This window comes from Venturia canescens, chromosome 7, assembly GCF_019457755.1.
Source record: "Venturia canescens isolate UGA chromosome 7, ASM1945775v1, whole genome shotgun sequence".
Lineage (NCBI taxonomy): Eukaryota > Metazoa > Arthropoda > Insecta > Hymenoptera > Ichneumonidae > Venturia > Venturia canescens.
In genome coordinates, this window is record NC_057427.1 from 4,804,646 (window position 1) to 4,946,347 (window position 141,702).

Genomic DNA, 141,702 nt, shown 5'->3' on the forward strand with positions numbered 1-141,702 from the left:
TCTTACAAGACCTTCGATGACACGAAAATCAGTGTTTGACGATTTACGTCAAATTGGATTTCATTTTTTCTTTTCCAATTAAAAAATCCTTATAAATTTGCCAGTACAAAGATGGAAAATCATATGGAGAAAAATTCGTGTCCGTACGAGCGGCCTCGTGAAAATGAGTCGCAATAATATCGTGTATGTAATTAAACTCCAGCTAACTCAATTTATCTTCCGCCTCAGGCTTTTGGATGGAGAAAGTTACGAGTGATCTTAAAATACGTTTAAAATTACGATCTTGTCAAATGTGATTTTCTCCCTTTCTCATCCGTAGCTCATTCAACTAACCTCAAAATACATACTAAAATCTTACAAATTGCGAATCTTTCATTGAATTGCACGAAAATGCAGCCAATTGAATCGAATTATACTGGATCACGACACGGTCAACGATCGATCCTAATAACCTCGTCGCGAAGAATTTTTCATTCCATAATTAATCCTAACACCACTAAAATTGAGACGATAAATTTGCGTATATATTCGTGATACATGCGACGAGTGCCGAAGAGTAGCAACGAGGGCGCTCCGCCACACAGCAGTACAATGCCTTTAAAGACGTTTATCCTGCTTCTTCACTCTTTCTGTAGTTTAAAGCAATGTCTTTTTCGCTGTATATCCATATGCAGTTAATCCTATATCTCTTATACGCATGGCCCATAACACAAACTCATATGCATACGTATGCGCGAGTTCTTCATCGGGTTGAATTCCAAGCACTCCGGTCTCTCCCTCTCTCGATCTCTTTCTCTGTCTTTCAACACACAGCCGCGTATGCGTTTCTACTCAGGACCTACCAGTTTCTATTTATATACATGCAGCGTATTCGCCGTCAGCGAGACCTTGTGCTTCGCGCTCGAAGTATTCCAGCGTGTATTTGCCAATCCTGCAATCTCAACCACTTCTCCACCTCTTTGCAGAAACTCTCTGCCAGCCAGCCAGTCTCACTTCAAACTGATTATACAAATAATACGATGCAACATAACCTCGTGTCTGTGTTCACGGTCAAACGTGTCACACACGGGAGTTCCAAAAAAATGGCGATTTAACATGATCGACGACATACGAAAACAATTCACTTCTGCGGATGAGTTTGTTCCGGCATTGAACAAGATTTGGACACATTTTATTCGACTTTGTATAGCTACTATAATGAGCGACGTTCTATGCCTAAATATATAGAACTTTACGATTTACGGAAGAATAAATTGATCCGAATGGGGCTAAAATACGATCGGAATGCATGAATAATATTCCGTAGCTAAATAATATAAAGCGAGGTATATTCGTGTGCTGAACAGTTTCGAATAGGAAACACTTGTACGTCATTGGCGATACAAAACTATTATGAAAAATATTAGAAAGAATGGCATGTTGACGTTAATAGCTTATAGAAACGTCGTTCTCGGAGCACGCGCGATTATCACTCGTAATAAGAACTCTCATGTAGACACTTCACAACCCCATAAATCTTACGTGGTTTATCGAGCTTTCACGCGAATCATACGGTGCTTTGAATCGTGACTTGAACAGCTCTGCCATACGTGGATGTCACGATTCATCTTTCAGAAGAGATATTTCTAAAAGGGACTTTCTGTCAGTTTTCGAAACGTTTTCGGTCCAAATTGTTACGTTCGGTCGTTCGTGTTCGCTGTTCATTGAATTTATTCGATTCGACATTTTTTCAGCGAGTTTTATTGTTAACTATACATTTTTGAACCCCTATCGCCGATTGAAAGTTCACATTTGTTCTCTAAGCATCGTGAAAAAATATAAACATAAAAATGCATTCAGTTCCAGTCTTTTTTAATAACTTTTTTTAAAATTAAAAATATCAAAATATTTGAGATTTATTATCTCATGCAGCCTTCAGACCATCGCGATCCATATTGTGCTGCCATCTGCCATCTTGTGACCGTGACTCACATTTCTTTGTTTCGAACGTTTAGAACCCTCCATATAGGATTGTATTATTCTCTGACGTTTTCGGTAGTGTTTCCTTTCGCACAATCCCAAAACACAGTCGGTCGGAATCAAACAATTTACCGTTGGCAGTTGTAATATTTCAGCAATAAAAATGGGTGAAGCAGTTGCACAAATATTCAACGCTTTTCAGGATCACTTGAACAATGAACAGGAATTACGCGAGGTAGGTGGCATGTGCTATTGCGATGGGAAAATTTGGTCTTAATCCTTCGTGGAGGTTATGTTTGAATATTTATGCCTGAAGATATGCCGGTCCGGTACGTAAGTAAATAAATAATTGAAAAACCATCCAGAAATTTACGAGTTTTCCTTGTCCTATTTTATTCATTCAACCCTGTTAAATCGTATAAAAGATTTTGTGTATATTGAAAATATTTCATGCAATTATATCCGGTTTTGTTGATTGAGTGTATGAATAATGGACTCGTTAACGAAACTAAAATACCCGGGCTATTGAAGTGATGGAAAATGTTCTTTTGTTCTAAGGAAATTCGAGTTATCGTAAAGGAAATCGAGAAGAGCGGTAGAGACATTCTGATGATACTACAGAATATACACAACGAGAATGCTATGGAGGAAAATATAAGTATGCTTGAGTCGTGCAACAATACAAAAAAAATCACTTAAATCATCGTAGCGACTACAAAGGGTTGTTACAAATTTTATAACATTCAAAAACGAGATGATCGAAATCCTACCAAGGTCTCAAAAGTATTTTAGCTCAAATAAAATTAAGCTGAAATCACAAATTCAATTCACTCAAAAGATACTTCAGAAAGTTTTTTTCCAACCATCAAAGGAAAAATTCAATTCAATGAAGTTGGAAGTTATTGTGCTCTATAGGATGATGGACAATATTGACGTAGGATCTCAAAAATATTTGTTTCTTTTTCCCTAGTAATAAGTATTACATTCCTGGTGACCATATTCCTCATTTTTATTTACTTTTATAACCCTTGAACTTAAGGATGTAGATCGGTAATTATTGAATTCGAAAGAAAAAAAATATTTCTATTTTATTTACCCAATCAGAACTGAAGTAGCTTCAGCCTGTGGAAAAATGGCAAAAAACTTTTCATTGTTGACTGGGCATGCGATGAAGAGAACTCTGTTCCTTTTCATTTTTCACTACAGTTGCAGAAAATGCAAATGTTATACATATTTTGCATTTTGTTGTTTTCCAGTAATTTCACAGTATTGCGTCAAAGCCCGTGAGATTTTTGAGGACGTTCGCAAACAGTATGCCCAACTGGCTGAAGTAGTGCCCAAAGACCAATACTATCGTTTTCACGATCAATGGCGTTTCGTGACCCAAAGACTGTGTTTTCTGGCTTCATTGGTTGTTTATCTGGAAGTCAAAGTCCTTGTCACCAAAGAAACTGTTGCTGAAATTTTGGGCGGTAAGGATAAAAAAAATGACTTCAAACAATACGAGTTCAAAATAGAATGGTAAAAAGAAATGAAGTGTTCTATTGCATTGCAGTGAAAAACAACCGAGAGGATGGCTTTCATTTGGATCTGGAAGAATTCCTCATGGGATTGCTTCAGTTATCCGCAGAATTGGTAAATTCGAAATAACACTTTACTACCACTTTACTATCCGCAGTTATCATGATATAAAATTGTTTCAATTAACAAAATTGATTCCAGAGTCGCTTCGCTGTGAACAGTGTCACTTGCGGAGACTACAATCGACCGATAGAAATTGCTCGATTCGTTAACGAGCTTAACGCTGGATTTCGTCTGTTGAATCTGAAAAATGACCATTTCCGCAAACGCTTCGATGCTCTCAAGTACGATGTGAAAAAGATAGAGGAAGTCGTTTACGATCTCAGCATACGTGGTCTCAAACCGACCACCCAACCAGCACCCCCGGCTGCTGAATAAACAACGAAAAACCTGACCTTATGCCCACAAACCCAGTATGATTAATTTTGTTAAATTTTCATTATTATAACTAACATTATGACGCTCAATACTTAAGTATTTGTAATAACTTGATAATTTAAAACACTATTGACATTCCATTGACCGATTGGAAATTTCATTTTCAAATAATTCTCCATTCCTCATGACGCAAAAAATTCAACACCGAACGAACGATTCTTCAAAAAAATTAACATCATAGAAGGGCGAATAACGATATGGAAAAAATAAGTGCTTCTGCGATAGGAATGTACGCAAAAAAGCGTACATTTCGATAAACAAGAAAATTACTTTTTTCAGAATTAAAGCAGATCCAGTACGAATATTTTCTCAAATTTTGACAATAAGTTCAAAAAATATGTTAATCATTGAAATCCGATAAATACAAAAGCCACATAAACATTACTGAAAAATAGAACAGAACTGCAAAGATTTTTGCGCCATTTTGCGACCTTCAATATCGTTATAAAATGAACTTAAAAACTGTACGACATCGTCATGAAGTCTCATAGAAAGTTATTTTTATAAAATGTGCAAGTAAGTGAAAAAAAGTCCATTCCAACTTTACCTTCGGCAGGTTATGTGCGCGCATTAATCGATTATAGTTTGACCTCTCGCACAGTCACAAGAGTGCCAGGTTATGAAGCCTCATTTATTTTTCCGAAGGTGTTATATACATGGATGCTGAAAGGAAATAAAAGGGTAGGAAACGGAAGAGGATTGGTGTTGGTTGGAGAGTCGGTGCACCCCGCAGTTGGCATCGTTGTCGCATGGTGCGGGGTTTGAAAAGAAAGTGGTAGAAAGGGCGGGCGGGGGGGGAGGGAGGGAAAGAGAAAGAGGAAATGAGAGGCCACGCGGGTGAATAAAGCGCGAAGCGAAGGAGTTCAGTCTCGAAACGAGGTTGCGGGTGATATAATCATCGTCATATGGAGGCGAGTTGGGCGCCGTGTTGGGCGATTGTGCCTGCACGGACGCCTCCTTAATACAAAAAGCAATAATTTTGGTTCGAGTTGAAAAAATAATAAAAAGGGAGCTGCGGAAATAGAGACAAAGAAACTGGACAGAGGATCGATTGAACAGTGAAGAGAGGAATAAAAACTTGTTCATTGAGTAGAGAAAAAAATTGGAAAAATCGCGAGATTTTCAATCAGGAAGTATAAAGCCGAGTTCGCGGATGTAGAAACAACGTGAGAGAAGAGTCGTCTAGTGGTTAAATAGGTTGATCGATCGACGGTGGTGTTGTCTATGTGAGGACACAAGTAAAACTGGTGGCGTGTCGAGCTATCACCACAGAAACACGAATATTCCCTAACCCAACTGTTTTTTTCCGTACGCTCTCGGGGTGCGGAATTCGGGGACACTTATGCATCCTTGATATCGTTATATGGGTCAAGCCAGCCCGGCAACCCAATCAGCGGATTTTCCTAGGCCCTTCTGTCGCAAAGACGACCGACCCCTCTTATGTTTATAAGAGTCTAGCCACGAGATTGCAACAACGCCCCACTACTCACAGCCGACCATAGCCCCGTGACCCAATCAGTAACGTAGCTGTTTGTACAGATCCAAAGTAAAAAAGAAGAGAATAAGAGAATCGAAAGTTCAAAAGAAGAAAGCACCCTTGTGTGTTCTTCGTTATCTCGGTATGGCAATCCCGTAGCTTTCCACGTGCGAGACTCATTTTATCCTTCGTTTCATAACCTTTTTCTTGCTTTTTACCTCTTTTTATTATTCGATTAAAGAAAAAGTATTACCCCCTTAAGAAAAGCGGACTAGCACGGCTATCGATTATTAGCTTTTCTTCTTTTATACCACGATCAAGTATTTTTCGTTGTCGGAGAATCCGATAATAAAAAAAATAATAAAAACACTATTTTGCACGTCGCCCGATATCGAAGTACATACCCGCATAGATGTGTCCTGCGTGTGACTCGCGTTATTTCGTGTGTACAAACGAGTGTCATAATAAAGAAAACTGTGACATATCGTATCTTCCTTTTCTCTTCGCTATGAGATTAACGTGAAAAATAAAAGTAACGGTGAGAAAGTCGATAAAAATTCGTACGAAAAAATGGCGTCGTGCAAACCACCGGAAATGAGTTACACGTGCGAGATTTGCGGTCTCGAAGGCTTCAACGACGAGGAAATGAGATCTCACATGGTACTCTATCACCTTCAGGGCGCGGCGAATTGTCCTTTTTGCGACCTCGGTGAAATATCCCCAGCTGAAATGCTCGTTCATGTCAACAGTGCACATTTGGATTATCTTACTCCCAGGTACGTGAAAAATCAGGTTTTGTAAATTTATCCTAAATCCTCGGAGATTTCATTTTTTTATGTTTATTTCAAATTCGATTTACGGGCATTCCTCGCATCAAAATTTCGTACACAATTTACACCATTTTTCGAACTAACGTCCATTCACTTTGGGTCAAATTCTTTGTAAGCATTTCAACAGAATTCTGTGGTTTTTTTTTACCAAATAAGCGTTTGGTAACATAAACCATGTTTAGATTTTGATGATTCGATTTTTAGAACAGTCCGAATAATCGACACAAAGGAATCTCGCTGTACCGAAAATGACGACAGATATTCTTGGAATATATAAAACAGGAATTTTAATAGAAAAAAAATGTTATGTGTTCGAGAGTCAAAGAAAGAATTGGCTCAATCAAAATTTCGTGCAATTTCCTTTGTATTTGAACATCCGTTATTTTTCATTCACAAACGGCATCTTGCCGCATAGTAGTACGAAGAAGAACGAAGAGTCTCGATTTACAAAATCCGTGAGCAGCTGTTCGCTGTGTACATCCCCACTTTTAGCCTCGCTCGAATTTCCCATCGCACACCGGATTCGAGATTCGAAACATTAGCACATACAACAGTGTGAGAACAAGTTTCGTGTCGCGAGGTTCCAAAACTCGAATTCCATTGAAAAATGTAACGGTTATTGAGAATACGGTGCTCGAGAAATTTCTGAATCGAATTTATTAAAATATTACCGAGTTTTCTGTAGACTGTAAAACTTCGTACTGCGAAAAAGTCGACAACGATGAAACGCTGACGGATAACCAATATATATGTGACAAATTTTTGTTCAACTATCGTCCTACAATTATTTTGCAACGGACTTTTCAAACGGTCTTATTTCAGTACGCCGGAAAACGACGTGATGGCGTTCATCGACGACGACGGGAGTCTCGAGGAGCATCGAAAAGAAGATTGTCGTGGCCCTTCGTCCGCCATGTCTCTGAGACCACCGCATTTCCAGAACGGTTGGGGTAATCCCTCGAGCGCGCACAGATCGCCTGTGGCAAGAAAGTCGGAAAGTCCTTTGCCGCTCGTTAATGTAAACAACAACAACAATAACAACAATCCGGCTAGTTCTGGCAACGCCGCAGCTGGCGCTGCTGCCGGCAACGTCAACAATGCCGGTAATAAGTATTGTTTCATTCGAAAATAACGGTCTTTTCTTTCTGCACGAAAAAATATTTATTTCCGAATCGTCAGAAACGATAACACATCGATTCCAAAACTCGTCGCGACCCCTTCAAATAATTTTTTCGTACACAACGAAATCCTCTTTTGTGCCAAGTGTCGAAATGTCGCAACTGTTTTTTTCGACAGGTTCATCCGTTCCGGAGAGCGCAGCGGGCCACGGGTCGCCATTACGTTCGGGTTTGAATCTGCAGCTTCGTTCTCACGCGTCCCCGAAACCACCGATCCAAGAGTGTCCAATGTGTCCGTACAGCTCGGACAGTCCGCTCAGACTCGAGGAACATATCAACCGGCAACACTTTGACCTTACATCGCCGTCCTTTCCACCCGAGGAGTCTCCACCTTCCCGGGAAGGTGTTTTCAATTGTCCCTTATGCATAACGTCGTTTCCGAACTCCTCCGACCTCGAATTACACGTTAATATCGAGCACAAGGATATTTTGAGGTACTTTTAAATCACAAAGAAAAATATATCGGCGTAACCCCGAAATAATACAACGTTTCGAGTGCAGTGCAGAGACGGAAATTTATTAATTTTTTATTTCATTCAACATTTTCCATGAGAAAAAATTGCCAGAGAAACGAGTCAACAACGAAAAATGATTCTTTAAATTTAAATTTTTTCTTTTTCATTTATAAATTTATAAATTAATTGAGCAAGTTAAATTAAATGTTTTTATCGACACAATTAAAATGTTTTTATCGACACAGTCCAGCGAACGGTATGACATCGCATTCGGATATGGCGTCGAGCGGTGGGAGCGACGCGACGCCGGCGTGTCCAGTTTGTCTGAGCACAAATTTCAAAAACAACGAGGAACTTACCATCCACATAGAGGAACATTTTACCAAAAAAAGTACACCGTCCCCGGCAACACCGGACGCTTCGACCGATCGGCTGTTGGCGCGTGATATGGAGAGACGGGAAAAAGAAGTTCGAAGACTGAGAGAACAGAGGGAATTTGAGATGCTCAGAGCGCAATACGGCATGGACAATCAGGGTAACTTCCGCGAACAAAGCGTTACGAACATGCAGCGAGCCGTTTACGCTGGTGAAATGTCTGTTGCTGATTATTACGAGAGAAATTTTGAACTGAGGGTCGCCGAGAGCAGCGGAATCGACGACGGAAGCTCGTGCACACGTGGTCAGTTTGTATTTTTCAAACAACTGTCAATTTCTCACTGTCCGTCGCTTCGTGTTCCTGATGAATCCATTTTTCTGAAACTTTCACTTTTTTAACCCCTAAAATAAAAAATAATGCAAAATACTCGATTTTTTCTTTTGTTTTCGAGAAAAAATTCCACCGATAAGCTTTCAAATGAAAAAACGTCAAATAAGAATGAAATGGCGTACGTCGCTCCGTCGTACGGTGTCAGGAAAAATCGAAATACTGTACTTGGTGAATTTTTCTACACAGGTTTGGTGCCAAAGGTTCGAGCGGTTAGTCAAGCGTGCAGCAACGTCATAAACACGTGGATGTGTTCGACCGTGGATCATTACGGCTCGACGTACGGCGACAAAGGCTGGGGCTGCGGTTATCGAAACATGCAAATGCTCATATCGTCGCTTCTACAACACACGGGTTACAACGAACTTGTTTATCGTGCCTGGAGCTCGGGATGCAGCAGCTCGACTGACAATCCGTTGAGGAGCTCGATGCCGTCAATATCGAGATTACAACGAATGATCGAATGGGCATGGGCACAGGGCTTTGATGTTCAAGGGGCCGAACAGTTGGGAGGGAAATTAGTCAACACGAGGAAATGGATCGGCGCGACCGAGGTCGTAACGCTTCTATCGAGTCTAAGAATAAGGTGCGCCAATTTTGACCTTCCAATTGGTTATTTCACCTTGTCGTCCGACTCGCATTCTAACAATAATTCTTCGTTTTAAGATGCCAGCTGATAGATTTTCACAGACCTACGAGTCCCGATGGCGGACATCCGGAAATGTTCAATTGGGTCTTGCAGTATTTTCAAAAATGTGACGACTTCAAGCCCCCGCTTTATCTGCAACATCAAGGTATTGATTCGCACTCTCGTTCAAAACATAAAATGCTGAATAGGAAAATCATTTGAGCAACTGACTCTCTTGTGGTCCGAATAAAGGTCACAGTAGAACGATTATGGGAGTAGAACAATTGAGAGACGGTTCGATAACGATGCTGGTACTCGATCCGAGTCACACGCCCGCGCAGATGGGCCAATTCAACAGTACGAGCAGTGCACCGAGCGCGATGCGTTTAGTAAGAAAATCGACGGCGGCGATGAAGGCTCGACAGTACCAGGTGGTAGCGGTCACCGGGATCATGGACACGGAATCTCGTTACCAAGTGAGTTTGAGCTCGCCAAATGAGTTGAGGAATTTGCTCAAAAACCGGCGTTTTTCTCTTCTAGGTTCGCTAATTTTTTTTATTATTTTCAATGCTTCTTCCTTCAGCTGAGCAAAGTTCTGGGTTTGATGAGAATTCCAATGGAAAGGTGAGAGTCGGCAGAAATCAGATGTACGTCGGGAGCGTGCCGAGGATCAACAATTAGAAAAAATAACGCGCGCATTGAGGCTGTTTTTCAATACGTTCCCGCCACATGATCATCCGGATGTTGAATGGGGAATAATAAATTAGTGTTATGTCATTTAAAGAATCGACGAAGTCCCGTTTTAAATAGGAGAGAAATCGGATGGACTAGCACATGACTCGCTTGCATATTCTTCACCGGAGCTGGCCTCGGTTTCGGAAGAGCATTAAATGTACTGGATCAGTTAGCCGAAGCGAACATTACGTCGTAATATTTCGACTCTAACGGATAACGTTGAAGCATTTGCTCTGTCACGGAATAGAAAATTCCGACGCCGCAGCAATGTCAACGTAACTCGACGTGAGTTGACGAGGGATGTCAAGAAATTCCGTATAGCTGTGATGTTGCGTCGTTTATCCTCATTAATTAGTCTTCGAATCGAATATTCACTCTCGAGACAGAAGACGAATAAAACGAGAGAGGAAACGCTTCGATTTTCGTCAATTTTTCTCTCCGTACTGTTATTATGAAATAACATTTAATTAATACATGTATACGGCTAAACATACCACCTTCATTTGTTCGCTTTATTTGATTTCTTTTTGGATTTGAGGTGTTGAGGATATTTGCGAGAATGAACGGTCAGTAACTTTGGTAAATTCATTATTCAGTGTCGCGTTGGGAGTTTAATTGATTGGAAAACAACGACATTTTTTTTCAGTTCTTAATTTTCAAAGGGAGACAACAGTATTTTTGCTTATACTTTCATTTCTCTATTTCAAATACGAAATCAGTCAAAATTTTGCTACGAAAATAATTAAATAGCGACAAAATACAAATTTCAATACGATACTGTAGCTCTAGAGGATGCAAAAAAAACTTCAATCGACCAAGACTACGACTTTTGACAAAATGACTCCCCCGACAATGTTTTGTCGACTGCTTTGTTCTGCCACCGTACAAGAAAATCTTCATTCGTAATCCTTCTCCTTCTCTCCTTATACCTTTACGCTGCAACAAACTTCCTTTGACAAATGTGTGGAACGATGGAGCTCGTTCGTAAGAGAAGAAAATTTCAAATTCTGGATTAAATACGAAAGAACATTTCGATTATAACGAACATTAATATAATAGACGGTGACATTATGTGGTCCGTATGAAGTACAATTTGTGTTTCGTACTAAACGATGCAAAAGATATGAAAAAGAAAATAAATGATACATAATTATATATTCGTACTAATGCAGAATCAATCGAATTTCGTGTACTCACGAGTGATGTGTCCCTTATTTTTAAGTACACCGAAAATTGCTGTGAAAGATATAATTCAGTCCATTCCTATGAATATAAATATATATATATATATCGTCGCAGCTCGTCCGACATTTGAAATCTCCCTATCGCAAATATATATTTACATACACGCAAAGAATGTCTCTTATTGTTGACTCGAAAAATCAAGTTTATTATCAATGATATTAAAATAACGAATTACGAATCTAAATATATCGCTCAATAATCGGGCTCTTCGGAGAAAAAAAAGCGTTTCAATGGAATATTCTCTCTATTATAAATACACTTTGTGCAATTACATTGAAAATAAAAATCGTTTACTATATTTATGCCAGCGTCGAACGGAAAATACAGTGACACTATGGATAGTTAATACCTTTGTGTATATAAATATAATATATATCAATATGAATGTAGATGTACGATCACACAACTGAATATTCAAAAATTGTGGCGAGGATGATTCATTAAGATTTTATATAGCTTTCGACAAACGAACGTACATATGAAATGAATATTTCATTATATTTATGTATAACTCAGAAAACAAAATGCACCATTCATACGCATAAGTATAGTCTTTCCACCTGCAGACTACCACCACTAACGCCACAGTCTTAAATACATAAATATGTTTCTATAGAATGTATTTAATTAAGATCATTGGCTCATTGGAAAATATTGTACGCACGGTTAATGAATAATTCTGGGAACGAATCTTTTTGTGACACGAATATAATCTTATTCAACCGCTACAATGTTTGTCGGTTTTTGGAACAAAAAAAAATATATATGATGCGCTTTATTAGAAATTCTCATGAAAAATGATACTTTCCACAATTATTTCATCTCCCAAGAAAAATGAAGTAATAATCATGTCAAAAGTAAAAGAGGTGATATTGTGAATTTACCACGCTGAAGTTTCCAACGTTGGAGTCCAACAAAATGAACGAAAAAAACGTTTGTAATTCACCAATTTTTTATTTCACGAATTGTTGGTGCCGCTTGAAAAACTATGAATCGCAAATTTGGCAGGGAACAAAATAGGAGAATTACTAGAATTATTGGAGAGTTTTTTTCGATCATTTCGTTGGACTCCAATGTTGGAAATTTCAGCGTCATGTGAATTTCAAAATCTTCTTTCCAACATACTAATAATGAAGTTGCTCACCGAGGCTGGCCTACTGAAAAAAATAGTTTGGGGTGTCAGGAATAAAGGACAGTTTTCATTGTAAGATTAGATGTCCAAGTTCGGACTAAGACTTTGGAATATTATCTGCTTAACACTCAGATTATTCATTGTTTCAAAAGCATCTGTCAATCATTCCTGGCAGCGGTGATTACTTTCCATTACTCAGGGTAATAATGATAAAAAGTGTTGAAATTTTTGTCACATTTATTTACAAGTTTATTATAATTACGAGTATCTTGTTTTTACTTTGAAAATTACAAAAAAAAATGCTATATCGACACAACTTAAACACTTGTACATTGGACCAGCATTGTCCATTCAGAGTTTTAGAATGTTTATTCCGTGAAATTAAGTGTGGAGAAAACGCAATTTCACTACATTTGTTGTAAAAAATTGCGTTCACCGGTTGCCATCACTTACATTTCTTTATTATTTTTTTTGAAAGTACTTCACTTTACAAATAATCAAGATCAACGAGAGTTCCTAATAATTCTACTTGAATACTCAATTAAATGTTGAAACCGAGATGACGCATACAGGCTTTGTGAGCTTCTATCAGATGTCCACATTCTGCCTCACCTTTTTCAATAATGCTGGAAAACGAAGAAACAGTTATGAATCGTTGCATCATTCACCATCATCTTGTTTCATAATTCTCAGAGAAGAACGTAAAATTAGCTGTATGAATCATCATCATTCCGCTAATTGAGATGTTGAACGTGAACTTATCAACCGTCTTCACAAATATGTGATCAATACTATTTTGGTTTTAATCTTGTGGTGGTCATAACCTTAAATTTCTAACAATCATTTCCTTACCATTTATCTCGAATTTGCTTCGTTTCGGGACAAGCACAACAGGGCTTCAGTTTTTTCTTCTCCTCCTCGACCTTGACTTCTTGTGTTTTGGGTGCTGTGTTTCCCATTCTATAATTTTTTCTCTTCGCTTTGAGGAAAAACCAATTACCGGCAAACTCTCGTGATTCGGACGGTGTTCTCACTCAGATCGTAACGTCTAGCAGACACTATTCGAGTTTACAGAACTACAGAAGTAGAATGAAGAATAAACACAAACGGAGAACGAACGCGTATATGAATTCACTCGACATTCCCGTCCATCTTGTCAAAAGATGGCGTTACTGAAAACTTCTTATTAAAACACGATTGAGTTACTACGTAGACACTTATTGCACATGTAAAAAACGGACATGATGGTCGCTGTTTGTTGCAGTGTGTGGTGTGAAACAAATCGCAGAAATAATCGAGTTGGGAATCTAGTCCTGCCATATATTTTATGTTTAGCTTTGGAGCGTGAGACTGAGATATCATTCCGATTCAGATCTCCGCGTCCAGTTCGTCCTCTAGAATCGCAGCAAAGCGCTCGCATTAGATACTATTTGACACACGACACACGGTAAGTGAATTTATCACATGTTGTTGATGAACGACCATCGAGTCAGTCCTGTGGCGTTTTGGAGAATCGTATCAATTAATAAATTGCATTTTCTGATCACATGAATCACTTGATCACATGGTCATAATCATAGTTTGCTCGATATCATAAACAGTTCCATTAATCGTAGAAATTAAAATGAGATACCTGAGTTAGAACTCAAAATCGAGTTTTGCTCGAAGTTCATAGCCTTCTCTCAAGCGCCCCAGATTTTTTCCGCCACAAGTGTTGATTTCGAGTTGCCATCGTTAGTTATCACCGTTCGTTAACACAAATCGCTTTCGTTTCGTGCTTTTTCACTCTTTATTATTATCTTATCCTCCCGATATATTTGTCAGATATTTTAAAGATAAATACAGTTCGACAAAAGGGGATTCACTTTTCTGTTATCAGAACTATCAACTTTTCGATCCGTATCGGTTTCTAAGTTGTTTCATTCCCATTTTTGTTTTGATGCCTTTAATAATTTGTGTTAACTCTCCCCGTACGGCGTTTTCGCAACATCGTGCGCGTGCACCCTGGATTATTAAAGTGTCAACAATTTACCACATTTTTTTCTCAACTTTCATGAGCATTATTTGGAATCTGGAATCGTTTTCGTTCGTATAAATATGCAAATTTTAATTGTTAGTTTTCAATTGTTATTCTCTGCATTGTTGCTGTCATTATTTTGTTTGCAATTCATCACCAATACTAATCACTCGACTTTTCCGAGAATTCTTCTGGAATGGCTTGGCAGAAACTCGTATCTTTTTAGAACGCTCGGTAGAGCCTTGAGTCAAATACTTTCTGTTTTTATTCGTATCGAGGTCGTCAGAGTCGCGACACGGGCGGGAAAATCGTTTTTTTTTTAAAAAGTTTTTCGTGTATCACTAAAATTCTGAGAATACGTGCGGTTTGCTGTGATAAAGAATTGAAGTTGTTTGTCGTTTTTCACCACAAATATAAATAGTCGTACAAAATGCCGGGGTTTCTAACCACAACCTTGATGTGTCATTTCTTCCTGAATCTTTGCTTTGAGGTTTCTCTGTCTGCATGGGTCTGACAAAAATGATCGATATTATCATGAAATATGAAACAATTTCGTTAAAACGTGTCTAGCCTGATGGGTTCAGTTTCCAGTGCAGAAAAAGTAATAATGCCGGTGACCCGTGAAATGGTGCAGCAGATGGTCGACGCGGACATGGTTGTCATCTTTTCCAAATCCTACTGCCCCTACTGCAAGCTTGCGAAAGAGGTAAGACGATTTTTTGTTTTTTCCACTTCCTCTATTGTCCCGAAAACTTTATCGCTAAGAGTGTATTCGGCTGTTTTTCGGCTTTTTTTTTTAAGAACGATTTTAAAAACGGATTTTTTAATCCACTTCCGATTTCCAAAATTTCGATAGCACGTTTTCAATTAATATCGAAATTTGTATTTTTTCTTTATTCGATTGATCGATCAGGTCTTCCAAAAAATGAAACGACAATTCACAGCCATCGAATTGGACCAACGCGACGATGGCGACGAGATTCAAAGCGTGTTGGGCGAAATGACCGGGGAAAGAACCGTGCCCCGAGTTTTTGTCAACCGTAAGTGTCTCGGGGGTGGAACTGACGTCAAAAAATTGTACGATTCCGGGAAATTGGAGGAGATGTTCCCAGACGCATAAAGATAGCGCGAAATTAACCTATAAATAACGAATTGTTTTGTAATATCGAACACGATTTCTCGTCCGTTATCCGCAACTATTATTTAACGAATTATGTCTGTAACTTATTAATATTATGATTGAGTAATAAAAGCACAAGTTATGAAAAAATTTTAAATGAACCACTGAAAACCGTACGCGTGTTTCTATCCACGTGGACCAATGTCAACGTCGCCATTATTTTTGGACAGATGATCGTCGAGCCAAAAGAAAAAGCCACACATATAACCCAACCTGCCGGAAGTGAATATACGGTTGCCGAATAAATCGTCACTTTTCCGTAACATTGTTAGTTGCATATATACATAAATGCAACGTCGTAGCGAATCACGTCCAAAGTAGAATCGTGTGGGCCAGCACTCAGTCGACCTATAAATACCGCGGGAGTCGAATCATCGCTGTCGTTCACGCATCCCGAGTTTTCATAAAATCGATATTCTCACTTTCTCGCTCAGAGGTGGTAGAAAATAAAAAAAGAAGTGAAGCAAGAAACCTTCGCGATGGATCTTTTCGCATGGCGAAAAACGTTCATATACATCTTGACGTTTCTCGCATACGCTTGGTCCGGCTACGGCGCCGGTTTACTCGGTAATCTACGAGATGCTGTCCTAACCGCGGAGACTATATTCGGCGATTTTTTTCAAAACGCTATAACCGTGGCACGCAAAATCAAAGATATTCACGAAGTTTTTGATGCCGCGGTCGAAGAAACCTGCGTTTTCGAGTGTCCTGGAGGTGAGAGTGTTACAATTACTAATGCACGAATAGTACGATGAATCTTCAACGTATTGATCTTGGAACGGGGGAAAACGTAACCTCAAAATGTGTTTCTATGGTAAAATCGATATCGTAGATCCCTGTAAATACGTGTTATCCAGAACTTTTCAGAAAACGTGAAAAAAATTCATACGAAAAGCGCAAATTGTGTCGCTGTTACACGCGGTCATGCACAATTTTAGCAATTTGCTGACGATTGTTCATTGTCATTGTGGGAAACGTTGAGTCATCCTCAACACGAATATCCCATTTTTTTTACAGACGCTGAAACGATATATTATCACTAATAATAATGATAATGGGTGTTCAACGAAAATAAATTTGTCGTTAATTTCAGGCGTTACGCCAAAGCCCGATCGAACTCACACGCCTCGGAGCAACGGATGCGGACCTCTTGGGTTTGAGGTAAAATTTTCGAAAGCGTTTGACTTACCGACAGTCGGTAATTTTCATATTTCAATGCGATTTCAAGAGTCTCTTTATATTTTCGAAGGGAAAACATTTATTGACAATTCGTACGATATTTCTCCTCGCAGATAAGCCAAGAGTATCTTCCTCTGACGGAAATGACTAAATGCTGCGACGTTCATGACATTTGTTACGATACTTGCAACTCCGACAAGGACAAATGTGACCTTGAATTCAAACGATGCCTGTACAAGTACTGCGAAGGTTACCAAAGCACGGGAATGACGATAGTAAACACTTGTAAAGGGGCAGCTAAAATGCTGTACACAGGCACAACAGCACTTGGCTGCAAAAGTTACGTCGACGCCCAAAAGGAGTCTTGCTATTGTGGGGATAATAACAAGTGGAATAAAAATCGAAAGAATAAATGGAGTGGTGGGGAATTGTGATGAACGGATTACTTTGTACACATAGCTATTGTAATAAGTTTCGACGTAAAAAAATATTGAAACGACGCTAAAAGTCGCAGCGATTTTGTAAATAAAATAACCCTACGGAACAGTTTTTTTCATAAAAAAAGTATTTTTCTTTGCTTTCACGCGTCACGTCTGGCTTCGGGCCCCCTGAATGAAAATGGAACGGTGAAAATTGCTCGATAAAAATCTCGAATTGAAAATACTGTGTATCCTTAATGGTGGATTATTTATTGCACGAACTTCGATCTCGATGAGGATTCGATTGATGGGAATTCATGCGGGCCCGACGAAGTTGAATTATTTAGTGGATCGAAAGCGACTCGATTGTATTTATTGTACGCTACTGACACACAAAGTTCCGAAACAATTGAAGCGCTGGCAAACAAAAAAACAACATGGTTTTTTCTCTGGCAACATGGAAGTGTCATTTTGACGTTGCTTTTCGAGCCTCTCCAATTTAGCCTTCTCGACTATACAAAGTTGAAAAATTAAAAAAAAAAAACAAATCATTAAATTGCAAAGTTCTATGGGGCAGTAGTTTCTTATGAAAAATAAAACGTGCAATCAGCATAGTATTTGTAGCGAATTGTAAAGTCGATGTTTGAACACGAGAAAAAGTGACGCAAAAAAGTCAACGGATAATAACTGAACCTACGAAAGAAGCGAGAAAAATCGATAAAATGGGCAACGGCAATTCAGTTTCAAGTAAGCAGACAAAAGATCGCAGGAAGTCCGGGGACTATGAAAGGTAATTTTGGGCTTTGGAGCTTACGGAATTTTGGCTCTGGGTCGTAGGATCTAGAGCCACGTACGAAAGTCGTACTTTTCCAGTTATTATTGACGCGCAGCACAGATGAATCCAAGTCGAGACGTCCGCCCAATGGAAACGTCCCCGGTGCTGGTGGCGCCAACGGCGGCGGTGTCTCAAACGATCCGAAAACCGGTAAAAAAATTCCGCGAGCCACCAACCCCTTCATTATTTTCTTTCTGAAACTTCGAAGTAAAAAGCCCCGAGAAGATGTCACAGTGATTGCTCGTGTCGCTGGTAAACTGTGGACCAAAATGTCCTCCGACGAGAGAAAAAAATACATCGACCTGGCCAATGCGGAAAAGAAAAGACGAGAGGAACGCAAACGAAAACGAAAAGCAAAGTAAATCATTTCATTATCCACGACTTTTTAATTTCATCACTTTGCACGTATCAAGTACTTTTTTCTTCCTGCCACAAATTTTTATCTGTCAAATAAGAGTGGCCTTCTAATCACGATCCTTCAACATTTAATTTTGCATTTTTCAAAAGTCAAACAAGTAATATTGTCATGATAACGAATAGAAATTACAGAATTAACTATGATTTCAACGAGACAGTTTGTAATTGTGAATCTCAAACGCAGTGTCCTGAATCACTAAAAAATCCTCTTGCCTAAGTGTCGAGTGTTTCATCTGGCAATGTTGAATACTGTTTTTGTTGACATCGTGCGCATGCAATACTAACGGAAAGGAACGTTAAAAAGTTTTCCCAGAGATTGAAGCGTACCCGGAAGCGTCGAGGCGAGGATCACCGTAGAAATCATTTATCTGAAATTCGTCGTCTTTCATTGCAACTTTGACAAACAATCTCTTTCGGATATGGAAGTTGTAAAAATGGCTGGATGTCCGAAAAAAATAAAGTACGACGACCCGTGATGTTTAATTCATGATTTCAATTTTTATTTGTTAGTAGTACTTTTTTTTCTTTAATATCTATGTACAATAAATATTCATGTAATTTTTACACTATATAATCCCGGACGTGAATTTTTTCGTACTTCTCGTTTCATCCACTCCTCGCTACCTTAGTCTCTTATTTTTATTCAATAAAACAATTCGTTCCACATAGCGTGTACGCCGAGAAGTTTAAAATTTATGTCGCCGGTATGCGATTCCTCGCTGACATCTACTCTCGTAACACTTGAACGGTTTGTTCTTTGTTTTTTTTTTTTTTCATCACTTTCGAAAGCTTTATCTCCAATGGTCTGAAAAATTTAACACGAACGGCGTGTACCATAAATATATTTTTATATATATATATATATATTCAGCGTTATTCTGCAAAGTGTCGCAGTTTCGTAATGGCGCAAAGCTAAGGTACAGTTTCGGGATGGGAAGGCATGAAAAATGCGATGAATCGCTATGAGACGAGAATAAAATAAGAAACTATAATTTAATGCTTTGCGCGTGAAGAGCTGCGCACGTTAATCAGTAATAATAATTAATCGTAGCAATAATAATGACAATAATAATAATAATAATAATAATAATAATAATAATAATGATAATAATAAGCTTATACAACTCTCACTCATGTACTCAAATCTTGCATACACCTTCACAAGCTTCGTCGCATTTATAAAATAATTATGACAACTTTTAATGATAATCACAATAATAGAAATTCCAACGAGTTCGTGGCACTGTTGATCGTGTGTGTGTGTTGTTTATTCGCGACATTTTGCAGAATAGCCACAATATACGATTGATTGTAATGTATTTTGTAAAATGTTCAGGATAAGCGAATACCAACAGTTAATATGTAATGCCTATAAAAAAAAAAAAAAAAAAAGAAAACTGTCAAATGTGCAGACCAGAGAATCGGCAAGTGGTATCAACAGGAATGACATTTTTCGCGTCGTAGTAGTGTTAAGAGGATTAAAAGGTGTGTCGGAGTGTCCTTTATAAAAGTGTTGTTATCGTTATTCAACAATGAAAATGATACGTTTCGATGATCGTCCGAGGATGTCGTTGCGATAATGACAATTTATGTTGATGATGCTGATGCTCGTGATAAGAACGATAATAAAAAAAATAATAATAATAATAATAATAATAATAGCGTAGAATTCTATTATGGTACAAGTAAAGTACAGGGTGCCCCGAGAATAAACGTAAGCATTAACGCTCATCTTCTATAATCGTCAACAATTGAATAATATCAAACAGAATAGTTTCTATGTTCATAAGTATGCCACACTACTTCGTTTCGTATTTAATTTTCTTTTATTATTTTTCTCGTTATTATCATCAATGCGTAATTTATTTCGCTTATCTTCCTCTCGTCTTTTATTATCTCGTTAATCTATTCGCTTAATGCTCGTGCATTATATTTCAATATTTTACAGAAAACATAACACTTGTGGATGATAAGTCGTCAGAATAGTACCGCAAAGTATTTTTGCGCGCGCTTTGTTAAAACGTTAAAGCCCCGAGTAAAAATATGTACTTTGCGTTTTCTCGTCTTACGTCCTTTCTCAATTTTCGTATATTATCACGTTCCCGTTCTCTCGTTTGTTCAGTTTTTTTCATCGTCAATAAATTTATGTTATTCTCGCGAACGCGCGGCATCATCGACGCATCTTCGAGGATTAGAAGATCCCGAGGGAAGCTGCGCAGATCACTTGTACTAGAAGCATCTCATCAGTGTCCCCCCCCAACGAACGAGAAGGTTACTTTCTCTCAGTGCTCGAACGACCTTGGTATTTAAATGGCTCCTACCGGGTGAAAGGTTATCACGAGATCGGTTGATGATCAATATTGATCGTGTGTTCTCTTGGAATTAATCTATTTAACAATGTTTTTCCCATCGACTGATTCTCCCTTTGTCACGTCGTAGGACGAGGCGACGAGCTAACGAGGCCTCATCGTTCCGTTGAGAGGTTGCATCAAGCTGCCATTGATGTAACTGTGATAAGTCGTGTAAACAGCAGCAGGATTCTGTTGATGTGGATCTTGAGAATAAGGGGCGGGGACGTTGACCACGCCGACGGGTAACTGACTCGCTTGGTTCATGAATCCACCGATCTGGGCGGCTTGGTTCATGTAGCCGGTGGTTGGCTGGGCGACCCTGTAACCGTATTGAGCAGCTGCCATGAGGTTGGTGTTGAGCGCCACGTTGGGGCTGACTCTTGAAGCGGCGCTCTGCATCTGCGGACAAGCGCCGGCAGGGTCGAGGCCTTGCCGGTAAATTCCATCGCCGGCGTAGGCCATGTTGGCGTTCGCGGAAGATCTGGACGCGGATCTACTGGGAGGGCCTGGTGTGCCGGGTGGTGGAACGCTGTTGACGTTGTAATAGTTTTTCGCGTAGCCGAGCGGGACCTGGGGAGGGGTCGGCAGTTGTCGGGTATTTTGAGGCGGTGTCATCGTGTGAGTGATCGGAGGCGGTGGCGTGAGATTCATCGAAGGTGGCGGCGTCATGTCGAGGCCGTTCGTCAGCTGTTGCAACTTGGCGAGGCTGCACGAGTTGGTAGTTTGATGATTGCCTGATCCGGTTAAAGAGGGAGGGGCCGTTGTGTGCGAATGCGGTGGCATTGCACTCGTTTGTATGTAGAAGTTCGTTGCAGTTGTACACGGGACGGTGGGAGCTCCGGATCTGGCGCCGCGGTGTTGTATGACGTAGGTGTTCTGCGAGGGGAAAGCCTGCGAAGCGACGGCCATGTAATTGCCTTGAGATATGACCGCCATGTTGTGAGAGTGAGCGGCGTGCGTGTGGCTGTGGGGGTGAGGCATGGGCGGCACGCTCATGGAACCGGACTGTTGATACTGGGGCGGCAAATGAGAGGAGGAGCCACCACCGTGAGCGACCGTCGAATGACCACCGGAGCTCCCGTGAGGACTCGCCGCGGAATGTTGAATGCCGGAGCTCTGCGAGTGGGACGTCGGTGGCGTTGCACGCTGTGAACGGCTTTGAGCGTTCGATCGAGATCTGTGACTGGTTTGAGAGCCGTTGGCTCTTTTGCTGCTACCGTGAGATTGATTCTGGAGTTGTTGCGATGCAGCTTGCTGCTGTTGATGAGCGGCTTGCTGCTGTTGCTGTTGTTGCTGCTGCTGCTGTTGTTGCTGTTGCTGCTGCTGTTGTTGTTGCTGCTGCTGCTGTTGTTGATGTTGTTGTTGCTGTTGCTGTTGCTGCTGCTGTTGCTGCTGTTGCTGAGCATGGGAAATACTCTGAGCCTGCTGCGCTTGTTGGACCATCGATCTCTGCATCGGCTGCGGCGTGTGAGATTGGGGAATCGGCGTATGACACTGCTGGGGTATCGGCGTGTGCGACTGCTGAGGAATCGGTTGCGGACTTTGCTGAGCCGACATATTTTGCGAGGAGTGACTCTGGCCCATTGGTTGAGGCGTGTGCGACTGCGGCATCGGTTGTGGAGTGTGCGATTGTATGGGCTGAGGACTCTGCGTCGTCATCGAGTGGGCCCCGTGGGACTGAGGCGTTCGAGGCTGCTGCAGCGGTGGACCATGCATCGGATGCATCGTCACGTGGGAACTCGGCGCGTGTTGGGAAATTGCGCAATCGGAATACTGAACTTGCGCACCCATGTTTACGCTGACCGAGGTTTGGACCGATTGAATTTGAACAGGCGTCGTTATCGGAGCGCTCACGCTCGCTGGCATCGAGGGCAATGCGCTCGGAGGTCTCTCGACACTGTGCTGCGAAGCGAGATCACTCGCTATGGAAGTAGGCGACTCTAGACCCAATTGCGACACGTCCAAATCGCACTGACCGTAGTGCAACGAGTGCACAGAATTGGTCGTCGAGTCCGGCGTGTAAACACCCATTGACGGAAGATCCGGTTGAGACGGTGGCGTTCTCTTCACTGAACCGGGATTCTCCAAGTGCGGCGTTGTCTTCCCACTTTCCGGTGAGTTTTGCTTCTCGTCCGAGTGTACCGCTAAATTCGAGTTAAGCGAGTCACGGTTGTACTCGTTCGGCGATGTGATGTTCGCTGCACCCTGAGGAGTCGACGGCTTGGGCGATTCCTTGATTATACTGACCGCACCCGTCTCTCTCATTGCCCCGATAACTTCTTTCTTCGTCGTAGAATTTGATTCTTGGTCGCTCACAGGCGGCGAATAAGGTGGAGTCTTTTCTACGGTCGACTCGAACGGTTCGGTAATCTCTTCAACTTTGTGTGGCATTTCTTCTTTCCGAGGTAATGCCGGACTCGGGGAGCGCGTTTTGGTTTCCGCGAGCTCCTTGTCATCGGCACCCTCGTCAACGGCCTCGTCGTCTCTCTTTTCTTCAACCACTCCAGGTTTCTCGGAAATTTCGTCCGATTCCGGCGTAGGTTCTCGAGGCTCCGTGATCAATTTTACCGTCGTGTCTACGATTTTCTTTTCTCGAGATACATTCTCAAGTATTTCTACCGATGGTTCCTCCGACTTTGGGTTTTCAACTACTTCCATCGGTTCTACCACTCTTTCCTCGGGTTCTTTTCTCTTCTTCGCAGTCTCATCCGCTTCTTTATTTTTCTTCGCAACTTTGTCCTCGGTCTCTTTTTTCTTTTTCACAATTTTCGTCGCTCTTTCTATTTCTGCGGCATCTTCTTCGACCGCTTGTTGTTTCACTTCCTCTCTCGCCTCGTCTTCCTTTTCTTTTGCTTCCCCGACTCCCTGCTCTTTTTTATCCTCAGCCTCAGATTTTTTATCCGCCAATTTCTTTTTCTCTTTATGTTTATTGCCATGAGAGCGAGAGGCGGATGCGACGGTTTTCGACCTCGGCGTAAGCTCTTCGTCCTCTTCGCCCTCGTCTTCGTCACCGCCTTCGTATTCACCCGGACTCGCGGTCGGTGGCTCGCTCTCAGCAGCCGTGACAATTCCATTTTCCTCCGAGTTGTCCTTTTTTTCAGTCGACTCGACGCTAGCTTCAGCTTCTTTTTGCGCCGGGAACATTTCTGGAATCGTTAGCTGTTTCCCGCTCGATACGGAAACGTTAGCGCTGATCACGGCTTTGCTGCTGCTTCTGCCGTGAGGCAACGGGGACAGGGATTGAGGTATCGCAACCGGACTCGTGGTTCGTCCGTCTTTCGACGCACCCTGAGCTTCTGACTTTGGATCCACCAACTTTAAAGTGTCGTTCAATGCTGCTTTTACTCTGCTTCTCCGCGAAAAAGCCGGTGAACTTTTAGCGGGTATTGGCGTTGGTTCGACGGTTGATTTTTCATCGTCTTTGCTACCGTTGCAGTGACGACCGTTGGCCTCGTCCTGAGCTTTCTTCTCTCGAGCTTGCTTGGCCTGAAGATTTTTTGTCTGCCTGCTCGTAACTTTCATAAGAATATCATCTAATTTGCTCTGTTTCTTTGCCGGCCTCTGGGGATTCGGAGGGTGTTGAGGTTTAACGGTTTCCTTTGACGGTGTTTTCGCCGTCTCCTCGCTGACCGGAACGCTCTTCGCTTCCTTCTCATTCGTTGCTGCCTCACGTTCCTTCTCGCTCTCGCGCTCTTTGTCCCGTTCCTTCTCTTTCATCCTCTCCCGAAGCGATTCCCGAGTTCTTTTCCTCGCGCTCGTCGGAAGCGCATTGCTCGACCCGTTTCCCGAGTCGTTCATTAATTTGGACTTGTCCTCGCGGCTCGGAGATTCGGATATTTCGGAATGTTTGCGCTTTCTGGAAGGCGTCACTGTCGGTGTGACCGGTGTGTCTACGACCATCGCTGTTTTTGGCGTTCGTATCCGCTGTCTTCTCGTGCTTGTCAACGTCGCCGTTACCTTTGGCGTACTAGTCACGATGTTTGGCAACTGCTTCGCATTTTTGAAAGAATTTCGGGAATTTCGCGGCGTCAGACTCGTCGCGACGAGCGATATTTTTTCTTTCGACCTTGGCTCCTCATTTGTTTCCTCCTTTTCCTCGTTTTCGAAATCAGCGTGGTCGGTGCTTATTTTTTTCGTCTCCACCGCTGGAGTTACAGTTGTCGAGAGTGTCCCCGAGGGCGTCGAGACCGTCGGTGTCATCGGCGGTGTCGTAATCGTGCTCGGTGTTTCTTTCTTTTCTTTTGGTGTCGCTGACTTTTGGGAATTTCTTTGTTTCAAGGGTGAGCTACGGCGGTGTCCCATTCTACGACTTCGTGGCTTTTTCCTTATTTTGACCCTTTGGATCTTCTCGGGAATCGCGGCAACCGGAGGCTTGGCGGCTTCGAGGAGCGGCGACGCTTCGGAACTCGTATCACCGCCCTCCTCAGGACTCTGATAAGGATTCGGTATTTGTTTCAAGAGCGGTATCCACCTCAGGCAATCCGGATCGAGAGTGATTCGCGAACTTTTCGCGACTTTGATCATGTGGGCGTCAACTTTCGCCCAATCGACGACGACGGCTATCCGCGAGCGTGTATTATCTTTACTGTTGGAATCGAGAGTCCTCACGAAACCCAGCATTTGTAGGGCACTCGCGATGTCGTGAGCTGAAACCCCGGTTTCACGAGTTACGTCGCCCAATTTAATCTCTTTTGCGTCACGGTGCGATGCCAAATATTCAAGAACAACACTTTTCCAAAACGAGTAATAAGACACTTGGCCCAAATCGGACAACGGTTTTTCCGGTGTGCCAGGAATACCCTCGACCTTTGACAACAGGTAACTAAACTCAATGAGGAAACGACCGAAACCTTGTCTTTGATATTGCGGTAGAGTCATTATACACGACACGTTGTAACGCTGCGCCGGACAATGCTTTTCTTTGCTAAAATAACCGACCAAATGGCAGCCGTATTTGTCGTTTTTTGTTACCGCGTAAAATAAAAATGGTTCGACGTCGTAGTAAAGCGTCTTGTGGTCGAGGAATAGCTTCGCCAGGAGACAGAGATTCTGACAGTAGATCTTGTTGACGTTTCCATCGATCTGCAAAATACGTAGTACCATTATATGACGAGTGCGCAAGCCTTAATCACCGATGTCAAGTGAGTACTGATTTATAATGACTTTCGCCTGTTCGCGTCCGATTATTCGTTGTACGAACTCACCTCAAAAACCGACAAGCCGTTGCATCTATAAATTTCCGTTGCCGGTGGGTGTCTCCACGTACATTTGTTCATGTGTCTGTCGAGTACAGCCCGACTCTTGGTGTATTTGAGACAAAATTCGCAAAAGAATAGTTTGGGTAACCTGGCGTATTCTTGAGGAAAAGGGCTTGAATACCAGGTCTCAACTTCGTAACGACCGAAGACAATGGCCGCTGGATTTCTCGGTGGGACACCATGAGCGCTGTTACTCGTTTCGGCTTCCTCGTCGGTCGCGACGGTCAAACGATTCGCTCGCTCCCGTGCCTCCTTGAAGAGATCCACGTCCTTCTGAGTAACCCCGGGTGGCAGAGTCTGCGAGACCACCAGGTCATCTGCAATCGACAAATGAATTCAATATCTTTGTTTTTCTATCGCAGAACCTCATGGATGATCGTTTCGTTTTCTCTGCTATTATTTGTGTATGGAAAGGTAAGTTTAGTACCGACTGTAAAATTATTGCAGGAAAACGCGGTCACCGATGAGGTTGTTTTCATAAAAGTTAGTTCTTCGTCAATATTATACACCAGAGTAGTCTCCATACGCTTGACTGGTTAGTCGTTAATTTCTTTTTTTATATAGGAAAAAACTACGTTTACAAAGGTTGACAATAAAAAATTAAAATTGAAGCAGAGCTTTGGGCTTGGGTGTGTTGGCACAGTGTTTCTTGTGGCTCTCTTGGCACACGAAGGAAGGACCGAAACAAGTGTACATATTGATTGCGAAATCGGGTTCATAACTCTGTCGTTTTTTGTAAACATAAAATTCAACGCGAGCTAGGTGCAAGGGACTTGCGACGGGTGAAAGTCAGTGATCATATTCTTCGACAATTACATCACGTATGACAAATTTTTTCATTTGATAGGTGAATGGGACCTTGTCTTTATCTCGTGCATGACAAAGCTCAGATTTTTCAAAAATTTGAAGAGATCCTTTTCGTAACTTCAGTATCGTCCATGCAGTCTCGGACTTTAATCGTCTTTTTGAAAGAATTAACTGAAGGAAAAAAAAAATAACCGAAATGAGAACGAGAGTGCCACGAAGCGTAAAATTGGATAAATTACATGCAGTGATAAAATCGACGAGGATTTTAGTTGGCAAGTTTTGCGAAGATGGCAAAAATGCCATTTTCATCGATATTTTATATACTCGAATGTGTATCTTTGTTGAATAATCCGGTTCGATCGAACGGCGATGACCAAGTAAAAAAACGCTTGCATCGATCAGCGAGAGATAAATCCTAAAATTTTATAAGGCGAAAAGTCCGCATTTTCAAATTGTGAATCGGGTTCGATCGATCACAGGAATAAGCAGTAAACATTCACGCATATGGAAGGATGTGGTGAGAGGAATGAGCACATGTGGGTTTTTCATGGGGACTAATCTACGCATTGTAGCGAGGTTGGTTACAAACAGCACATCCAGGGATAAACCACATGAGTTAATGTGAAGAAAAAAAAAGGCACAATTATTATCGAGAGATACCGCACACCACACCGCCAACACATCCACGGTGGTGAGCTATTTTCATTCGAGCCCTTTTTCATTCGTTTTGTATTCTTTAATCGTAGGGAAGGGGAGTCTGATGTTGAAGATGATGTGAATTTCGGGAGTGGATTCGAGATTAGACACTCGGTGGAAAGGAGCTGAGCTTTCAATGAACACAAGTAACAGAAAGAAAAAAAAAACGGTAAACAAATTCACAAAGAAAAAAGAAAAGGGTGAAAAAGAAAATCAATTGAAACGTTAACATTGGAATCTTTTTCGAAATTCATTCCTTTAGCTCTCAAGCCGAGCGCAGAGAAACTTTGATTCGTCCAAATTGTTTCTCGGGTTCTTTTGCCCGGTGTGTGCTTCTCTTTTCTTTTTGCCCTTTTTCTTAAGTATCGTCTCTTTCGCTCAGACACGTTCATTATGGTGGTTAAAAAACTTGGCTGATAAGGAGAGTGGATGATGAATCGGCGGTTCGTGTGATTCGAGAGGGTTTGTTTGGAGGTGGAGTAAAAACTTCGTGTTTTGAGCGGGCTCGGGGTAGACTCTTACCCTTCCTGGTGGAGCAGGGTGTCGCGCGGGGTGTCGTGGTGGTGTTGGTGGTGGTGGCGCTAGTACAGGCTCGTGGTTGGGACTTGGACTTTCCGGGATTACTGGACTTGGTAGTTGTGGTGATGGTGGTGGTGGTGGTGGTGGTGGTGGTGGTTGTTCCTGCGGATGCAGAGGTCGTTGTTTCGGACGCAGAGGTCGTAACGGTACGCGGCGATGGTGATGACGATCGATGACGATGACGATGATGTTGGTGATGGTGATTAATATGACTTTTATGGTTATCATAAGGATCGTTATGATTGAATCGGTGATCGTGATCGACCTCGGGATTTGGAGATTGAGGATCATTGATTATGGTGGTACGTGGTGTGGAATCGTGATTATGGTTGTTTCTCGAATTTTCGGGGTTGCGCGGGCTCCGGGTGGCCTCGATGCCAGCTTTAGCGTGATTTCTCTTACGAGATTGTTGTTGCTGATGGTTGGTCGACTGTTGTTGCCGCTGTTGATTCGCCCGAGGCTGCTCGCTGATTCCGGGGGTGTTGATACTTCGAGAATTTCGCGGACCGGGAGCTGCGTCAGTGCTCGTCGAGGCGACCTTGTGATTCGACGTTGCACGACGATCTCCGCTCGTACCTCTGGAAGGGCTCTCATTTTCGCTTTCACCGCTCGATAAGTCTCTCCGTTCTTTTGTTCTGGCGCACTTGACCAAATTTTCTGGGCCACTTTTCATGCTACGTCGCCTTTCGTGCTCGTGCCTCTTGCTGTTCACGGCGGTCTTTACAAGATTCGACGGTGTCATTTTGGCGATAGGCTTCTCGAACGACAACCTCTCATCGAGCTCGTCGCCACTCAGCCTCATTATCGCATCTTTCGTGCTCTCTTTCTTCCCATCATTTTTTCTTTTGTCTTTGGTTCTCCCGGACGTAGTTTCCGCGGCAATGGGTGCTCTTGGTGACACGGACAACGACGTTTTGGTCCCATCGGTTTTATCTTTCGTTTCGCTGCTGCCGGATATTCTCGCGCTCTTGATTGGTATTTTGCCATCTTTGCCTGATGTACTCGTCGCGCTTTCCTCCAAAGTGGACGGTCGTTTCCTACGATCCGGCGCGTAATTCGGAGGCTGCGTCCCCGTACGAGCGCGACTGTTGGTCGGTGCCGAGAAAAAATGGCTGAGACCGTCGAACAGACCTTTCAGTTGACCGGCACCAGGCCGAACTCTGTTATTGTTGTTGCTATTACTATTATTATTATTATTATTATTATTATTATTATTATTATTATTACTAATATTGCTAGATGTGACGTTTGACTCCGGACTGATAGCGTAAACGACAGGCCCGCTGTTGTTTCGCTCCCTGCTCTTTCGTCTACGTTTCTTTGTCGTGCTCGTCGCGCTCTGCGCACTTGAGTCGGGATTATTCGCGGCAGGCTGTATGTGAAGGCCAAATGTTGGTTTGTCACCAAGATCAAGCTTTGGCAAGGTAACGCCAAAGGTGCTCGTTATATTGCTAAAGAAAGGAGTTTCCGTAGTGAGCTTAGCAGCCGCAGCGGCAAAACCCCAAGGACTATCCTCGTTGGTTTCGCACGCGAATGGTCCCGGGGGTTTGGTTGCTTCGTTGCGTCCAGAGCTCGGAATCCCCCGAATCGATTCGTCCGGACTGTCACCCGAGGACGATGAGTCGCTTGATTCGCTCGAACTGTTAGCTTCCTCGTCGTCATCGTCGTCGTCTTCGTCTTCGGAGCTGTTGCTACCGTCGGACGAGTCGCTGTCGTCACTCCCCTCGCTACTACTACTGTCGCTACTATTTTCACCGTTACTGCTGCTACCGCTACTCGCGGCTGCTACAGGTGGTACGCGACCTTTCGCCGATCCCGACGCATTTTTCGATACTCTCGCGTTCGTCCCACCAGTGATTCTGTTGCTCGCTTCACGAATTTTTCCCTTTTGCAACTGCAACGGTGTCTTTTGCCGATGAATACGATCGTTCTCTCGACTCGTCGATACCACGACGTTCGATATCGTATTACGCGAGGACTTAGAGCTAATCGATCTTCCGCCCGTCAATGCTGTCCCGCTGCTCGTCGACGACGATGACGACGACGACGACGACGACGACGAGGACGACGACGACGACGTCGCAGACCTAGACTTATTATCGGCGTACGAAAGATTCGCGCTTCCACCGGAGTTACCACCGATCACGACCCCACTGCTTGCAGTACCGCCTGCTCCTCCTCCACCTCCTCCCCCACCTCGTCTCATCATCAACTTATTATGCTCAGCGTTGAATGCGCTCGACCTAAAGAACTTCTGCTTCTCCTTCGATATACGATCGCTCTTCTCCTCGAGCAGCCTACCCTGGCCCGCGTTACCGCCGCTCGTCGTTTGGATCTGGATCGTATTTGTTTGGATCAGGCCAGACGGGAGAACGAGGCTATTTTGGCTAAGTTGCTGGTGGTGATGGTGGTGGTGGTGGTGGTGGTGGTACGTGTGATGGGACGAGGATTGATTGGATTGATGGATCGGTTGTTGACGAGGGGAGACAACACCCGCATTACCGTCCGAGCTGCTGTCCACCTGTGCCAACGTTGTTACAGACGCTCCCCCCTTCTTCGCTCCAGATGATCCAACCACACCGCTCAACGTTGGCGTTACATTCGTAGCACCACCGAGGCTCTTCCTCGATGCGACCGCTGACCTGTGTGACCCCCCACCGAGAAGAACTTTTAGACACGTCATTTCTTTTTTAACCATTCAATTATCATTATCATAGAACACAAATAATCTATTGCTCGTGCATGCCTCGTTAACATCTTCGAAAAAATTGCTATTATTTCAGTAATCAGTATAGATGCATTTCTCAAGAATTTAATCGAGTATTCAGAGATTTTAGTCGCACTCAAAATTACAATCGTACGATAAGCAATTAATTTAAATTTCTCGATCTTTCAGAAATTCGAGTACAAGAATACTTCAAAGTGACATTCGTCGATTCGGCGATCGGACGAAGGTGTAAGAAATGGCGACGTCAGCGCCACCGCTCGAACCCCCGTCAAATTCTCCCATGAAATTTCATCCACGCCGAGCATCAGTGTGTAACAATTCATCGTTATCTTCCAACAGTCGTTTGCTAACGTAACATTGGTTCTCAGAGAAATTCAATGTACCAAAACAACATACGCAAACAACGAAGAGCCGGTTCCAAGAATTCAAGCCAATCGAAACGAAGTCGTTACAACAGAAAATCAATTGAACCAAATGAGATTGAGACTCACTTTCTGTTCTCCCTTATCTTGCTGAGTCTCTTTCTCGTGCTCGTTGGTGTCCCATCGTCCCGCGATGACGAGTCGGCGGCCTGCTGTTGCAGGCCGTGACATTTACCGCCGCGTCCTTTGCTCTCGCTCTCCTTGGAGCTCGGTGTATGAGCCGTTTGGCAGTGTCGACACCTCCACGGCGCTTTGCTCTTTTTGTCAAGCGCCGGATCGAGACAACCCGGGTGATAACACTTTGGACAACCGGAACACTTGACCAAGTAGTTCTGGGATTCCCGTTCCAACTGGCAGCCGGCACAAGTTGGTGAACAATCGTCGCAGAGCCACGTACTTCCGCGTTCCACCACCAGGCTGAGCTCGGCTGGTGCACAAGAATTGTGCAAAGCTGCGCCACACACGCTGCAGCGACTCAGTTTTTCACCGTTTCCACGCTTCGCCGCGTTGTTGCTGCTGCTGCTGCTGCTGTTGTTGTTGTTGCTCGATGCTGTTGCGCCCAAACATTCCCTGCAGATCGGCAGAGGCGCTGGCATCTGTTCGAAACAAAACACACGATTAATCACGAGAATTAAATTTTCATACATTATTGTCTGGCAGTCCGACGATAAACTAATTTCAGCACTCCAAATTAACTTGAATCACGATCTCTTTGCTTTTCAAAGTTTAACCATCAACCAGCGAGCTATTCTCGTGATCTAATTAACAAATCGCGTGGTTTACAGAGCACTGAAAGAGACAGGAAGCATTTGGAAGGCTGGCGAACAACGAAATTCTGCACGAGGCTTCGACGTAAATGAAAAATCGTCTAATCGTACGAAAACAACGAACGATACGTGGACAATTGAAAGAGAGATTTAACGCGAGGCTTATAAATACGGACAATAACACTTGACACAATGCTAAACCACCGGAAACGAAGAGTGGCGTATATTCTTGCGAGACAGCAGCAACAGCAGTGAATTACACGTGGTAATTATTCATTCCGTTGGCTGTTGAAGAAGTTTAGCCCCACGAGGCTGCTATCTCATCCAGAATCGAGTGACGGTGGGTTGTTGCATCGCGAGGGGTGCATCTTATTAAAACTGCCTTTTTTTCCTGCGGACTCGATGAATCGTATTTTCGAGTGAAACATGCACCGGGGTGCAGAGGATTATTGTTTTAGAATGAAAAAATAAAAAGTAGCAGCGTCGCAAACAGCGCCGGTCGAAACGAATGACACTTTCGTTAATGCTGATCGGTCAGTCAACCTCGACTCAAATTTTCTCAATTCACATTCTTCCGTGATGTTGGAGTTTGCATGATTTTAAGTAAAAAAGCTCTCCAACAATTTCAGTAGTTCTCCGATTTCGTTCCCTGCCGAATTTCCAATCCGTAGCTTTTCAACCTGCCACGATATTTTGCGAAATGGAAAATTGGTGAATTACAAATGTTTTTTTTCGTTGGACGTTCAACGTTGCAAACTTCGGCGTCGTTATTATTCCGCAAAGTTCGTCTTTTTTTCAGTCTCAATCATTTACATTTTGATTTTAATCGATTTCAGTTTTACTACTAGATTTAATAATTCGTTTCAATTTTAACGAAGCCCTACATGTTTTAAGGTGTAACTGGATGGATAGACTCGATCAAAAATTATTTCTGATCGGAATTTCCGTACTTCGTGATGCAATAAAAATCTGAAAAAATTCAGCAACATTTGGAAAGTTATCAACTACAATTATCAATAATAGTACTGCCCGAAAGTTATTAATAAATTGTTTAAATTACTAATTTCTTGACAATTTTACAGTAAACCCTTGTTTTTTTTCTTTTTTACGAATCGAATGTGCGCATTTTTCCGAATGCTCATGATTTCATTCAGAATTTTCATGGATTTTTGAAATTCCGTTTTTTAAATTTTTTACGTGGCTCTATTTGTACATTTTTGATCCGGTAACCTTGAGACTTTTCACAACTGATGGTAAACACGTCTTCTAAAACATATCCAAAATTAAAATTTTTAAAAATTTTTTTCAAAATTTTTTCAAGAAATTTCAAAAATCCACGAAAATTCTGAAAAAATTCATGAGCATTCGGACAAATACATACATTTGATTCGTAAAAAAAAAAAACAATACGTCACCGCAAAATGATTGAATAATTAATTGTTTAAACAATTTGTTATTAACTTTTGGGCAATATTATTATTGATAATTGTTGTTCATAGCTTTCCAAATGTTGAATTTTTTCAGATTTTTATTGCATCACGAAGTACGGAAATTCCAATCAGATATAATTTTTGGTCGAGCCTATCCATCCAGTTTATACCTTAAATTCGAGCCTCTTCGTCGAACAGAGACGACGAAATTTACTTTTCAAATTTCCAGCCATCTCGTATAAAACAGACTGAAAGAAGCATCTCACGGTCTCCTTAATTCGCTATCATTTTCGTATCACTCCTACAGTTTTTTCGTACAAGTTTCGCGTATTTCAGGGGACTTTTATTTATGCACATATTTATATATAAATGAAAGGAAATGAGGTAGAGAAGAAATTGTTTCCCACGTGGACGAAGCGCCATTGGCCTTGCGTATTCGCCAAGAAAGAAGCTCGCAACCCATAATTATGGTTTTCAGAGGAGCGCGAAAAGGTGGTCCCTGATTTAAAGCGGCGTGTCCCGGAGTCTGCCGAACGAAGATTAAGGAAGTTGAGGCATTAGAATGAAAATGATGTCACCGCTTTTAAACCGATTGCATCTTATAAAGTGAAGTGTAAAAAAAAATCAGTTAAATTTTCAGACAGTTTAGGAGCGTCGTTGCTGAGAAAAATCAATAACAATTTGGGCCAAATAACATGTAATCTTATGGAAGTCAAGACACATTCGGTGATATCTCCGTTAAAAATGATGCTAAAAATATGAAATTTTTTGGGCAACATGAGCAAGGCTTGCCGAACAATGTCAATTTTTTTCAAATTTATTAGGAGATTTGCTGAGATTATATTAATAATAATCTGTTTCCCGTGCAGTTTTTTGAGGCTAGGATCGTCACCGTTCGTGTTTTCGACTGAGCTTTCACCAGTTTTTCGTCTTTTTTTCCCCAACTTTTCTTTAAAGTGTATGCAACATTGCCAAACTGTAAACTGGCCTAACTTTTGAAAGGTACAGGTCATAACTTTTTTCAACCATCAATCACGCGTGGTGGAATAATGGCTAGGATAAAGCTTGTTGTGACAGCGAAACGGTGCTTTTCGGCGTGGCGATAATTTATTTTGACTCGCGACAGGGCGAGACCTTAACCGGGCTAATAAAATTCATCGAAAAAGTGCTTAATACGTTTGGATAAACGAGCGTGAAACGGCGCAGCCTGATCTACAATTGTTAGGCTGGTGCAGCAGCAAGAGTGAACGGACCAACGACCTGTTGCGTTATTATACCGGTCAACGGATACGAACGGATCCGGGGGAGGAGAGAAAGAGAAAGAACGAGGGCGCGCTTGCGATACTCGGTCCCCGTGTACATTCTTCGTGCGATTGCTCGCCCCCCGAGACTTCTCTTCCCATTCGATTCTCCTCATGACTACTTTTTTGCATCGTGTACTCGCGTGAATCGAGTTAGCAAAAGGATTCGAGAGAGGCGAGTACACGCGGCAACCGCGCAACGCGGGCTGGCGCACAGCGAGGCTGGAAAGGCGACGGTGCCGTAGCCCCACAGCGCTCGATTTGCCAGATCCCGATCGCGCGAGGTCATCGGACACGTACAAAAGACCGTGAAACGAGTCTTGGCCCAATTTGTCCGCCTCGTTCTCCCGCCGGTACGCACGGCGCAACAAAACAGAAGGAAGAAAAGTCGCGCGGGCCCTGTGGATAAAAGCCTTAAAATATTCGTGGCTCCTCGTCGTTTATCACCTAAGCTTCAATATTTTCAGCACATCGAAGCTTCCCGTTGCAGGATGTCACAGCTGTAGAAGGATTCGCGAGAAGCTCGTGACGAACTGACGATCGCACGGGCAGTTGAGACACGCGTGATAGAATATCGCGCCCAAGAGCCTCGAGGCTAACGGGAGAGCTTTGAGCGTAGCGGAGCATTCAAATGCGTGAATGAGCGTCGAAAAGCGCGGGAAACGTCAGAGACAGCAGCAGCAGCAGCAGCAGAGTGAAGAACCGAATGGCTTCTCATCGTCAGCTCGCTTGTTGTTGCGGTGTGTATGTTTCGCTAGTGCGCCACAGAGAAAACATGGCGGGGGAAATAACTGGTCACATGGGAGATCGAGTCGCGAAACGGGAGGGCGGGAGGGAGAATCAAGACTCGCATCGACGACGCCAGCGGCTACGGCAGGCAGCAGCACCTGACGTCGAATACCGGCTCGTTCCGCGCCGGCGCGTCCCAATGCTAACTGGGTGATGCGTTGCAGGCATGCTAAAAGCCTCAACATTAACGTTCCGCACTGCCTTTTACCACAAAATCCACAAACTCGGCCCGCGTACAAGCGAGTTCTAGTAAAAGCAGCGTGGCGAGATGATACCTTTGGAGATACTTGGTAAATCCTGACCAACGACGAGCGTGTCCATTAAAACCGTGGGCAAACCGTTTACTCGCTAACTCCCGCGACATTGTTGGTCGGACGAGCAGCTTCGCCGAGCCTCGTGACTGTGACAAATCGTCCAATCACGAATCTCCCTTAACTTTGTCGTCTTTAATGACCTCGGAGTAAAACGGACGACTGTATGTTCTTTCGAATAAAATCTTCACCGAGCATTCGACTTGGGCTGAAAAGAAGCCGTTTAAGGAGCTTCGGTACGGAAGTTTAAATATTAAGAAATTTATGACATTTGGTGATAATGCTCTTCTACATCAAGCGCGAAAACACAAATTTTTTCAATATTTTCTTCTACTTAGTTATCGAGTAATTACGCATTAAAGCAGATTTCTTATCCCCGGAATGTTGTACGGAAACGCTATGCTTATACACGTGAACTTTAGTGATCAATTACTCGATAACTGTACAGAAGAAAAATCTTAAAGAATTTGTATCGTCAAATTTGGGATTTTGATGTTTTTAGCATGGTTTAGCATGGCAACATTGTATCGCCTGTACCGAAACTCCTTAATAAAGAAAATATAAGCACGAAATGGCGCACTCGAGTGGTGTTTCCTCTTTGGTAAATACGGCTCGAAAAAAGCTCGAAGAGGCAACGAATGATCCCAAGTCTGCAAATGAAAAGCTGAACTCTCGCTAAGACCGACTGGAGTTGCAGAGGCTAGAGGGAGAAGCCGCGATAACGAGAGCAGCTAGAAAAGTCCTCGGGGCAAATGGACGAGGGGGAAACGAGGCGAAAAAAGTCGTTCCAGAAGAGCGCGAGGGATCAATAAGAGCACGATACACAAACGAGTAAACGGAAGTTGAGCGAGATAGTGTCCTTTCCCCTTCCAGACTTCGTCCCGGCGAACTACCATTCCGTCACCTCCCCCCGGTCTCTCGAGAGCCTCGCGTACTTTCCGACTTCTCTAGCCTCTCGTCGGTTGATCCGACGAGACGAGCGTGCAAGCGGCGGGAACCGTGGCCAACCTCAGCCGGGCGTAACTCGTTTTTCGCTCGAACGAGGAGTAGTTCAACAATGGAAGAAAAGGGAAGGGGGAGAGGGATCGAGCCTCGCATGATTTATCCTCTTGACAAGCTCATGTCCGATGTTATCGAATCAACGGAACAAACCTATGAGACCCGGGCTGTCATATATTTCGAGTGCAAACATCGCTCGCGAATGAATAATATATGTATATATGCACACGCGGAATTACGCTGCTCCAGAGCTCACCGCAGCGGCCATTTTTTGTACTAAATTAATAAAAATGGCCGCTAGAGAAACGAGGTATCGATTCACGTGCCAACCGGTTAATTAGACCAGCCGGGACACCGAGAGAGAGAAAGGGACACGACAGCCTGATAGCGTAATGGAATTATATAGTATTCATCGGGTTAGGCTGTACGTTACCTAAGGGCGTGACCTCGCACGCATACAAAGTGTTCGGGCCACGGGAGCACCGACGCTCCGTAGATAGATCATGCCTCTTGATATAAATTATGCCCGGAGGGAAAATTCGGTGTTTACCCTGTCGACTCTCTACCGTTGACGTTGGTAGCCTTCCCTAATAAACCCTTGATACTCTCTCCCCTGTTCACCACTCTTGCACTTCACCTCACTACCTCGAGTAATCGCCCGTTACGAACTATTCAAGGGAGGAAATTCAATTTCGCCACGGACTTGCTTTGTGTTGTCTCGACGGATGGAGTTCCTCATTCAAGATCGGACCAAATCGTACTTCCATCGTCAACTTATTTCTAATTTTTTAGAACATAAAACTGTCGCCGATGCGAACTACTCAAAAACATAATCAGAAGGAAAACTAATTGCCAAACTGTCACGGTCGAAAGCAGCGCGTGCTGACAGACACCGAATAAGTGCTTAACGAGGGTGGATCACGAGATCAAAATAAGCAGAATTTTATAAAATTTAGTGATAACATTCTTTCGCATCGAGTATACGAATACAACTTTTTTCGAATAATTCAGCGGTTAAATCCAAGTTCTTAGGCACGAGATGTACAACTGCGTATATGTGAACTCTATGCTTAAACGCGTGAACTTTAGTGTTTAATTACTCGAGAGCTATGTGGTAGAAAAATCTTTAAAAATGTACATTGTCTTATATATTTTTATAAAGGAAACATTTACCAAATTTGATTGAATTGTTATTAATTTTGAAATTCTTATTTTCAACATGGTTCAGCATGGCAACATTGCGTCGTCGCGATCCACCCTCCTTAACGCCCTCGCACTTTCCCCGTGTAATTCCTTCCAGAATCTTAATAATTTGTCGAACAAAAATCGTTTTTTATTACCGTTGATTTTGAAGTGTAACGCACTTTTGGTAAAAAATTTTGGAAATATCGAATCTAAAAATGCATTCAATCGCATACGATTTTCTATGCTCGTAGGGAAAGTTTCCGCGTACAACAGTCATGCGAATTGGTCAGTACCAAACTGGACAGTAATTGACTCTGCCTTTATCGCGCAATTGCAACAATTATCAGCTCTTCGTGGTTGGCTCCAATTCACCGATCTACCTCAACGACGTCTCAGATACCGTGATCACTCCAAACATCACCGGCTCCAAGTGAATTTCTCACGACGATTCAGCCAAGGATCCGTTACGATTTTCGTGTTTACATCCGCTTGCTGGTCGAGCTCTTCGCATTTATGATCACGGACGGAAACAAACGTACGCAGAAGGCGAAAGCTCCTTTCGAATGATCTAATTCCACAGAGGATTACGTGATTCCATTGTTATAACGGAAGAAAAACATTTCACAGATAAAAAAAAGAACGTAAGCGATCAACGACTCTGCTACGATGCTGTGGAAAAATAAAGTCCTGAAAAACCTTGTCCATTGAATACCGTTCTTACGAATTGTCCTACAAATGTAGACTCGATCGTAACGACTAACCTTAGCCGGTGAATTGCTGTTATCCGAGGGCACAGTGTTATGGGAACCATCAATAACTTTCTTGGCAATAGCAGCAGGTGGCCTGTCGGGTTGCCTGAAGAGTCTGCCATCCTGGACAACGAAGCCTCTGTCGGAAGCACGTTTCGCCGATAATTTGAGTGCGGTGCGAAGATCACCGTCGGCTTCTTCCTCCACGGTGTGACTTTGTCTAATGTATTTTTCGATGCTTTTGAGGGTCGATCCATCTCGCTCGCCCAACTCGCGTACAGCCTTGCCAAAAACTTTGGACAGATCGGAGGTTTTGGTCACTTTCAAAGGACGGGATTGCAAGCCGCCCGGATCTTTGTACGAGGACTGTCCCTTGTTAAAGATCTTCAGCACGTCACCGCGCTTAACCGCAACCTCGAGATGCTCCCCGATTTCTTCCTCGTGGTAATTGTGATGCTGCCTTATCGCGTGACATATCCGCTCGACACTCGGCCGCTGTTTCTGGCTACGAATTTTTCGTATTGCATCCAGAAACCATGCGGACCACGTGTCAGCGGACTCGGGATCCCCCATCTCACGTAGTCGCTGCTGCTGAAACAACAACGACGACGACGGGGCCCATTTGCGTAAATCTCGACTACTGGACCAACGATCCGGTCACTCGCGCCACTCGAATTCCGCTTTCACCGACTTTTTGCCAACTTCCGGTTTCGAAAAGCACTGTACTTCGGTCGCGATCTCACATTTTGTAGTTTATACTGAATTTTTCACGCTTCGCCTTGCCAGCTGACAGCTTTGTTCTCAGACGAGTTTTCTCCTCCTTCGATTGCCCGGAGCCGGAGCAGCGACCTGTGGAAAATAAAAACAACGAAGCGTTAGAACCAAGCGGATAAATAAATTGCGAGTGTGCACAGTGTGTTTGCATTGCGATTTTTTTTTCAAATCGAATTCTGCGGCTGGGGTCACAAACGTGTGGCAGATCGTGGAGAATGGAAAGTCCCGATCGCTCTAAGATTACATTACAAATCGATCGAGCCGTGCTCGGCGGGGCTGAGCGGTTGACATTTGCCGATTTTCAGACAACGACTCGATCGCGCCTCGCGCGCGCGCGTACGATCCAACTTTCGTTTGCTCCAAGCCTCGTTTGCTCTGCGCTTACTTCGCAAACGTATTTTATTATCATGTTTCAAGCACGAGCTTCTCAATTTCGTTACACAATCTGTTTGCTTTTGGCCAATCGATCAAGCAGCCCGAAACAGCCACGAGATTCCTCATTAAACTTTGCATCAAAGAGTTTCGTCAACGGCTCGACGCTCGCCCATGCAAACCCAACGCAGACCCTCCCTTTGAGTAATCCTCTTTCGGCTCAAAGAAAACTCGATTATCCTGCGGCGTTCTCTCCCTCGGCCTCCGCACAACAAATCTTGTCTTTCTCCAACATCTCCCACCGGCTCGACTCCGTACTCAAACGTTTCTACGATCGAACGAGCACTTTCTCCCTACGAGTCACATCGAGTCTCTTTGAATAATTGGCGAATCGAAGACTCCGGCTCGTTACGTAACCAGTGGAATCGCCTCGATTCACTACTTTTACCGGTGAACGTTTACTCTCGCGGAGTGACGACTTAATTGTTAAATTGAAGAACTCTCAATAGTGAGTCAACATCTTTTTTATTATTTTAAAATACCAGCTAATCGGAACCGACTTGTTGAGACGACGCTGAAGTTTGCAACGAAATGATCTAAAAGACGCCTCCAATAATTCCAGCAATCCTCCAATTTTCTTCCCTGTCGAATTTGCGATTCGTAGTTTTTCGACCTACACTCGTGAAGTTAAAAATTGCTCAATTGCGAATCTTTTTTTCCTTCATTTCGTTTATCAAATCAGATCAGATTTGCAAATTCGGACGCCAGTTACCACGCAGTTTAGCAGCAAATTGATTATTGAATATCGACTTTTCTGGCACTCGTCACTCCGGCACAGGAGAGTCGTACACGCGTGAAAAGTTATCGAATTTTTTCATTTTATATCCAAGATTTGGCAAAAAAAATCGATCGTATTTCGTGGGTATTCAAGAATACACACGTAATTTAGTTTTTGAACCTTAGCGTTGAAAATTGGCTGAAATACTCAGAAATATCTGGCGAGAAATCATTCGGGTTACACGACAAATGGATTGGTGACGTTTGGCAACGCTGCATTCAATATATGTTCAACGTCAGTTCGCCCTTTTCATCATATTTTGACGTTCGTTTTGTCAGTTTTTACAAAACGACCGATTTTATCCCGGTAAACTTTTAAATCGTTCATTTTTTCATTTTCCTCCACTGCAATACTACTTTGGACAGTAAATTCACTGCATAAGCTATAAAATTTGTGAAGAAAACTGACAGCGTGACAGCGACAGCTGTTGCGCACCGCTCCAGTCGAAATGAACTCTCCAAACGTTTTTTGTAACAAAAATTGTAAAAAAAGGTTGGTTCCCTATCGATTATATTTCTAAAATAATAAAATTATTATATTAAAGCCAGTCTCTTGTGAAATTTTCAAAAAATATTGTTGGTGCAAAGACGTCGCTCTTAAGTACGCCGTCAGCACTTTTATTCGCGTAAATGAAAATGTTAAATCCCATTTTCCCCCATAATTTCCACACTCTAAATAAGTAGTTAAATATCTTTGAATAAAAAGTCCCTGTCAAGCGACGTTTTGGGTGATTTTTCAAAATCTTCCATTCCCCTGTGAAAAATGAGCCACGAAGCAACGACGGAGCGAGTGCACTTGCGATTACAGATATTCCGGTAGCTTCGAGGATGCGGTGAACCAAACTTCCCGACATTGTACCACGTCGCTTGCTCAGCATTGTGTCGAATTTTTAGTCGTAGCAGATCAAGCAACGAGCCAATCGATGAGTTGATAAAAAATGACGGATGAAAAACTAACAGGTTCCCAGTGTGCTCCGAGAGCCCCGCTTATACGGAGCTATCTCTTAACGAGTGATTAAACAAGAGTGTGCATAATCCGAGGGACTTAATTGACCGTTAATTGACTAGGGTCGAGAGAGCGGCTGGACGACGAGGTGAGAACGCGGCTACAAAACTCACAGCGGAGATCAAGCCACCGGGTGAAACCTCGGAGGAGAGAAAAGCTGCGAACGAGCGATGCAGTATGCCGGCAATGCGACTGCTGCAGACGCGAGTTCCCTCTCTTTCTGCCGCGCTCTCTCGCTCTTTCTCGGAGGAGAGAGTTGACCTAGGCCTGGTGTTGATGCCGCCTGTTGGTACTCGGTGGGCTCCACGGGCTGCGGAAAACACGCGGTCCCGGTAAGACAGCAATGATAAATAAGCCTAGTTTAGTCAGCGCTGCGGGAAGGGTGCAGCAGCCTTTCAGGATTAGCGGCCAACGAACGTGAGGAAAAATAAGGAAACTGCTATTACGACGCCTACGGGCGGGCTGATAGCTTTTTCAATACGGCTTTTCAAGCGATCTGGAAACTCGCCAAAATACTAACGCGCGGTAACGAAAACGCTCATTCGATCGCTCACTTTTTACGAAATCTCAGGATAAATATTTGCGAAAGCCTCAGCAGCTTTCGGGCGCTCGGTCGAATGAGAGCGGGCGTGGATTTTTTTCAACGGAGTTGAACACTATTTTGGAACTTTCGTCGATCGAGAGTCCTGCGAAACTCAAAATGGAGAAAAATCGTCGAGCGCTCTACAGCGAGTCTCGACAACTCGAAATTAGTTCAAAGCCAGTCGAGAATCGATGATTCGACGAAGAAAAGTCAAAACTAAATGTACGGATGGAAAAATATGAGAAATCGAAATGAGCAAGAAGGGCGTAGCCGAGTGACAATTAGAGCCAATTTAAATGTGACGTAAACTTGGCTGCAAATTCGAGTGGAGAAACAGCGAGTTATTTTACATAATTAACGCTCACAACTTGCCTCGATGAAACTGTAAGTGCGACCGCGCGTATTGCGAATGTTCCATGAATGATTAAACGTGTGCTCTTAATAACCGGTCAGTCGTTGTCTCGCTTAGGAGCAACCGCGCACGGAGGAAGCCAACCCGATCGAATTCAAGCCAGTTTTTCAAAGCGAGTTAATCGTCAAACGTATCGTTTTCCCACAAACGGTGAAAAGATATGAAGCTGAAGTTTGCAACGTTCAAGTCCAACGAAATGGTGTCAAAAAGCCTCCAATAATTCCAGTCATTCTCCAATTTCGTTTCCTGCCCAATCTCCAATTCGTAGTTTTTCAACCTACACCAACGATTCGTGAAATAAAAAATTGGTCAATTACAAACGACGCTGAAGTTTCCAACGTTGGAGTCCAACGAAATGAACGAAAAAAACGTTTGTAATTCGCCAATTTTTTATTTTACGAATCGTTGGTGCAGCTTGAAAAACTACGAATCGCAAATTTGGCAGGGAACAAAATAGGAGAATTACTGGAATTATTGGAGAATTTTTTTCGATCATTTCGTTGAACTCCAACGTTGGAAACTTCAGCATCATAATTACAAATGGTTGTTTTTCGTTCATTTCCTCGACCCCAACGTTGCAGACTTCGTTGAAAAGCTGCGGAATTCGTTGGCTCGATTTTCTTCAAGTTTCAATAAATTTTTCTCAGAATTCGAATCAATGGAAAACCACAAATCTCTAATCAAATTCGATTTCCACTTGCCAAAGTTGAACTGACTTCTCGCCGTTGGGGAAATGCAAAATTCGATAAAACTGAAACTACCGTTCTCCATGCTCTGGTATATTTAGCACTGGAATGTTTATTAGTTATGCATGCTTAATAGTAGCGTATAAGCAAACAAATGGGTTGTTACGTATAAATGTGCGAGAAATAGCAAAAATAATCATGCACAATATGGTTCAAGGGAATATTTAATCAAAACATTCGTGCATGATATTTACGGTGTTTGTTTTGAGCTCACTGCTTCGATTAACATTTTCATGCAGTTCGTCCGTGCCCGGGGAACTGAATGAACGGTTTATCGAAAAAAAAAAAAAAAACAATTTACACACGATTGAAGGTGAAATAATATTTTTTTACGTTGACTCGAGGTGCGAGAAAAATTGAGAAATTATCGGTCACGAATCAACGATCGCGTCAACATTCTCGCCGACGTTTGACCGACATTTTTGCACTGTACGTTCGTCCGGTGTTACGGAAAATCGAAAAGAATTTCTGATTTATTTGTAACCTGGAGTTTAAACGGCTTTGAAAAAAATGGAATAAGACATTTTTGGAAAATACCCGGAGCGCCGTTCAACGAGGATTCAATAATTTATCAGCGTTCGTTTGCATCATGGGAAAGGAGGCATGAAGTAGAAAAACCGTGAGAAAACAGAGTCCTTGACCCAGGCTAAAATCTCATTTGTTCTGTGCTCTCACGAGCTAATAAATTTATTAATTATTAATAAATAAAGTTGACGCACGACACGCTGAATACATTATTCTCTACAGTTCGACCGATCGGACCGAAACTTAACTCGGTCTGTGGGAAATATCAACTAAAAACGAAGGAAAATAATATTCCCCGTCAGGTATCGAAATAACGAATGGATTTTCGGGGATTCGGTGCTTCAAATTCATCAGCAGAATCGGGCAACAGGTCGGATACTTTGTAACCAAAATATTGAAACCGAAGCTCTTCAAATTTCGCAAGCTTGCTTAAAACGATTGAAAGCTTTAAAAATAATGAACACACTGAAACATGAGCAACCGATGATTGGTGTTCTGTGACAAGATGAGAAAAATTCCGTGCTTTATGCCCAGCTTTTCCAAGTTCTTGCGACGTGAAAACTCTCAGGATTGAGTTACCTCACGAATTGTAACGAAAACCTAAAATCTCGAAAGTTTTAGCGCCGATACTAAAAGTTTGAAAGCGTCCCTTCCAAATAAGTGCTGCAATATGAATTTTCAAAAAAAAAAAAAAAAAAAGAAAAAAGAAAAAAAAAACGAAAAAAAATATTTCGAAGAGTCGACCAATAAAACGCGTAAATAACGTTTCTGCATCTGGAGCCCGCAGAGAAAATATCGCAAAGCGAAAAGGTCGTAACGCAGAAGAACGAAGAAGGAAGGATTCAACTAGAGTTTCACACTCGCCAGGTGAGTTCGGCTCTTCCAGAAGCCACACGGGCACGTTTAACAGCAAGGTGGGTTGATTCCTGCGTCACAGTATGCCCGCATATGAAGCCCCGTGGGGAAGAGCGCGCGCGCTTATTTTCCGCGCGTAATCGGTAGACGCTTGCTTCGTCTATGTATCGGGCGAGCGTCCATTATTAATATTAAACCGAAAGAAAGATGCCGGACGGCGAGAAACGCCCGTCCATTTGTCCAGCGTGCTCGAAGTGTGGATAAAAGCGCGGGGCGCGCGTATTGCCGGGTGTCCGCGCGCTCGCCTTGTAAAATGCCTCTCTTTCTCGTCGCCTCAAGCGGCCCAGCTTTACCTCACTCGCAGCTTTTCTATCTCTCCTCACATCGTTTCTTTCCTTCTTTCTCGTTCGGTTTGCGCGCGGCTCGCGATACGTCTCACTTCCTTCGTGCTTCCTATCCCGTCCTACTATATTATATTATAATCCCATCTCTTTCGCTCTTCTCTCCGTTACGAGCGAGCCGTACCGACTCGCGACGATTCCCCCTTCCCCTGGGGCACGTCACTCGTTCTTGTGTTTCCGCACACACTCGTTCTCTTCCCCTGTGCATCTGTCTTCCTCCGACGTGCCGGCATCGCCGCTCACCGAATGCGAGAGAGAGAGCCCGTCCGGAACACACGAGCGAGTAGCAGCTGCTTCGACGCTTGCTGCTTGTGTTTCGCTCGGCTCCCTTAGCTTCCTTCTCCCTGTTCAAGAAGACACGGTCGCGTCGCTTTCGAGCTGCGTTCTCCTTCAGGTTCACAGCCTGGCCGACGAACACCTTTTATTTTAAATACGCGTTACCTTTCGAATGCCACGCTCAAATGCATCTTTCACCGAATCCTCCAGGTTCCGGGCATTCGCGAAAAAGCGCTGCTTTTTCTGCGTGGAAACACGGGCTGCTCTCGGGAGGGCAATTTTCGTTCCCGGATCTCACCGTAAATGACGAAAAATATCCAAGCTGATCAGGCTGCAGTTTCGTCCAAATTTATCCCGCGGGAATAATCGATTATTTGGGGAGGAGGCGCACAACGATGGTCCGAGTAGGGAAAAAAATGTTCTTTAGAACGACACGGCGCGGGATCCGACGAGCTTTTGAGGCTGGAATATTGGTCAGTGGCTCGGAGGAACGTTCCATGGGCGACGATCCATCGCAAGACTCTACTCGTCTTTTGTTCTATCGGCGAAGAACTTTCGAGCGAATAGCGCGTCGATCGAGCGAACTGTCGAAATTCTCTTATTGCGACAGATCACGACATCTTCGCAAAATATTTGGCCGACGGGAAAAAAACGGCTCTGGGAGAGTGGGAATTCTCCTCTCGATTGTGTCATCCATCGGGCCAATTTTCGTGGCGATTCTCGACGAAAAAACGTGCGAAAATGAGAATTACTGTCTCGGCCAATCGAGAAATGGATATGACTGTCGGAGGAGCGGAATAAAGATGGAAACGTTTTCCGTCGGCGCGTATGAGTCAGCCGTCGGCGCGACGACTCGTCCGAGTTCGCTCGAGTCTTTTTTTCTTTGCTTTTCTTTTCGAATAGTCCGATCTACGAGGAGAATATTTTCACGGGATAGTTTACCAGCTACGAATTAGTCCCGTCCTGTCGTGCACGTTTGCGCGCGCCATTCGTTGTGTATTAAACGCGGCTCTCGAGCGCTCGACGACAACGACGGGCCGAGGCTCTCGGTTCCCGTCGGGCAGCAGCCATCTTGATGCTCGCGACACACTGTTACGAGCCGAAAACGTACTATACCACGATAGTTATGCGTAGTTCTAACAACATTGCCGCTTTATTTTTAAATTCGATTTCCTCATGATCGAGTAAAAGCTGATCAATTGTGGTGGCCGAGTACATTTGCGTGGAGAAAAGAAAAAATAATGGAAGCTTGAAAGGCTTCGAAGCGGGATTGGAATTTATTTTGAGATAACGTCTCAAAGGGGAGGGGGAGAAAAGAAGAAAAAAATATTCGGTATCTGAGAAAAAAACTGTTTAATAACAAGATTTTGTTATTGAACGCTATGTTTTCTCGCAGGAAGGTATCTCTAAACGGGGGAACGTGTTAAACTAGCTTGTTGAATGAAAAGTCCCGAGCCCGAAATCGAAACTGCGAGCGGGGTCTGTTAGACGTCAGAGTAGAAAAACAAGGGCTCAGAAAGAACGGGTAACGGGAGGTAAATGAAAACGGTTGAGAGAATTGACATCGAACGATGAGATTCTGGGGGCGCGCGCGCGCGCGCGCGCGTCAACGAGACGAGCTTATTCGCGGCAAAAAGAGTGCGCAAAACATCGTATCCACGGTATGTAGTAATATGTACGGGAGAAAAAAAAGAACGGTTGTGAGCGTATGCTCTCCGGAGAAGAGAGGAGGGAGCGAGAGAGGGATTATGTGCGAAGGGAGTTTGAGAGGTTTGTGCTCGAAACCCGAGGGAATGAGCTCTTGACGCACGAGCCCCGTGAAACGCTATACACACGTTCGTGTAGTCGATCCAGGGATTTACGTGTACAGCATCAAAGTAGAGTGCTTGTATGGGTGCATATGTATGTGTATATTAAGGTATGACATGGACAAGAGCGTATAATCGTTTGGTGGCTCTAGTTTGTATATGTGCGTGAGTTAAGCGAGAGTTGGAGCGAGAGAGAGACGCATGCGCGCTCTCGCTCGTCCAATAATCTCGCTCGCACTCGTATTCGTGCGGTCTCACACTATATTCCGTTTGCGTGTCGAGAGCGGGGATCGCGCGGCTGAGACGCCCTATGGACGCGCCGCGCCGCCACCAAATGGTATTTACCTCTCTTAGTAAGTTCCCATGTGTAATAATCTCTCACGGCGTTATTCCATTATATTCCAATGTATCAAGCGGCGGCATCACTCAACACGAATAAAAAAAAGCACAAGTATTGTGAAAATAAAAATAGCAATTCAATTGCTTGGCACTATGATGGTTAAACTTAATCCGCGATGTTAGAACGAAAGTTTTTTTTCACACAAAAGGTTGGATGGATAGAACGATGTCGACACATCGACGGACGACGGCGAGCGCGAACAAATGTTACACTATAGTTTAGTTTTGCGTAGCGTATGTATAGTACGCACATACATGTACATAGATACACATATAAATATATGTATAAATTGTATTAGTCGGAACTCGGATCTTTTTTGCACAAACCGCTACGTTCACTGTCTACTTCTCCCCTCTTCGCCCTCCCTCGCGAGGCAACCGTCTCGGGGCTCTTTTGATCAAACTCACCAAAAACTGTTTTCACCGTTTTCGCAAACTTTATCTTTCAAATTCTTAGTAGTATTGTTAATGAAGGGAGTCTTAAACATCACTCGGTTTATCACTCTCTATAACGTTATATATGTATACATATATATGTGTTTATGCCTGTCTCTCTTACTCGTGTTCAATACGATGAAACGAGGAGATTACGGTGAAATTCACATCGCGTTGTTGTTTATATACGTTGTTAAAAAAACGTACGATAACGAGTAACTGACGACGACGACGACGACAACGACGACGACACGACGACGTGCGCGCGGGCGTCACATTTCACAAATCAACAAAGGTTACCCACTTGACGAAGATGGCCGTGGCTGCTGCTACTGCGCACGCGGTATTTTACTATTTTGGTATAGGATGTGTATGCGTGGGCTTCTCAGCGGCGCACAGCAGCGCGAACGAGTACGCGATTGTCGCGCCTCTCGTGTCAACAGTCCCGAAGGTACAAAAGCATGCGAGCCTGGCGCGGCCAAACGGACGAATGTAGAGATTGGTCAGACGGAAGCTCGTTGATTCGCAAGTTTGACGTCGCGATCACAATTCTCTATCCCTCCCTTCCCGCCCACCTAACCGTGTCTAAATTCCGAACAATGCTTTTTTTTCTTCTTCCCTTTCCGGAAGAAGAGAGATCGAATTAGAGCTATTATCCTGGATCAAGCATCTTTTTATCAGATCGAAACGTCGATTATCTTAACGTACTCGACGATTGATGCTCAAACAACAATCCGGATTAATCATTATTCAATTTCAGTACTGACTCTCGTAATTAATCGGTTATCATTGTTATTTCATGTTGATGTTTACTCTGTGATAATTGATCCGGTCAGCTTAAATATTAATTATGTTGTTTATATTAAATATGACAATGTTTTATTACGCAATGGTTACTCATGCGGGGTTAGTTGATTCTGTGACACATACTTGTCAATCTCCAATCATTGTGTAAATGTTTTTAGATGTCGTTGGTTTGTCGGCGTTGAGAAGCTAGACGGTAATTAATCTAATTGAAGATTTATCGTGTAACATGTGCTGTATTTGCGCGTTATGATTGTGTGATGACAGATCCGTAAACTTACGGTGATTTAACACACGCCATTTCTATGACGTGTCACCATCTACAGGGATAAGCACGAAGTGTGAAAACTTTGTAATTTTCGCCGGCGGAGAGCGCTACATGCTGTTTTGGCGCGAGGTGTGCATGTGTATGAAATATAACATTACTCGCTCGGCAATTAATGAACCAATACCACACGAGGTAAAAATATTTTTCTTTTTATTTCGTTAAGTACAATTTACTATAATGTAAATAGTCTTTTCATCAGTCAGAGGACGAAATTTGGTTTTCCGTCGTATGTACATCCAGATCTCTGGACTATTTGCGATGCAGCCCAAATACCACATTTGATGCACGTTTCATAATCCTTACCCTGAATGTATTGTGCTAGGAAACCTGAGAGGGATAAAAAAGATAAAAATTTCATAATTTTGGCTCCTTCGGTCTCCACGATAGTACATTTTCTCTTTCACTTCTCATTATTCATAGTTCTTAATAAAATCGAGCATCAACAAAGTCATACAGAGTCTGTTTGATATCGCGAGTGAGTTTTTAAAAATGTAAAGGAGTGAGTTTTTATAATCAATTCCAAAGAAACTAACCTCCAACAAAAGCATCACCAGCCCCATTAGTGTCGACGACTTTTTCAGCAGGCAATTTAGTGACTGGAAATTCAGTAATTTCATCGTTTCTAGCCAAAATAACAGGTTCCGAGCCTTGAGTTATAATGACGACACGTTTTCTTTTCTCGTTGATTTTCTCGTAGTTTGACATTTTTAGAGCTATTTCGCGACGATCCGTGGTTTTTAAATCATTGACTCTGGCAAATGTTTCAGCTTCGTCCTCGTTGCCGAACAGTACATCGACGTAAGGCAGAGCTGCTTTCAACGGTTTGCCGTAATACTCACATATGAAGGGAGCGCTCAGATTCATCATAAAAACCTTGGAATTTTCATTAGCGTGCTCCGCAACTTCTTGTATTGTTTCTGGACTGACTGTCAAGAAAAATCCCTGGAGTATAGAATTGAGAGTTTTTGGTAGAACAAAATAACAAGTTACTGTTACATCCGAACAAACTCATTTAATTTTATTACCATACGTTGAAATGTCATACTTAATTCTATAATTGTGATAGACACTGTATGCGATTCATACTACTTGTCATTATTTTTAAGGAATATGTGAAAAAAACTTGAGAAAATCAGTGCAGCAAATGAATTACACAAGGGTACAAAGTAATATTGAGGGAAAAAACTGTGTAGAGTTTTGAAAATTCAAAAATATTTCTACAGTAGCCAAACATTGTTTTGTACTTTTTGTTTTTCAAAATTTCTAAATCCAATAATTGAATTATTAGTAATGTATGACACATCGAGCCTAGATATACAAAAATTGTTTGCAAATAAACTCACAGAAATGTAGATAAACTTTGCATCTTCCAAAAGTTTGCGGTTCTCTGGCTCAGCTATGTGAGATGGTGAGAAACAATTTGCAGCTGCCAAATTTGCACATAATGAACGTTCTTTGCCAGTTATAAGAACTGCACAGGTGCCGGTGGGTTCCTCGTCCGTGTATTGGTAACGAACGTTAAGTCCATCGTTGCGCGCTCGTTCCTCAAGGATTTTTGAGTACTTATCTTTTCCTACACATCCCATGTAAGTAGCAACTTTCGGTTTTTCCAAGAACCACTAGAGAAATAATTATTAAATTTGACAAATTATCTTGATTACTCCGACGAATAAACAAAATAGAGAATGTTTAGTGCTCATACAGCAGCCTTTATGATGTGGCAACACAACTAATGACTGATTTTTACAAAACTATTGATGCATCAAAGAGATTTCAATAAAAATGCAAATTTTGACAAATTATGGAATGTGAAAATTAAAAATGAAATATAAAAAAAATATATTCAATTGAAAAGTTACAGTACACATTTGTAAATAGAACCTGTTCATCTTGTACTAATTGTTTTTCAATTATTGTGGAAAGGTCGTTTTTATTACATAACAAGTGTTAATTATTATTGAATGAAACAGTAGCTTCATAAACGAGCGTTGAATTGAACTCCGCAGTGTTCAGGACAAAGTTGAGCATGTGTTTATGCGCATGAGATAATCATGGTAATGAGATCATATGAATTTATCAAACACATGCACGAACAGAGTTTATGTGGAATGTGCTGTAAACGTGTCGTATAGAAATTATAAAATTTTCCTCATGATTTGCATATTCTAGAGCAGTGACGCAAGATTTCGTTTATCTATAGGGCGTAATAAATGGCCTCTTATCAAACACGAATTTATTTTTGTTCCCGATTGAGAAATCTCACCGAGAACTCGCTCGTATCATTTCGCAATTTATCAAAAGAGAAACTCACTTGAGCCACTCGTATCGTATTTTGTACCGATCCACCGGCTATGAAATCAGCTTTGTACTGCTCGATCAATTCGTCGTACATGGGCTTGTGTTTCTCCTCGGCGAGTATTGCGTTGTTCGATTTCAAGTCATACTTTTTCAGGAAGTCATCATCAACGGTTGCCGATATATCGAGCAACGGATTACCCATTCCCAACAAAAGACCCTCTCTGTAAATGATGTTCGTTCACTCCAACTATACTAATGAAACATTTATATCCTAATTCCTACGACCATACATAACCTCTACATAATCAAGCCTTTTTTCTTCCAATCTATGATTAATTTTAAAATCACATTTTATTAACGATATAAATAGCATTCTAAAATTTCAAAACAACATATCGTCATAATGTTCGATATTCAACAGACAATGAGGTAGAAAGAAAAAGCATGAAATCACGACATAACCTCGATTACCAAATGTTTGAACATGCGCGCGAAATCGAACGATGAATTTAAAGTGGCGGGTGATCGAGCATACCGTAAATCTTCGGCCATAGTGTTAGACACTGTTATACAAACAACTCGATACAAATCAGTACGAACGAGTCTTCACGACTTCGCGAACACGCAATAACTGAGTACGAATCATAGCCAGAAATCAGACGATGCTGGAAGAGAAGGCTATCTCGCTTGTGTTTCTGCGGGAGGCAATATGGCTGATTTGACTCTTTCCCCTTCTACCCATATTTTCTTATATATATACACGTTTCCTCTTTTACGATTTTACAATATTCGATTCTTCTCCATTCTAATGCGGAATAAAATTATAATCGTGTTGAATCCTGAATAACAATAGACGCGTTTTTTCAATACGTAGTACCTTTTTTCCTAAAGCGATTCACAGAGTTCACGTTCTCTCTGTTGAGCAACGTCACGTATACATCCTTTGTATTTACTGACCTTTATTGAAATTCCGGAAAATTGCAATACTCCTTCAACGAAATATGTACATGTAGCTAAATGTAAATTATCATATACGCATATATGAATGAATGACTCGGATGTATAAGAATGAAGTTACTCGAAAAAAAAAATAGCGAAGGTCAAGAATTGTTATTGTACTGAAAAATATCAACAACTACAAGATGGTGAAATACACTGAATTTTTTCACTATCTGTGTTCACGAATTCACAAAAATATAGTGTCTCCTTTGATTAATACGTGTGCGTATGCATGCTGGATGTCCATTTCACAGGGAATAAATAAACGTATCAAACGAATTATTTAATGTACTTTATTGCTCGAGTAATCAAAAAATACTTGAAAAAATATAATTGTACAATGGATAATTCTACGCAATATTTATTTTAGAACACGTACAATACTTAGTGTTAAAGTGTTATAACTCACTGCGAACTTACCGGAGACAAGCTACCGTATTTTTTCGACGCTTATAGTTTCAACATCGGACTGACTGAGTTCGGACTTTGATAAGTGTTCGTGAAAATGAACGTAAATCATTTGAAACTATTAATGAAACATTGTGGATTGTCAATTTGAATACTTTACCTGATTTTTGTCTGAAACTGTAGAAACTCGTGGAATTCTATCCGTGTCAGTTTTTTTTTTTTTTTTTTTTTTTTTTTTTCATTCAATCGCAGTTGTCCCTTGCCTGAGAAAGAGAACATGGCTCGAGAGTGAGTGTCGTCCAGTGTGACGTAATAAAATGTGTCTACTCAAATTTTGACATTTTCTTACAACTTATTCTACTTTCGATCTTTGCAAAACGTTTTTGGTTATCTTACACGTGATAAAATGGCCGGTTGAACGCTGTCCAATCGAGACACGAGATTCGTGCATATCGTGTTGTCAACCATCGACTTATAGAACCTTCCGCTCGTGAATATGAAACTCTGGCAAGACTTTTTTTTCACTGCTGATCACTTTCCAGCATATCATCGTGGACGAAAATTCCTAAATCACATGAGAGTAAAACATTCATACGAATTCTTTTAGGATCGCTAACGTGGAATAGTTTTTCTCGGTTTTCTGCATTGCGTGTGTGCGCCAATAGGTTATTTTATTTTTACGCTCGGGATCTTTCGACGGTATCTGCTATGATGGGTGCTATTCACATCGACTCAAGTTTTTTGTGTGACACGTTATTCCGCTCGGATGGTTCGCCTACTTTTTTTTGTACTTTGGACAATATACATATTTTTCCCTTCGTTTTTAATCCGCCATTTTCCCTCTATTCGAGCGTAATATCATCGATCTATTGTAAATAAACTTTGTGGGCCATATTCACCAGATATAAAAATTCATCGATTTTTATTTTATTCAACACTTAATCACGATTATTATTGTTATAATAGTTAGTCAAATTTATCACATGAGAATATGTCGAGAGTTGTGTTTTAGGGTTAGGTTTCTCGCGTTCCAAACCCGCGCTAAGGAGCAAAGTTTCATTTGTTCTTCCATCGTGTTCAATACCTTTTGTTTGTGTGTTATAATATTAGTAACCCAAGTCTGAATATGTCCGACTTGATTTATTCGTACTGTAACGTGTAGTGTATTCTGGACTGTCACTTGTGCTATAACCTGTACGGTAATTTGTATTGTAACTTGTTCTGTAACCGGAACTGTACCCCGTACTGTACGTTAGGTCGTGAGCGTCTTCATCCGCAGTGCCAATTGTTCTGAAAAATATCGTTCCAATATAACGAGAGTCATTTTTACGTGTTCAAACACTCAATTTTTTCTCATTTTCAATGATCTTTTCTGTACGATTGAAAATAAGTGAAGATGTAGAAAAGTAAGAAATGTCAAGTAGGAAAAATTGATTGGCTTCCATTTCCCTTTGTGACTAAGTTTTGGCTCCGAATTGAGATTCGTTACGAATTGGGTGCGGTGTTTCGCTTATGATCTCGTTGATATTCTGTAGATACTTATTCCCTCTGTAAATATTTACAGCTGTGAGAAAATTCAAGGGCTTTGAATATTCTTCGTTTTATTTTTTTATTTTTCAAGAACCTTTTCGAATGGCACGAGGACGAAACATAACCAAAAAATATGGTGTACATTATAATATCAAGTTATAATAAAAATGGTCACTCAGAAAATGGGATTTTGATACTCTGTATTAGTAATGAAGAGAAAAAATGCAGTACAGTCCTGTCCTTGCTATTGAAATTCTTTTTTCCTTCCGTTATTTCTCATTTTTCAAAAATGATTGCGTCACTTTGGCACATCAAATTGAACAAGTTGTTCCAGCGGAGCAAAATTTATTGATATTTCAAACTACCCTGGAATATCGATCAGTGAATTCTACCCACTGTGAGAATCTAATTTTCGGATCTTTTTTCGTTACTGTGAATGAAATTACTTGAGATACCCACAAAATTTAGACTGTACTGCAGAAATAATGAAGAAAAACAAGATGATTGAAGACGTGAAACGGTTTTCGTCTTTTTGGCATTGCGCACAGGTTAAAAATATCTTTAACAAATGTGATATACAAAGCCATCCGTTTTTTTGTGTTGCACACACGACAAACAGATAAAAGAAAAACTTGTTTCAGGCATGACACACGCGTCTGCGCGAATCGCGAACGAGCGCGGAACACGGCGCGTACGACGCAGGAAGCCAGCGAACCGCAGCCGATATTTCTCTCATATATGATGATGCATAGTTATTCTTGTTTTCAACGATATTGATAGTGATCGGGTTTCAGGGGTTCGGAGAGGGCGATTTTTCAAGGTCAACGTTACGAACCGTATTTTTGTTCTGCGGAACCGCACGAAAATTCACGGCACGCAGGCACTGAAGGAAAAAATACACGACGTTTTATGTTTCTTCTGTTTTTTTTTCTTCATTGTTTCAATCGAATTTCACAGTTACATTACTACGGTTTCTGCTTGTTTCACGCTTATTTTTTTTTAAAGTTAAGTTTATTACACATTATCCAGCAATCGGTTATAATTATAGATATAATTAGAATGGGGGCTCAAAAGGGTGGATCAGAACACGAATTCTAGTCGAGCTCGGCGGAGTGTGTAGGTGTGTGTGTGTGTGTGTGTTGATCAACAAAAGCTGAGGGTGTCTGCATTTTTTAATTCCAATTGTTTTTAGGAGCAACGAAAGATTCGAAAATGCACATGCTACTCGATGCTGGTCGAGAACATAGAAATTCATATTTTTATAAATGAGACAAGTCGAACGAGTTTTTCTTTCTCTTCGCCGAACAGAGATGATTTTTTTTTTCATTCTTTCTTTTCTTTTTTGTTATTTCAACATTTCAAAGTCCTTTTACGGGTTCAATTCGTCACAATGAAATCGGATATTCGCATTATCGTCATTTTAATTATTCCATTCGTTTTATTCATTATCGAATGATAATTATTACCTCTAAATTAATAAAAAGTTGATTACGTTGCTAAATCTATATTGGTACATTGGGTATTTTTCCTTTCTTTTACTCCTTTCTTCGTTAGAAACGAAAGTGATGAAAAATCACGTCGATGCGAGTCTCTAACGAATCTAGTCTGGCTGATCGTGGTTTTATATCATAATCGTGTGGATTAAGTTTGAGAAAATGAATTTTAATACGGTCATGAGATAGCGCGAGGATCGAAATACTTACAACGACAACGGTCACTAATCGCGCGCTCATGCGCGACTTCCGTGCAGAAAAAAGCCACGATAAATCGTTAGCAAAATTCTCATAATTGTTTCTTCGTTCAGCGTTGCGGTCAGTTAACGACTCGAGTAAAGCTTCGCCGTAGTGAGAAAGAAAGTGTGACAAAAAGGAAGAAAAACAATGCGGGTGACGATCATTTTGAAATTTTTATCCTCGTTATTATTTGAAAATAAAGTAATGAGTGTTTTATTGGCGATCGGATAATAGCCTCGTCGTCGTTTTCCTCGTTTCGAAATGGAATTTCATTCATGTCTGTTTCTCCGTTATTCGTCAAATTTGGGAGGCGCACGCCGCGTCTCGGGCGGCGTCTTTTATTAGTTTACGCGAAATTATATAACAAATATATAACCAGTAAATGGTGTATGAATATTCTGTTAATTGAAATTCCAATTGGCGGACGATCGGGAATGAATAGCGTTAAGAAACGGAAGGATTCCGAGACTCATGTTATCGTTTTAAAACAACGTAACGCCGCTTTTTTTTTTTTCTCTTCGTTTTTCGCAATTATATTTTCGAGCAAGGGGCGGCTGGGAGGATCGGGGGAGGGGGGAACGGGCCGCCAAAATATAATCATCGGTCCCGAAAGGCTTCCTGCTACAGCGACGGCGACGACGTAGGCGAAGACGGCGGCGTAGACGAGACGCCACAAGACGGGGGAGACGAGGACGGCGACGACGAAGTGGACGACGGCGGCGGCGTAGACGGGCGGCGGCGACGGCGACGACGACGACGTATACTGACCGACGACGACGGACACAGACCGAGAGACCGATCCGATATCCCGACGCGGCGATTTAGTATGGTGCGAACCGGCGCGACGGCGATGGCCCTCGTAATCCCGGTCTGCTAACGAACAAACATTTCACAATTTTTTTTTTCACCGTGCATTCAGGCCGTCCTTTTATAGAAATCCACGATTTTTCTCTCTATTCTTTTTCTTTTCTTTTTGTTTTTCATTTTTCATTCTTTTTTTTTTTTTTCATTTCTTTGCATTCAAATTTTACCGAGATTATTCATTGAGGGAACAAATAATTCGAGCTTGCCCAGCGACGGAGTCCTCGAATTCGCGACACGTTTTTATCCACTTTGTTTCGACCTCTGCATTTTTTGCGTATCGCATGAAAAAAAGGGATTTCAAACGATTCGAAGTAACGTTTAAGCATTAGTTGAAAGTAGACTTTTCTTCAAGAAATTACGATCGATTTCGTATGAGGTCAAATGGAAAAGGCAATACGAGCGAACGGACAGAGATCGTTACTTCTAGCATCGACGATTTCGGGCTGCGTTACTGGGTTAAGATGGTCACGGTATAATTAACATGGTTCTTTGAATATTATTTTTTTTTCTTTTCTCTCAAGCAGTGCGCCGATAGCCCTTTTCCACGTCGGAATCCCCGTGAACGTAGCGCGCGTCTTAACGTGCCAGTCTCGCTCACGCTTTTTTTTGCCTTTTCTGGCCGCGTTATTTAATTTCTTTTCGCCTGCCTGAGAGGGTCCTCTTTCATTTCATTTATCTCGTGGTACGGCGTGGCGTTTCCGAATTAAATAATGTGCGTTTTATTGGCTCTTGTACCGAGGAGCGCTCGCGACGTCGAGAAAAGTGCAACCGGGCGACGGCAAACGAATAGGAGCGGATGTTCTTTCGTTCTCTCTTATCGTCATCGAGTCATAATTATCAACGGAGTATCCTTTTTGTTTTGAGTACTTCTGTATTAGTTGATTTCTTCCGTTTTTCCCTTGTTTTTAGTTTGCCCAGCAAAATTTGGTACTTACCTACGCTCTTCGAAGGAATCTCGACTGAAGTCCTCGTACATGCCTCTACTATAACAGCGTCATAATAAGTAATTGATTTTCACGATTTTGATAAAATAATATTTCTATTATTAACACGCTTCGTGCCCAATATTGCTTTCCGAATTTCGACATGATTCTTGGAAAAATTCGATTATAAATTTTCTTGTGATCGTTACTAATATCACCGATGGTGAAAAATTCAATGAAGAATAATTCAAACGATTTGGTTACACTATAAATGAAGTTATAAAACTTCAATTAAGTGACTGGAAATATTCGGTGCAAATTATGATCGACGATGCACGAAGCATGTTCATGCAATATCGAATATCAAGCAGGCTTGGGAAATTAAGCTTTATTAATTTTAAGTGAGTTTTCGTTCAACAGAATTTGGTAATCACGTCTGTCAGAATTCTGATATCAACGAGCTGTGACAACGGCGTTTTAACGCCTCGGTTCCATCAAAAAATGGGAAGTAAACTTTGAAAATACTTGTTGGCTCAAGTATTGGAATAACTTTCGAGATGAAAAAACATTTTGCGAAATCTCGAAAAGAAAATTAACCGATTTTGAAGGAACCGTAGAACGGCGATGTTCATGAGGAATCGAGCTTTGAAATCGTAAGTCAACGGCAAAGAGGACGAAAAAAATTGAAGCCAATTGTAAAAACGAAGTAATTATTAGAAATTTTCGAACTCCAGATGCTACTCGGTGTCTAGAAATAGCACAGCTTACATTGGGGAAGTTGTGGGTGGTGGATTACATTTTGGCAAGGCAGAGGAACGAAAATGTCTATTGTTGTGCATCTGCATGAAAAAAAAAATGAGAAAAAACAGCAAAAGATGGACGGGTAAAGAAAAAAGTGAGGGGACTTAACGAGATGACGTAGACGAATCACCGTAACCCAATTCGTACGAGTCATATTAGATTTTGGTTAAAATTTAATGGTAGCAATGAAATGTTTTGATGTATCAAATAGAAAAATTATGCTGCTGTGCACGTGTCGAGTGGGGAATTGGAATGAGAATTTTGTCTTCACAATGGGATTTCTCAGCGTACGAAAACTCTAACGTTAGTTGCTAATGGTCTCGTGTTTATTGTTGACTCACCTGAAACGTCCGTTATTGCCGCTTGGCGGTGGCGATCGTCTGCTGAACATTCCGTAATCGTTGCCTCGTGAGAAAGCACTGTCACGCATGGTTCCCATACCTAGAGCAGCAGGCATAGGAGGCATTGGTGGGAAATCACGTCCGCGCATGGTACTACTACTGCCCATGTCACGAGGTCCTGTCATACCCGAAAACCGCCTTTCGTAGAGATCTCTCGTGTCCTCGAATCCTCTCCTGTCGTAATAGCTGTCGTAGTCCTGCTCGACCGATAATACCATATTGCCGTTAAAATAAATTCGCACTAGATTCTTTGAAATTTATTTCCTGATCACAAATATTTTTGTTTCGATCGAAGCACATTCTTCCAAATCACAACAAAGTTATTCGACTATAAAAATTGTAATGGAACGAACAGTGCATCAGGTTTTTCCATTTACTTTAATAATGAATGACGAGGAATACTTACTCCAAAGCGACCACCACCCATGAGTCTGTCCCTGAGGAAAGGCGGTGGTGGTGGTGGAGGATACGGGTCTCGTCCAAACATTCTGTCCCTGAAACCATTTCTGTCCGGACCGCCTCCACCCATGCCTCCCTTTGGACACTCTTTTGACCAATGTCCACCGCGTCCGCATCGGTAACATTGCTCGGGGTCGCCCATTCCAGGCCTCTGTCTGACCCGACTGGTTGACACTTGTACTTTCATTGGCTGTCCGTCGACGATCATACCATTGAGCTCCTTGATAGCATCGTTTACATCACCAGTTGCCTCGAGATGTACGAAACCGTAATTTCGAACAATATCACATTCGACGACCGTTCCAAATTTCGCGAAAAGTTCGCGAACTTGAGGAGCCTTGGTATTATCGGTTAAATTTCCAACGAATATTTTCGTTGTTGGTGTATTTGGCCCTTTTCGGCTCTTAGCAGCCTCACATTTTATCGGCTGGCCGTGAACCAGCGAGCTGTTCAGCTTTTGAATGGCATCCCTGCCGGCCTCTTCGTTCTCCATGTGCTGTTACAAGTTCAAAGTTATTATTTCTTCGAAACCTTCAATTTTTTGCTAATTTAAACACTGAAGACTTTCGATGTCCATTTCAACACTCAAGTTCTTGAGTTTTCCAGTTTTTACAATTTTACAATAAAGAGCAATTTCCAAGTCTTACCACAAAACCATAGTTTTTAACGACATCACATTCCACGACTTTTCCATACTTTTCGAACAAAGGTTTTATGTCTGCGTTTGAGGTCTTATCGGCAAGATTGCCAATGAAGATTTTGAATGTTCCGACACTGCTAAAACCTGGCATTTTGGCTCGTTCTGAAACCTTCACAGGCAAGAAAATATTGAAATAGGTTACGAGACTGAATCGGATTCAGCTATTGTTCAACTTCCGGCTGAGCATGGAGAAAACTTTTCTAAGATTTAGCTGAAAATACAATAGGAAATTTTGCTATGAATTTATAAAGGTAAATAACCTTTGTTACATTCCGACGTTGCAAAGTGAAAATCAGGCCCGATAATGAAACTCATCAAGAAACAATCACAAATGTTACACTTTTAAGAAAATCAGAGAGTTTCTTAGCACTTTGTTAATTTCAAATTCATTAATTCAATGTTTCTATAATTGGGACGGTGGTAGGGGTAATTCACATACGACAGGAAATGAACGCAATGACGCTGAAGTTTGCTAATTTGGAGTCCAACGAAATAATCTGATAAAAGTCTCCAACAATTCTAGTAATTCTCCAATTTTGTTACCTGCCTAATTTGCAATTCGTAGATTTTCAGTCACCAATGATTCGTGAAATAAAAAATTGGTGAATTGCAAATGCTATTTTCGTTAATATCGTTGAACTTCAGTGCGGTCGCAGACAAGGTTTTGTCCATCAAGGATTTCAGATCCAACAATAATAATCCTATTGATGATTTCAATATATGCGTGTACGAGTATAATGTAATCACAAATAAACTGAATACGCACAAATTTTCTATTATTTTGATCGTACCCTGAACATGCAAAACAACGGTTTAGTGTAAATAGTGTTCCTGGCGCGCGATACTTCAATGGCGTGAAGTGTTGCACGTGAAAATGAAATTCTAGAAAAATTGAAATAGTATTATTCATGGATGATGCAACAAAATCAACGTGCAACAAACAATTGACTTCACATCAAATTGAATGCTGTATTGTTTCTATTTTCGTTTACAACCAGGAGTGATGATAAAATTAACTGCATCCCGGGAACAAGGACGCCGGCCGCTATGATAAAATGGCGTCCCGGTGTGAGAAATCTCTCAATTTTAGTTAGGAAAAGATAATAATATCCGGGCATTCAGTCACACGATAATTACGTACCTTCGAACTTCACGTGAATTCACCGCTAATGATAAACGATGTTTCAATCGTTTTAACACTATGGAACAAAAAAAACTGCGATAAATTTGTCGGGAAATGCCAAAGAGACGCTTACGAGATGGAATTTTCCGTAAAATGAATGAGCGCGCAAAGCAAGAATGACGCAGCGGCTAGAGCAACGGCGTAAATTCCTGCTCCGAAACTGTCTACCTCCTGCCCCTCGAGATTCGGCGATTGGACCAGCGACGGCCATTTTTATTGTAGCAAAGTACTCAAATAAATTACTTTTTTTGGATCAATTGTTATCGTGGACCTGATGTTTCGGGTTCGAAATGCGTACATATTTTTTATACAAGCCGGTAATTAGGAAGAAATGGCTGCAGTTAAAATTAGCCGTATAGCATGTTGCGACAAAAATACATACGAAAGAATGCCAACAAATAATGATGAGTAACTATCTCGGAATAAACGGAGTAATATTGTTTCGGATTTCACTCGCCCAGACAAATCATTATCAGATTCTCACTTTTTTAGGGAAGTTTGGATATAACCTAAAAGAGGAGAGTAACGATGGGATTTTCGCATACACAGAATGGCTCATTTCGAGCAGAAATGTGGTCTCCACTGCTGTGAATGTATTTACGCATCAGAGAAAACAAACGTATCATGGATACATTAGGAAATTGACACTTTGTTATGCGACGAATATACGATACTGAAATATTCATGAAAGAAAAAACTGGTCATCGGACGAGGCCAAGTAGTCAATGGCGTGACCGCCGCGTCGAAAGATCTGGGTCTTTCGGAATTTTGCGTATTTCAATAAAACCAACGATAGCTATTACGCTTTAAAAATCACGATCGACTTATTTCGACGTCGTTTCCGCGTGCACAATTTATTTTATAATAATTATCACGTGTACTTACCAAGTCAGTGTTTTCGTTAAGCTACCAGTGTATTAAAATACGACGCGAACCGACACGCTTCCCGACGATGAAAATGGCAACGCGTAACAGACCGGAATCTGCGGCGTCTGCGGCGTCTCTCGCTAACTTCTCACTCCCACTCTCACTTCAGTGTAGCCAACCACTGAACAAATAAAACGGACAACGCCTCTCGCGGTGAATTCGCGAAATTACTCGGCTCTTCTTCTTCTTCACTTGCGCGAAGTTGTCTGTCTGCAAGGCGACCGCATGCATGTTTTTGGTTACAAATTCGATACATAATTTTCATTTGTTTCTATTATTATTGCTATAAATATTGAATTGATTTCAATCATAAGTGGTAACCAAGATTTATAAGTGTTATGAGACAACGGTGAAGGTATGTGGATTTTTCAAATTGTACTTTTTTGAGGGCCATGAGCATAAAACCGGGATCTCTTATTTTGTTAAATAAATGGATCGGAAAAAAGAAAAGACACACAAATTGAAAAAGGTGATATCATTTAATACTCGTTAAAAATATAAATTTTATTATTCACGATTGCACTGGCGCAATCATGGATCTTTCTAAAGTTTTTTCCTTGTTGTTTGTTTAGTTCGCTTTCGCGTTAGTTTGTTTTTTTCTTTCAAATTTTTTCGGTCATGGACTAAAAACAACATTTGTTACACATTCGTACATTTCACTAGCACACTAGAACATATCCGGTTCCTTATAATAATACAATTTACAAATTGGTAATTCACGGGTGGTGCTCAAAGCTGAGCAGCCAATGAATTAATTAACAATGAGTCAAGTATGCGCTGCTCGTTAGAACATTTGCCAGAGGATACCCATGCACTCACCTATTTCGTAGATTCGTTAGTTCAAATATTAACAATAACACTCTTGAGCCACTGACCTAATCCATTAGGCCCTCCGTTATCAATTATGAATAATTTCATCTTTTTGTTGCACCGTGTAGCTATTTTTCTCACATTTTACCTCTCCTCTTTCTCGCATCGATACTCCCCTCTTCGATTATTCAAATTTCCTAAATATTTTTGCTAAATATTTCGTTTTTTTTGCAGTACTTTTGATAATTTCTTTGTCGAATGATATCATGAGAATCACACTTCAACAGTGTGCAATATTGCGAGGATATGCCAATTATGAAAGTTAATCAACGATTAGGCCAAATTAAACGACCCAAATGGATCAGTGATATTTAGTTATTTTTCTATTCAATTTTCTTATCTTTTTTTTCTCAGCTCGTGATAAGTTTGAACATAATTTCTGAAGTGACATACGATTGCGTTATACTTGTAACGAACGAAATTACTCAGAATAATTTGTAATCAAGAGTCTGAATTCCAGTATACATCTAAATCCTTGAAAGATCCTGCTCGAAATTTTTAAAATTTCATAAACTATATCGTTTTTCATAATTTTTCTTTATATTCTAACGATATTGCGAGAAACTAGGAATATTATTGTTACAGTATCAACAATGAATAGTGATTCAACAAATTGCCAATACAATTAAAACTGATAAAACAATAAAACATAATAAAATGAATAAAACAATTGAACGAAAGATGGTGAACCGAAGATGATTAACATTGCAATGTCGTTGATAATGAGACTATTGCTTAGAAATAGAAACAAGGATTGATAATTATTTCAATTGCTCGATGTACTTTTGTCCGAACAAACTTCTTGGCTCCATCATGTACACGTTTCTTCCATCGATAAACCTCATTCTCACAATTACAATATTTAAATCTTCAGTACTCAGTCTTGTTCTGACTGCAGTCTGTTTACAAAGTTATAGAGATATTTACAGCGGGTGAAATTATTTACAGAGGGAAATAACTCGCTCGCAATCGTCCTTCGTATTCGCCATGAGAGAACAAGAATAAAAACAACGTGTCGAAAAATTCTTGACCCCGGTAGAAACAAATTCAAAGCTGTAATGTCGTCGTGCTCAAGGAAAACGATAAGGTCATGAAAATATATAATTAGTTATATACAAGATGAATTAAATGTGGGTAATATCGAAAAGGGAGTCGACATCATGACGCTTACGAAGATTGAACAATAGCGAGAACGAAAATGTACACACGCGCGCACACACACACACACACACACACACACACGCATATATACATGCGTATGTATGTATTTTTATCATACATACGTATTTATATAATATTCAGACGTGCAGTCAGCAAGTATGTACAAGAGAGGAAGTTTCTTCTCCGTCGAATATTGAAGAAGAAATTAATAACACATACCGATTAAAGTAATAAAAAGAAAATAATAAAAACTAATTAAAACCAATGTTCACTAGCACTACACGATCTTGATGGCGTTGTCGATGTGTAACTTTGACATTGTTTTTTTCACGCGTAACGCTGTTAATCGCACAGCCGGATTTCCGTGCCAGCACTCTATCATTAATTTGCTCAGAGCAAACAGGACCTGAAAAATATATTTGAGGTTATTACAGGTTAAAAATGTTTTATCGAAATATTTGAATATTTTTAAGCCCAAGCCGGGGCTTGTTCGGTGGTCGAAAAAGGTTTCACGAATGATTCACAGGGCTTCAATGAATTCGGATTTCGGGCTACTTTCCTTGGGCTATCTTGGACAGTTGGGAGCTGACGAAAAAAACGTAAATCGTAAAATTGTGTAATGAGGTCAAAACGTAAAATTAATCGGGTGTTAAAGTTATGGAATTTAGAGACAAAAGTTCGGTGGGTGCTTAACTTTTTAAGGACGGGAATTTTTAGGCTCTAATCGACCTTTTTTTACACGAAATTTGTGCACAATATCAATGAGTTTTTAAGTTCTGGAATTGAGACACAAATTTGGTGGGTGATTAACCTTTCAAGGACGGGGATTTTTAGGTTCAAATCGACCTTTTTTCACACGAAATTTGTGCATAATATCGATGAATTTTTCAAGTGGAGTACCCCCAACCAAACCAGCGCTCGATATCTCGACCAGGTGAATAAAGTGGGCATTTACCGGATCGTGTTCCCATCTCGACGGAATGATTGGCCTTAGCCTCTTGACGCATACGGCTAGTCTCATGTCCTCGAAGTCAGGATCACTGGGTACGACATCGTGATAAGGGAGAGCGTAGGGCTCGGCAGTACTGACTTTACCACCGGTAACGCATCGCCTGCAAACCTCCCACAGTACGAGCCCGACGGAGTACATATCGGCCATCTTGAAGGCATCGAATGAGGACGTGTTCAAGCTCTCGTCGAGGACCTCCGGCGCCATGTATCTCCTCGTCCCCACTCTTGTGTTCGGCGCTATGTCGATCTCGCCGCTTTCGCTGTAATAAAATTTCAAAAGAATACGACGTTAAAAGAATGTACAGCGAATCGTATATAAACGATAAATAATTGATAAATCGAATAGTCCTGTCGTTCTACTTGTAAACCGCCTCGATTAATTATTCATAAGTCTCTCGATTTACTCGAGAAACAAGTCCCTTGAAAAACCGCGAGGGATAAGGAATCTCTGAAGTAAAAAAAAAAAAAACAACAACCAACAAATCACACTCGTGAGAGACAAACACGAATGACGAAACAAAACTGCTTGCCGGTTATAGAACGATTACTTATGGATATTCAATCGATGCCGATAGACGTAGCGGTCGAAGGAAAAATAAACTTTCATCGTCCACCGATATTATACGAATAAAATTCTATTTTTGTGCTCAATTTGTCAAAATTCCGGAATCTAAAATGACTAATGAAAAAACGTGATAATGTGATAAATTATTAATGCAAAAACAGAATTCAAATGATCCTGAGACAAAGTATCTTAGTCAAAATATCTTAATAAAAACACAATGTGCTTGATTTGAAAATATCCTACACTAAGAAGACTGAATGTCTCTGATATTTTATATGTAATATTTATGAATAAAAACAATGTAAATAATATTGTTTGTTTTGTGTGTGCGTGTGCGTGTGTGTGTGTAACAATAAAATTGTATAAAACGATGAAAAAAACGATTAAACAAAATTATAGAGGAGTCTCAGGATATTTCGTCCCGGACATTTTGTCGTGGGACCAATAGTCACGTAAGCCTCGTGGCCAGAAGCGTCTGACGAAGCACGATTGTAGATCGTTGATGTTCTCACCTTATAAATCTAACAGCAAGACCAAAGTCAGCAAGAGCGCACTCGCCATTTCTTTTGACAAGAATATTCCGGCTTTTTATGTCTCTGTGAGCGATGGCCGGTTTGCCTCTGGTGCCGAATATTTCGGTATGAAGATGAGCAATACCGGAAGCGATGGATAGGCAAATGGCGAGTAAGCTGGGATGATCGAGTACGGTGGTTTGTAGATAATCGTGAAGAGATCCGCGCTCGTGATAATCGGTGATTAGTAACATCTGGGTCCAGGAGCCGGTGCCTTTGATATCGGCGGCGATGAAGCCGAGTATGTTGTCGTGTCTCATGAGGACGGTCTGATAGATTTCCGTTTCACGGAACCACGAGGCTTCCTCAAGGGTGAAAAATACTTTAACCGCAACTTTTTCGCCTCGCCAACGAGCCAGCCAAACCTCGCCGTACCGTCCTTTGCCGACGCACTGCGAAAGGGCCAATTGCTTCGCAATCGTCCGCTGCACGAGCAAGGGCAGACCCGAGCCCGAGCCGCTGCTCTGCTCGATGAGGTCCTTCAGAGTCCCCTGCGACGGGACCAAGCAAGGCCCGCGCTCTTTCCTTCTGTATCTTCTGTATATTATTATCATCGCTATGCTGAAAACGATGAGGCAAACGGAGAGCGTAGCAGCGAGTATTACGAGCGGCACGCCGGAACCGAGCGCGATTGGATCCGGCGGCGGCGTTGGACGCGGCTGATATTCGGGGAATAAGTTCTTATTGCACAGCGCTGTCGTGTTGCAGCACATTATGCTTTTGCCCTGCAAGTGGGGCACGAGGTAGCCCTTGCATTGCATAAATCCCTGCTCGTCCGGGGGCAAACAGCCGAACGAAAACTCCGGCACGTATTCCCCGATCTCCGAGTCCCACACTTCTTCGACTGCACTGAAGCAGTGTCCGCCGGGACGTCCCTCGCAGGTACCATTTTGCCGGTCGTCCGGACAGTGTCCCTCGCAGTAACAAGTTATCGCGTTAGCTGTAACACGTCGAAATAATTTATTAGTCAAAAATCGACATGACCATTTTTCATTCGAATCATCGATCATTTAAACGTACAGACATTTTTAGCCTCTCGACTGTTGGAATATGAGCAAAAATAATCCAACAGCGTAGTAATAAAACTTTGTATTAAACAATACACATGAGAGCGTGCTCGCAGTCCTATAAGTTTGTTTATAAAACCAATATAGAGATCAAGAAAGAGGTCGACGACGCGACGAGGCCCTTTGTCGTTAGAGTACGACGCTGAATTTTGCAACGTTAGAGCTCAACGAAGTGAACGAAAAAAAGATTTGTAATTCACCGATTACTTATTTCACGAATCATTGGTGTAGGTTGATAAACTACAAATTTCAAATTCGACAGGAAACAGTACTGGAATTATTTGAGAGCTTTTTTTTAGATCATTTCGTTGGATATATCTTAGACTAAAGTTCATTGAATAAAATATATATAACTGCTCTGCTTAAACTTTGTGCCATTTATTTCGAAATTTGCTTCCATAACCCAATATCGACTAATTATTATCTTCCTCTAGTAGCATCATATTGCAGGTGTTCGTCGGATACTAATTTCGAAAGAAAACTTATCGTCGTGTGATAAGAGATTGGACCGGCAGCCCCAGACCGATCGACCCAATAAGCTTTTTCGCGTGGGAGTCGCGCGAAAAGTTCGACTCTTTTTTTATCCCCTTGCATCGAGGCAGGGCGTGATCGAATGGTATTCGAGTGATACTTTCTCCGGGATTTACTGTTCCGGTATTGCGAGACGCGGATAAGCCGAGGGCACCGGCTGTATCGAATCGTTGAGCCTCGCGGATGTCGTAATCACGATTTTTCCTCGAAAGATACTTTTTTTTAGTTTTTTTTTTTTGTTTTTTTCTGTTAAATTCCACGCATCGACTTGCTTTTAGTGTTTCATTGATTTTCTCTAAAGCTCGCCACGAAAATGGGGCGAGAAGAATGAACCTGACAGCACGCTCGTTCCATTCTCGTTTTCTGCTCCACATGGTTTGGGACTCGATTGAGTTTTTAATAATAGCAAAACGGATATTCAACGCCGTAAAAATCGGTTTGACGGGAGTGGCTCTTCTCGAGAGTCTTCGCTATCGCGATAGATCCACTCGCTTCTCGCGAACGTCGAATGAGCGATTAAAAAAGCAATATAATACTCCAATGAAATACATTTATTAAGTTTAAGATCGATAGGCCTATAATTGGCGTCTGGTGAAGAGATGGAAAGAGGAGGCGGCGGGAACGCGCGCGAGACGTAGCCAGCGGGTCGCAGTGGAAGTTTCGCGCGTAGGCGAGAGAAAACGATGATCGCGTCGCGGCCCACGATATTCGTCGTGCGGCGTGCGTCGCGTCGAGGGCGGCCAGCCGCGAGTGAGATCGAGGAACGGAGGCGAAGTGAAAAAACTATGTGAAAGGAGAGAAAAATAAATAAAAATAAGGAAAATAAAAATGGAAAGGAGGAAAGGGTGCGCCGAGCAAGTTGGGAAAACTCCAGCGATCCCGGGGGCGGATACTTCCGGTAATACGTCATCGGACTCGAGGCGTCTTAACGAACGAACAGATGAAGGGAAAAAACGATCAACGGGAAGCGAAGAAGATAAAATAGAAGTGCTGGAATCGACGAACGATTTACGTCGTATCGAAAACGGAGAAATTTTCGAGAAGATTTTAGTACGAATACGAAATTTATCGTTTCGAAGACACGCGGCGAGATCGAGACTTTAATGTCGCGAGAGCAGATAAGATCGGGTTTTTCGTGATATAAGCGACAGGAATTTGAGAATATCAGCCGAGATCTGAGAACGTCCGAGACACGCCTGGACCAAGTGAAAAGACGCGGTGTCAAGGATTCGGGGAGCGAAGGAATTTTCATCGCCGTAGCCGTAGAATCGCGTGCATGCGGGCCGACTCGAGAAATTAGCATCTCTCATGGAGCAAACGCGTTTGTGCTCTCTTGACGGCGAAGCTGAGACGAAGCGAACACGAGGATATGCGAGAGCTCAACAAACGAGTGACCGGAGAACGAAGGGACCGACTTAAACTGGCTAAAAGGAGGGAGCAAGAGAGAGGGAAGGGGAGAAAAACGATGGCAGTCTCGAAGGAGGCGCCAGGCCGACGTGAAACAAGAATGAAAAAAAAGGCGGTAGAAGCCGCGAACCGATGGAACGAGGACTGAATGCAATGGGTAGGGTTTAATATGTCAAATAATCAAATTGTAGAACGATCGATGTTTCGAAATTTTTTCCGTTGTTATATCAGATTGGAGAAAAATAAGTAATTTCGAATTATTATTTCCGATCGACTGTCTAGCAAATAACGTGTTTAAGGAGTTTCGGTACAGGCGATACAATGTTGCCATGCTAATCCATGCTAAAAAAATTAAAAAATTCAAAAAGTTCAGAATTTTATAAAATTTGGTGAACATATTCTTTAGTGCCAAATTTGACGACACAAATTTTTTAAGATTTTTCTTCTACACAGTTATCGAGTAATTGATCACTAAAGTTTACGTGTATAAGCATAGCGAAATCTGCTTTAATGTGTAATTACTCGATAACTAAGTAGAAGAAAATTTTGAAAAAATTTGAGTTTTCGCACTTGATGTTGAAGAACATTATCACCAAATTTGATCAATTTCTTAATATTTTGACTTCTGTACCGAAACTCCTTAACCGAATATTCCTTCCTTACATTCGTATTTATTCGAAAATATATATTTCGATAGTTTTCATTTCGCATTCTATTTTAAGGGGTTTCGGTACAGAAGTCTAAATATTCAGAAATTTATCAAATTTGGTGATAATGTTCTTCAACATCAAGCGCGAAAACACCAATTTTTTCAAAATTTTCTTCTAACTGTGTAGAAGAAAAATCTTAAAAAATTTGTATCGTCAAATTTGGCACTAAAGAATGTGCTCACCAAATTTTATAAAATTCTGAACTTTTTGGAATTTTTTATGTTTTTAGCATGGTTTAGCATCGGCAACATTGTATCGCCTGTACCGAAACTCCTTAACAGACCACACGCATTTCAAAAGTTCGTATTTTCGGAATCAAAATGGAGAGTTATTGTTTCAGAGATTGATCAGAAACTAGAATAGCAAAAAATCGAAAGTGAATTTTTCGAGCCCACAAAGCTTGGATGTGCAGAACAGCGATGGCTCGAAAAGGCGAAAGTCAAAATGGCGATGTTCGAAATTGGAGATCACCGGTCCGAGTAAGCGAGACCCGTGTATTTTGAGCTCCGTTGCATTTCTTTATTTTCATCCCTCGACTTTCTAACCCTGCCATTGACCGTTCGGCTTTTTGCTCTTTCAGAATTTCAACCCCACCAATAATATTTAGTGTCTTTCGATATCATATTTTCGAAATAGTCCCAGTATTCGCAGTGTTGCTGATCGCTTCGAACTTTCAACTTTCAACTTTATTTATTTTCGACATTCAAAGCTCTAGTCGAATTAATCCGCCTCTACATTACGATGCTGAAGTTTCCAACGTTGGAATCCAACGAAATGATCTAAAAAACTGTCCAATAATTCCAGTGATTCTCCAATTTATTTCCAGTCGAATTTGTACTTTGTATTTTTTCAATCTACACAATTATGATTAGTGAAATAAAAAACTGATGGATAAATCATTTTATTTTCATTCATTTCGTTGGACTCCAACGTTGGAAACTTCAGCGTCGTCTCTACATTATCATACGAATTTTACAAGCTCGAGATTCAAGCCCTTCGAAATTTTAGTCATTCTACCACTTCTTCCCCGACCTCTAATAAAAGGTTGAAACGCATAAAGTATGAGCGGGAAATGCGCGTTTGTGTATACAGAGTTTTCTCCTCGTCGGTTATTCGCTGCGCGCGTAGCGCCGCGAATTCTCTTTATCGCATAAGCTATACTAGGGCCCCAGCAAGCTCAGGCTTCTCTGCAACACACCCTCGCATCTATTTGCAAGATGACCACGTCTATTAATAAAACGATTTACGGGCACATGAGCGAGCGAGCGAGCGAGCGCGCGCGCGTGTGTGTGGATTCGAACGCCGCTGTCCGGGCCGGAGAGTTGTGCAGTCTGTGCGTTACGATCTATGCGCTCGCCGGTCGAGGAATCGCGAGCGTTTTCTTCTCCCTCGTCCTGAGCCGCGGCCAGTCTGTCGCGTCGCGGTTACCATCGCGGGGCTAACAATACGACGCTCTGTAAGAGTTTTCTTTGAAGTTGAAGCGAGGGGGGGAGGAAGCGGCGACGGATCGTTGGACGAAACTCGGTGGAATCTTGTGCGCTTTCGGCCAGCTTCCTGCTCCGAACGCGCTGCTATGAATCCGTTCGAATTAATAAACTACATTGAACTGTCTCAACTCGGTTAAAAAGCAGAGTGGAAACTCCGAGGCGCGCAGGATTGACTGCAAAAAGCGAAAGACGGATCCCCAGTGTTTTTCCATCCGGACGAGAGACGCTGGAGCAACGAGGTTTAATGCTCCACGTCTCGTGTTCCCGCTTGAGCGCAGCGATCGAGAAAAATTGAGAGGAAAGAGTGGTGGGGACGGGGTATAAAATAACGGCTCGTATTGCCCGGTCTTGCGGCGGTTTTCGAAGGCGAAACTTCGCACTCGATATCGATGATAGCAGCGTGCGGAGAGCACGACGCTGAAGTTTGCAACGTTGGAGTCCAACGAAATGAACGAAAAATTAATTTATTATTCACCAATTTTTTATTTCACGAATCATTGGAATGTAGGTTGAAAAATTAAAAATTGCGAATCCGGTAGGGAACCGAATTCGAGATTACTGGAATTATTCGAGAGTTTTTTTTAGAACATTTCGTTGGACTCCAACGTTTTGCAAACTTCAGCGACATCGGAGAGCGATGGAGAACACAATCGGTCGAGCAGCCGCAAAGCCTCGCGCATCAACGAAATTCGTTGATGACGTACGAGCATGACGTCAGTGCGGCCAGCCCGCTCGTCATCGGACATCGAGCGATCGGCAATCACGACAGGGAACGCGACTGTTAATTCTTCGATTATTTAGTACCTCCTAATCAGGCGCCAGCGGACCACGCGACACACATCTCGTGCCTGCCTCGTCTCTCACACGAGCCAATCACCGAGGTCCGCACCAGACTGGCCATTAACTCGGCTCACAAACCGTCGCTCATCGCCACCTTCTCTCTATTGATGATTTCACTATGATTATTCACGTCTATCGACACTTGGATCACGTTGAATCTCGCTAGAAATCTTCGCCTCAGCAGCCACTGCCAATTCAGGCTCAGCTTTCCTCGGATATTGTTCGGAACGAGGCTCAAGTTTGGAACGTTCGAGACCAACGAATTTGGGGAAAAAACATCTGCAATTGACTCGTTTTTTATTTCAGAATCATTGGTGTAGCCTGAGAAACTACGATTTGCGAATTTGGTAGGAAAGAAAATTTTGGAGAATTGCTGAAATTGTTGGAGAGTTTTCTGCCCCAATTTTTGCGAGGACTTTCAAATATCGATAGTGCAATATTCTGCACCGTAGACGAGATACAAAATGTTGCAATAATTTTATCGTATTTTTAAACAATTATGAATTTCGTATGTCATTTGGCCTGGAACAGCGATCTCGGAGGTGAGCATTAATAACTGTGCGACCCCATCAAATCCTAAATTTGAAGAAATTCGATCAAAAAAATCAATTGTGCGATTCATTTTCATGCTTATTTGCTGGTGACAATATTAAACTTTTCAAAAAATCGATCATTTTCATGTTGCAAACTGATTGTACACGGAGAGAAAAAATAACAAGAATCACTGTGCCGCCACAGTGACGACGCTGAAGTTTGCAACGTTGGAGTCCAACGAAATGATTTTTAAGGTAACTCCTGTACTGCGTGCTAGTCAAATGAGTGCTAAATTTTCAAAATGCTTTTAGACCAAGTTCAACGTACCGATTAAACTTATTGTTAGTAGATATGTATTCGAGCATATTTTATTAACGTGAAAAAATATTAAAAATGATATTTTTGCAAAACTATCAACCGATAGACGCAAATTTCCATGATGACACATTTTCACAGGTATTTTTCAAAGAATCATCTGTATTTTTCAACCGATTTTATTGCACCAAGTCTCATTTTGTTCCTCAACCGATCCTCTACGAATTCATCACGTAGATTTTCCTTTAAACTCATTCCTGAGAGAAATTATGAATGAAAAAGTTTTTTCACTTATAGTGAACAATCAGCTGCAACAGTGAAACGATCGAGTTAAAAAAAACAACTACACGGTGGATTCATAGAGGACCAGTTGACGAACAAAATGAGACTTGTTGCAATAAAATCGATGAAAAAACGCAGATAATTCTTTGAAAAATACCAGTGAAAACGTGTCAGCGTGGAAATTTGCATTTATCAGTTGATGGTTTTCCAAAACTAGCCTTTTTAATATTTTTACATGTTAATAAGATATGCTGCAATACAAATCCATTAACAAATGACGCTGAAGTTTCCAACGTTCGAGTCCAACGAAATGATCGAAAAAAGCTCTCCAATAATTCCAGTAATTCTCCTATTTTGTTCCCTGCCAAATTTGCGCGATTCGTAGTTTTTCAAGCTGCACCAACGATTCGTGAAATAAAAAATGGGCGAATTACAAACGTTTTTTTCGTTCATTTCGTTGGACTCCAACGTTGCAAACTTCAGCGTCGTATTAACAATACATTTGATCGGTACGTTGAACTTGGTCTAAAAGCGTTTTGAAAATTTAGCACTCATTTGACTAGCATGCAGTACAGTAGTTACCTTAAAAACTCTCCAACAATTCCAGTAATTCTCCAATTCTTTAACCTGCCTAATTTAGAATTCGTAGTTTATCAGTCTACACCGATGATTCGCAAAATAAAAAATTGCTCAATTGCAAATGTTATTTCCATAATGTTAGTAGGGTTCTATATCGCCCATTCTGGCGGTTTTTATCAAAAATATTGTAACTTCCAAGTAAATCCCGAATGAAAACTTTTAAATCGTGTATTTTGCTTTGACAAAGCTTTAAACTGTGTTATTTTTTCCTACGTAGTTCACCGAAGAAACATTGTAAAATTTGTGTCGACTCGATGGTGCACTGTAAAGTAGAATAATCATTGAAGAAACAAATTTTGAAAATTTTCGAAAACAATTGGAAACGCTATCGCTCCGGTAAAGAGTCTCTGTGGCAGCAACTCGTCATATATATAAATGTACTTGTCTCAGTCAGAGTAGCTGCCGCGACTCTAGCTTATTAACGCCCTTTTGTCAAATTTGAGGAGCTCGAACCCAAGTATCGATGATCGGCCAAAGTGTTTAGAAATTTACTAGTCTATAGCAGAATTTCATTCCCCCTTGTACGAGTCGTAGAGCAGCAGTATTTTATTTCCAACTATACCCTTTCGTATTTTTACATAGTTCTGAAGTTTGCAGCAACGTTCGAGTCCAACGAAATTATATAAAAAAAGCTTCTAATTATTCCGTAATTCTCCAATTTCGTTCCGTGTAGAATTTGCAATTCGTAGTTTTTCAAGCTGCACTGATACGTCGTGAAATAAAAAATGAGAGAACGATTATTATTATTACTCCTTTTAGCGCTCCATTTATTTTCTCTTCCTTCTCCCATCGCGCTGCACTCACAAAAGTGTGCTAAACTTTCTTCTTCCCTCTCCCCCATTTTCCACATTTGCTGTCCCTTCCCATTTTCGCCCTTGTACGATAATACATTCGTTCTGTCATGGCACATGAATTTTCACAGAGTTCACGCTTCACAAAAAACCACAGTATTTTTGAGTGGAATTTTCTCTCCTTGGAATACTCGTCGAAAAGTAAAATAATCGAGTAAAGATTTGAACTTCCGAACTGTGTAAAGGTGCTTCACCCTCCGCAAAGGGAAACGCCCCACGACCTTGCTGAGACCTCAAAACAATGAATTCGACACGACGAACCAGAATAATCGGGAGTCTTGAACAAAAGTTGTGTCTTCACTTCCATAAATTCGATTCGTAGTAAAACAGTAGATTCGCTTCCGAGAATCGAGTTTCCGGATCGAGGGCAGAACGGACGCATACCGAGTGAGGCTTGCCTCGAAGCGCGATTAGTCCAAGATTCAGGGATGAAAAACATTCGTCGAAGGTTGAGCAGTGCAAAAGCTGCGCATATGTGAGCGGCAGTCGAAGCCAAGTGGCGGAGAAACCGGTAGAGTTCTCGCATCGTGGTGGTGGTGGTGGCGGCGTCATAGCACTCTGCCCCCAACGAATCGATGAGGGAAGAAACGCCTATAGTTCGTGTGGATAGCCCATGCGAGGCACGCGGTCACCCGGGTGCCTCAACCCCCGAGTTTCCTCGGCGCGCTCTCTCTTTCTCCAGCTCCGATAAACCGTCTCGTTTTCCGGGAACTCCGGTGGGGCTCGCTCCGTGGTTCTCGATGTTGCTTTAGCTTCGTGCCCGCGTACGCATATGTTCGCGATCTCTGCGCACGCAACGGGAAAAGACATTTTGCCAAGTGAGCGCACATTTGCACGGGGATACGGTGGAGTTGGCGCGCTCCCCCGAGACTCCGGGGGTTCTCGCACTTTTCCGCACGGCTCGATACGCGGCACTGCTAAACAAACGTGTTTCACCGAACCTGCTGGGTCGTCGGGGCTACTGAAAAACTCAAACTTCTCGCACCGCTCGAAGAAACTTGGCTCGCGGGCTTCGAACGAGAACACCTGTTCTTATCGCTCGCGTGTAATGGGACCACAACGAGAGCTCTGAGAGGGCTGGCTAAATCAAGTTTTCCCTACGGCCTGCGGATAAAATTATTCTTCAGACATTCGTGTGGGTTTAACAGTCGCTGGCTGGATTTCGCTTCGGTCTCGCGTTTCAGCTCATGTTTATAGACACATTCCAGTCGCACCGATCACTGAAAACGTTTTAGGCTTGTAACTGTTTGTTCGAACGTCCCAATAATCTTGTAGTTTTGTTAAATAATACAATTTTTTCTATTTAGTCGATTAAGGGAGTTTCACTGCTGGAAAATTTGACGTTGGAAATGAAACGTTGACTGGACCACTGCCAGGGCCGCTTCCACCTTTTAAGGACTGCAGATAAATGCCTGATTGCACGGAAACTGGAAAATCTTTGGTTTTCCCTCATTTTTGTCGAGTCGACTTGGCTCCCGTGACGGAAAGTTGAACCCTCAGAGTGGGCAGATTCAATTAGGGCAGCTACGAAAAATCATTCGAAATTGTGCTCTCGTCAGGCATCCAAAAATAACGCTGGAGTTTGCAACGTTCGAGCCCAACGAAATGATGTAAAAAAAGCCTTCAATAATTCCAGTAATTCTTCAATTTCGTTCCCTGCCGAATTTTCAATTCGCAGTTTTCCGAGCTGCACCGATATTTCGTGAAGCAAAAAATTGGCGAATTATAAATGTTTTTAAAGATATTCGTTTCGCTGGACTCCGACGTCGCAAAATTCAGCGTCGTCGAAAATGACTAATTCGTTAAGCAGTAGGTTGATATTGCGAACGTTTCGGCTCGATCGTTGAAGAATGTAGCTTACTAAAAAAACTATCGTTCATAACGGTCGCTCGAACGCTGAAGTTCCAGTCCAACGAAATAATCGAAAATAAGCTTCGTTATTCGTCAATTTTTTATTTCACGAAGTATCGGTGCCGCTTGAAAAACTGCAAATTGCAAATTCGGCAGGCAACGAAATTGTTGAATAACTGGAATTACTGGAGAGTTTGTAAAAATCATTTCGTCGGACTCGAACGTTGCAAACTCCAGCGTCGTTGGCTGGAAGTATTGAAATTTATACGATTGAGAATGAAAGGTCGCGTTTTAAACTGTCGTCCATAACGATTAGAGTGAAAGGGAGTTTTTGAGGTTGGCATAAGCGGCACACGAGACTAGCTTTTGAAAAGTGGCTCGGAGAGTTATCGTGCAACGACAAATATTTGCTCTCGAGGTTGAGCCGTGCCCAGGTCGTGCCCGTAAGCCAGTACACACAGAGCAGCAGAATTGCCGTTTCATCGAGAGGGAAAGAAAATGCGCGAGGATCGTGCAAGCACACAGAGAGGAGCGTGGTTGGTTGCCATAGGGAACGTACGGCGTTTATCGACGTCGGATGGTGCGTTTAATGGCATGCGATATAAAGAGTCGAGTGGTGAAGGATGGAGAAGAGGCGTAATGGGAGAGGCAATATTGAGGCTGGACGAGGACAGATCCAGGAAGAGAGTCTCGCGATCAATTTCTCAGTTCCGTCATCTCATTCGGTGTAATTTCATCGAAGCTCGTTCTCTTAGCCCATTTTTTTTTACTACACGCCCATCATCAATTCCCGCTCATTTTATCGTCCTCACTCCTTCGCGTCGAATTACTTTATTCGGGGTCGAGTGGACGATAAGAAGCAGAAACGTGATCTCGCTTTGGTCGCATATACGAGCGGAGAGTCGGACGCTCGCTCCGAGCTGTCCAGCACCTTTGCCGTAACCCAGTCACGTTAAGGGGATTTCATCAAACTCCAATTCACTAATGGGACGCGCATAATTCGCTTAGCTCGTGTAGCTTCTTGCGAGCACTTGAGCCCCTTCGCCCTTGTACGATCTCGTTTTCGCAACGAATCGAGTTATTTATTCAAATACGAAATAATACACAAAATATTTGATAAAAATGGATGACGCTGGAGTTTGCAACGTCGATGTGAAAAAAAAACCCTCCAATGATTCCAGTTCTCCAATTTCGTTCCCTGCCGAATTTGCGAATCGTAGTTTTTTGAGCTGCACCGATGCTTCGTGAAATGAATAATTACAAATGTTTTTAGGCGAAGATCCGCTTTTATTGCGGCAAATAAACACACTTGCGGGGCCTCTTGCCCGCCAAATTTTGAATTTCGTTTACAATTTTGAGTTTTTACCACGGTACCGAGCTTCGGAAAAGTTTATATCGCGAAAATTCATCACGATTCCGTTCCTTAAAAAAAACATTGGCTCACGGGGCTCTTAAGAAAGAAAACATGAAAAAACTCGAGTTTTTGACGCGTCAGAAGCGGATGTCGTCGTTACGCTGGACTGCCGCGGTAACAGCCGATTGGACTTCGGTGAAATTCGGAAATCGCGGGAATTTTATCAAATTTATTTTTCACACTGACCCACGTGCTTTTATTCGTCCAGTAGCTTCGCTTTTTTCAAATGAATTGACTTTTTCTCGGTGCGATTACGCCGACATAAACTTCCTGTCGGACAATAAAAAAAGTTCCCTCAGTTATGTGTCTGCGTCAAGTGTCACCGGGACCGACTCGACACGACGCTGAAGTTTCCAACGTTGGAGTCCAACGAAATGAAGGAAAAAAACGTTTCTAATTCACCAATTTTTTATTTCACGAATCGTTGGTGCAGCTTGAAAAACTACGAAATGCAAATTTGGTAGGGATCAAAATAGGAGAATTACTGGAATTATTGGAGAGTTTTTTTCGATCATTTCGTTGGACTCCAACGTTGGAAACTTCAGCGTCATCGACTCGACCATTAAATAGTCACAGTATAAATTTGATCTTTCATGATATTTTAAAAGCACTTTATTACATTCTTATGAGAAAAATACTCTCAAAGTAAGTGTTCATTAATTTTATAAATAATTTATACTTAAAATGAATCAAGATAAAGTAGTTGCTAGCTTGACTAGTCACAGAACGGCCTTACTTTGAAAATGGTTCGTTTCCAAACCGACCTTCAGCTGAGACATTGAATGTGTTTCTTTATTCGTTCCTCTCGCGCATGCGGAGTGTAAGAAAAACTAAAAAAAGCGTTCGAACGGGAAGTTCTTTTGTCCAGGTTGCCCCAGGTAGTTTAAGGGAAGACTGCAGCGGTATCGTGAACAAAGGAAAGACCGCATCGAAGTACGAAATGCAGCAGAGAGAAGTGTATTGATGGTCTCGAAGAGAGTCGATGATCGCGGACTCGTGGGGTGCACGCGAGAAAAGCAGGCTCGTCCAGCGCCCGAGGGACTGTTTCGAGGGCAAATGCGGCGAGTTGAATGTTTGAGGTGATTTTGTCGAATGTCATTTGCGGTCCACACTCGCTTGGACGGCACGGATCCGCGTTGGCGTGTTCGTATTATCGCTCGAGAGAGTTTTCTTCGGTCAGATAACACGACGTTGAAGTTTGCAACGTTGGAGTTCAACGAAATGAACGAAAAAAAGATTAATAATAAATTATTTTTGTATTTCACGAATTATTGATGTGGCTTAAAAAATAACGAATTGGAAATTCGGCAGGGAAGAAAATTGGAGATTTATTGGAATTATTGGAGATTTTTTTTAGATCATTTCGTTGGACTCCAACGTTGCAAACTTCAGCGTCGTCAGATAACTCGCTTCGTCGTAGCTGTCATCGGCGGTATTCACCGATTCGAAAGATCCACATGGGAGTGTTTACGGGTAAACGAAGTTGCGGCTTTTCAGGCTCGCTCTCCTCTCGCGCGTTTCAATATTGTCATTTTTGCTTTCATGCACGCGAGGAGGACACCGGCGGGAGTGAGGCAGCGCTCACGAGACGACGACGATAATTGAATCTCGCAATTAGCGCCTCTCCCGATGCCCCGCTACCTTCGGCCGTGCGTGTGTGTATGCACTTTCGTGGAAATAACGATGCAGTCAACCGAGGAAGGGAAGACCGTGTGGGTCCTTAAAGAATGACGACGAGTAGTGAGCAAGCGACGGCAAAGAAGGCACCGATTGCACCGACCACGAAACCACTGGATTTTTTCATCTCCGAAGACTTTTTGACAGGATTCAGGAATAGTTGGATCTTGTTACGAGTGGGCTTTTGATTCGTTGATTTTTGTTCACTCGGACACGGAAAGAGTTTCAAGAAAAGTTAAAATAAGACCGAATTTCTCGTTGAGGGACGTAAGCAAATGAATCGTAAAGTGACAGGAAGGTGCAAATGTCGAGGATTCTGACACGTCTGTACTCGGCCCGTTCAACGGAGCTTTCCCGTTTCCATCGTCACACGAGACACTGCTGGAAAAATGAACGAGAGTGAAAATGGTCCGGGTTCTCGAGACCCGGCCCGTTCGACCGAGCCGCCGCTTCGCAGGTCTTTTTAAAGCGAGAAAACGAGTAAAAACGTCACTATCGAACGTCAGGCGAGCTCGAGAGATGATAAATCATTGAAAAAAATAATAAAAACTCAAATAAAAATAACAAGTATGACAGAGAGTCGATAGATTGCTCGAATGCGCGATAACACTGTTGAAGAGTCTCTCTCTCTCTTTCTCTCCGTGTTCCCGAGTGATGCGAGAGGCACGCACGCACGCAGAATCATCACTTTTCGTATGTATCGCGTGTCGAATGAACCCACACAGCTCTAAATTCGTATAACGCGAGGAACGGATGTTTTTTCTCTGCGAAGCTGCCTCTCGTCAGTCTCCATCTTTAACATTGACGAAGCACGCACACGCAGCCACTGGACACCTTGCTTCTTCGATAAGGTCGGAAAGAAAACAAAAATATAGTGGGATATACTCACCGGATATCGTAGTTGCGAGAAGTACACAAATGCCGAGCCACAGTCCATAATATTTACAACCGCTCGTACAACCGGGTATCTTAGCTGAGAGCGGCACAGCCATTTTCTACAACACACTCGAGCACATACTTCACTGCAATGACGTCGGATAGAGAAGCAGCTCGGAACGGCGCGAGGACAACGACAGGGCGTCGAGTGCTCGTACGCGCACATACATAGGAATATATACGCAAGGCGTGACACAAGTTCTGTCGAACAGCGCAGTTCTAACTCGGTCTACCTACCAGCGAGATACTACTTTGCTCGTGTCGAGACTGTCGAGTCGGATTCGCCGCGACGTTTAGACCTCTGGCGGCCGCGGTGTAAGCTCGTGCGGTGAGCGTTGGTGGGGATCGTTCGGTCGTTACTCTCCCTAGGAGGACAGTCGCTCGGGCAGCTTCGACTTTTTCCGTCTCTACGCGTCGCGACTCCGAGAATCGTTGCAATAGAAGCCGTTCTTCGGAGGCGCAGGCAAGGAAAAAGAGGGAAAAGGGGATTTGGAGGAACGAGTGAGATGAGAACACAGACCCGGCCGAATGCGGGCTTTGCTTTGGTCACTGCTCGCAGGGAAAGTTAGAGTTTCTTCGCCGACTGCGTTCGCTGCCACGGTCGAGCAGGCAGTTCGTGGACCGCTGTCACATCTCGAGCCATCGTTGTTCCGAGTGTTTTCTATCCACGCCTTCTTTTGTCCAGTTTTCAACGTCCCCCTCGAACGCCAGAAGTCGCACCGAAAATCCCAACTCGCAGAAGCTCCTCGTCTACTTTCCGACTTCGCACGATCGCCTGGCGCTTCGAATCACCGAAATTAGGTTAGGTTAGGCTCGCCGGGATCGCGCTCTGCGGCAACTCGCAGAGCGAGCAAGCACGAGCACGAGAGAAGAGAGAAGGACGCGGGACGCTGAGTAGGTAAGGAACGGAGAGCGCGCGGCGTGGCTACGACGGGATAGTGAGTCTCGGCGCCCTGCGGGCGCCACGACGCCGGCTACTTTCCTCTGCGTGGCGGGAATCGGCTCGGAAGCAGCACCGGCACACACAACAGACCCGAGATTTCTCCCGTGCCCCTCTCCGCCCTTCTCCTTTTCTTTCAACGTTTTGACTTATTTTTCTTCGACTCCCGGCTGGAGCGTTGCGCCTTCCACGCCTCTCATCGCCAACAGCCTCTTTCCGATCTCGCGGCACTCTTCTGCCGTCGCTTCCTCTGCTTCGCGGAGTGCAGGCCTGCTGCTCGGATCTTTGCACTCGCCGGACGATCGGACAGAGCGACGCCACGTCAGCGCCGCCGAGACGCGCCGCTGTGTACGGAACAAGGGGACAAAAAACTAAATAAAATCAAATAAAATTGAAGGAAAGGAGAAAACAAGGAAGACGAGAGAAGTCGGACGGGAATATCGAGTTGCAGCGTCGGACTCGCGCTCCTCCTGCTCTCTAATATATTCCAGTCGCGTTTACCCGAATGCTATTCCCCATTACAGCGGGAAAACTGGACACGGGTTTGCGCGTGAGAGATTCCGAAGGAAATATGCGGACTCAAAGTGCTTCGAAGCTCGCTAATCCTCGGTGCAATTCCCACCACAGTTTTGGATTCGTAGCGCCGCTTCGCACGGGCAAAAAGCCGTCGATGGATGGTAAATTATTCAGCGAAACAGAGCGAAAAAGCTTCGTTTCTGAGGACTTTTATTGGACTCTCGTTCGTAGAGCGGAACTGGCGATAATAATTTTGAGGATGGTGGCCTCGGCGGCGCTCGAGCAGCCCCCGATCCTGGTGGAAAATAAACGGGGAAGGTGCGGCCCCGGTACTACGGAAGAAAGTGAGAAACCAATTAACCATATCGCCAATTAATTATCCGCGCAGTTTAAAGCTCCTGAAACGAGAGACGCGCCCCCCCCTTGTCGACTCGAAAACATGCCTTACCTCGCGACCTATTCGGAGCTTCGAGGTTCAACCACCACCTGCAAACACTCGGGGCCCTACGGGGAACTGCGAAGGGGACTTTGAATGCGCGCAGGGCCCCGCGGAGCCACTCGCAAGGGCTCGAGGAACAGGCGCGCAGGAGACTCGCGAAGGGCGATTCGCTCTTGGACGGGATCGCGGCCATCCAAGCTCCCCGGGACTGAGCTGGGACTCGAGGCCCGCTCGGAGGCGCGCGCGTTAAACTACTCATCGGCTGCTTCAATTAACCTGGATTTTTAATCGTTTCTGCGCCTCTTCCAGCCAAATCTTTCTTCTGCTGACGAACGAAATCGCTCGTTTTTTAAGCCACTTCTCTGAATCGGATGTTACACGGAGAAACTTTTATAACAAAAATTACTGCTTTTATAGTAACGTCGGAACACATCGATATTGTAGTAATAATCGCTAGAGAGTGTGTCAAATAATGCAAAAGTTTGTATTGGATTAGGGAAGCAGGTTTCGAAATAAATGGGACAAAGCTTAAGGAGTTTCGGTACAGAAGTGTAAATATTAACCCTCTCAGACCGAGACCTATTTCGCGTTGACGGAAAATGATTCCCTTCATGATTTTATCTCAAAATACCTTCTAGTTTCCGAATCCATTGTGACATTTCGGTTTTTTTGTTGGGAAATATGAATGTTTGAATGTTCGCTGCGCGCAGCACCAGGTCCTTGGGGAGCAAAATCAGGAAAATTTACGAATGAATCTAGCACCGAATACCTTAAATACATCATATTAGCTTCCCTTTGAAAGGAAATAACGTTTGGAGTACGAAAAAAAAATTTATACCCACTTTTCTTTTGCGATAACTAAAGCACCTTCTCACACAACGCCAACTCAACATGAAACGCCGACTTCATATTGATATTTCGATGAGGTAAAGCAGTTTATCTCTTGGTTTAGGAGTATCTAAGGTGCAATCTAACCTTACTTGATGGAAATAGGCAGTTAGAACCCCGACCTTACTGACCGATGCAGTTTTATTGGGCCTGGAAGCGCTTGTTGCGTAGAAGCAACATACGGTCCGAGAGGGTTAAGAAATTTATGAAATTTGGTGATAATGTTCTTCAACATCAAGTGCGAAAACACACATTTTTTCAATATTTTCTTCTACTTAGTTATCGAGTAATTAAGCATTAGAGCAGATTTCTTATCAATTACTCGATAACTGTGTAGAAGAAAAATCTTAAAAAATTTGTGTTGTCAAATTTGGCACCAAAGAATATGTTGACCAAATTTTATAAAATTCTGAACTCTTTGAATTTTTGAATTTTTTCAGCATGGATTAGCATGGCAACATTGTATAGCCTGTACCGAAACTCCTGAAGCAGAGCAATTATATATTTTATTCAATGAACTTTACTCTAAGAGATCTGTCGATTAACTGAGCGTTGCAGTGATCGAAAAAGTGTCTCTAAACTCTATCGACAAAGGGCCTCGTGTCGATCTCTTTCTTGATCTGTATATTCGTTTTATAAATAAATTTATAGGACTGCGAGCACGCTCTCGTGTGTATTGTTTAATATCAAGTTTTATTACTATGCTGATGGATTATTTTTGCTCATATTCCAACAGTTTATGGGGAACCATTACCACAATTGATAGTAAATAACGCGCTGTACCATATCAAAAATAAAGACCGAGCGAATTTTTATCAAAAACATAGTAAATAATGAAATGATTTGATGAAAATTTAGGAGATAACACAGCACTCGTTTCTCCGTGCTTTACGAAAAGTTGCATAGTTTCGTATATTTCCTTTTACCGCACTGAATTTTGCTCAATAACAGGGCAAAGTTCATGCGCCCACCAACTATGCGAGGCGTTGCGAGTATAAACATGAAAATTAACCAGCGGCACATAGTAAAATTTCAAGCAATTTGTTGTCCAGTCGAATTCACCAAAATTTTTAACATTTCGCCAAAGACACGAGTGACATTCGGATATCGATACATCGTTCGATGTAAGAACGTCGCAGACCTAAATTTTGCCTTTCGTACATAGTAAAATTTGAGAGAACTGCTTTCGGCATCAAAATTACTACGCACTTTGGCGAAATGTTATAGAAAATGACGATATAGAACAGCGCTGCTATAAAACATAGCAAATTTTTCTAGCAAATTCATCCGAAATATTCGTATAAATGTCTCTCTCCGTGCACGAAGCCAAATAATCGGCTTCACAGAAGGAAGAATCGACAGAAACAATGAAATGGGAGAAGAAGATTTCAAGCCTCGAGGAATCGAGGATGGCTGCCAGTGAGGCTCACTTTGGAATTGAGGGAGAGTTTATACAAGAAATACTAGTTTGTATGTGGTTTATGCGCAAAGTCCGATCGTCGATGTTTCTCAGCTGCGCGTACAATGTGGAGATCGTAATTATTGTCTGCGACAAAAATACCAAATTTTTTTTCATTTTCATATATTTTGTTTCCACATGGAGCTGTGAGAACCCGAAAAAATTGCGAAATTCCATGTTTACAGCACGTTGAAGCAATATTTTTCTTTGGAAGCGTTTTTTTAAAAACTCGCTAAAAATATAGAATTTCACAATTTTTTCGGCTTGCAGAGGACCGAGAATTCTTTATGAGGTGTTTTAAAAAAAACACTCGTTCGAGATGCGAATGAGCGTTTCGCTCATTCGACGCAAAAATCCGCAGCACTGCGTCAGCTCCGACGAAAATGATGTAAGACAATAATCAAAATCATGACTCCGGCCAGTGGCTAGTGCGTGATAAGCAACGTACCTCGATCACTTTCGTCACTTAAAAATATAACAACAACTTTCGCATTATGATTATCTCGCGTTTACGTTCATTTGGTCTGTTTTTATTGTTAAGGTAGTTCATGCATGAAACGATTTTCTTAAGTCGTGAAATTTACAGACTTTAAATGGCCAGTCGACTGACACGTATGTCAAATTTTTAAGGGTTCGTCTCATTAGTTATTAAGATAAACGTGCTTAAGGAGGGTGGGTCGCGACGATACAATAATGTTGCCATGCATGTTAAAAATATAAAGAATTTCAAAATTATAAGAATTAAATAAAATGTGGTAAATATATTCTTCAAAAATATATAAGACAATATAAATTTTTTTAGATTTTTCTACCACATGGCTCTCGAGTAATTGAACATTAAAGTTCACGTGTTAAAGGCACGTGCATAGAGTTTATCCATGCGGTAAAAAAGTTTGAAATAAATTTTATTTGTATATTTAATGCTAAAGAACGTTATCACGAAATTTAACCAAATTCTGATTATTTTGATTTCATGATCCAGCCTCCTTAAATATGAAGAAAAATACACAGGGCTATGGGAAGTGTGCGTAAAAAATCGTTTATCTTTGCATATAACGAAGGTCTGGGAGAAAATTCGAGACGATTGTCTTACTAGTAATAAAGATATATTACGTTAAAGATTAAACGAAATTGGCAATGAGCACTCGCATAAACTCACATTTGTTTATTTCGGCATTTCGTTCCTCCTTTTGGCTTGGCCCATTCCTGCGTCACAGCCTTCTCTATTTTATAATTAATACTTTTTTCTTTATCCATTTCCCTTTGTGTTTTTCCTTAGCGCTCTCTAGTGCGATTTTTAACATAAAAAACGACAGTATTTTCGGCAGGGACGACTGAAATTTGGGTTCGGTCAGTGAGGGATCCCCGATTAATTAACGGCTTGTAATTTCCTTGGCCAAAAGATGAGTTGAAAAAGTGTATTTGCAGTTTCGAATGAATAACTCTGACATTAATTCAAAGTGATAACATCTTTAATCAGGAAGTAAAAATCGATGCAATTAAGACCCCGATAAAATACGATTCTTCGAGGATGATCTAGCAAACGACTTTCAGGCAAATAAAGTGAATAATTTTGTCTTCTCGTGCGTAAGACAGAACGTTATCGACGAGGAAGTAGCGTAAATGGGATGCAAAAAAGAGGCTTCGTATCGATGACGACTCCGCGCAATGGCGCGCGTACATACATCGACGTCCGCGATCATGTTGCGATGCCAGAGTTCGCGCCGTCTCTCCGCTCGTGCGAAATGAAAGATTCAAAAGTCCGAGCTAATTCCCGAGATAAAGAGTAAATTAACGGTTTTAACGAAGATGAGAACGAATAAAAGCGATGGGAATTGGCCCGACGAAGAAGGAGCACTTGACGAGGGACATAGAGAGGCTGAAACGAAGAAGAAACGCTTGTGTATTAAACGTACAATATACGCAGTGTGTTCCCTATTATTGTATATATAAACGTTACGCATATGGAACGTTTTATTAGGTGCCAATGTGTCGCGCTGGCGCTACGTGTTCCACCATGCTGTCACTGACCCTTTGAACGAACGTTGCTTACCATCGTTGTTATTGTGTTGATCAAGCTCAATTGATCGAACTATTTTTTTCTCTTCGAGCAAACATTCGGCTTGAGATCTCGCTCATGGAACATCACGTGGAAGGTATTTTTTATCAGAATTCCTCCATCGGATTGTACTCGATTAAATATCGATCGATGTTTCTTACTTGGACTAAAAATAACTTTAAACTCTTATCTCTCATCGTTTCATCGAATCGAGCCACTCTCGGTTCATTATTTTTCGCAAATTATCGAATTCTTATCAAAATTTACACATTCAGGTGTCAACAGCGTTTCCTCCTCGTTTCGATGAAAGTTTCTACTTCGGTGCTTCAATCCTTGTTTAAAAAATGTTGGACCAACGACGAAGGTCAGCACAATTTTCCTGTTCTTTCCCACTCGCGCAGTTACACCACGGGAATTTCAAACATTTTTCCTCCCAGCGTGCCTTTCAAGAGGGAACACAGCTTATACCACTTCAGATAAGAGAGCCCCTTTATAAAAGTCAATCCCAAAAATTCTTCGTGCGGAATTGTAAGAAGCAAAGTCCGCGAGAACATCGAACCAAGAGTGCGTAACTCGGTATTTTAAATAGTTCGGGATCATGCGGAGATAAATAACAACAAATTGTGTCATTCAAAGGTTACGTAACACGAACGGATCGCTAACCCATGAGACGCGCCATTGGACTGTACCAATGGGCGGCTGCACAAGTTTAATGAAAAGATTTTCAAACTTTTTTAGTACGCGAACTATTTAGAAATATTTTTTCTGCCCGCATGATGCGTCGACAACCTTTTCAAAATACCTTAATTCCTTTTTATTTCCCCCAGAAAGATGGAGTGCTCTATCTCGTTGAAGGACCCGTATCTATTTTATATGGTTTTAATATCCACGCGATCGAAAAGTTCAAGGCACCGAGCCTTTTTGCGGCTCGAGTTAGAGTCACTTGTTTGCTTTAGCAATTTTTTGACAGCTTCCATCGATATTAATTCTGTGGGTAAATTGATATAAAGTTAACTTCCTTTTAACTTAATTTCAAAATCTGTTCCCCATGGTCTAATAAAAAGTATTGGAAATCGGGTATTACACCTTTTTTTTTAAACTGCTGCTTTTAATTAATTCTGAGATCGCAATGAAGCAGTAGAATTTTTATTTTTATTTTACAAGACCAAATAGTGTCTTGAAAACTATTTTTTATTTACGGTCTTGACTCCGTTGGTAAATAATACGACTGCGAAATACCGAGTAACAAGATCCGTGAAAATAATGAGTTATAATCGGTGTCTCGTGCCTGAACGCAACAGTAAAAGTGTAAAAACGCGACAAAAATAGTGGATCCATCGCGGCCACCATCGACGTATTTATCATTGGTAGATTTGTACGTTCTGCTTTCACAAAACCGTCTTCCACGATGCGATTTTAATAAAATAAATGATGAAAGTCCGCAAACGTGATAATGACTTGTAAAATTTCAAAATAACACAGAGCTCACGATGAAATCTAGATTATTTACTATCTGAGTGACGTCACGTTGGAATCCGATACGGCGGATGGCGTTCAAGACATTTGAAAAAGAGATGACGATTTTTAAAATTGCGTCGTAAAATTTACGTTGAATTTTCATGAATAAATATTGACGTTTCTCGTTTTATTTTTACGATATAACCATCGTAAATATGAATTTTCATATATTTTTAAACACGCTCTAAAATACTCGATTGTGATCGAAAAATATTTTTTTCGCGAATAAGGTCGTTTTTTTCACGTTATCGATTGGAAAGAAAGACTCGAGGAATTTGACGCGACCCAGTTGCCGGACAGTTGGTGAAATGACCAGCGGTTTATGCTAATTTCCAGATTTACACATTAAATTTAGCAGGCCTCCTCGTAGCACTTGGATTCCTCAAAAATGAGAGAATCCATCCAATTGCGAGCGAGTTCGAAAGGCGGAGATAAATTGCGACGATAAAAATATATCCGGGAGACGTGACTGTCACTTGTTTCGGAGCCATGAATAAGAAACTTTTTGCAGAACGTCTGGCGCGTATTCATAAAGCTTGAGTTGGCAGAATAATCGTAGCGAACGCGAGCGAAGCTGGCGGGTACAACACGATTATTGTCTCCCGGAACCATAGATGATTCGTTCCTAATTGAACTCTCAGCAGCTCCGGAATTCTAATTGCTAAAAAATAGCTCAACGATTCTCGTCACTTTGTGTTTCTTTTTTCCTCTTTCCATCGAGCGGCTATTCTCGTTGGTTGCTTCCACGGCGTACCGGGGATTCACTATTTCTCACTAAGCGGTATGATCCGCAGACTCGACACGTTCTCAGCTCCGTAAACAGAGTGTTGGTACATATCATAACGTAATTAGCGAGAACTGGCAAGGCTGCTTCAATTCCTCATCCGATTGTCGGTGATTGTACTGATTCGTCTTCGCGGAATTTTCATTTGATTTACTTCCGACAGCTTCGGTGCACGGAGTCCAAGTTTTGAGGGGTGAAAAGACGATCGACGAAGCAGACTTTGCGCGTCGGTTTATGGGAAATTCGGAGGATTCTTTTGTCCAAAAAAATATTTAAAAATGACCGATTATTTAGTTTTTTTCGAAAAAGTAAAATAAAAGAAAAATATTCTGCACCGGGCTCGTAGAAACAATCGCAATCGAGGCCGAAAGGAAGATCGTGCGTCGCTCGTGATTCAAAAAAGCAGCTGGACTTTTTTTCTCATTTCATGATCGAAGAAACGATCAAAATTTATTCTCGCAATTGTTCGAATTATGTGCAACTTATTTTTTGAGATCTATTTTTAATACAATGATAACCGTTAAGATACTTTCGTAGTAAAATCCTCAAGCAAAATGTGACGACAGCCGTTTTCTATTCATATGCGTATGCATATCTATTTTTTAAACCAGCTATGGCTCATGGTCTTGTCAAACCTCCCACCGCTTCTGTCGTTATTACTCGTTCATCTCAAACAATTGTTTTTCTTTTTCCATTCCCAAGTGATTTTCACCGGTATCAAGGCTTCCTCGAGACACCATTGAAATCTGAAAACATTCTATTTTCTTATTCTCGTTTTTGGCTCTTCAAAGTTGGCAGGATTAAATCGAAATGGTCACCCAGGAAGTGTCTCTGCCACAAGAGCCTGTGTACAACCCTTAAAAAAATGCGATTTTCGTCGATTGTTTTCCCGACAACTAGACGATCCTTTAATAATTCTGGGAATAAACGTACGCTCTATATTTCTAGCATATTTCCAAATGTCAACTCCTAAAGTTGGAACTTCCCTAAACTTTCGACCCGTAAAATTCAAATTGGCGATTCCGCTCTGACGATACGCTGAATCATCGAGAATTATTCGTAAAGCAAATCTCGCATGCAAGCATACCGCGTTACTAGAGTTTGGATCTCGATAGCCCTCTAGTTGGCCCCGACGTGATTTATCATAGCAGGAATCATTGTTGACGCCTAGTTTCGCTCGTAGCCCATTTGTGTATGTTTATGCTACGCGGTGCAATGCTACGCGTTAATCCGTAGGCTAAACTGTATCACACGTTGCACGGACATACGCAATGCAATGGCGGCATCACGCTTCAACGTCAGACGCTAGACTGACGACTGACCGTTAAACTGGCACGCTAGTCCGTTTCATTTTTTGTCTTTATTCCATGTTCGATGTGCTCTTATAAAAATCACTTTGTACGCACGGAAGCGGGCGGGCAGAGTGCATGCTGGTGCGGTATTACTTGCATCGTGGAATGTCCAATGAGATCATGGCGTAAACATGTAATCTCAACGAGAACGAATCTACGTGCTGGGAACTCGACGTTGGAGCACAGAGAAAATCAATTTTCATGCAATTTTTCACTTTCGAGAGTTCCACGTCGGCGAACGGCCAAGGATTTTGTTATCTCGAACGTTTGACGTCGTTGAGATATATTCGAATTTCAACTCCCGCTTGGAGTATTTGCGATACGCTTATGAATTTTGTCCAATCAGTCGGAAATATTCCGAATTTATTGGCGTTTAAAGTTTGTTTGTTTGCGGAAAGAACGAGACTATTTGAGCTTAGAATAAAAGTGCTGGGGAACTTTGACAGTTTGAAACGTCGATTTAAGGGGGGTCCTGCGCTTTAGAAAGTCCAAAAAATCGATTTTTTTCTATTTCCATGGCGAATTTTTCCGTATGTTTTTAAGGATATTTCGAGAGTACAAAAAAAGTTTGATTGGCGAAGTTTCTCGGCTGCGTACAATGCGAAGATTCGATTTTTTTTTCCATTTTCATATATTTTCTTCTCATATGAAAATATGAAAAGCCGAAAAAATTGCGAAAATTCTATATTTTTAGAGAGTTTAAAAAAAAACGTTTCTAAAGAAGAATGTCAATTCAACGTGCTGTAAATATAGAATTTCGCAATTTTTTTGGCTTTTTATATTTTCATATGAAAAGAAAATATGTGAAAATGGGAAAAAAATTTGGAATTTTCGTTTCAGACAATAATCACGATCTCCACATTGGACACAGCCGAGAAATTTGGCGCATAAGCCGCATAAAAATGAGCATTTCTCACCCAAAAATTAAAATGTCCTTGAAACCATACCGAAAAGTTCGCCACGGCGAGTTATTTCCGTCCATCCTAAAAACCTTCTCGAAAACAATTGATTTATTGACTTTCCAAAGCAGGAGCCCCCTCAAAATGAATTTGAGACTTCGAATGGAACTATGCTCGACAAGAGTCCAAAGTTATCGTTCACCGCTCGCCAGTTTAATGCCCAGACGCGACACATTTAATGAAGCAAACCCCATCACCAGGATCAGGCGATCCCTTGCCAAGTTTTATCGTTACACAAATTCACCAGGGTACAAGAATCAGTTAAGGAGCCTCAGTAGAATTCGAGGGTCCGACTACTGCACCCTCGGCGCCTCATTGTATAAAAATAAACGAAAAATAGCGTGGTCAAGTTTCTGCGAAAAAAAGTGTAAATTCTCGAGCCTCGTAAATATTCGTACGGTTTATTAGGCGTAGTGACGATCAGCAGTGATTACACGGGTCGTTTATTGCCCGAGAAATTCGTCGTGAGGACTCGGGCCTCGACTCATTAAGCATTTTCCATCAAAGTTAAAATCCTCCGTCCGCCAAATTTGTCCAACTGTGGCTGTGCCTTGAATCGAGGTCTCGGTATAGGATATCCGCGTGAACCTGCCCTGCACGTTTGAGCCTCTCGGGCACAACTCATCAGGCTCAGAAAACACTGCGGCGGAGTCACGCTGGGTCTTCTTTTGATGTGGTGCCGCCGCGACTTTTATTATCGTGGCTTTTGATCGGTATAGTAACACCTTTTGCGGTGTGACCGAAAATTCGACGTCGTAGTAAAAGCCTTTTGAAACTTCGTTGAACATTATTATTGCGCCGTTTGAGAGTTTGCGTGCGCCGCTAAATGCTTGCCGGATATGCGAGCTCGGCAATAGTTATGTCCGAAGGCAATTATTCAAGGCGAAATGCTTACCGGATAAGATATAGAAAAGGAAGGCGTAACGAAATAATATGGTAGCGCGCTGTCATTATAAATGCCTTCGTGATTGCAGAGTACAGTCGCCAAAGAATCTTGACGCGTGCGTCTGTCTTTTCTCGCGTAAGTTTACACATTTTCCGCAATTGTCCGATCTGTCGGGGCGTTGAGCTTCGTGCGAGATTTATTTTACACTCTCCCCACTCGTGCTTCGTGATCGTAATTCCCCGACGAATCTTTGAAGAGTTTCATCGAGAGTTAAAAAGTCTTCGAACGCACGAAAACGTGAATCGTTCGTTACTAATTTTGACGAATGGATCAGCCCAGGAAACGCCAGATTGGGCACGCATGTAAAAGGATTTTAAAAAATGTCAATTTGCATAAAAATTGGGAACGATTATTCCGAGGATTAACTTTCCGTAGATTCTTCTATGGATGATCATCCACCAAGTCGATGGACGAATGTGTGGCAGCAGAAAGCAGTGTCCATCTGCTTGAAAAACGAGGTTGAGCCAGCACTCGCAAAGTCAGAAGTGCGAGGAATAATGAAATATAACTTGGCAAAAATATTTCCGAGAAGGTTCATAGTAGTTGAAGAGGCGTCGAGACATCGCCTCGAGTCGCTGCCATGGATGGGCTTCGTCTTTAGATTTAAGGATCTGCGTAGATTTGGGGCTCGGGGGGGAGAGAGATCGGGAAGGCGAGAGGCAATAAAATAAGAGTTGAAAAAAGAAAAAGGACGGGGAGGAGTGCTGCTCGGGTGTGCGCGACAATGTGTAGCCGGTGTAGAGGAAGAGCCAGGGGCGAACCGGACTTTGGGATTAAATCGGCGCCGATCGAGAGATCGGTGAGGTTTTTTCGGCTGCGTATATATACAGCGATGCTCGTTCTACGAAAGGCCTCGCGACGGCTCGTTACGCCCGATCGCTCTCGAGGCGTCGCTTCGCTAACGAAAACAGTCTCGTCTCGTGTTATGAGAGAGCGAGAGAGGAAGAGACGAGGAGCGCGCAGAGCAGCCACGAGAAGACGAGGCTCCGATCTTGAATCTATTCAACTCGGAGCACACCTTACCAAACTCTCCAACAGAACGAATAACGAACGAACCGCAGGGACCGAAAAACGAGGAGGAAGATTAAAAAAGAAGAAAAAGGAAAATAACAAAACACCAGGCAACCCGTAAGGATAGAAAGAAAGGCATATTTCATTCGGTGAGACGGACGCGAGGAGCCACAAAAGAGCGAAATTCGTGTCTGGGGCCTTAACAAACCGTGGAGGGGCCTCACTTCGCTCAGCTACGGCGTCCGAGTCCTGCTGCTTCTATTCACCAGCCAGATAACCCAGGGCTGTATGTAGCATTGTTCGGTCTTTCGTATCCCACCGCACTCGCGCTTCTTTAACTCGTTTTTCATGCTTTTTTTACTGTTTCTCATATCATATATGAAAGGACGCAGCAGACAATGAGGAATATTGATAGGATTTCAGGGCTATTGGTCTTTGGCATTGTACAAAAAAGATTTTACGAACCTTATTCCTCGTTCCCGAAGGCTCATTTATTTTACAATTACATTCAACGCTATTAATCATTTTTTTCTCTCATTTTAAATTACTACGCGGAGAGAAAAAATAGTGAGAATTACTATGCCGCCATATTTTCAGGGTTCTATGTTCCCCGCAGTTTGGAGCTTTTTACCAAAAACGTTGTAACGCTCGTGTCGTTTCGAAATGAACGTTTCTCAATTGCTTATTTTACTGTCGAGCATAGCAAAATTCCAACAGCTCGAATACGAGTACCGCACAATTACATTCGAGCTTCAATGTTTATATGGGGAGAAAAAATTGTAAAAGTTACTGACACCGTGGTGCGGGGTTCAATGTCGCCCGTTTTGGAGGTTTTTGTCAAAAACATTGTAATTTCCAAGTTAATTTCTAATAGAAACTTTTAAATTGCGTATTTTGCTCTGACAGAGGTTTAAACTGTGCTCATTTTTTTCTGCGCAGTTCGACGAGGAAACATTGTAAAATTTACGTCGACTCATCGATGGTGAACGTTGAAGTAGAATTATTGATGCCCTTTTGCTATGGTTGCTACTGTTTTCACAATCGAAATTTACAGTTGAACGTAGTCAAATGTGCGAGGATCTCGAACATTTTCGTGACACATCAATTTTCATCGAATTCCATAGTAATTTTTACTGGAATTTCCTCTCCGTGCACTAAACTTTTAAGAATATTTTCTTTAAATAAATTTCAATTATTTTTCAACGAAAGAAGGAAAGAGTCAAAAAAAAGAACACTCGAATTTGAATGAATAAACAATCCGGCAAGGCAGCGAACTCAAAATGTCTTGAGCCGAGTGAACATTTAACAAGAGAAAAAACTTTCTCGTGCGGAATATCCTTGAATCGTGTTTGCTCTGACTCCGAGATTTCTCTTCTCCGTCGCACGATAGCAATTTTAAAAATTTTCGTTCCCGGTTGAAGATTTCGTTGATGAAATGAGTATTTTCGCCAATGACCCAAGGCTCGTCGCGTTAGGGAACTTTTATTAGGGACAATTCATCGAAAGTGTTTCGCAGAATGGAATTGACAGCGCGTGTATGAGAAAGGGTGGAAAGAAAGCGAAGTTAGCTTCCTCGTACAACGCTCGCGATAAGCAACGTTCGAAAGAATAAATCGTCGAATGAATCGTCAAGGTTCAGCCAAAGGAAATTCACGTTAACTTGAAAGACATTAGAAGAATGTTTCTCAGAGAAGATGTTAGACATCTTTATAGGATACGTAAGATAATCGATTGTAATTGGGTCTTATTTAGGTTTGCGAAAGGAGAGAGAAAGCGAGCTCTGCGGTCGATCGGGGTTGAGGGGAAGAAGAGAAGCCCCTCCGGTGCTGCGTCTGTTAGCTCGTTGTTTCATTAAATCGGGGTCATAAACGGACATTAACCTGTTAAAGCTCCGATGTATAGCACCATGCGATAATGGTCTCGCTCGAATCACAGTCGCGGATATTTTATTTGAAAACCTAAAAAAATCAATAAAATAAAGCAAAAGTAAAATGACGATCGGTGTGTTTCCGGTTTTGTGGGGGGTTTTATCATCTTCATTCACGAGGAAACATACAATTCTGAGTTAAAGTAAATGAATTCGCTCGGGCTACCTGACGAGATAACAGGTTTCTTTTTTCTCCTCGTTCAACCGTTGCCCGCTCGCGTAAGGCCCCACGCTCTTGTAAGGCCCGCCAAATGGAAGATACAAGAGGATGGAGCGAGAGAAACGAATTCGATGGGATAAGCGTATCTGAACGAGCACGCTTTTTATCGCATCTTTTCGTGTCAAGTGTAAATTAGGACCCGTCGGCTTGAGGCCAATAATGATTTGGCGCCACACGAGCAATTTCCAATACTCCACTGAGACGAGGGGAGTGTCTTGTGTTTGGTTTTATAAATCGCCCGAAATCATTGCTCCTTCGATGCGTGTCCAGCGCTACGAATTACTTTTATATTTATTCCTGGTTCTTTCAATTCGAGCTTTTTCGACGAGTCAAATAAACTTTCGTGATCGATCACACACGTTTCGATGAGAATCAATCACTGCCCTGTTTAGATCGTTCAATGATAGGAACTGAAAAATTATTCTTTACGGTGAAGATCCACTTTTTTTGCGGTAAATGATAGTTTAAGGCCCCCTCATAATGATAAGCACAGTTCCGGGGCCTCTTGCGGGGCCAAATTGTGAATTATTTTATTTACAATTCTGAGTTTTTAACACGGTACCCTGTGGGAGAACTCGCAATAATATTAATTGTGATAAAATATTGCGGTTCCCGAGCTTCGGAAAAGTTTATATCGCGAAGAGAATTTATCACAGATTCTAGTAGCTTTTTTCAATTAATTGACCATTTCTTTTTCTCGGTGCCTTTGCACCGATATAAACTTTCTTTCGAACAATAAAAATGTTCCCTGGGTCATGTGTATTTAACCGGTACCGATTCAATCATTAACTAGTCAAGCTGAATACTAAATTCGATCTTTTATGATATTTTTAAAGCATTTTATTACATTTTTGTGATAAAAATATTCTCAAAATGCGCGTTTGTTAATTTTATTAATAATTTAGACTTGAAATTAATCAGCATAAAATAGTTGCAAACTTGACTATAGTCATAGAACAGCCGAACTGCTTTAACTTCCTTTTTGCACTCGCCGGATACTTTAATCGCATTTTTCGAAATCTGTACAGAAAGCTGAGCTCCATTGCGTCGAGTCGACCCCCGAAGGGGCTGAAAAAGTACAAATTATTGTGAAGTTTAACACTAGAGATGAGTGTGCTCGTGGAAAGTCGAAAAACTGAGTATTTCGAATGAAATTTTTCGTTAAATTTCAACATTGCAGGGGTTTTTTTCCAGGGAGGTACAGTCCTGATTTCGGACCCTTGTGCTGGAACAAAGGTAAAGAAAAAAAGGGACGAGAATCGGAGGGAGAGGATCTCACAGCGTGCGCTTCTCGCGCACACACGCGGTACAACAAAGATCTATCAGGACCGGTTTCGTGTTCAGGCTGCTTTTTTTCCCTACATTCCCTGTGTGACCCTCTCCTCGGTACCCCGCGGTGAGCCGGGTGTGAAAACCGACACCCACCCACTTGTTATTTTGTCAAACACACCGTTCCTCCATAGTAGAAAGGAGGAAGAACGAGGAAGAGAGGGGAGCGGAGAGTTTCAAGACGAGAGGGTTGTATTCGTGAAAATTATAGGAATCATCCTGTTCTCCTGGCTCTGGCCACACAACGCTCGTACCAAATTACCTTCTCCGTTGCACGCTCAATCTGTTGCTCCTTTCTTTTTTCTCTTTCATTCTTTTTCATAACCGTTCTTTTGTATTACACATTTTATAACCGTCAATTAAAGTTGGTTACATTGCTACCGAGATCCGCAAATGTTTGCGCGGCTTATTAATTTTGAGATCCGTTGGTCACCACTTTATGTTCACACAAAAAAAAAAAAAGAAAAACAAAAGTGTGATTAAAAACTTTGATCATCCGTTGAGAGTCATTCTTTTTGTCATCGTCTTTGCACATTTCAAACGCTTTATTCGAGTAACGGAATAATTGCGCGATAATTCAAGATCATAAATAAAAAAAGGTTTTTACGAGACTTTTCGGTCTTGTGAAATGAAAATTCTGCTGGTTCGTTACGATCTCGCGGGATTAATTTGAAAGAGTTTTCAAAAAAGGTGTTGAAACCCTGTTGAATTCGTGACTCGTTAAAGTTTTTAAATTCAATTGTTTGTAATTAAGTTTACGAAAAAGGGTTTGATTGTACTTCAATTCAGTTCCATAATGATTTTACTCAATAAATGAATCATTGCTTGCTTCATCTTATTCGCGAATGCGTTAGCCAGAAATATAGTTGGTTTTGAGCGAGTTGAATATTCTTTGTAGAGTGCAAAAAACAATGACGTTTCGGAGTATAACTTCGTAGCGTTAAAGCCTTGTCGAAAATAGTTAAAAAAAGAGGAGATAACGAGATGAAATTGCATAAAAGATGATTGGAAGGCAGAGAGCGAGGGAGAAATCGACCGAGTGGTTTCTGCGATCAATCTCGATTTTCCCTTTCCATCCCCGTGGCCATGAAATTGTGGAGAGAAGCGAATTGTTGGGCGTACAGTGCCGAGGCGAATTTTTGTTAGCTCCTCTCGCTGACTCCGACACATTCCTCTTCTTGAACCCATCTTTTTGTGTCTTCTAACATAAAACGCGTCCTTTTTTTACCCTGTTTTCGCAGCAGACGCGATCTCCCGTTCGTCGCGCAGCTTTTGAAAGTCTCGCGCCGTCGCGTCGAGACACAACGAGACTAAAAATGTTCAGCGCATTCTCAGGTGACCGTGCGACTTACAACCAACATGAATTTGTACGTACAGCGTATACAGGTCGACTCAAAAGTAGCGAGTCTCAATTCTACGTGCACGATTGTTTCGTCGCAAGCTCCCAGCAATCGACAAGCTTTTATTCGTCGTTCACTGTGAATATACGATGAGACGGCACGTCGGATTGGCTCTCATAAACGCGGATTATTCTCCATTTACGCTCCATCACGGGGAAACACGATTAAGGGGGGTCCTGCTTTAGAAAGTCCAAAAAATCGATTGTTTTCGGGAATGTTTTTAGGATGGACGGAAATAACTTATCGTCGCGAACTTTTCGGTATAGTTTCAAGGATATTTCAAGAGTACGAAAACATTTTTTCCATGTGGGAAATACTAATTTGTACATGGTTTATGGACAAAGGTCTACTGTCGAAGTTTCTCAGCTGCCTGCAATGTGGAGCTCGTAATTCTTGTCTGCAACGAAAATTCCAATTTTTCTTCCATTTTCATGTATTTTCTTCTCGCATGAAAATATAAAAACTCGAAAACATTGCGAAATTCTATATTTTTAGGGAGTTTGAAAAAAAAAAACGCTTCCAAAGAAGAATATCACTTCAACGTCCTGTAGACATAGAATTTCGCAATTTTTTCGGGCATTCATAGGTTCATGTGGAGGGAAAATATATGAAAATGGGAAAAAAATTTGGAATTTTCGTTCCACACAATAATTACGATCTCCACACCGTGCCCAGAAATTTCGACAATCAGACTTCGAGCATAAACCACCTGAAAATTGGTATTTCTCACACGAAAAAAAATGTTTCATACTTCTCAAAAATCCTTAAAACTGTACCGAAGAGTTCGCTATTCTCAGTTATTTCCGTCCACCCTAAAAACATTCCCGAAAAGAATCGGTTTTTGGACTTTCCAGTTTTTACACTCTCTCTATACTAAACACACACGCGCATACTCACGTGCAATGCGATTATGTAAATCCGCATACCCGAGTATCTACAAAGAGGCAATAGACAACTTTGATTCGCTCTAGGGCAGCGATTCCGTATTGAATTCTATGAATTCTATTCTCTATCTCGAGAACGTTATTATTGCTCCGCAGCAGTGACTTAAGGTGCGTACCTCGCGGTGAACTTATATGGAGCAAGTGAGTGCTCGGCGTGCACAAGGCTCTGCCGCAGGGATTCAACAAATAAGGCACTTGTTAAGCTCCCTCGGCTCTGACCCCGCACACTCGTGGAGCAGCTCCTTCTCCGCCAGTCCTCCGGCCACTTGTTGACCATAAACGGCGAATAGCCTGTACACGCACTTTTGGCCAAAGACGTTTCTCGCTGCTTATACGGCCGCCTGTGTCGAGGAGAAAAAGCCTCGTTCCGTTGCGCCTGTACAAATTTATTCGTCTTTATTTTCTTTCATTTCATATCACTGGAAATGAGACTTTTTTTGCTCGAGCGCTGCGCGTCAGCCGAGTCCGCAGGGGACTTGAGATTTATCGTTTATTGGAAGACGCTCGATTTGTGGCTTATGCGAAATAACCGGAGCACCTCGGATGGACGTGAACGTGAACTTTCTGTTCTCTCTTTGTCCAATCGGAATGTCAGAGCAATTTTTTTCATTCGCCACCTTTTTATGGGTTTTGAAGAACTCGGACAATCGTATGAGAAGTCGTCGCAGATCTTATCATGTTTCGAGGACTTTTTTTCTCAGATCGCGATCCGGAGATCGAGAATACCGAAAGGCACTGGCTTGATTCTGAAGTAATGAACGTTGTGAAAAACATTCATTCAGGTTAAAGGTAATAAACGAGATTCCCAAATGTTATTGGAACTTGGTACAAGGATTTCGAGAGATTCAGGGTCTGGCAGAGTACGAGCGAGCTAAGAAGCACTGAAAATCTGTATTTTTTCCACGTTATAAGATTCAGCTTTGCTCCTATTGCGAGCTCATATTTTTTCTTATTTTTTAATGGCTTCAAGTTATTTCAGAAAAGCAAAATTATTTTTTCGCGATATTTTATTTGATTGTTGAATTTTCTCTAATTTTAGATAACTCGAATGTCCTCTAAATATGAATTTTCAAAGAAAAGGAAAAATAGAAATTCCGTAACCCTGTGTCGGGACCCTCTCGATATTTTATCGACAGAGATCAGCATTTTTATTTTATCTACAGAAGTCACGACGAAAGATTACCAGTTTCTTTGATTCGCCGCAAGGAGCGCTGCGGAGTCTTGCAAAATATAATTGTCACTTTACTTTCGTTGGTAAAGTAGATTTTCCAGGTTAAAAATTTAAAAATTTTGATCAAAAATAAAAAAATATTCATTTCAATTAGAACCCCATAAATATTGTATAATTTTACTGGATGAGTTAATTTTTTTCTTACCGTTTAAAGCATACATGTTTGTGCGTTGACAAAATTATGGCAATCGTTCGATGCACAAAAATGACATATATGTATTCGAATAATTTCGAACGGATATTCGATAATTCGTTCAGTTTGTTTACCTTCATCACGTGTTTACGTTTTCATGCGCTTATACTTGGTCGCTCGGTCGTGTTTGGACTCTGGCCGGGCGGAGAATTCGCTTCGTAGCGCAGTAGCGGCAGTGGAGTGGGGATAGAGGCGTTCGGCCAGCGACGGGAGAGCGCGCGCAGCACGTTTCGCTTCACTCACCGCCCGGCGGGCGCGGGGTGAGGATCAGCGTAGAGCGCGGCGTTCGCTTGTACGATTAACGTTGCGCATTATCGTTTGTAGATTCCATAGGAATTGAGAAACCGGAGCATGGAATACGACAAGTGGAATTCCGCTTTATCCTTAGTGGCTAAAATAATCTGACGATTTCATTTTTTTCAATGAACCGAAAAATTTCATGGAATTATGAAAGCGGCTGAACAAATTAAATAGAAACTAATAAGAATTGATAACGATAATAATTTTTATAAAAACACTCATTTCACTCCCACTCGGGCAGCAATCACTTGAAATACGAAGTAAAAGAATGAAAAAAATGCAGGGGATCGTGCGAATCGATAAAAGGCTCGAAAACACAACGGAACGAATATTACAGTAAATAACGATTCGTTCGTTATGAATAAACCACTTTTTTCTTTGGTTTCTTAGAGTCTCTTTTTTCAACACAATTAAATGGATAAGCCGATAGGGATGTCTTCGCACTCGACGTTATATTATCGTCACAAAATTTGCGCGTGAAAAAATTTTGGCGATTCGAAAATAATATCGAGACAAGGGCCAGTAACAGAAACAAGTTTAGTGACGCCTGTGACACAGCATCGAGAGTCGTGTGTATGCTCGCACGCGCGCGTGTTCGCAGGCGAGCTAAGATGCGACCATACATACGAGCAACGCAACGCAAAGCAAAGCACCTAACGCACGGTCCTAAAGCCATGGGGTTGTCGGCAAGCGAAGACGGACAGTCAGTAAATCTACTCCATAGCGGATAGTTTGACACAGTTCCGAACTCGATACAGTTTCTGTATCACTTTGAAGTCGCGCAGGCAAGATTCCATGCAGATAAGTCGGAGTTGCAAACGCTGCACGCTAAGCAATGCACGCGAGGTCTATAACCGCAGCTGTGTACAGCATTACGAATAGTTTTTACTAGTCAAATGCTAACAATGGGACGCGAGCAACCGAGCACGCGTGGACACACGCGGGCACGCTCGATTCTCCACGAAACGGTGGTACAGGTTGTCGCTACAAATGTTTCTGTTACTCGACGTTAGCTTATCCATTTGCGCGAAAACGCCTTTTTAGAGACGTACATTTTGTAGTGAGAAAAACAAGGAAATATTCGTTCGTTTGTATTTGCTGCATAAGCACAGCTGCAGGGGTTCGTTGTGGTTCTTTTTTCATATAAATTTTAAAGTCTACGTTCGAACAGCAGAAGTTTTCATTTTCGCGTCGATATGAAGCTGCGTTCCCGGCGGAAAAATCCGAGTTCGTCCTCAAAAAAGGGACCAACGAAGACACAGACTTGTGATAGTGAATCGATTACGATTTTGTGCCATGCGGTGAAGTGACAACGAGTTAAAAACATGGAACCGCGAAGAAACATTGGAAGAAAAGTGTGTTGAAGATACGTGGACTTTACGAACGAAACCATCGAGCAGGGTAAGAGAATCGAGGAGGAAGAGCGCTAGGATCGTGGAGGAAAAAGGTAGGAAGAAGATCGAGCAGGGCCGTTCCTGTAAACGTGAGTAACTACACCGACGATTTTTTTTTACCTGTATGAGTGCACGAAATGTGAAAAATGATTTTGACGTTACAAATTTATACATTCTGTCTATTTGAATGATCAAAATACGTGAAAATCTGGATGACGTTTTCATATTTTATGGAACTATTTTTTTGAAAAAATCATTTCAACCGCCTTACGATTTGAGAGTCAATACGGTGATTATGAAAAGTGTCGGGGGGGGGGGGGGGGGGGGGGGGGGGGGGAAATCGGGGGATAAATTTTACAATCCACCGTGTACTGTTCACACGCCATAAATATGGTGTTACATTTTTTTTTTTTTTTATAAAAGTTGTTGACCTAGAAAACCTACTTTACCGACGAATGTAAAGTATCCTCGTAATATGATGAACAATTCAGGTGGTAAAGATTTTCAAAATGATTAATTTTCATGGTACAGTCGTGATTTATACGTTTACCAATATAAATTTCCTGGTAGAGTTAATACATGTGGTAGTTGGCAAAAAAAAATTTGATTTATGTTTCAAGACGAGTTTTTACATTTCGTGGCGTTGTTACAGGGTAGTATTCGATAATGGTAGAAATATTGTATAAAACTTAATCGTTTTGGGTATAAATGAATTTTGGTAGTTTTAAAAATGTGCCAATAAAATTGGTGGCTCCAAGTTTTTCACAATTAGTAGGTCAACTAGGTTTCCTAGGGCTCCTGAGATGGTAACATATCGATCGATGGTACATCATCGACTGTCCGATGGTCACGTTGAAAGGGTAACAAAAATTTTTCCGTTTGCTTTACCATCGCCGAGATAAAAATTCGCTCTTCCGTTATATTAACGTGATCTATCAGTTGTTCAGTCGGTAAAAATCCTGCTGCACGTTTTATTCCGAGTAGGTTGATATTTGAGAGAAAATATGAGTTACACGCTATTCTATTTTTATTAGAGAACAAGGTGTAACTTTTATTTTTCTCAAAAAATTAAGGATGTCCGAGTAAACCGTGCAAGCACACTATTTTTCTCGCAAGTGATGCCTTAATCGAAAAGACCGTTTGTATTTCGTCAAAAACTGCAGCAGCGGCTACTCATTTTCTTCGTATTTATGAAAATTTGATATTTTTTCATTTAATCCAACATTAGATTGTGAAAAGCACTGTTTCCACAGTGACGAGAACGTAAATTCTTAAAAATATCACAAACGATGAGGAACCACGTAAAAAATTTGTTCGTTTGTTTTTGTTTTTCAATTTGGGCCTGCACATCTCGTAAACAAACGTAGCATGTTCGAAGTTTAACACCGAATTTAGCATTCGCAAGGATGGCAGTGCTCGAAAGTTGCGCACAGGGTGCATAAGCCCGGCAACAGCAAATCCGTCTTATTTAATTTGCATAGGACATTAAAGTGTGCTCTTGATGCAGCGAAAGGAATAAATTAGAGAAAATACCCAAGTGTTTGGAGCGAAATTAAACTCGGGCGCGCACCTACGTTAACAAGCATATTGTTAACAAACCAAAAGCTTTCGGTACAAGTTCGTTGTTTGTACTCTCCATTCGTTCAAAACCGGACGCATTACTTTCGTACACATTGATAAGAGTTTAAACACTGGGCTCTACTTCGCTAATGTTTCAAGCCAAGAGTAAATAATTTAATGGAATAATCGTTCCATATTTAACCTGCTTCAATGATTAATGAACGAATGTTTTACTTACGACATGAATTTTGGACATTGATAAATAGTAGCACTATTCGCTTCGCTACAAAAGTTACTCCCCCATCCCACCAATTTTTCTATTCTTCCGATTATTTCTCATCGTCTACACACCAAATACACGCACTCCTGTAAGTTTTAATGCAACCCAATACATGCACGCCTCAATCGACTAAAAAGAAAGTCACAGCGATTGTGTTACCAAATAATAGTGATTTATCGAGGCGGGTGTACGGTTACATCGCGGCCTTAGGGGATAGATAAGGTAGCAAGTGCTAGGAAGGAGGTTATGCGTGACAGATACGGACCAGCTCGCATGCTTGCTCATTTTATTCAACTCGCAATACTACTCGGAGCAATGGAAACTTATTCTGACGTTTTTACACGATGTTTGAGCGAGTAGCACATTTTTATTATTTCAAAAAAAGAATTTTTAACTTGGATTCGATATCACAATGAGGACGTTGTTGAACGGAGGTTGGTTTCCTGTTGGAAAATTTTAGTCAAGATTGTTGGCTCCACACTGAGAGAAAAAATTATTGAATTTGAGAACATATATTTACTTATTAAATCAAAGTATTGTTTCGATTATTTATTTGTTGAACCAAGCGAATCACTGTTGATTTGAAAACATAGTTTCATGGATCTATTACTTCATTGTATTAAACTCTTATTTAATAGTATCAATTAGATCCACGATAGATTTGATTAAATTTTTTTTACTTGGATTAATTACATTTATCGCATAAAAAATATTAGATTATTTGAATCTACAAAACGACTTCAACACGAAATTGCTTTTTTTGAACAAATTATTTTCTTGCAATAAATTCATCATTATTTTGTTTGTAAAAATATTTTTATTAAAATAATTAATCTGATTGTTACTATTAAATAAGAGTTCAATATAATGAAGTGGTAGATCCGTGAAAATATGTTTTCAAATTAACAGTGATTGTCATGGTTCAACAAATAAATAATCGAAATAATACTTCTCGCAACTTATATAATTCCTTTTTCAGTTTATATCTAATAATGTCGTCGTAGTCTAGTGGATAGCGTGCATGCGTACTTTTTCTTCGATTAAAATGGTTTCAGAGATGTACCATAAGCTGTGATGACCATCACGGGCAGTGAAAAATATTTTTTCCAATTGACAACATAATATGGTTAAAATACATAAACAATATAATGTAGATAAAATCATGGTTCATAAAAAGAATAATTGCTTTCGTCAAAAACATGCATTTTTTTAATCATAAAATGCGTTATTGATTCAAACGACATATTACATATAATTGATGAAAAATTGTTAGATTAAAGCAACTACTGTTATTGAAACAAAAATTTATGATATTTATTGAAATAAATTGACCAAGTAAATATATAAAGGAATCAATCTAATATGTTTTGGCGAATAATGAAATAAATGATTTTTTCGCTTCAAAACTACATTTTATTGGTTCTAGTAATTTTTTCTCTCAGTGCAGTTTCATGGAGTTACAATAATGTAGTGTTTAGATGTCTCGCTAACGACCGATTTGCATTTTGATCGGAGAGATAATTCGCGTCTGTATAGAAAATTGGTTGGAGTTCGTTTTTCAAGGGGGTTGAAGTTTCAAATACGGTTTTGAGAGTCGCTCGAAAGATTGGAAGCTTCGGAAGATAATGAATTTGCATTTCGATCGAAGAAACGGCAAATTCGTAAGTAAACATCGGTTGAAACTTCAACTCGGGAGTCGGAGTTGAAAAGAGAAGTTTTTAGGATTGATAGAAATGGGGGAACTTCAGGAAAGTCGTATTTGTCGAATCTTCCGTTAAGCGGGGGTCCTGCTTTAGAAAGTCCAAAAAATCGATTGTTTTCGGGAATGTTTTTAGGATGGATGCGGAAATAACTGACCGAAATATTATATTTACAGCACGTTCAAGTGATATTCCTCTTTAGAAATGTTTTTTTTTTTCAAACTCCCTAAAAATATAGAATTCCGCAATTTTTTCGGGCCTTTATAGGTTCATATATGGAAGAAAAATATATGAAAATGGGAAAAAACATTTGGAATATTCGTTCCACAGAATAATTACGATCTCCACACTGTACACGGCCCAGAAATTTCGACAATCAGACTCCGAGCATAAACCACCTACAAATTAGTATTTCTCACACTAAAAAAAAAAATTCTATACTTTTCAAATATCCTCAACTATACCGAAAAGTTCGCTATGCTGAGTTATTTCCGTCAACCCTAAAAACATTCCCGAAAAAATAGATTTTTCGGACTTTTTAAACGAAGGCCCCCCTCAAAACACGCACGCGGTAATAGTTCACAGAGGCCAGTCTATCTCGAGCGATGGATTACGCGTTTGGTTCGCGTTTACAAAGAATATTGAGTACGGAAGCTCCGGAGCTTTGTAATTGCATATTAAATAGAGAAGAAGAGGAAGGCAGTTATGAGTGAAGTTTTTGTCTTTCCGCATTCCCCCATACTCTTGCGAGTACGAGTACACGTTGACGCAACTCGTCGGCATCGATTTAGCGCGTCCTGTCCCTCGCTCTTATCGTAAGTGCAAAGTGAGGTAAGACCGCGACGAGAGTCTTGCCTCGTTCGTGACCACCCGCACGGTCGAGAGAGAACGTCGAGAAGTGGAGAGAGATGAAGCGTCCAAATAAAAAGGAGTCCTGGGGGGTGTGCGGGGGGGAAAAGAAGGCTAGTCGAGGAGGAAGGTGACCGGAAAGAAAAATAATGGCAGCCTTCCTCCGAGTGGGCTACACAAGCGCCATTCTTTTCTTTCTTATCATTATATTATTTTTCTCTCGGCCTCTATCTCTTTTCGTAACCGTCCCGTCACAAGCACCCGCCATGTTCCACCAGTCCGTCTTCCGTCTTTTATTTCAATAATTCATTCCTCGAAGCGAGGCGTGAATCGTATGAAGAGCGTGGACGGAAGACGAGTAGAGCGTTGCAGAACCCTCCGAACGGGGAGGCCTCGAACAAAAAAAAGTAAACGAAATAAAAAAATAAACCGCCCGAGCCATGCGACCAAAACCGATAACGATCGCGGCGCGAAGAGACGCAACGGGACAAACGAGCAAGCCTCGGGGGAGGAGGCGACGGAGCCACCAGAAAAAAACACGTCAGACCGCAAACCCTGCGAACTGTGAAGTCAGCCTAAATGACCCGGTAGCTGGAAAATGGCTGCTGCAACAATGCTTCACACCGTCCCTACAACCGATGCGCAACAGTTCTTTCATTTTCTATCTTCCATCCTTTTTTTTTTTTTTTTTTTATTATTGTTATCCCCGATATCATTGTTATTACTATCATTGCCTTTTTTTTTCATTTTCTTCACACTCTTCGCCCCACCATTTCTCTCGATCGCTCATTTCATTTCCTCCCTCTCCTCTCTCTCTCTCTCCCTTATCGTCTCGTTTTACCTCGTTCCCTCTCTCTCTCTCTCTCTCTCTCTCCTTCCCTCCCACTCCCTGCTCGGACATTCCTATCTCACGTGTTTTTTTTTGTCGGCGCACTGTTGCGTCACACCTGGACAGTGTCACTGCGGGTGTAGGAGGACATACGAGCGTGCAGGCTTGCATATCTGTATACATTTGTAGGCCAGTACACCGGCTGATTCCGCATTTATGTATTCTATTATGTTGAAAGGAGTTTTGTGTCGGCGATTCCACGCTCGCGCGACTATATCACCAAGACGACGCAGAAACGAATCTCGGCTTCTCTCTCACTCTCTCGTCCCTCGGGGCAATCCCGTGAGCACAATGTTATTGCGAGGTTTTAACATAACAATCGAACCACCCGCGGCTCATTGTTGCATCGTGGAAAATACAGCTGCGAACGCGTACGCGTCAGATCGACTATTTTACAAACCCGGAATAACGCTCAAGTGTCACTTATCGCGGCGCACATTCTTATGAGAAATCACATGGCTCGGGTGCGCTTATTTTTTGGAGGAAAAAAAACCCCGCTGAGAGCTCCGAGGGACCGAAGTACGTGACCGATTGAATGAACTCGCGACACTTTGAATTTGATCTTGAATATCGCTCCGGATTACTGCTTCGTGACACGATAAAACTCCCGTCTCGCGGTGCACACGAATTGTGCGAGACTGCCGTTATTCGATCCAAGTGTCGTGAAATTACGAGGTTCAACCGTGTCGCTCAATGACCACGGAATAGAGGCTCTTTCAAAGCAAATTTCACCTCCAATTTTATTCCAATTTAGTTACCTGCCGAATTGGCCATTCGCAGTTTTTCAAGCTGCAACGATATCTTCGTTAAATAAAAAATCGATGAATCGAACATTTTTCTTGATACTCGTTTCGTTGGGCTCCAACGTTGCAAACTTCAGCGTCATTTTTGCGTCCTGAAATCACGTGAAAAATTGGTCGATTTCATTGGACTTGTTTCACTCAACGACGCGAAGCTTCGGATTTTAGTGCGATTCGTTAGTGAATTATAAACGATTTGTGACAGAAAATGATTTCGAGGAATTGCTCATCATCGGATTAAAAATCAGCATTGGAAAAGCCACATTATGCATTACTTCAATTCATCCTACCAGGTTTCGTGCTGGTCTCCAAGGCTTCGTGTATATTCGTGACGTTGCTCGATGGACGCCCACCGACGACCCTTGACGCCTCCGGGTCATGAAAATATGCAAGAATTGGGGACGGAGAGTCGTGTCACTCTTCGGAGCACTCCAAATTGCATGATCCTAATGAAGAGCATTCTTGGCTTTGTTTTAACACGAGAAGCCGGTTTCACGAGTATTTTCCCCTTCGAATCTTCAAAAGGGAGCCCCTACACTCTGGCTCCGATTCGCAGTCTAGCAAAGTTTTTCTAATAGCTTTTTAAATCGAAGCCCTGAATCAGACTGCTCTTGAAATCGTGATACCGAGGGCCGGGCAACGCTTCCCTTTGCAGCCAGCCGATCAATGACCCGGCCGAACGGAGTTTCTCTCTCGAGCCTTACATTACTAATGATTACACACCGCTGCTCGGGTGTCGGCGGCCCGGCAAGCTTGCTTAAATCAAAGCTACTTGAATGGAGGTCCGAGTGTACTTTCACCACTTCTGAGAGCTCCGCATACCCTTGGGCGTGAGTGGTCGCAGTGTTCGCCGCGAGGAAGGGTCTTGGTAACGACCTTGACCTCGTAACGGCGCTCGGCGATCGTCGGGAGCGAAATTTTCGTCAATTCCTCAAGCGCGCTTCACTTGACGTAAAAGCTCCGAGCTTGCGAAAATTCTACGCACCTTTCTGCCTCGAATCTTCAAAAAAAGTACTTTGCAAATAAGATTTTTCAACGAGCGATCTTCCCTCGATGACCTCGCGATAAGAAACGTCGGACAAGCGGGCGTCGCAGAGACGAATCCTCAAATGTGTCAGACCGTGGCAATCGCTCTCTTATTGAAAGTGTAATAAACACTATTGAAAGTCAATAGACTTTTTCAAAAGCAACCGCGATCTGTTCTTCCTCGCACAGAAATAGAAGCGAGACAGAGCCTCCGATGGTTTTTTGAGTGAAAAACATTTGAAGAATTGAAACCGAGAGTCACCACAATAGTATTTCCATATACATTGTGCGTGCGTGTGACGTTGAGATTGTCAGTTATACAAGCGAGCTCGAGCTCGAGATGTGTCAAGTAGATAAATAAAAAGCAGGCTATGGACTGGCTGGCGAAGTAAGTGTCTTCTAACGGCGTGAATCTTAAGTACTGTTACATCGAGGTTAGAGAGGCCGTCGGTTGAAAATTGTCCAACGCAGCGACCGCGGTCTCGTGCATATACGAGGAATAAATTGTGCACCGTAGGCAGGATATACGCTGCTCGCTGGGGGAAGGACGAGGGTGGGGAGCTACGGTTGCTGCTTGTGTGAAGACTTGGTCGTACTGTCATCAAAAGCACGGGCTTATGAATAAATATGGAACAAGTTTTGCGTATGAATATTTTGCTGGTGTTTTGCCTCCTTTTCTCGCAGGTCCTTTTTGCTTCGCTCAAGAGTTGGCACCAGTGCTGAATAGCACGGGTAAAATTCTCTATCGTTTCTCTTTCACTCTCTCTCTCTCTCTCCGAGCGCGCTGCGCGAGCTTTTCCAACTTGTCAGAACGTACGCAGAATTTATACGCGCGAAATTTTCATCCTCCTTCCCTTTACTCCCGCCGTTTTAATCACCACTGTTATATACAGCTATTCATTTACCTCGGGACAAATTGGCCTGGTTGGGAACACTTGTTTTCTAAGGAAGACCCTTTTCACTTTCGTATATTTTGTCATAGAATACTCTTTATGCTAATAGAAACGTGCTCGGAGCTTGAAAAATCTCCGTTCTTCATGTTTCATTTCTACAACACAGAGCACCACGACGAAACTCGAATTCGTTTCAGATTCTATCTTATCGGTCAACACTCTTGGCAGAGGAGGCCGAACCAAGCTCGAGCCACTTTCATACTTAATGTCTCCTTATTAAAGAGTGATTGGACATCTTTCGGGCTGTTTTGACCTTGTTTGGGGTTGTTTGAGTTTATTTGGCTTTGCTTGTTTCGGATTGTTTGAGATTGTTTGGGCTTTTTCGGGGTTGCTTGGGTTCGACCTCAAAACAGCCTGGGCCAAAATTTCACATACAGAAGTCAAATGATGTAGGCAAAGCTGAGGGCCACGAACATTGCCTCGTTCGTTCAATCTCTGGATTCGTTTGAGGTTGTTTCGGTTTTCCCGGCCCTTTTGGGCCTCGTAGGCAAATCCTTACAGGCCAATCTTGTTTCAAGCATCCGAATTGTACCGTTACCAAAACTTTATTCTTCACTGTTGAACAGCATTTTCGAGCATTGTTCAAGTTCATTTTTTTTCTCTACTGCTAAGCATTTCTTTCGAAATTTTCATGTTTTTTGTTTATTTTACTGTACAAGCTTTATCGCTGTTCTCTGGGTTTTCTTCACGGTGAATTCGAGAATGGGGAAAGAGCGATGGTAGAACATTGAAGATAAAACGTGTAGAAAGTGTGAACTTGTGGCTGAGATTGACTTATGAAATTTTAAACGCTCGTGCCTCGGAAAATCCTGGACAGAGAATCCTATCTTTACACTCAATTCTACAAGTTCATGATATTTCTGTTTCTTTTTTATCAACATTTGAAAATTTTTTAAAAAATTTTCGAAAATTATCTTATTTAACTGGAGAAAACAAATTTTTGCATATTTTTCACCGCACTTTCTCGTCTAATGTTTGAAATTCGATCTCATTAGTGGCGCGGTGTTTTAGCTTCGAGCTCCAAAACGGCGTCGAAATTAAAAGACGGTTAACGAATATTCTCGCAAACGTCGTTCCATGTTACTTAAAAACTCTTAGAATATTCAAATCTTACTTATCTTTTATGTGCGTTCATGAGCGAAAGGACTTGAGAAAAATTTGTTGCGTTCGCACCGAAAGCCCCGTCGTCCCAAGAGGTTCTTCATTCGCCAATTAAACTGATATTTAAGGAGTACCTTCGTACCTCCCTTCAAAGCGAGTACATTTTCTCAGTATTTTTTTAAGGCTACGTCACTAAAGCAAAAATCACGCAGCCATGATTCTTAGCGAGATGCAAACATTCGGAAGTGATTAAACGAGAAAAATTTTGATAACGCTATCGTGGAGACTCGGGCTTAACTTTTTTCGACAGCATTACAGTTTCCTTCTCGAGGATATTTAGAAATAATAAACTTACGAAATCAGAGCTAAAGTGTCGACAAATAGTTGCACAAAATCGACGCCTCTGTGGCCTCGAAAAAAACTGCTTCATCTCCAGCACCTCCAAAAACTATTTTTTCACTCTTCTTGGAATGTTATTAAAATGCTTCTTTTCATTTTGTTGTTGCCCTCAAGTCCCAATATATTGTGCGACAGTGTCGAGCTCAAACGAAAGCGCGAGGGGCTCAAGGATGAAGCAGGACAGCAGTCGATATGCCTGAATATGTTCCAATGCCCAAGTTAAAAATCCTTTAGTTTACCCAGAGTTATATGGGGAAGCGTCCATTTATAGTTAACAAAACGTTTCACTCTGGTGGACGAGCCGAGAGGTAGACGTGAATTACGAGACTGGTGCATGTCCGTAGAGAGCTTCGCGTCATGGATAAACGCAGATAGATCAATTCTAGTTTTAACGAGCCACCGGAGTATAGAGCGAATAGAAAGCCACTCGACGATGCCAAGGATGGGGGGAACACGTGCTCACAGGGAGGCCCGAAACTCGCGATCGGTATCTTCACGAGATTTTCGTGAATCGTTGCAGCACGTGAGCCTGTGAGAGCTTTTTTTCTTTTCATCATTTTTCAGACCAATACCGAAGTTGGGCCAATCCGATCCAAGAGGAAAGAAAAGCTGCTCGGAGACTGCGAATCTTCGCCAGAGCCCAAAATTACCTTACAAATCCTCATTTATGTGACACCCTCTATGTAAAGATGAGAAATTTCAGAGAGAGAGACCGAATAATTATAAGAGATGGGAAAATAGGCTGTATGACTCTTGGTATCATAAAATGCCTGCAATATTTTGTCACAAACAGTTTAAAGCGCATTTGAGACTGCGCTGAAGAGTTTTACAGCAGTATTGGAGCAAGTACCGGCTTAAATACACGGTTGAGGTTGTATTTCGTCCCTCCCCGTTCACACTTTAACGCGTTATAACGAGCATGGGACCCGTAATATATAACGATGTTTGAACGAGGAGGGACGATTAAAACTCGTACGTAATGGACATTTATCTCCTCGTTTCTATCGCGTTCCTCTAATTACATCGTTGGCTACAAATATTCGATTAATGTACCTTTTTTTTCAACGGTGAACGCAAATCGAGGGCGCCATGGTTCCTTTGAGCTGGTGAAACACTTGGATATCGATCAATTTTCTGGCTAATGTTCAAAAGACTTTTCGAATCTACGCGAACGTTCAGATATTGCCAAGTTTTTATTTCTCTCTATTACATCGTAGATGGAGTATTTAAAAAATTTTATGAATTTTACTATACCTTTGAATATTCGTGTTTTGGGTCCGCAAAGATCGTCACGAAGGGACGAGTTATCAGGGACGAGTATTTAAGGGATTGAGGCCAAAAGGAGCTGAAATCTAATTCAATACTTTTCTACTTTTCTACTTCTCGTCGAGTGTGGAACGAGTTGTTTTGAATAAAAAAAAAGAAAAGGGTTTGTTTTAAAAAGAAGAAAGTGAACGTCAGCTTGAATGACGAAAAGACGTATCGATTGAAATTGTCTTCTGATTCTTTTATATTTGAAGATTGTTTTCTCATCATTCACTCTCTTTCTCTTAATTCAATAATGTATTAACATCAAAAAAATCTATAATGAGTTAACAATAAGTTTATTTAAAAAGGTTACAAATTCGGGGTTTATTTGCCTCGAGACCAATCGCTCGAAATTTCGTCAAAGACTGCTGAATTTTGGTTAGTCATTTCTTTCATTGATTCGATCAATCGATCTTCCAGAAGTGAATCTGCTACTTTCTGAATGTTTCGATGGTGACATTTTAGGGGCGTCGATTATTTCCTCATAATTCAACATTTACGTTGAAAACGCTTACTTGTTATTTATTGTGTTATTTATTATTATTATTAATTGTCATTATTATTTATTATTAGTAATAATTATTAATTAATTGTGTTATTTCAATAAGTGTGCAGATCTGGGGCACAGCAATGTTGAATAATTGATTTTTAATAAAAAAATTCAAGTGTAGATTGAGACAAAATTTTATTTTAAAAGCCGTGTGGAACATGGCATTGCACGGTTTCAATACATAGCGACGAAAGGTCGCAAGCTGAGGTTCTTTTTATTGTACGGAAATAAGCGAAAGTGTAATTTCGGATTTTTTCGCAAAAATCGACCCTCAAACGCAATAATCGCGGCTGCCAAATTCCGACGTAACTCCTTCTGCCGTGTTGACGCCTCCGAGTCACTCACACACCTGAAACTTTGCTCACCTTGCATCGTCGAAGCCACAAGTGACTCGACGTTTTTTAAAAAACCAGGTCAAAAGCAAATTTCAGGCGTAAGAGTACGCTTTCGAGGTATTGCTCGTGCTCGCAGATCGTGCTTCTTCCCGTCCATGAATTATTCTCCTTCCATCACATACGAAATCGATGAAGATGCTTGACGCGCTTCTGGAAAACATCAAACCGTAAACTCAATCCGAGGCCTGATTCCGAAATTAAGTTGAAATTGGCTAATCTCGAAGTTGGAAGTGGAACGTTGATACGACTGCCACGAACTCACCTGAAACTTTGCTCACCCTAATAATAATATACGGGCAGAGCAAGGAGTCAGGCTCGTCCGAAACACTCACGAAATGTCACATCGCTCCGAATATTCTTCTTTGATTTTGGCCGGGCCTTTGGTGAAATCTGAAATCGAAAAAGCAATCAAAATTTATATATTTCGAATAAAATGAAAAAAAAAAAAAAAAAAAATAATAATGACTGCCTCGATTTATTTGGCAGTGCGACACGAGCTATCGCGATGGAACATCCGAGGGCGTGGTTCGTTAAAAACTGGAAGTGAAAATGGTAACGAGCACGTGCGGATTTTCTTCATTTTTTTGTTTTCTTTTTTTTTTTTCCCCCGGCTTTCGCCCACGAATTCAGCTGCATCGGGGAATCAATTCAATTAGCGTGAACGTGGCTCCGCTACGCTCCCAATTCACGTTCCAGTGTCGCTGCTGCTGCTGGTGCTGAATTTCGGCTGCATTGATTTTTTCCTTCGCTTTGTTCACAAATGATGAAATGCCGCTGTTACAAGATCGATTGTTTAGACGAAACAATAAGTGTGGTGGAACTTTGGACTGCAGTTTTTTAAGGCTACTAACTTCGAAGCCATTTGCCCAGGCTATACCTCTCTCTAGCTCCCTTTCCAGTTTCTTTCCTTCAAGTTCAATTAGAGAGCGAGTACTAACGATAAGTACAGTTCTTTGAGAGGCGCACAACAATGCGGGCCGTGGTGCCTCCTCTTTCACCGAGAACTTTAACGAAGCGAAATTTAATCCAGCATCTTTGCCATCTCCCCCCTCCCAAAGCTCTCCTCTTGGAGGCGAGCAAACCTTTAGACTCTTCCGGCAATGGTTGACTTTACCTCGGCAAAGAGAATAGCTGGACGGTAGACATGGAAAAAGGAAGATAGAGCAAGAAAACAAGGGAAAATAGTCGTGGGAATATTCGTGCTTTTGTAGTGATTCCGGTAAACGGTATTTATAACACGCTCTCTACACGGTAAGCGTAACCGCACATTTTTTATTCTTATATCCGCTCGCTCCGCCATCACATTGTTCCTTCTTCTATTGAGAATAAACTGAGCGACGTTAATTGTCCGAGGCGAAAAGATAATCGAGGAAAAATTTCGAGCCCTGAAAATATCAAACGAATGTCAAATGTTCGTGCGGTCATATATATTCAATGAAAAGTTGAAAGGTCAATGGTCGTCCTCGCGTCGCTTCTAATTTGTTTAAAAAGTCCGGAGGAGGTACGAAAGTTTTTATTTTCTCCGGTACGCCTCCGATTAAAACACACTTCGCCTCCTGCTATTTGTCCTTTTCACAAGAAAGATAATTATCGAAGTCGTCCTTTTCGATAATTGTTTGTCGCACCATTTCACCTCTTCACTCCACGAACGTTCGCGCTACCCTATTTAATTACTTATTCATGAGGAAATTTAAGTATCCTTCAGAATAATTGACCAAGCCCGGTAATTAGGAAAAACCCGACGCCCAGGAACTTCGTTCTGCTCGACTTCTTTTTTCTTTTCTTCTTCTTCTTTTTTTCATTCCAATTTTTTAATAGTCGCCCAACCAATCAACCACCCTTGCGAAACCTTCCGCGTCAAACACCGGCGATGCTCGTTTTTTCGAATGAAGTTTTTGCCCTATTGGAACCGTCGCGTTTCGTCATTGCAACCTTTGACAAAAAATCTGTATCGAGCTATCAGGCTTTTTGAGGCTGCTTACAACGACCTATTAACCAGCACTGGAAAATTCATTTTACTCCCCAATTTTTTAATATTTTCGTCGCGCTTGATCCGACGATTAAAATATATCAAACGGTCGATTTACTTTCCGCATTATATAAAAAAAAGGTTGGAACCCGTTGTTAGCTGCAAGCGTTCGAACCTTTCGAATGGTACTTTAACTCCGTGCTGGATGCGGTCAGCACAAACGGCACGACCTTTCACGTCGTTTTCTCCCTATCGAAGCTCTCGGAGCTCTCAAGTTTCTTTGCTGGTCGAGAGCACGGACACTAGTTCTGTGAACGAGACTGGAGCTCGTAATGTACGACGAGCCTTGCTGGACTTTCAGGTACGATCGTAGGTGAGTCGTCAACAAGAAAACTGCTAGATATTTAGCAGTTTTGGTTATGCATTGTTCTAAGAAAATATACACGAGGAATGAGGCACACGAAGACTCATTGAAATAATAATGAAAGAGTTATATTTATTCGTTAGCACAGCTTCTCGTAACTGAAGTCGCAGACGAGTGAACTGGACAAATCAATAAAAAAGCTGGCAAGGAGATAATACGTCGTAACAAAAAAAAACACAGACTTCACGTACGTAAAACATGCGGAAATATGCAAGGCTTGTTTGAATTAAAAAAAAAAAAAAAAGGGGAATGGTGAATTCTGTGAACGATTTAAAGCAAGTGAAATTATTAGCAGCATTCAAATTCCTATTTCGAGAACCTTTGGCATTATTTCTGAGTGCAAGAAAGTAGTTTTCGATGTTTCATGAAGAAATATCGTTAGCACAATCTCCACTGTGGAATAACGTTGTGAAATATGCGGTTTTTATTACCAAACACCGTGAAATACTTCGTCCAATGATATTCTTCGGGATTGGAAGTTTTATCGCATAACGTAATTGCTAGACCGAAATGCGGTGCGCGCCTTCGATTCGATTTCCAATTAAGTAAAAAAGTCCCGAACTAAATCCAATCGGGCTTTAATTACCCTAAAGTATAACTCGTTGACGTTTGATTTCTCGTTACTGTTCTTAAAAAGTTTTCTAAAATCCAATTATCTCCGAGTGTGTACTTCCCTATCACGGATTTAAGGTGAAACCACCATAAATTCACTTCTTAAAGAATCTTTTGAAACTTTGTGCTCTCATTAATTAAGGTATTAACTCGAGGGTCTGGCGAATGCCAATGAGACGAACCCCTTCGAGCTTGTGTTAGCTGCAATTTAAGTTGCTTTCTTCCACCTTGATCAATGTATGCTGCTTTTTTAAATCAAGACTTCAAATGACTTTTTTAATACGGAAGGAGAAACTAATGAAAAAAAAAAAAAAAAAAAAAAACAGCGGTGGAGCGTTACTGAAAATCGTGGTGAAATCTATAGGCTCGATCGATTTCCTTCGCTTTCCAGGATATATCGTGAGTAATCGTAATTATTTACAAGGTAATCGAGCGATTATTCGATACCACGTCCTTGAAACTGTACCGCGTGCTGCAGCTTTCGAAATGGTTAGAAAGTTTTGACGTTTCTTTCGTTGCTTGCGACAAGCAGAGAAAAAAAGCCACGTAGCGAAATCGCTTGTCACTCAATATTTCAACGGCTCCGAACGACTCGATCTCGTTACACGAACTGCCTTTGAAAGAGCAGCGTTTGTTCGCCATTGGATCGAGGATGGTTTGGGCAACGATGATACACAAAAGAGGCGCAAAAAAAACGCTCGATTTCTCGATAACGATTAAGTACGTTGAAGGAAAACTCGTGAGATCGGCATTGGAAATGACAGAGAGTGCGGGGACGAACGAACGCAAATAAAGCAGGTTAATAACGAGAGAAGAACAAAGACTGGAATCGAATCTTAAGCGAGGAAACAATTGGGAGATCGAAGTAGAGTTTAGATCAGTGATAAAAGAAATAAAAAGCAAAGAGCTCAGATGTTTTAAAAGGCCATAAAAAGAAGGCAATCGAGGATAGACGAATTAGAGGGAAAGAGGGGGGGGGGGGGGGGACGAAAGGAGAAGAAGGAGTAGGAAGAAGAAAGATCGCCCGCGCTCTTGGATGTCAGTGACCGGAGCGTGACCCTCCTTCCCTTCGGATCGTTGCACCGTTGCTCCTCGCCGCTGTAGCTCGCCTCATTCTCTTTTTTCTCTCCTCTTTCCTCATCTTTCTCTTTCACTCCGTACCTCTCGCCTCGCAACCTCCCCCACTCTCGCTTCCTCCTTCTTTTGCTCTCTTTTCTCCTTCTCTATTCCTTTCGACTTTCTTTGTGCATCCTCTTCTTCTTTCGCGTCGCCGTCTCGCTCATCCCCGTGGCTTTTAGCCGCGTTCACCGAAACTATTGAAACACAGTGTTCCCCACCCACCATCAGCAGACTCAACAGTGAGACTCCAGACAGAGACTATCCTCTTAACCGTCATCGCTGTCGTCGTTCCCTGCTGGCAGACACGTAACACTGCTCGCTTCTCGATTCCTCTGCTGCTTCGCCAGAACACTCCCGCACCCAATGTACAATTCATGCGGGAGGTTCGTTGCACGCTTTAAATATAAATAACGTTATTGCTGTTTACCTTAGATATTTTCTTACGATTTTTCTTCTTCCTCTGGCGAAGCAGCTCTCTTCTATCGACAAACATTATTATTTTTTCTCCTCATATTTGTCTCAGGCTAGATGAAATCTTGTCAACCGTGAGACAATCACGTTTGGAAAAAAACGATGCTGGCTTATAGCGAAGATCGTTATTTCTGTGCATCACTTTTCGAGCCTTTACATAAACATGATCGACTCGACCGCGAACAGCTTTGACGTTCGATCTTCGTAACCCGAGACCCGACTGCTCACTAGCCTCGTTCCTAAAACCTGCCGCGTGTGCGCATTCGCAAAATTTTGTTTTCATCGAGTTTTAAGAATTCTGGGAACACGAGCGCGAGGGCGTTTGGCGCTTTGAGCGTCCTTCTTTCAACTTAATTTTAGGCGTATTCGAAACTGCGAAATAGATCTCTGAAGTTCTGGGGAAGCGAATGGAAAGCTTCGCGTTACGAGGCTGGTATTTCAGAGCGCCCCGTTCCAGATAGCAAGTTCTCCGAAAGCGTTGATTATTTTATTTCTCCAATATGAATTCGAGAATGAAACGAAGGCTGGAGATTTTTCGTGGATTTAAAAATCGAGTCAAGCTTTCACGGCCCCCCGAATTGTTTCGGCGTAGTCGCCGACAATCTTGTGGCAAATGCACGAGTCCGACGAGAACCGAAATGGACGAGTTACGTCACAGGGGCTCGCTGTTCTAATGCTCGGCATCGGTGAAATTAGTTTTGTAGAAGGGCGATATGACTCGACGAGCTGACTCGCTCGCGCACTCCGTCGAGCATCACTACCGTTTCGTGTGCCTGGTCCCTTTGTCCGTCGAGCCGAGAAGCAGTATTCGTGTAGGCCCCATACACGACGAGTTCCTCCGGTCGCTTTCTTCAGCACAAAGAGAGGTCACCATCGAGCTATCGTCACAAGAATGAACGGAGGACGCAAGAGACTCTGCTGGAGGAAGCCATCTAGAAGACAATAAAAAGGAAACAACGAAAGAGATGAACTGATAAAAATCGCTCGGTAGTAACTCACCGTCGAAAGAAAAATAGCACCGGAGGAAAAACACGAAACGCGTCGAAAGAAAAGAATCGTAAACATTTAACCGTTGCGTCGATTACCATTTCCTCTTTTCTTACACAAAATTTTCATTTACTTCGTTACACTCTCACGTCAAAGGAGATATAAAAAAAAGCTTCGAGATTTGCTTATTAATTACGACGTAACGTTGCTTCCGGCTAATGAAGTAACTGCCACTCGCCGAACGAACGTTGCATCAATTTTCCTCAATTACACGAGCACCCAAAGCCTGCTCGAAGCTCTCGTCTTATTTCGCAATGTTTATCGAGTCAAGTAAAGCTTACGAGAGAGGGGATTTAAAAAGGAGAGACGCATTCCAAAGAGACGAGATTGAAATGTGTGTCAACAAGATCCATTACATGCATAAGTGAACAAGCTAACGAGAAAGCTTCCCTCCTCCTCGACTTTGGCTTACAAATTTACCAAGCTACCTCGCAATATGTAATTCTTGTCTTGCAAGACAATTTTCATCCCCTCTTTCCCCTTTATACTCGCCTTTATGCATATACAAAGTACGCAGAAAGGGCTTAAATTCGCGTATACTTACAGGACGTCTTATCACCCATATACCTACGCGATAAAACGAGAATTACGTTTATATACAAATAAATGGATATATATACACGTCCGCGCATCACTGACGCACCTTTTCCTGTATATCCTTGCGTACATTAAACGCGAAACTGTAGGCTTGCTCCGTCCGCAAAGCTCTTGACGTCTTTTCCTCTTCATGACGGATACACACAGAGATTAAAGCTGCTCTCGACTAATCCACTATTTTACACCGGGACATATACTCCGTCTCTCGCTCAGTATAACGGATCTCATGGCGTAACCGTACCTAAAGTATATCCCAAACGACCAAGAGTTCTCTTTCCACTCAACTACGTACTTATTACGCCAGCTCCACGCACTGTCAAGGTTCAAAGAGGAAAGTGGCTTTTTCAAGTTTTTACGTAGACCAAGCGACAGTAACGAGGTGCGGCCTCCCTGCAGACCTTCAGCGTTATTATTTACAGCGTGTTGTTCGAGGAGGTTCACTCACTCGTGGTCAAGTCACTTTCTGTTGGGCCTCTTCCAACAATCAGTTACTATTTTTGTATTTTTTTACCAATTTTTTTACTCCTGTCCGTCATTCGTTCTCAGTGGGGCAGGTATTTGGACGAATAACTGTCCCAGCAATTATTTCGTGCCAGTTATTATTCGATAGATTTTTCTCACATCCTCGTAGAGTCTCGTGAGCTCACGAGTCACTTTTAGCCCCGTTGCTTCGCTTTACGGTCAAAGAAACCGTTGCTTCCATTTTCTTGTGTTCGGTTTCGACTGGGCTCGGGCTATCGGGATTTGACAAAAATTATCTTTCGTTCAACGATCGATGCGCGAGGCATCCCACGACTGAGCTGTCATCAGAGCGAATATTGATCTCGCCCCGGGCTCCTTAACCGCGTGCCCATCGCTGCTGCTTATCAACAATATTGCGGTACATTCGAATCGAACCGTAACCAGAAATGTCGCATCGATTATTGATAGATTCTGTAAATAATCGTGACCCCGCAGCCTGAACATGTATCGCGCGATTGAAGTTTATTTGTGGGGGGATTTCTGTGATAATATTTGCCGCAGAGGCTTCAGCTCGGGTTTCCAGGTTTGGAATTCAACCCGCGAATTTACATAACCCCATAAAATTCATTACTCTACATCCATTTGCTAACGTACATAAGCGCGAGGAGCAATAAACCAGCTGGAATTCACTCGCTTGTTACGGGCAAGAATTCTCCCTGGTGGAAGATGAAAGAGGCCAGAAATCTGTCGACGGTATGTAAAAGTGCAAAAACATAAATTTCGAAGCTCCTACATTTGAGCCGAATTGCGTTTTCGTGAGGAGAATATTCGGAAGCCTCGAATGTGGCTCTGTCCCTCAAAATTAGAGAAACGAATTACTGCCGGATCGATAATGAACCTCGATTACCCGAAATGAGCACGATTCAATCGATAACCGGTTAACCTACGAAACTAATGTGATACCGCAATAAATTTTCGAGAGGATGAGCGGCAAACGTTAAACTTGCATTGCCAGTCGAGGGTTGGTTGTGAGAAACCATTTTTCTACGAAGTTACAATTGCTCGGAGAGTCGACCTCGCCGAGGGGCGGTTCTCGTGATGAAATACCACGCTGTTCCATCGAGTCCAATCAATAACCGAGTCCCAGAGCTAATCATGCGGTTCCACTTGGCGAAAGTACATATTAAGTGAGGTTTGTGGGTGAGCATCATTGAAAGTGGATTCCTCATTGCACTCGGACGTCGAAACTCGGATAAAACTTAATCGTACTTGGCAGTATCTTTGGCCAAACGAAACTAAAATAATTTGATGGAGTCCTGGCGAGGAGGAGTCGACAGAGAAAAATTCTTCCAAGATGCCACAATCCGTGTGAACTCTTGAGTTATACGAGAACTTTTAAAATGCGACGATTCTCAGCTGATCATCGTCGGAACGAACTCGCGAGATTAGTTCTACGAGAACGTAAGCGTGTCACGGGTTCTCGAGGCAGAAATATCGAGGGCTGGGTAGAAAGAATAATGAAGAAAGGAGAAAAAAACGTACTGGAAACGGCGACCGAGCCTATATGCGTGGAAGCCGTGACTGCCGCAAGGGACAAAGGACTCACGAGTAAACACAAGGCACGTGACTCTGCTCCCCTTCTTCTTCTTCTTCTTCTCTGGTACCCAAGCGTTACATGAAAGTTACGAGTCACGAGATAGACGAGTTTCACGCTATTCTCTCCGTCCTAACAGACTCTTTTCCTCGCATATACGCACAAAGTAGTTTGAATAATGAGCTAATTCTATATTTAGATCGAATATATATGTGGGCGCCGAAGAAGCGAAGAAGCTTGTGGAAAATTCCTCGTGGAATTAAATCGTCTTTACATCGAACACGCAACGTACAGATATAACCGGGGCTTAGGTTCTGTTCAAACCTCGTAAAATTATAGGGCCATAACCTTCGCTTGTTGTTGGTTCTCTTTTATTCGGCCTTTCCCTACCTCTTCCTCTTCATTCTCGTTTCTCCCCCGTTTTTTTTTCTTTCTTCCTCCGTTATCTTCACCTTCCCCTTCTTCGAGTCATGCGGACTCCGACGAGCGAGCTAAGGAGGCTTCTTTGTTGTTTGGATCAAAGTAGGCCAAGCCCACTTCCGCTTACTAACTATGCGACCCTGCGTCACTTCGAGTTTGGCTTCTAATAGCGATGTTACTAAAATCCTACCGCGTCTTGGCCGGCGCCCAACCGGCGGATTCTTTACTCCGTGTTAACATCCCAGTCACTTCAATTTCAACGCTTCTTACACCGCTTTGCTGCGATCGCTTCTCAAATACAAGCAAACTGGATTATCGACGGGAACAAGTTTCTCGGAGGTGATTTTGCCTGCGGGGACATTGAAAGCTCCAGTCAATTGATTGATCTGTTCTTGCATTCATAACCACGTTGACTTTTTGAAATCGCCTTCGGACCGAAAAATTCGTTGTACGAAAATACAAATATTTCATTCTTATAAGATTTGCGAGAAACGAGAATTGGTTGGCGTAAAAAAATTTGCAGTTATTACCATCGGAAGCTCTTCGTACGAATTTGTTTTTCGTAATCGTTTAATCTTCGCGTTGTTCATCAACCACTGATGGCATAATTATTGAAAATAACGATCGCAGCATCTTCGGTGAATGCACAGTTTTCGGTTCGTCATTCCTTGAGGCATTTGTAGCCAGGATTTGCGACTGTTGTTGAACGACTAGACCGAACAAAAGGGATGTAGATGACGAAAGAAAGTTTGAAAGCAAACCGCACCGTCCCCATTTGGCATTAAGAGAGTGAAACGGAGAATGACTTGAGGAGGCTACTTCCGGATCAACGGGAAGGATCGTGACTTGAAAGGACTCGCGAGTCCTCGTCTTCTCGGCGAATTGTATAGCACGAGGGCCATTGCGGAAGAGAAAGAAAACGTGTGCAACATCACCGACGATATTCTCCTGTCTGGCGAGTGTATACGTGTACTCGGATCGCTGGGTCACGCATATACGCGCGGCCGTTAGCGGTCCACATACGAGACTCTTAAACTTCCATAAAAGGATAAAATCTTTTCCGATTACGATTACGGAGCAGTGGGGAAAGTTGGCGTATCGAAATGCGATCGCGTCGAATAACGAGTTTAGTCGCGCGTCACCAAAATGTTCAATGAAAAGTGCACGAGCGAATTGTACGAGAAACGAGATTCGTCGCGATTTATTCTTCTATTTTATTCCTCTTACGAGCGCCAGTCCATTTTCCAATAACACTTAAATTCGTTCCACCGCGAGTTCTCGTTTCACAAGCACCACACGAACTTATACTTAGGCAGGAACGAACAAAAAAGTAATTGTCTTTATCCGAGGTATATAGACGCGGCTGGGGGATGAAAAAGCGTTGATACAATGAGGTGTTTTGGTGTAACGAATTCATCGTATAGCTCAACGCAGGATTTCACCCGTATGCTTTAGACCGCTGTGCCGATCGATGGAACAAAATTGCTCATGGAAATTCAAACCACAATACATAAAATCTTCGCTATCTTCAATTCAGCTGGTCGCTCACGAACGCTCGTTCCCGCAGAGCACATTACCTGCTCCCAGAGGAGACAGGCTTGCATATAGGATTGACTAATCAACCGGATCGCCGAATCCGTTTGGAATGATACACGCCATCGAGTTATCCCAGTCCACAGGGATAATATACGTAGAAAACGATCCGGAGTCGAGCGGTATTCATTAATACGAGTTAACCGAAGGCCAAAATCCGCTGATGTGATCCTCGTTATCGCGGAGGCATTTGATTTCTGCTGCGAACAAAACCTCCCTCAAATACTAAAAAGACGATGAAAAAGTGGGCTCGTTTGAGGTTGATCATGCCCGAAGGATCGTATTTTAGGGATTTTTACTCTCTAATTAAGGATAATATCACTCTAAATTAATGTCAGAGTTATTCATTCGAAATTTTAAATACATTTTTTCAACTTATCTTTTGCCGAATGAAATTACAAGCCATTTATTTAACGGGGGTTCATCACTGAACGAACCCTGGCGAATTTCATTAATCCCTGGCGAAAATATCATCATTTTATCATGTAAAAAATCGCATTAGAGAGCGCGAAGGGAAAACACAAATGGATCAAGAAAAAAGTGTTAATAAAAAGACTGTGACAGGAATGGGCCAAGCCAAGGAGGTGAGGTTATACGAGTGCACGTTACGAATTTCGTTTAATCTTTAACTTAATATATATCTTTATTACTGGTAAGACAATCGTCTCGAATTTTTTCCCAGACCTTCGTTATATATACTTGATTGTTATTGTGTACGTTTTTCATAAACTTCGTAAGCCTTCATTCGCTATATCGAAAGATGAACGATTTTTTACGTATAGTCCCTGTAACCCTGCGTGTATTTTTCTTTATATTTAACCCTACACCTCATGTGCCTTTTTTCATACCCTCAACCTCATGACCGGGGTTTGAACGCACCCCACTCTTTTTCTGCTTATAAATCCGGTCCTACGATGCTAAACTGACTTTATCCTACACCATTTTCTTCGTTTTTTTATAACGAAAAGAATGATGTATGATAAAACTAATTTCAATTGAATTTATATATTAAAAAATCCGTCGATAATCAGTCGATAATGTCGCTTGTTAGGACGGGAGCGTAGTTTGAAGTTCGCGTGGGGTGTGCTCACACCCCAGTCATGCGTTCTAGGGTTAAGCACGTTTATCTAAATAACTAGAATTGATTATTCTACAACTCTGGAAATCGGTAGAAATGTTTTACACATCTTTATAATGGTCAAATATATATTATAATCCAATCGGACCATGGAAAAACCAAGTGCGAAGGAATATGATGCAAGAATTTATGAGCCACGATCCAAAATAAGATGGTGAGCAGGCACGTTACCAGGAAAAATCTTCCATGCTTTTTAACTGATCGATCTGAGCTCCCCACTTATGTTGAATTCTCGTTTCTTCACGCGGCTTACGAGCCTTCAGCATTTTATAAGTAAACGCTGAAAAACGCCACACGTTCACCATAAGATTTTTCAAGATCAACGATACCCACCAAAAGAGTCAGTCGTATACGACGTTTATATCTTTTATTTCCATGGAAAATCTTGAGATCTACGATCTACGAAAAAATAGTAGGAATTTGTACAAGGGACGAGTGGAAGGATGTCTTCTATAGTTTTATCGCCCTGGTTAGAGGTAGCCGAGGTCTCGACGGACTACTTGAATGTTTTTCGCTAACGGACCACCGAAGTGTTCCCTCCACTGCTGTCAACGTGTAGCCTTCGAGATAGCAAGCGAGCGCTGCTATATATGCGAGAAGAAAAGCTCTTGCGGAAGAGGACGAAACGGAAGGTAACGTTACGACTGAGATTTTCACGGCAAGAACAAACGCCCTAATCGAGCCCCGGGGACTCGTTTTGTGGCTGGAATAGACGAACACAGAGTTTCCCTTCTATCCAGACGCGATGTCGAAACGATGAAAGGATGAAGCGCAAGAGGCGGCAAAGATAGAAAGACAACTCATACAAGATTGCTATAGCGTATTTCCATTTGTATATACATTCGTCGTTATAAAACGAAGCTGCTGTAATCATTTAAATGATAATCGGAGCAAGTGCCAAGCTTGGAAACGAGCTACAGCCACCCGAATGTTCCTGCACTGCTTTCAATCGATTTTCATCGTGGAAATTCAGCAGAATTGTTGAATCGCTTTTACCCAGGACGAAGTGCACTCCCAGCAAAGGTTTTTCCATCGGGGGGTCTCTCAGAGTCGAGACGAAAGCCTTGCGTCATGGGATTCGATAGCCGTGACGAGAGCTCGTCGCCGCGTCACCCGACCTCGAGGACTTCCGGTTCTCGGGTTCTTCCCGGAAATACATTAGAAGCGGATGCGTTGGATCGATTTTTAGGCACTGAGCGCGCGAGTTAACTGGTCGATGCGCTTAAACGCGATTAACGCGCCTTCGCTGTGCGGGTACGTTAAATCCGGTAGACGCGGTCGGAGCGAAAAAAAGCTTTTCGAAAGCTCAAAGAACAGCGGACACGCGGAGATCTCGAAAAATGGTAATGCTAACGAGGAAGAAAATATAGATAGAGTCGCGCGGGAGAAGGGTTAGGGCCCGGAGGGAGGTCGTCCGATGCGATTTTCTTCTCGAGCGCTCCCATTTCGGGTAAAGCTTTGTGCTTTTTTACCACCAACCAGCCCCCATTTTTGTTATATCTTCCTTTGGCATAAGCCCCGAGTAGTCTTGACTGTACGAACGTAGAGAGCGAGCGCCGTTCGCACTTTGCCTTCGTCTTCTGCTTTTCCATCTGTTCTGTGGTGAAAGCGGCCCCTCGAGCCAGTCACAACCCCCCCCTTAACCCATTCGCCAGTCCCTTTTCTTGTCTTCTCTCGTTCGCTCTTCTTCCATATCCTTCTATCGTAAGCCACTACTTCACAAAGATGCCTCCTCCGGTCTGGAGGCTCACGCGAGCGTGGAACTTATTGTTCGAGCGGCGATTATCCCACCCCACGACGTTGCCAGCCAGCTTCATACCAACGGAAAAATCCATTGCTCCAGGGGGTGGTTGGCCCTCTCGCGCCTCGAGGAATACCCAGTTGAACTGTCTCGCTGACTTTCCCCGCTCGTTCGAGAGTCAGAAACGTCGAAAAGTCCTTCCGGTCGGTGTTCTTCCCACCACTATTTGCCTCCCTGGCGTCGAGCGCCAGCACAAACACCAGCTTTTTATGTACCGAAGAATCCGTCCTCGAAGAAGCGTGAAAAAGCCTATCTCATTCCACAAGCATCTCGCTTCGATCCCATCGTCCAACTGCGCGAGAGACTTTTCCTTCGATAAGGAGTAGAAGAGGATTCTCCATTCAGCGATTTCTGTGATGGCTGCCGGCCCAACCCCCCCGGGCAACCACCACCACCAACACGATTTATATCGGACGACTAAACTTTAGACGGTGCATGAGTTGTAGCCACGCAGCGCATCGGGTTTTACATCCCTGTGCTAGTTTCCTTCTATCTCACGAAATATCGATCTTACACTCCTCCGTGCCGAGATGTCGAACGTACTTAAATCCGATCGCTTTCATATTCTCCTCCTTCTCGAGCATGCATTTTTCACAAGCATTGTCACACCACCAGTACTTTTATTTCGCTAGAAAAATATCCTTTCTCTATAACATTATTTATGCCTCTCCGAGATGTTCGCTTTCCTGGATTTTTCCCATTTTTCCGTTCATCACAATTTACTTTTTCAATTTAAAATCTCCGAGGACGCTCCAGCTGTTGCCAACAAGGTAACATTTTTCCGCGGATCAATTTTCATCGTGCGCCAGACGACACATTCCCAAAAAGTGATTCAATTCAATTTCGTCCATTTCTTTTCTTCTTCTTCTTCTTCTTCTTCTTTTCGTTTTATCAAAACTTGATAAACAACAATAGCAGCAAGTTGGAGAACAACGAGAGTGGAAAATTTCGTAAGAAAAAAGCGTACAAGTTTATAACGGAAGCCTGCTCTTGTGTACCGTGGTTGTTGGTCCGGACTTTCCGGAGAAAGCGACGAACCGTCTCGTTACAGCTCGTCAACATCGAATCCCCTTTGTTGCTTTTCGTCTCGCTTCAAGTTGGAATATATATTTGACTCGATTGTCCAAGCACCGGAGGGGGGGGTCTCGGAGGAAATTTAGTTTGGAAGTGGCTCGGGGGGATGAGCGATCCAACTGTAACTCGGCCGCTTCGGTTGGTACTCGTGTCAAGGTTTTCTCTCAGATCCAGGGGTTCTGGAAGCGTGTGTTGTACGGGGCGGGGGCGTTCTCTGTACGGCTTGGTCTCGCGCGTTGCTGCAGTTCGAGTGGAACGTGTTTCAGCGTCTACTTGATAATGGGCATCTGTCGAGTGGACGATGGAACACGTTTGGCCGAGTCTCAGCAGCAAAGGAACGTTAAAAGATGTGCTGCGGAGGCAGCATTTGACTCGCCAAAAATAACAAATCGCTGGAAGGTTTTGCCTCGAGTGGAATAAAAGAGCAATAAGCCACGCGTGTCAATCACGCTAGTTTGTTATACACAACGGCTGGAAAGCTTTTATTGCAGGCGGCGCTAGACCGGGAGTGTTGTATTTCTCATGGTCATTGGAGCGCTTAAATATTTGCTCTTGCCGCCGTTGCTGCGCTTCCCCACCTACCTTTTCACATATCATACACTCGGGCATCGAACACATGACTGGAATAGACAAATATACATGTATGGATGGCTCGATGGATGTATTTATGGATCTGGAAAAATGTGAAAGACGAGATAGGCTAGTGATGACAGGCAAACAAGTGGCCTCCCGTAAGTCTTTCACGAAGGCGTCGAACCGACCGGAAATGGGTTAGGGTGAGTTGCGTCAAGAAGCGTGGAAGACGGATGCTTTCTGCCCCTGTGCCATTTATTAAGTGCAGTACAGTCTGAGGCTACGTCTCTCGGAGTGTCGTTGTGCCGGGGCGCTAACGTTCCCTGGGTGTTTGCGATACTTTTCCGAGGTCGCAGAGTGACCGGGCGGAGGGTTGCCGCACGACTAGAGCGGACGTTCATCATCGATGTGACTGCTGGGTATTCGAGGCCAACGGAGTGAACCGTAACCGCTATAATTGGCTGGAATAAAATCTCCCTGGGCGTCGTGTGCGTGCTCGTATAGGAAAGGTGGAGCGAGATAAGCGAGGCAAAAACACGGAAGGTACAAACGCGTACTGGATGGAGTTTATCAAGTTTCAAACTCAACTTGTGCCGCACGACGGTCGCGGGGGAGAGAGAGAGAGAGAGAGAGAGGGGGGAAAGCGCAATAAAAGAGGCTCGTCTAGTTTCAACTTTTCTCTCATTTTTATCCAGTGTTTTTTGCACTGAGGTAAATGGGAGGACGGGGAGCTCGAGGAAATGTTTGTGGAAGAGCAGTCTCTTCACTGAAGTATTTACCGAGGATGAAAACGCGTGGGAAATAAAAAAAAAAAAGCAGCAGCAGCATCGAGGAACCTCCGGCGCACACATTTCTACAAGAGATTGTGTTGCAGGAGAGCGGGGAAAAAAGGGCCCAGCGGGATTGCGCAACAGGAACTTTGGCACTTTGATGCTTCCCTAGCTCCGGCTCATATCGACGCTCTTTTTCGTTCGTGTCTCCAGGTCCTGCTTTTTCTTCTTGCGTCGACGACGTCTTCGTGAGTTGTCCAGCTTCCGGATGCACTTTTACTCTCAACCGGATATGTGGCAAACATTTCTTCGCCTGCTCAGCCTGACTTATTTCTTCTCGTTTGTTCAACAACGTTCGTTGCTCCGGCGATTTGAAACTTTGCCAATTCCAGATCGTCCCCTTTCTTTATTCGCGTTTTCCACGTTTTTTCTGTTCATCTCGTTACGGACATTGGCATCCCTGATTTCGAGGCTCTCTTCCCAGCAACAGGCGATCATTGAAATTCCATCGATTTTCCTTCTGGCCCTTGGAAATATCCCGACACATGCGAACCACGTGATATCAAAAGATATTTCATCCATGGACACACTCGTGCAAGTCTATATGTTTATAGCACTATAACTCGGATGCTCTCTCGGGCACTCTCTCCGCCGTCGTCCCGAATGAAAGGATTTAAAGGTCCCGGAGGTGGTAGCCGTTGGGTCAGCTTGATATACAACCGTACAGATCCGGGCGAACGAGAACGAGAACGAGAGCAACAAGAGAAGAGAACGTGGCTCGCCAGCGAATGCTCCATACACGCCATCTTCCTTCATCCTTTTTTATCTCCTTCTTCGTAATATTGTGACCAATGGAATACGCTTTCAGGCTTTGAATTTCGCTACCACGAAAAGCTCGCTTTTCAAGGGCGAGACAAGTGAGAACGAACTTTGTGTCTCCCCTCTGCGACGAGGAAGCTGCATAATCAACGTTGAGCCATCCGCGAGGCGGAGTCTTTCCGTTTTCTGGTAAAACCCACTATCTGAGAGGCAAGAGGCCGTTACAACGGGGACGTTTCACCGGGCGATAAATTTCATTACGATTTAAAATGCAGGCGTTCCTAGAGGCTCGTGGCCGAAGATATGATTTCTTGTGAACTCGAGTGAGCCGCGTGTTTCGAACGCGCATCGTTTTTCCCACTGGAACGAAGCTTTTCGAGGGGCTTGAATTATTAATGAAGCTGATTGCCGATAGCCCTCGTCCAATGGCAAATGAAAATGGTTGGAAAAAAAGCAGTAAGCAGATAAACAGAATAAAAAATGGGCGAGTACGAGGCTCAAATAAATTGCTCCAAATTCAGATTATTCGCATGAAAAGCAAAGGGAACTCGAGCGTTTTGTCAGAATGATAAAAAAAATTAAAGAAACGGCGGGTCACGTAATCAACACTGAGCGCCGTAACTCTTGAAACTTAGTGGTTGCTGAGGAGACAAACGAAAGCGAATTGTTAGCGGTGATAAACCTTTTCAGTGGCACTGATTCCGGAAAAACGGTCTTTCAAATTGCTCTTAAACGAGCGACTTCCGACTGTTTATCTTGCGCATTTAACGATCTGAAATAATATCATTTCAGACACGCAATTATTTTTGCAGCACACCCTCTTCTTCTTTCAGGTTACTTCGTCGATGATAGATTCGTCGAATAACAAAGAAATAGACGAATATTCAGAATCGTGTTACGTGATTGAATGATTCCATTCTGCCGAGCGTTCTCTTGTTTTCCTTTGCACTCCCTCTTTCTCTCTCTCTCCCTCCTCGACTGCTTCTTTAATCTGCTGAATATCTGTGCTTCTGCCGTTCGGATCACGCCGACGAGGCGCACACGAGTCAAGTCGAAACTGTATAAATTCGAGAGAAGAGAATCAATCGGGAGAACAAAGTGGCACCGACACGATGTACATACAAGAGAAATTCGAGTCGTACCAGCAGCAGAGAATTTACTCGGGAGCTTTCGAGGCTGCGCGCTCTTGTCTCAAAGAAATTGCTCCGAGGGTCGAGTTATCGGGCTTCATTCCGACGTAGAGAGTGTCCCGAAAGTTGCGACGGATGTGAAATTACCTGGAACGAAAATGCTTCGCGGTTTTCGCAAGTGAAACGAAGTTGATGCGCCGATGGAAAATAACGAATAACATTATTTGAGGGAAACAATTAAAGGCTCTTGGTTTTATTCATTTTATAATTTATTCGGCCGATTTCTGCGACGAACTCGCGCACTATTTTTCGGACACCCTTCGCAGCTTGAGTTCATTCGACTACGGAACGGAGGCACAATTCCTGAGTATACCGCGGTACACGCTGGAATAAAGTGGTCCCGCTCCTTCTCTCATTTCTGTTTGGAGCAGAAAAATATAAAGAAAGCAAAAGACGAAGAGGGGAGGGGAAGGGAAAGTGGAGCAAGGATTTAAGATTTTCAAAGCATCGCCGCGCCGATTGCCCGGACCAATAGTTACCTTGGCGTTTAAAGCTCGAGGGGTAGGAGAAATTGAGTGGGAATGAAGACAAGGATTGAGGGGATTAGCCGCCTCGTTCACCTGTTTTTTTCAAAATTCTCCATTGTTCTTTTGACAGCGAACGCGATGAGCGACAGTTGCCCTTAATTCATGATTCGTTATTATCGGAGGCGGAGACAGCAGGAAGAAGTGAAAGAACGGAAGGAAGTTTTAGGAACCGTGAGATATAGCCGAACGAGCAAAACGTGCGACCAGAAAAGCATCGATGATCGTTGAACGAATCGAGAAATCGAATGAGCACCCGGAACAAATTCACTCGGGACCGGATCCGCGGTTGACGTACCCGATCGTTTAGTTGGCTCTGCCATTACTTTTATTTTGTCCCCGGAATGTATTCGAAGCTCTCGTTGCTGCTTCTATTTTGCCCGAGTTTATTGGTTGCTCATGTTGAGCAAAGGTGCGTTTAATGGTGCGTCACGTGCAGAGGTGAAATCATTCGATACATGTCGTTCTTGCCTTCTCCGGGGGCGCCCTAGCCTCTCTTTTTCTTTCTTCACTTTTTCTCTCTGATGTCTTTCCCGTTCCTTTTCTCAGCCCTTCCTCACCCTCTTGAACCGCGGGATCATGGCTTTTCTTTTATTTATGACCCGCTCCCTGTTACGGACTGAATCTACGAGCTCTCGCACACAGCACATTCTGTCCCAAGCCTTTTTTTTCTCTATTCCCCCCCCCCCTCCCCCCTCCTCCTCTGTTTCTTTTTTACATTCACTACTTTCAAACGAGAGGGTTTTTTTCAGTGCGTGCATATATTTTTTCTCCTCGAAGCCCTCTTCCTGCCTTAAGATGATGGATCAGTCGGTAATCACACCTCGAATTTTTGAAATTGAAACTCTTTGACATCGTTCGTCCGGTTAAAATAATAAAAATGTCATCGTACGCAGCACGATCGCAAAAATCCTATGACATTTTTATTTTTTCGATGAGACACGAACGATGTGGAAAATTTCCTTTTCAAAATTTGCAGCTATCTCTCTCGCACTCACGGTTGTCATTACCAACTGATCCATCATCTTAAGGAAGTTGAGGCATTGGAATGAAAATGATGTCACCGCTTTTAAACCGATTGCATCTTATAAAGTGAAGTGTAAAAAAAAATCAGTTAAATTTTCAGACAGTTTAGGAGCGTCGTTGCTGAGAAAAATCAATAACAATTTGGGCCAAATAACATGTAATCTTATGGAAGTCAAGACACATTCAGTGATATCTCCGTTAAAAATGATGCTAAAAATATGAAATTTTTTGGGCAACATGAGCAAGGCTTGCCGAATAATGTCAATTTTTTTCAGATTTATTAGGAGATTTGCTGAGATTATATTAATAATAATCTGTTTTCCGTGCAGTTTTTTGAGGCTAGGATCGTCACTGTTCGTGTTTTCGACTGAGCTTTCACCAGTTTTTCGTCTTTTTTTCCCCAACTTTTCTTCAAAGTGTATGCAACATTGCCAAACTGTAAACTGGCCTAACTTTTGAAAGGTACAGGTCATCACTTTTGGGTAAAAGAAAATGACTGTACAGCCTCAACTTCCTTAACGTCAACGAGATGGAGCGAGCTCGATATCGAACGTCGAGCTATCTTGCCTGCCTCGCTTTTCTTTCGTTTTTAATAAAATCAAATTTCAATATTCCTACCGAAAACAAACGAACGATGAGAAACAAATGCAGCCACGAATCAAACACCCGCATTGGAGCTATTTTCCCTCCGCTTATTCTACCTTCCCTACTTATTATACGCGTTCTCTAAAACTTTTGTCACGCTGCAACTTGAGTTATTAAGTACCGTGGATCGACTAAGTTTTAAGACTCTTGGAACAAAAGTTGCATGGTTTTATTATCCAACGAACTTTATAAACTTATCGCGAATTTTAATGTTCCCGGATAGTATACGATTACTTTCGCTCATCCTTTGAGAGTATTTACGCGCTTTAAAACTATATCGATCTCGAACAAAACGGCCTCGAGGCTTATCTCGTAATATTGATTGATTCGCGGTGTCGCTTCCTCTCGAGCAAAGCTATTCGAAGGGAATTTATTGTGAGCTAACCACCGTTTATTATTTTTTAAAAAACTCGTTACATTCTGTAATCGAAAATTAAGTTTGTACGAGATTTTAAAGAACCCCTTGAAAATTAAATCTCCTTTTTACCACGAAAACTCAAACATTTGCTCGTTGTAATTGGGGATCAAGTTCACTTCGTTAACATCAAAGTGTCCCCTCCCAGAGTTTATCATCCTCGACTCCGCTTTGACTTCTTAAGAAACTTCAATAAAATTACATCTATTTTACATGTTTCTTCCCGCAAAGTTTGCTCCACGAATAAAAATTCATTACTACTTCCCTGTGCTCGCTCACTTTCAGTCAACTTGCCAATGCCAAACGGAACTACCAGAGAAAAGTGATTAGAAGGGTTATAAAATGCTAATTTAAACCTTCCAAATCATTGAAGAAACATTGAAAGTTGGACGAGGCTTGTGAAGTTTCGTCAATCCTGTCTCAACAGGACAATTTTATCAAAATTCGAAATACAAAGAAAGAGTAAATTTCTGTTTTTATATTCGCCCTGTAATCGTACGAAAAAGTGGTACATTTTGATCAACTGCAGTTAAAGGAGTTAAAGGAAAAATACTCCTTTTCTCTCTCTCTCTTTTCATCTCATTGCTTTGATGAATCGAGTAAAATTTTACAATTTTTTATAGTGAGGAACATTCAATGACGAATTCGGTTGCAGCCACTCATTTCAAGCGACTCTTGAATTCGCATTCAACAGAATTATCTAATTTTTCGATTAATTCCGGATCATTTGAAGTTGGGTAAATTTCGAGGTGAATTTCGACACGGTCTTAAACGCGAACGAAAGATTATTCAAGGATGACGGACAGCGAGTTCAGCGAACGTCAGTATAAGAGATTTTATGGCGAATCCAATAATTTTTCTCTCTATTCTCGGAGCAATCATCGGGTTAAGAGATTTTATGGAGATTCCAATACTTTTATTTCCATTTTTTATGAGCGATGGGAGGTGTGTGCTTAAACTTTGGTAAATTTATAGCTAACCACTCGGGGTGGATAACTCGCAGCCACTTACAAACTTCTTCAGAGGAGAAGTTGGATTTTTACAAACTGCGCGGCAGCCTCAAATTATTCCGGTTCAATTACGCGAAGAAGAGCGCGGAGGAAATGTTAAATTTACACATTTCTCGGCCATCATTTTTCCCGCCGCGCGTGCTCCCGGAACTCCGGATAATCTAAAATTCATAGACTTACCGACAAAGAGATTTTTCCGAGGATCGTAAAATAATACCCTAGCTAAATACCTACTTTTTCATATTTCCGATGATTTTTAATTAAAATGTGATAGCCCCTGGAAACGAGAGCCTGCGACTGCTGCCCCGCTATTGCATTTTAATTAAAAATCTCAATTAATGTATTATAATAAAAATAAAAAATTCTCGGCAGCGAGTGAAATTCGTCTGGCATATTTGCGTGTAAAATCGAGCGCCCTTCGTTCAGGGCACGTTGTTGAAAAAAAATGATTCTTTCTACTCGTACCCAACACCCAAAGTTGATTGAATCATTTAAAATGAATCGTAACAATTGGACCTTGGCACGTATGCTCGTTCATTTACAATTCATCATGTTGCTTTATATGTTTTTCTTGCTGAGCGTGCGCGCCTGCGTTAATTTTCCACGTGCCAACATCCGAGTTATCAAGTCTCTCTGACGTAGATTGCGCAATTCTTGGCATCCAATTCGTTTAGTTTTCCTGCATATATATACGTGCCAATGTACGTATACGCGATACGCGCGCTCTTCTTATCCAACATTTTTTCTTCTCTTTACTCTCGAGGGGCTTTTTAATACGCGACCTCCCTCGCGGATGTTCGCTCGCATATTTATTCTAGCTCCGTACGTCTGGCTAGCTATGTACCGACGGATTTGGCTTTTCGTTTTCTCTTTCTTTTTTGCCCTCGGACGAATATATGCATAGAGCGCGCGGCTAACCGCAGAACTTGCTGGACAGCCTCAATGCGTTAACGCAAACGCGGACAGAAAACACGCACGCACGCACGGACGCACTTTTATAAATTAAATCCGTGCCACACAATCCACGCGGCACACACACACACACACACACACACACACACACACACACACACACACACACACACACACACACACACACACACACACACACACGGGCCGAGCGTGTGTCGGGCACCGAGTGTGGGTGCAGAGACGGCGTAATGCAACACGCTCGTTCCTTTTGCTTCTCGCCCGTCTCTTGGCCGTGGTGCGCGGTTACGCGGGTGTTTTTACCAGCCTCACTCCGGCTAAACCGACGCGGCAAATATCCACTGCGAAATATCTAACAGCGCGCCAATTCCACCAAATTCCTCGTAGTTACAATCAACGCGTGTACAAGATTTTAAAACAATTTACCGAAACAATGCCTCTATCCGTCAGTATTTTCGCGTCTTGACGATCTTTTGTTTAATACGATACGAGAATTCGCCTCGCCAAGGAACCGGAATTCGACGATTCGATGACGAATTCATCGACGACGAGGAAATACTATTCCAAGTTAAAGTCGGTTAAAGTAGTTTAGTCATTCTATGACTATAGTCAAGTTTGCAACTACTTCATGTTGATTGATTTTAAATATAAATTACTCATTAAATTAATGAACACTTACATTGAGAATATTTTTATCATAAGAATGTAATAAAAATGCTTTAAAAATATCATAAATAATCAAATTTATACTTCAACTTGACTAGTTAAGGATCGAGCCGGTATCGCGGTCACACTTGACCCAGGTAACATTTTTATTGTGCGAAAGAAAGTTTATATCGATGTAATGGCACCGAGAAAAAGGAACGGTCAATTAATTTAAAAAAAGCGAAGCCACTAGACGAACGAAAGCACGCGAGTCAGTCTGAAAAATAAAGTTCAATCAGCTGTTACCAGCAGTCCAACGTAATGTCTGACATCCGCTTCCGACGCGTAAAAAACTCAAGTTTTCTCATGTTTTCTTTCCTAAAGGCCCCGTAGGGTAAGGTTTTTCTTTAAGGAAACCGAATCTGTGATAAATTTTCCGAAGCTCGAACACACCGTACAATTTTTTCACAATTAATATTATTGTGAGCTCTCCCGTGTGTCAAAAACTCAAAATTGTAAATAAAATAATTCAAAATTTCGCCCCGCAAGAGACCCCGGAACTGTGCTCATCGTTGTCAGGCGACCTTAAACTATCATATTTACCGCAAATAAAGGTGGACCTTCGCCGTACTTTATCGAACGGCCGAGCTGCTTTAAATGAGATGTTGGTATCGCGAAAAGTTAAAAAATGCAGAAAGCATAGTCTGCTTAAATCTTTTTGGTACGAGAACGAAGAGAAGGAAGATGCGGAGGGAGCTGAAAATTTGCTCGGTGCGCGCGCGCACAGTGGAGAGAAGTGCATCAGAGAGCTTTTGTCCTCGCAGTTACGTGAACCACTGGCGCCCTGTGCCCCGGATAATACCAGTACCGGTGCTCGTACCCGTGTTGCCAGTACCGATATGAAGCGTGCACCCGCCCGGTGAGCTTTTATTTCCAACGGGAGAGCCGAGGAGAGAACCCCGCACCGGTAGGAAGAGCAGCCGGCAGCGCTGGTCGAAGCGCACAGCGGTAGAGCCGGCTTTAAATCCAATTAAAATTTCCCCTCTCTCGGTGGTGGCAGGGGGCAACGTATATATTTCTCTCTCTCTCTCTCTCTCTCTCTCTCTCTCTCTCTCTCTCTCACCTCGTACGTGTTTCCATTCTCTAGGCTCCTGTGCATCGCCATTCGCACGCGTACAAAGGACTTGGCGAGCTCGCAACGTGTGTCTTTCTCACTATACATTCGTTTGTGCAAACCTTCGGGGATCCATCCACTCAACGCCCGTTATAGGTTTGATAGGATCGGCCCTCGTTTCGCATCATTTCGTACCGCTCGAATATCTTCTCGTCTCTCTCCTTTCTCCGAGAAAAATGAAATAACGAGGTCCATTTTCGAAGACATATTCGAATAAGCCAATTGGATAAGTTTTTTTATTTTCAAGATTAAATATATATTTTGTGATTGTTCAACATGAAATTATGTTTGATGCGGCGTTCTCGTTGAATGTACAAGGAAGCTCGTTGAAGCTGCTGCCGCGCTCGATCGAGGACGAAAAAGTAACTCGTTATTACTCTCAACGATGGACGCAGCCTCGCACCCCAGTGGGATTATCGAACGACGAGAAATTGATCGAATATTCTGTCTCGTCGTATATACTCCCAACGAGTGAATACTCATATAGACATACGATAACACACGACTAGACTCTACATGATTATTTCTGATCGATGAATATTTCATGAAAACGCAAATGACCCGTGTTATTAGTATTATGTGCACAGTGTAGCTGGACGCGAGGTAATCCATGGATTGTGGTTCCCCTGCGCTCATACGCGCGAATGTGCATTATCTCCCCGGAGCTTGAGTCGCCAACGGCAATGCCCGGACGAAGCGTGTTTCTGCCTATTTTTCGTTTGGTTTTTTGTTTTCGTTATAATTGGAATTTTGATGGATCGAAGAATAAACAAGGCCCGATGTTTCATCAGGTTTCATATTTTAAATCGTAAACGCGAGGGTCCTCGCGTGCCTTCGAAGTGTTCGTAAATACTGAAAATTCAATCGCACCGCTGGAAATGACGCGGCCTTGGCTCGCCATTGTACGAAGCACTTGCAATGTTCCTCCCACAAACGAGAGCCACGAAAATTTGCATAGTCCGCTTATGCATATGCATCGCCCGGCGACTTGACCAATCAGAGAAGCGACACAGTGTGTTACACCGCGCGTTCTCCCGAGCTGTATATCAGAGCTCCCTCTGACCTGAGCATCTCCAACTCCCCCTTGTATTACCTCACTTCGTGTTACTGAATTTCGCCGATTCCAACAGTTACGACACGGATGCAATCCTCGAGGAATATACATATCCACTATCGCGCTCCTCACCAAATTCGCAATTGCGGATATTTCATTAGGACCGAATTTGCGAGGACCAAAGACTCGCGCCAGCTAGCTTTCGAGATAGCGAGCCCGAGTAATACAGTTTCGTGGATAGTTTCACGGCTCTCCTTTCGTTATTGTATATTTGGAAGGAACTATCGAAATGCCAACTCACCAAAATCGAGGACTCGGGAAACCTTGACATCCGCCGAATATACGCGTTGGCCAGAATCCTCGAGTATCTGGAACACACACAAAGTAAAGCTCAAACTTCCAGTGTTGCTACGGGGCGGGGGGGGGGGGGGGGATGTTATAACGGAATCCAATTTGAGACGTAAAACGGAAAAACGAGCGGAAGTTACAGGATTTTTGAGTCAAGTACACTTTTCACAAATTGGGGAGCCTTTGCTGGCTCAAAAACAGCGAATTCTGCCCTCCTGACCGCCCTTTTTGTCCTCGTCGTTATCCTACACGGAACGACTCCCGGACACAGGGGAGTCTGGACTTAATCTAATCGAGTCCCCCTCTCGCAACGCTGCACAGAGGCTCATCGCCCGGGCTTTCGGGCTACCTGCTGGTACACACGCTGCAGAATTGCTCGGAGGAGGCTTTTGGCTTTCGCGTTGTTAATTCGTCGTCACAAGTGGTCCGATCGTTGCAACGGGTCGTCATTTTAGGACGGTCCAATAAGCTTCGGTTTGTACTAAATTTCCAGCAGTCCATTGGGATTTCGAATCTTTGAATTTTTTCTCTTTTATTGGAAAGCCTGAAGGCACAGCTCGAAAACCGAATAGCGTCGTGGTGAAAATAAAAAATAAAAAGTGAAGAAAAGAGGCCTGGGCTCGGAGCACATCGCCTGACCACCTGTGCCGTGTCATGCGGGACTGATTCGTTCCTTCCTATCTCAACGTCGGTAAAAACCTTCTCGTTTTTACGCAGTCTGTCTTGAGCGTAAAGACACGTTGTTCGTGGCTTTATGCTCGACGCGTTTTCGTCAATTGGCAAGCCACTGGACCCAAACAACATTTTCAAGTAAAATCCCAGGTTGGTTACACGCTGCTAATGTACTGAATCGAGTTGCCTGCCACGATGGATTTCCGCTTCCTGCATATAGTGCTCGGTGCCACACACACGGGCGCGTACACTGAGAAACGCAGAAGTATTCGAGAAAGTCCAACAAGCGGACAAGGAACGGGGAGTTAGTTAACGGTCCGCGGGTTCCATAGGGCACCTGCCAGGAACAGGTGATGCCTCGAAGGTTTCTTTTCCTCGGCTCCTCAAAGCCAAATATATATCTAGATAGTTGCCACTGGCACGTGCCCGCACCGGCACTCCCTTAATCCTTTTGTGCGCTCGTACGTTTTCAGCTTTCTTTAACAAAGCCATTACGGAATTCCACGACGCGGATCCGCGTGCCGAGCGCTGAGAGTGAACCCTTTCTTTCAAACGACATTCGTTTCCTCGCTATTGCGCAGTCAACTTCCGGTCAATCCGTCGACATTCGCTCCTCCGTC

The 141,702-nt window shown here is 42.3% G+C and overlaps 9 protein-coding genes across 32 annotated transcripts; 5 read left to right on the forward strand and 4 right to left on the reverse strand.

Annotated features, from left to right (window-relative positions):
- The first annotated feature begins 1,992 nt into the window (after positions 1–1,992).
- trsn (translin) lies at positions 1,993–4,062 on the forward strand. The gene is made up of 5 exons (XM_043423176.1): positions 1,993–2,194; positions 2,518–2,617; positions 3,216–3,431; positions 3,515–3,594; positions 3,682–4,062. Exons 1-5 carry the CDS (start codon positions 2,123–2,125, stop codon positions 3,916–3,918), a joined length of 705 nt encoding a protein of 234 aa, XP_043279111.1. The 5' UTR covers positions 1,993–2,122; the 3' UTR covers positions 3,919–4,062.
- A 741-nt stretch (positions 4,063–4,803) lies between these two features.
- On the forward strand, positions 4,804–12,074 carry LOC122413067 (zinc finger-containing ubiquitin peptidase 1-like). Of its 3 annotated transcripts, none has more exons than XM_043423154.1 (8): positions 4,804–6,231; positions 7,108–7,388; positions 7,582–7,897; positions 8,164–8,597; positions 8,871–9,267; positions 9,348–9,475; positions 9,562–9,785; positions 9,850–12,074. In XM_043423154.1, the coding sequence occupies exons 1-8, from the start codon at positions 6,026–6,028 to the stop codon at positions 9,856–9,858; spliced, it is 1,995 nt and encodes a 664-aa protein (XP_043279089.1). In that variant the 5' UTR covers positions 4,804–6,025; the 3' UTR covers positions 9,859–12,074. The 3 variants fall into 3 exon arrangements, with proteins under 3 accessions (XP_043279089.1, XP_043279088.1, XP_043279090.1); XM_043423153.1 differs by having other exon boundaries at positions 4,805–6,231; positions 9,893–12,074; XM_043423155.1 differs by lacking the exon at positions 4,804–6,231 and adding an exon at positions 6,830–7,036 and having other exon boundaries at positions 9,893–12,074.
- A 1,570-nt stretch (positions 12,075–13,644) lies between these two features.
- Positions 13,645–15,719, forward strand: LOC122413075 (glutaredoxin-C4-like). Of its 4 annotated transcripts, none has more exons than XM_043423179.1 (3): positions 13,645–13,868; positions 15,009–15,144; positions 15,352–15,719. In XM_043423179.1, exons 1-3 carry the CDS (start codon positions 13,663–13,665, stop codon positions 15,556–15,558), a joined length of 549 nt encoding a protein of 182 aa, XP_043279114.1. In that variant the 5' UTR covers positions 13,645–13,662; the 3' UTR covers positions 15,559–15,719. The 4 variants fall into 4 exon arrangements, with proteins under 4 accessions (XP_043279114.1, XP_043279115.1, XP_043279116.1 ...); XM_043423180.1 differs by having other exon boundaries at positions 13,681–13,868; positions 15,030–15,144; XM_043423181.1 differs by having other exon boundaries at positions 13,731–13,868; positions 15,023–15,144.
- A 190-nt stretch (positions 15,720–15,909) lies between these two features.
- On the forward strand, positions 15,910–17,383 carry GXIVsPLA2 (phospholipase A2 group XII). Its single transcript, XM_043423178.1, has 3 exons — positions 15,910–16,332; positions 16,712–16,779; positions 16,911–17,383. Exons 1-3 carry the CDS (start codon positions 16,098–16,100, stop codon positions 17,229–17,231), a joined length of 624 nt encoding a protein of 207 aa, XP_043279113.1. The 5' UTR covers positions 15,910–16,097; the 3' UTR covers positions 17,232–17,383.
- Positions 17,384–17,893: 510 nt separating this feature from the next.
- LOC122413077 (uncharacterized) lies at positions 17,894–18,910 on the forward strand. The gene is made up of 3 exons (XM_043423183.1): positions 17,894–18,006; positions 18,107–18,409; positions 18,773–18,910. Exons 1-3 carry the CDS (start codon positions 17,939–17,941, stop codon positions 18,786–18,788), a joined length of 387 nt encoding a protein of 128 aa, XP_043279118.1. The 5' UTR covers positions 17,894–17,938; the 3' UTR covers positions 18,789–18,910.
- A 36-nt stretch (positions 18,911–18,946) lies between these two features.
- Positions 18,947–49,238, reverse strand: LOC122413066 (histone acetyltransferase KAT6B-like). Of its 3 annotated transcripts, none has more exons than XM_043423151.1 (6): positions 49,200–49,238; positions 38,853–39,689; positions 31,379–31,905; positions 28,103–30,801; positions 26,024–26,394; positions 18,947–25,901 (listed from the first exon to the last, which is right to left on the reverse strand). In XM_043423151.1, the coding sequence occupies exons 2-6, from the start codon at positions 39,411–39,413 to the stop codon at positions 20,922–20,924; spliced, it is 9,138 nt and encodes a 3,045-aa protein (XP_043279086.1). In that variant the 5' UTR covers positions 39,414–39,689; positions 49,200–49,238; the 3' UTR covers positions 18,947–20,921. The 3 variants fall into 3 exon arrangements, with proteins under 3 accessions (XP_043279086.1, XP_043279085.1, XP_043279087.1); XM_043423150.1 differs by lacking the exon at positions 49,200–49,238 and adding an exon at positions 47,781–48,586; XM_043423152.1 differs by lacking the exon at positions 49,200–49,238 and adding an exon at positions 47,781–48,585 and having other exon boundaries at positions 28,562–30,801.
- A 296-nt stretch (positions 49,239–49,534) lies between these two features.
- Positions 49,535–53,640, reverse strand: Adk2 (Adenosine kinase 2). 2 transcript variants are annotated; one of them, XM_043423174.1, is made up of 6 exons: positions 53,503–53,640; positions 53,267–53,369; positions 51,713–51,920; positions 50,745–51,020; positions 49,935–50,343; positions 49,535–49,728 (listed from the first exon to the last, which is right to left on the reverse strand). In XM_043423174.1, the coding sequence occupies exons 1-6, from the start codon at positions 53,555–53,557 to the stop codon at positions 49,601–49,603; spliced, it is 1,179 nt and encodes a 392-aa protein (XP_043279109.1). In that variant the 5' UTR covers positions 53,558–53,640; the 3' UTR covers positions 49,535–49,600. The 2 variants fall into 2 exon arrangements, with proteins under 2 accessions (XP_043279109.1, XP_043279110.1); XM_043423175.1 differs by lacking the exons at positions 53,267–53,369; positions 53,503–53,640 and adding an exon at positions 52,235–52,855.
- On the reverse strand, positions 52,976–62,731 carry lark (RNA-binding protein lark). 16 transcript variants are annotated; one of them, XM_043423165.1, is made up of 7 exons: positions 62,586–62,731; positions 60,465–60,626; positions 59,765–60,313; positions 59,486–59,555; positions 59,299–59,398; positions 58,169–58,216; positions 52,976–54,396 (listed from the first exon to the last, which is right to left on the reverse strand). In XM_043423165.1, exons 2-7 carry the CDS (start codon positions 60,606–60,608, stop codon positions 54,213–54,215), a joined length of 1,095 nt encoding a protein of 364 aa, XP_043279100.1. In that variant the 5' UTR covers positions 60,609–60,626; positions 62,586–62,731; the 3' UTR covers positions 52,976–54,212. The 16 variants fall into 16 exon arrangements, with proteins under 16 accessions (XP_043279100.1, XP_043279099.1, XP_043279098.1 ...); XM_043423164.1 differs by having other exon boundaries at positions 58,169–58,213; positions 59,486–59,564; XM_043423163.1 differs by having other exon boundaries at positions 59,486–59,564; positions 62,586–62,730.
- Positions 62,732–63,087: 356 nt separating this feature from the next.
- On the reverse strand, positions 63,088–82,139 carry tkv (thickveins). Its single transcript, XM_043423156.1, has 4 exons — positions 81,301–82,139; positions 66,747–67,746; positions 65,614–65,929; positions 63,088–65,064 (listed from the first exon to the last, which is right to left on the reverse strand). Exons 1-4 carry the CDS (start codon positions 81,401–81,403, stop codon positions 64,936–64,938), a joined length of 1,548 nt encoding a protein of 515 aa, XP_043279091.1. The 5' UTR covers positions 81,404–82,139; the 3' UTR covers positions 63,088–64,935.
- Between the last annotated feature and the right edge of the window lie 59,563 nt (positions 82,140–141,702).

Bases quoted from the DNA above. Each gene is read 5' to 3' on its own strand.
- trsn (XM_043423176.1), top strand. From the start codon at position 2,123: ATGGGTGAAGCAGTTGCACAAATATTCAACGCTTTTCAGGATCACTTG. The intron at 2,195-2,517 runs GTAGGTGGCATG...TTTTGTTCTAAG, and splicing joins ATGAACAGGAATTACGCGAG to GAAATTCGAGTTATCGTAAA. The intron at 3,595-3,681 runs GTAAATTCGAAA...AATTGATTCCAG, and splicing joins TTCAGTTATCCGCAGAATTG to AGTCGCTTCGCTGTGAACAG.
- LOC122413067 (XM_043423153.1), top strand. From the start codon at position 6,026: ATGGCGTCGTGCAAACCACCGGAAATGAGTTACACGTGCGAGATTTGC. The intron at 7,898-8,163 runs GTACTTTTAAAT...TTATCGACACAG, and splicing joins GAGCACAAGGATATTTTGAG to TCCAGCGAACGGTATGACAT. The intron at 8,598-8,870 runs GTCAGTTTGTAT...TTTTCTACACAG, and splicing joins CGGAAGCTCGTGCACACGTG to GTTTGGTGCCAAAGGTTCGA.
- LOC122413075 (XM_043423179.1), top strand. From the start codon at position 13,663: ATGATGGTCGCTGTTTGTTGCAGTGTGTGGTGTGAAACAAATCGCAGA. The intron at 13,869-15,008 runs GTAAGTGAATTT...AAACGTGTCTAG, and splicing joins TATTTGACACACGACACACG to CCTGATGGGTTCAGTTTCCA. The intron at 15,145-15,351 runs GTAAGACGATTT...TTGATCGATCAG, and splicing joins ACTGCAAGCTTGCGAAAGAG to GTCTTCCAAAAAATGAAACG.
- GXIVsPLA2 (XM_043423178.1), top strand. From the start codon at position 16,098: ATGGATCTTTTCGCATGGCGAAAAACGTTCATATACATCTTGACGTTT. The intron at 16,333-16,711 runs GTGAGAGTGTTA...CGTTAATTTCAG, and splicing joins CGTTTTCGAGTGTCCTGGAG to GCGTTACGCCAAAGCCCGAT. The intron at 16,780-16,910 runs GTAAAATTTTCG...TTCTCCTCGCAG, and splicing joins GCGGACCTCTTGGGTTTGAG to ATAAGCCAAGAGTATCTTCC.
- LOC122413077 (XM_043423183.1), top strand. From the start codon at position 17,939: ATGGGCAACGGCAATTCAGTTTCAAGTAAGCAGACAAAAGATCGCAGG. The intron at 18,007-18,106 runs GTAATTTTGGGC...ATTGACGCGCAG, and splicing joins AAGTCCGGGGACTATGAAAG to CACAGATGAATCCAAGTCGA.
- LOC122413066 (XM_043423151.1), bottom strand. From the start codon at position 39,413: ATGGGGGATCCCGAGTCCGCTGACACGTGGTCCGCATGGTTTCTGGAT. The intron at 30,802-31,378 runs GTGAGTCTCAAT...GGGGTCACACAG, and splicing joins AAGATAAGGGAGAACAGAAA to GTCAGCGGTCGCATCGAGGA. The intron at 25,902-26,023 runs GTGAGTTCGTAC...CGTATTTTGCAG, and splicing joins ACGGCTTGTCGGTTTTTGAG to ATCGATGGAAACGTCAACAA.
- Adk2 (XM_043423174.1), bottom strand. From the start codon at position 53,557: ATGCACGAATCTCGTGTCTCGATTGGACAGCGTTCAACCGGCCATTTT. The intron at 51,021-51,712 runs GTGAGTTTCTCT...TTATTTCTCTAG, and splicing joins ATACGATACGAGTGGCTCAA to TGGTTCTTGGAAAAACCGAA. The intron at 50,344-50,744 runs GTGAGTTTATTT...TCTATACTCCAG, and splicing joins CAAAGTTTATCTACATTTCT to GGATTTTTCTTGACAGTCAG.
- lark (XM_043423157.1), bottom strand. From the start codon at position 60,608: ATGCCAGGTTTTAGCAGTGTCGGAACATTCAAAATCTTCATTGGCAAT. The intron at 58,217-59,298 runs GTGAGTCAACAA...ACGCTGTTATAG, and splicing joins GGCAATAACGGACGTTTCAG to TAGAGGCATGTACGAGGACT. The intron at 54,397-58,168 runs GTAAGTACCAAA...GATATTTTTCAG, and splicing joins GATTCCTTCGAAGAGCGTAG to AACAATTGGCACTGCGGATG.
- tkv (XM_043423156.1), bottom strand. From the start codon at position 81,403: ATGGCTGTGCCGCTCTCAGCTAAGATACCCGGTTGTACGAGCGGTTGT. The intron at 67,747-81,300 runs GTGAGTATATCC...GACGTGTTACAG, and splicing joins TCTCGCAACTACGATATCCG to CTAACGCGATAACTTGTTAC. The intron at 65,930-66,746 runs GTGAGAACATCA...ATTTTATTACAG, and splicing joins CTTGCTGTTAGATTTATAAG to CGAAAGCGGCGAGATCGACA.